Below are 137795 nucleotides of genomic sequence, written 5' to 3'. Positions count from 1 at the left end.
CGCCTGCGGGAGCAGAGCCTGAGGCAGTGGGAAGCAGAGATTCGCCAACTGCTGCGGGAGAAGGAGGCCCAGCTGCGCCAGATGACGGAGCTGCTGCAGAAGCGGCGCAACGACACCATCCGCCACGCATGGCATCTGCAGCGGCAGCTGGCGGAGGCGCTGCTGAGGAGCGGCAGCAGCAGAGCGGACCGCAGAATGCAGCAGCAAGTCCAGCGGCAGCTCTGCTGGAAGTCCCGTGGAGAGCAGGCCGTGGAGAGCAAGCGCCTCCAGTGTGAGCTGCAGGAGCAGAGAAGACGCTTCCTGCAGTACATCCTGGAGCACGTGGAGGGGCAGCCACCCGCCTCCTGCAGCGGGGCCAGGGCCTGCCGTCGGGCTGTAGCAGAGGTGGGTGTTCAGGCTGCAGAGCAACAAGAGGCCCTGAGCAACCTGGAGAGGCAGTGCCAGGCCCTGAAGGCCCACAACCACCCTGAAGGCCCAGAAGCGTGCCAGAAGCTGCAGAGTGTCCAGCAGGCTGACATCAAACTTGGAGCACTCGGCAAGCGTCTGGAGGAAAACTGCACACAGCTCCAAGAGATGGGGACAAAGCTGAGGCCGCACGGAAATCCCAAACGGGAATGCTCCAACCCCCAGGAAAAGCTGGGGGAGCCGAACGTTTGGACAGCGGCAGTCTGCATCATGCATTGTCGCAGACCATCACCACCAATACGAAGATTCATAGCTCGTCACAGCTACAATCCTTTTGAGGGCCCGAATGAGGACCCAGAAAACGAGCTTCCACTGACAGCTGGACAATACGTTTACATCTGTGGAGACATGGATGAGGATGGCTGGTTTCTGGGAGAGCTGACAGACGGCACAAGAGGACTGGTCCCTTCCAATCTGGTGGAAGAAGTTTCAGATGATGAGCTGGATACCACCGTGCCTCCAGGGCTTCGTGATCTCCTGCTGGATACCGATGACGAAGAGAGACCAGGCAGCAGGAGAGGGGCAGAAAGTGATGGTGATTAAGCGTGCCAGAAGCTTCAGAGCAACTTGGAGCACTCGGCAAGCGTCTGGGTAAAAACTTCACACAGCTCCAGGAGATGGGGACAAAGCTGAGGCCACACCGAAATCCCAAACGGGAATGCTCCAACCCCCAGGAAAAGCTGGGGGAGCCGAACGTTTGGACAGTGGCAGTCTGCATATATATATACATATACTATATGTATAAGTATACTATATACATAATACTATATATTATGTACTATAGAAAATAATATAAATGATATATATATATGCGAAGTTTCGGATGATGGCGTGGATACCACCGTGCCTCCAGGGCTTCGTGATCTCCTGCTGGATACCGATGACGAAGAGTGACCAGGCAGCAGGAGAGGGGCAGAAAGTGATGGTCACCATCCAGAAATCTGTGCCTGTGTGTTGGCTTAGCCTGGGGGACACCGAAATTCCTCTCCATAAGACATCAACATCTTATCAAGATTCCACCTTTCTGGATGAAGACTACCTCCTGCTCCACTTGATGTTCAAGTGGAGTGTGGTCCATCAGCAGCAAGACCTTAAAAATTCATCCCTTGTATGACTGAGGATTTATTACATTGGACTGGATTAAAAAAAAAAAAAAACCAAAAAAATTCACAAAATACACCAAAACAACAACAACAAATATTATATATTATATAATATATATATAGTATATAATTATGTACTATATACTATATATTATGTATAATATATAATATATATTATATATATTATAATATTCTAAAAAAAATAAAAACAACCAAACCCAAAAAGTGTGTCCAGTCTTCTTGGTTTTTGGCAGTCCGCTTTTGTAAAGGTACAAGGAAAGGAGGAGGCTGAGGAAAGCCTCCAAAGTCTTTCTCAAGCGCTCTACCTTCAAGTATTAAAATCGAGAGAGAAAGGAATCATCACTGCTTGCCTCTGTTCTTTGAGACACCTGAAGTACCTTGGAAGGCCACACTGCCTGAGCCCTACAGACAGTCTGTCCCAAAGCAGCTGTTTGATCATTTCCATTGGTTGACAATGCATAGCGCTTGCATTGTCTGCAGGCACAGACTCAGATGCACAACCACATCCTTAACTGTAGGTCCGTACATCCTTTATGTACATGCTCATGCTCCCCCTTGACATTTTCTCTCTGAGTGTGAGTGTCAGAAGACATTAATGTGCTCTGGACTCTGTGGGAAGAGGGTGTGCAAGGACGCGGTGGTAAGTGTGTGTGTCTGTCAGGTGAGTTCCCGGACGATTGGAGGAAGGGTCATGTCACTTCCATTTACAGGAAGGGGAGCAGGGAGGACCCAGGTAACTACAGGCCGGTGAGTCTCACCTCCGTGCCTGGGAAGATTATGGAACAGATCCTCCTGGACAACAGGCTCGATCACATAAAGAACGAGCACGTAATCCTAGACAGCCAGCACGGCTTCACCAGGGGAAGGTCATGCTTAACTAATCTTGTGGCCTTCTATGATGGAGTGATGGCGTTGGTGGACGAAGGGAAGGCGACCGATGTCATTTACCTGGACCTGAGCAAGGCCTTTGACATGGTCCCCCATCTCATCCTCATCTCCAAATTGGAGGGAAGTGGAATTGATGGGTGGACAACTAGATGGATAAGCAATTGGTTGAAAGGGTGCAGACAGAGGGTGGTGGTCAATGGCTCTATGTCCAGGTGGAGGCTGGTAACGAGCGGCGTCCCTCAAGGGTCTGTCTTGGGACCGGTGCTCTTTAACATCTTTAATGACATCGATGAGGGAATGGAGTGCCCCCTCAGCAAGTTTGCTGATGACACCAAGCTGAGTGGTGCAGTCGATTCAGTGGAGGGAACGGATGCCATTCAGAGGAACCTTGACAGGCTGGAAAGCTGGGCTTGGGTGAACCTAATGAGGTTCAACACGGCAAAGTGCAAGGTTTTGCACTTGGGCCAGAAGAACCCCAGGCACCTGTACAGGCTGGGAGGAGTTGTCCTTGAGAGCAGCTCGGCTGAAAAAGACCTAGGGGTCCTGATAGATGAGAAACTTAACATGAGCCAGCAGTGTGCTCTGGCAGCCCAGAAAGCAAATGGGATCCTGGGCTCCATCAGGAGAGGGGTGGTCGGCAGGTAAAGGGAGTTGATTGTCCCTCTCTACTCTGCTCTTGTGAGGCCCCATCTGGAGTACTGTGTCCAGGTGTGGAGCCCTCAGTACAAGAATGACATGGAGATTTTGGAATGGGTCCAGAGGAGGGCCACGAAGATGATCAGGGGGCTGGAGCACCTCCCCTATGAGGACAGGCTGAGGGAGTTGGGCTTGTTCAGCCTGGAGAAGAGAAGGTTGCGGGGTGACCTCATTGCAGCCTTTCAATACCTGAAGGGAACTTACTCCTAGGAGGGGAGTAAACTCTTTGAAAGGGCTGATAATAGCAGGACTAGGGGAAATGGTTTTAAGTTAAAAGAGGGAAGATTTAGGTTGGATGTTAGGAGGAAGTTCTTCACTAGGAGAGTGGTTAGGCCCTGGAACAGGCTGCCCAGGGAGGTTGTGGATGCCCCGTCCTTGGAGGTGTTAAAGACCAGGTTGGACGGGGCCCTGGGCAACCTGATCTAGTAAAGGTGTATGTTTGGTGGCCCTGCTAGGCAGGGGGGTTGGAACTACATGATCCTTGAGGTCCCTTCCAACCCGGGTAATTCTGTGATTCTGTGTGATTCTGTGACAGGATGACAGAATGACATTCCAAAGCTGTCTTGTCCTCCAACTTCCTGGTGATTTGTATATGGTAATCTGAAAAGCAGGGGTGGAAGAGAAGAAAGGATGAGGACAATTGGAAGAAGAGGAAAGTCTCTTGCATCTATTCCATTCCAATTAATTTCATGTTCACAATGGTTCTTTGAACAACTCTAAAGATAAAACAAATGATTGTCTATAGGGAAGGCCATTGATTACATTTCTATAAAGTAATACTGTATAGTATCTACCAAATGCAAGCTCCAGCTCTTGCTCTGTGCTTATTAAATTGCTCCCAGTTGAGGCTTTTATTCAAATAAGAGTGAGTTGAAAATATAATAAGTACTTTAGGATGTGAATGGAGACTCTTACACTGGGGACAACAGGAGATAAAAAGCCTGCAAATTTCTTTCAGATAAAATCAATGACAAACTGCATCAAATTTAGGTGCTACCAAACTTAAACTTGTCTACTTCAGAAATACAATTAATTTCACCTGATTTGACTTCTTTGGTATAGCCAAGGACAAAACCTCAGCTCTGTAGATCTGAATAGTAAGCATATCACAGCTATTCATACAGATCTTTTACTGAGACGCAGCTGTCTCATTTAGTGTCCAATGACTTTGAACTGGAAATGGAGCAGAACCTCCAGACACACACACAATATTTCAAAGACCCCAGTGAAGGAAGACTGTACATTAATTAATTCTCCATCTTCATTATGTAAACCAAGCCAGGATATGTTACCTCTAACAAGCAGATTGGCTGTGGATTTGGATCTGCCAATTGAGAACTGAATGGTGCCTGTCATATCAGTGGTGGTTTTCAGTATGGTCAGCCGGTGGATGGTGCCTTCTTGCTGCAAAATCAAGTTTCCGCCAGCCTGTAAGACTTCCCCACGTAGATACTACTTGGGAGGTTTCACAGAAGGAATGGATACTTCGCATTCAAATTTGGCTTCTTCAAGCTCAGTCACATCCTCATCACACAGCTCCTTTACTAGATTAATGGATTGCTCTCTAAGAAAGATGGAACAAGAGAAAGCAGAGATTTAGAAGGAATGTAAAAAACCCTTACATTATCACCCTACTTACTCATGTCAGCATTACTGCACATGAACACTACACCTATCAGCTCAAAATGCCTTAAAACATCATTAAAAAATAATAGAAAGAAAGGAATGTTGTTAAGAAGTCAGACAATAAGACTGACAACCTGAAGAGAGCCCAGATCTTTTGATTCTTACTCCAACATCCAAATCAAACCATGACCTTCCCTTCCCGATATCAAACTCCTCGCATTACAAAATGGAAAAGAGGTTCAATGAAACATGGACATTGATAATTACTTTGGTTAAATACAGCAACTTAGCTCTGAACAACAAGTTTTCTCCTAGTAAAGGTCTCTGTAGCTCAAACGTAATGACTCTACTTAAGAGAAATTCATTTTCCAGAATGTTCTTGCCCTTATAATTGTAACAGTGGCAAAGCTGGGGACTGAACTCTTGAGTAGCGTGCTAACTCAAATGTCTCCCTTTTCTTTATCGCACTTAACATCATATATATACCCTAACATTGTATATATTAAAAAAAGAACCCTGTGCTCTTTTCAAACAGACAGAAAAAATGAAGAAAAAGTCAAGCTATGTTTTTTATCCCTCAACGTTCAAACACAAATCTGAAGTCTAGAGGTAGAAAATCAACCTCCTAAGAAAATAATCTGTTTTACTTAGCAAAAGTAAATCCCAAAAGACAAGCTGGATATTTTGTGGGCAGAAAGGTAGGTAGGTAGGAGTTTTTATTTCTGTGAAAGTTCCTGGTGGTGTTTAACTTCTTAGACATTAAAGCAAAGGATGTTAGCTGGTTTATAATATAAGATAATTTAAGAAAAATCGTCATCAGAAGCACAATTACCTTTCACTGTAAGATGGGCACGAGATTCTGCCTTTTCTGCTACAGATTTTAATTCTGCTGCATCCTTGACTTGGACACGTGTGTAAGTCAGAGAGCAGGTCTTTCCTGAAGCAGAGAACCACAGAGTCACTAAGGCTGGAAAAGACCACTAAGGTCATCTAGTCCAACCGCCAACTCATCCCTACCAAACTGTGCTCTTGAGAGCAAACCCACAACTACACTTGGCTTCCTTGAGCAAAGAGCTCTGAGGCACATGGCCAGGCTGAGCATCATCCATCTGGTTTCACAGCATCACTGTCTGTTCTCTCATGTCAATGAAACCACCCATGAATGGAATGAATCTTTAAGGTCATTTAGTTCCAATCCCCCTGCTATAGACAGGGACACCTCCCTCCAGACCAACTCTTCTCCTCAGGGTCAAGGCTTCTCTCAAATCATTCTCCTCTAGGCCTGCGTCTGTGCTTGGCATTGCCCTGACCCAGGTGCAGGGCCTTGTATTGGCCACACTCAAGTTCATGAGGCTGCCAAGGGCCCACCTCTCCAGCCTGTCCAGGTCCCTCTGGGTAGCATCCCTTCCCTCTAGCACATCAACAGCACCGCTCAGCTTGGTGTCATCTGCAGACTTGCTGAGGCTGCATTTGATTCCACTGTCCATGTTGCCTACAAAAATGTTAAAGAACACTGGTCCCAACACCACCCTCCATCTGGACACTGAGCTACTGACTGCAGCTTTCTGAGTGTGACCATCCAGACAGTTCCCTATCCTGCAGCTGGTCCATCCATCAAAACCATTTTTCTCCACTTTGGTGACCAGGATGTCATGCAGGACGGGATCAAATGCTCTGCACAAGTCCAAGTAGATGATGTCAGTTGCTCTCCCATTATCCACTGATGCTGTTACTGCATCATGAAAGGCCACCAAGTTTGTCAGGCATGGCTTGACCTTGATGAAGCCATATTGGTTACCACCAATCGCCTCATCTTTATTTTCCAAACTATGCCAAGGAGAACTAGACAGAACTCTACAATGTTGAGTCACTACAAACCTGTCTGAACCATTGGCTTCTCTGCATGCTCATCACTAGTCTCTCCTTAGCTTGTGTGCCAACAGTGTATGGGGAATGTCAGCCACAAATCTTACCTAGGGGACATCTTTGCTTCAAAATCCCTTGAACATCACACAATCCCTTTTAACTCTCCAGGTCTGCACTTATTTATGTCAGATCAGACCATAGTTCTGTGCTGCTATTTCCCTTTCCTTCTGAAGGGCCTGGATACAACTTGGATTAACCTCAGGAGCAGAGTTCCTGCATAAAACAGCCAGTACTGAAACAGCAACCCAACCTGGCTGCAGACTGAGAGAGAAAATGAGAGTTCACCACTTGTGAATAATGAGGCTTCTCTTATTTCCCTGGGAAGTAATGCCCACTTTTTTACTTTGACGGAGCTCCTTCCCATCCTAGAAGGGAAAATGTCAAGTCAGATCTCCATTAGTCCTTCCATCTCTGCACTGAGCAAAGGGAGCTTTTAGATCTATGCTTAATTCACCCACTCCCCTAGAATTAATGGAACTGTGCTTACTGGAACATATGCTGAAGCTTAAGCACAGTGCAGTGTTTTCAACATGGAGGAATGGCTATAGAACATGCAGAAATTCTGGCTGACCTATGACAGCTTAAAGCACTGCGGAGGACTGTTAACAAGCCCGTTTGGACATCACCTTGAATAAATGACGTTATCCCCAAGTAAGGGAAGGAACAGCTGAGCACCGCGGAGGTACACAAAGTGCCAGAGCAAATTCTCACACTGTCAGGTGCAAAGAAAACTGAGATTTCACCCTAAAACCCAGATCACAACAAGGCTACAAAATCCTGGCTGAGAATTTCTGTGTTAGAGTTGAAGCTCAAGACTGTACTGTACTCCAACCAACAATATTTTGTGCAGCAAGACCTCAGGAGTTCACAAGAAACCCAAAACAAACTTCCATTTCAACTTGATAAATGAACTCAGGACATCATAACAAAGAGTGCTGATCTGGACAAGTAAAAGAGCATAAAGAAAAGAGAGCAGTGCAAAAGCTATCAAGCAAAAGCTCAGACTCGCATCCCTTGGAAGTGAAATTAAAGGCTCTCATTCATTTCCAGAGAAGTCAGAAAGGAAAATACCATTACATGCCATACCTTGAACCACTTGACGTCCACCTTGGGCCTGGACAGCTCACACTCAAATGTGACCTTGTCCTTCTGAGTGACGCTAATTTTGATTGCAATTTTCATTCTTGGATCACTTAGGGCTTCAGCCACTTAATGGAACTAACTCAGTTAAAAGTCAGGGGTAAAATAAACACTCTCTTGTACTAGCAGAGAGATTTGCAACAGAGTAACTGAAGTAAGGATGGGAGACTGAAGGTGTTGGGGAAGACATCCAGGCTTTAGCTACAGGGCATGCATGCAGAATCACAAAACAAAGGCCAGTCAGAAAAATAAGAGCTTCATGAGAATTAATGGGGTTGTTTCTACATGCCCACCCTATCTGCCAGTGTAAATCCTTCCAGTGAAAAAAAGGAAAGCTACATATAGGTGGGGAGAATTGTTGGCGAAATTATTTGTGATATTTTTTGCTAATAATATGCCCAAAATCCTGGAGCAAGACTTCAAGTTAAGCAACTCAATCTGTGTACGTAGACTTACAGAAGGAAACCATAAAGCTTATGGAAGGGAACTGTCAAGCTAATCCACAGCTAAAACAGAGTAGAGACGAATTGCAGGAGCTTGTTTACTTTGCACAAGTGTGAGCTTTAACCACTGCTGAGCTCCTAGTACAAAAGTCTGAACCAACAAATTTCACCACCCTGTGAGATGATGGACAAGAAGAAACCACTTAGGAGCACATAAAAGATGTGTCCCTAAGTGTATGAGCTCCTTTATGTATGAGCACCTTCAAAGAGCCAACAGAGTCAATGATTTTATTGGAAGCATCAGATTTTATGACTCGCAGTAAGTGATCACCATAACTCACACTCACATCTCCTGCCTGTAGAGGAGATCCTCCTTGCATCTACAAAGAAGCAAGAAGAAAAGAGACAAAGAAGGAATAAAAAAACTCCCATCTCACATTTGGGATGCTTAATTCCAGACCTGAAGGCTGATTTGCCCACTTAACTGCTGTGCTCTTCAGAAGCAGCTGTTCAACAGTTATTTAGAGAGAAAGACAAGTTTTGTACTTGGTTGTTAACACAGAGAACAGCATAAACACACAAATAAACTCAGCTTTGCAGTGTTGTAATGGCTGATGAGGGAAGCCAAGGATCCTTCCACACTGTCAGCCTTCATTTCCAGAGACATACCTTTGGGGGTGATGGTAATGCTGCTCTTGTCATCTCTGGACTCACAGAAGTACTCTCCCTCATCCTCAGTCCAGATCCCTCTTATTGCCAGAGTTCTTCTGACCCCTTCCTCGTCAATCTGGAAACGTTTGCTGGGTTTGATCTCAACTGCATTCCTGCACCACACCACCTTCCCTTCGGCATGGCTCACTTCCTCTTTCTCTAAGCCACATAAACAGCTGCTTAGTGCTCCCAAAGCGAATGCTCACCAGTTGTTTCCAACTTGAAGGTCATCTTCTGGCCAGCAGCCTCGCAGATGTATTCTCCAGCATCTTTCTTCTCCAGCTGCTCCACAACCAGACGCCATGTTTTGCCCACAGATTCCATTCTGAACGTTCTGGAGGAGGCAAGCAGTCTTCCATCCTTGTACCATTTTACTTCGCTTGGATCCTGTGCTACTTCACAGCTGAGGGAGGCACTTGCTGCCAGGGCAGCACTCACCTCTTTCTGCACCTGCTCCTGGTTTATAAACACAGGTTTTGGCTCTGAGGGAAGAAAAGAAAAAGTATTGACTGAGGGACTGAAATGAGACCATCTTACAGGTCTGTATGTACAGCTTGGAACTGCTTTGGGTTACCACTTGTGCCCAAACTAATAGCCTTCACTAGAGAATATCAGCTCTTCTGTTGAAACACAGTGTCAAATCTAGGCAAGAAAGAAACTAGGAACCAAGAAGGAACCAAGAGGGTCCTTGAACACCAGTCCCATGGTTGCAAGTCACTATGCAAACATATTGAACCCAAAAGAACATCTGTCCTGCAGGCAGCCAAAACCTGAGTTCCTTTAACTTAAGACCCACTGTGAAACATCAAAACATATAAACATGTGATAGTCAAACCACTGGCTGCCTTTTCATGACCCAGAACAGTACTCCTGGCTTCCTGAACAGACTCCTCATGGCCTCTACCATTGCCACAACTGTGACTGTCAAAGGCACAAAGGAAATATGCTCACCAACGCAGTCCTTTCTTCTTTGTGTGTGATTTGCAGATATCTATTTTACTTTGAGCTCTGGGAATAGTCAGCTCTACCAGGTCTCTTACTGGGAGTAGCAGACTCACCTATCCAGATGCAGCCTCCAACATAAAGGCATAGGAAAAAGGCAGTGTACTACTAGGAGAAGTTCCTGCTTCTCCTACCATGAAAGCCTGCACGTACAACATGCACTCCAGCCTCACTGCACATACTTATCTCAGTCAAATGTTTCGGTGAACAGGAATTACAGTTTGGGATCTCAGGCACAGGAGAGATTTGAATAATACCTTGAATATTGCTTCCATTGTACATATATCAGTAATTATTATTCTACAGACAGACTGAAACAGGTCTTTGTGCCATACTAAAACCAAATACTTTCTACAAAGCCAGCCAATCAAGTCTAGAGAAAAAACCTCAGCACAGACTACTGCAACTGGATCACTGTATAATAGAAACTAGATTTTACTTTACTGTTCTCTGCTGTATTTCAGATAACACCTGTCTCACCTGTGACATGAATCTTGAAGGTGAGTTTCTGGCCAGCAGCCTCGCAGCTGTACTCCCCTGCATCTTTCTTCTCCACCTGGCTCACCACCAGCCGACGCTGTTTGCCCTCTGACTCAGCCTTGAACTTCTTGCTCCAGGTGATCAGTTTCCCCTCCTTGTACCACTTCACCTCCATCTTCTCCTGGGCCACCTCGCAGCTCAGCGTGGCATTTTCTGTTGGTGCAGCCTTCACCTCCTCCTGCACCTTCTCCTTGTTTGTAAATACCACTTCTGGCTCTTAGAAGGGAAAATAATTCATGTCCAAGATAGGAATGTGCCCACTGCCCTTCCACCTTACAGGAACAATGGAAAACCATCTCTTTGACCTGGCAGAACACACCTAAATCTGCTGGGATAACATGCAAACTGTGCCATGGAGGGTGATTTTCATTTGCTTGTCTGTTTGATGAAGCTTTGTTTCCTAAAGAAGCTTTTAGTAATCTCTTTGTGACAAAGCAACTATCTCTGTGCAGCAAGGTAGGAGATCACCTGAGGGGTTCTTAAAGTCACTTCGCTGCAAAGGAGGAAATATTTTGGTTGAAGCTGAGTGCAAACTGACAAATTTTAGCGTCAGGAAATGTACCGTGCTGCATCAGAGACACATAGCATTCATTTCTTTCGATCCCAGTAGCTGCCTCTGTTGTCAGCACTGGATCATTCTGTTCACTGCAAAGAGTGACGGACCAGGACTCCATGTTCAGGACTTTGTCACTATTTCCCATCCCATCCTGAGAAGAGCTAAGCTTATCTCACATTATTAGAATCATAGAATTACCCAGGTTGGAAAAGACCTTGAAGATCATCAATTCCTACCACAGCCTAACCATAGTACCCTAACTCTAAAAACCCTCTACTGCATCCAAATGGTGGAATATCCTCATCGTCCTGGAGGCACATTAGTCAGGTCACTTGGGAGGCAGAGTAGGTCAGAAAACAAAAGTGTTTTTCCTACTCTGGAGCCACAACATGGCAATGAATCTTGGATGACTCGCCACACCACTTTCTTCCCCTTGCTGCCAACTACTTGATGCCCCAGAAACATTAATCTACAGAAAACCTTTCAGTTATATCTTCCCCATAGCATGAGACAAGACCTTCCAAGATGAATAAAAAGTGATCAGACATTGGGCTGACACCCAAATGCTCACCACGATGCCCCTCTTCTAAATCATTCCTAGAATCAGCTGCACTTCACAGTTCTCCAGTTGTACCAGTGTGTGGGGATAGACAGGCACAAGTACAACCTTCCTGTGTATGGATCTGCTCCCACAGCAATGGGAAACTCTGCCAGTTTTTAAAGGATGGAGCTGCCTGTCCTAAGGACTTTCTAAAGCTTTATGGAGGAGATACAAAGTGAAATATATTCAGAACTATTTTCTCCATTTTCCCAGCAGACCTGAACAATACCAGTCATGGTTTACAAAAATATGACACCCAATAGGAAATATTCTTATAAAAGAATAATCATTTTTATAAATATTCGAGAAATTATTCTAGAAATAGAAAGGTCAAAAAGTACCCTTTCTCACCTGTTACATCGACTTTGAAGGTGAGTTTCTGGCCAGCAGCCTCGCAGCTGTACTCCCCTGCATCTTTCTTCTCCACCTGGCTCACCACCAGCCGACGCTGTTTGCCCTCTGACTCAGCCTTGAACTTCTTGCTCCAGGTGATCAGTTTCCCCTCCTTGTCCCACTTCACCTCCATCTTCTCCTGGGCCACCTCGCAGCTCCGCGTGGCATTTTCTGTTGGTGCACCCTTCACCTCCTTCTGCACCTTCTGCTTGTTGATGAAAGCATCTTCTGCTTCTGCAGATTGGGAGAGCATTTAGGATGCACAGCTACATTCACGCTGTCCAATGTGTTCAAAACCAAACACAAAATGCTGCTTGTGACAACTTCATGTATGTTTGTAATTTTGGAATGGTCTCATTCATACTAAACATGATCCAGATTAAATACGTTCTCTCTATTAATTACCAGTGACCCAACACTTCATCGTCCATTACTATGCTAAATATATTCTTCATATCTTTAAATATCCTTCACATTCATATCATTAAATATTCTTCTTACATTCAATAGTTTGAAAAAATTAAGGTTTGTGAGTAAATATTTTCCTTATTTAAACCTTATTTAAATCCTTGCAATCTCCCCCCATAAGCAGATGGGAATCTACTAATGCAGCAGAGAAGGATGCATTATATGCACCACTTGAGATCAGTTTTAACATAATTTCTCTGTGGTTCTTGGAGCTTTGCTTAAATTGTTCCTAAAAAAACTATTTTTAGAGGGGGTCAATATGATTACATTCATCAAAATTTGGAAGCCAAAGCAAACACCAAATATAAGCATGTTGTGCTCAGTGACATACAGGTGTTACGAATTACACTCTAGAAAAGCAGTGCTGATTTACATATTTCTTATTCAAAACTGAAATGTCATTTACACAGAACAATGTACTCATGCAATATTGATATGACTCCTGATAAGGTGTTCATTTCTGTCCCTGTCAACAGGAGTACTTCTTTCACTGAATACCTACAAACCAATCTCACTTCTTTACCAAATCCTCAATATTGTAAATAAGGTTTAGATACTGAAACTCAGAGGCCACAGCTAATTCTCAGTAGTAAACAATACGACATCATGAAACAAGTTAACTGCACTTAACTTCAGCCACCTGAGAGTTAGGGTTGATCTTGGTTCCCATAGGAAAACATTCAAGCTTCAGTTTCCCAATGAGACTGAGGGATTTGAAGCTGTGCTGTGCTGAGTGGTGACCTTCAGTGGAAGGCAGTGGGTGACTCACCTCACCCTACAGCAGATGGTGGCAGCTCACTCCTCAGACTATACTGACTACAACTGACCATAATCCAGTTCCCCACATTCAGGCATCTTGGGCAATTCGACATGCTCTGTGCATCCAAGATGTCTTCATGAGGCTGGGAAATCTACACGGCACTCTTAGGAGAGCCTTCCCTTTCTAACACAGCAGCTGGACGCCAGCAGGGATCTTTAGAGAACTTCAGGTATAACTGGAAACCAAGTGGGACTCATGGGCCATTCTGTGATGAGAAACATCTCTCTCACCTGTTACATGAATCTTGAAGGTGAGTTTCTGGCCAGCAGCCTCGCAGCTGTACTCCCCTGCATCTTTCTTCTACACCTGGCTCACCACCAGCCGACGCTGTTTGCCCTCTGACTCAGCGTTGAACTTCTTGCTCCAGGTGATCAGTTTCCCCTCCTTGTACCACTTCACCTCCACCTTCTCCTGGGCTTCCTCGCAGCTCAGCGTCAGTACAGCCTTCACCTCCTTGTCTACCTTGTCCTTGTTTGTAGACTCACCTTGGGAAATGATAGGCATATCATATCATATCATATCATATCATATCATATCATATCATATCATATCATATCATACCATATCATATCATACCATATCGTATCATACCATATCATATCATAAAACTAAACATTTTGCAGTCTAATAGCAGATTTGGACATGAGATTTAAAACACCTGCATGCACTGCTGAACCTCCTCCCTTCTCTTTTTTTCTGCTCATGTCTCTCTACATTTCCAGTAAATCAGAAGGGAACAGCCCTCTAGAACAGGCTGCCCAAGGAGACTGTGGATGCTCCATCCCTGCAGGCATTCAAGGCCAGGCTGGATGTGGTTCTGGGCAGCCTGGGCTGCTGCTTGGCAACTCTGCACATAGGAGGGGGCTGGAACTGGATGAGCACTGTGGGCCTTTGCAACCCAGGTCATTTATGAGTCTGATTATTGGCATTCTCCACCTCATTGTGTCATTCAAATTTTGTAACCAGATCTCTTCAAACACCTCCCCTTTTCTCACTCCTTGAATGCCTGGTGTGCTCTTGCACTGTAACCCTGCAGACACCAGCTGACTACAAGAGCTGCACAAGTTACCCTCCTTGCCTATGGTTTGTTGCAGGAATTCATTCCTGGATGGAAAAGCACATGTAGAAAAATGTTGATATGACACTAGTTGACCAAAATGTTTTGCACCAGAGGGGCGGCAAGTTGATCCTACAAATGCAAGACACACAAAATGAAGCGTTCCTTTCTCTCTGGGATTCCAAGCATTTTCTCACCTCTGACTTTCACTTGGAATGTTGCTTTGTCATCTTTTGTTTCACAGCTGTAGCTCCCTCGGTCTTTCAGGGTCACATTTTTGACCATGAGCTTGCGGTGTATCCCCTGGGAGATGATGCTTGTCCTCTGGTCCTGCTTCACCTCTGTTTGATCTTTCTTCCATACAACAGCTCCGCTTGCAGCTGACACCTCACACACCAGCTCCAGGTCTTCAGAAGGACTGACTGATATTTCTGGAGTCGTTTTGGGCTTGTTGACAAAATCAATGGCTTCATCTGAAGAAAAAAAGAGGAAGTGGTTTACATCCTGACTCAGGCTTCTTCAGTACAGCATTAAGATACAGTTAGAACTGATTGTAATGTCTCTGCTCATTACATTTGGGTGATTGAGTTTCACCTCTGGAGGTACTCACATACAAACGTCTGCTTGATTCTCCTGTGTAAGGAAAGAGTAAGTTCTATGCAGACAGTTCTTATTTCTTTTAATCAATTCTGTATTCTGCACATGTTCTTCTGAAGCTAAAATGAAGGCAGCTAAGTAACGTGTTTGCAATACATGAACAAACCTATTCAACACCTTGTCTCTAAGCTAACAAGCAGCGTTTGATGAGCACATCAGTATTTCATGCCCTTCATTCCATCCAGACACAACCTGCCTGAGGAGCAAGCTGATGGCTGTCAGCTACAGGCAGACCTAGCTTAGTATTGCATTTCTTAGAGCAACAACTGTTGCTTTCAGTCACTGAATATACCAAGGCCAATTGCTATGCCAGGCACATTTATGGCATCAGTGAACAAATAATGAGTTAAAAATTGTAATAGACAGGAGCCATCTATTCTTTTAAAACTAGGTGACCAAAGAAGAACGGTCCCTCTAGAGTCAAGCTGTTTAGAACTAATAGCATCAATCAGTATCACATAGATAGATTACTTCCCTGCCCTAAGACCAACTTGTGAGCATTTGGTGCTCCTAATTAAGCCCTCTTGATGGCTTTTTTGTCTGAGCCATGTGACATTTTGTGATAGGAGTTACTGCTAGTGTTCCCTTCACCCTACACCAAAGTAGGAGGTATCCATTCTCAGGGAATCATGCAGGCTTCCTCTGGATTTGATGCTCAGAGACAGCCCCAGAACTTTTTAAATCTTAGCTTAGCTCTCATCCAATAATGTTCATCAAACAGTGCAACTTGTCCTTTGGGGATGCCTTTGTTCTGCATCAACCAGTTCCAACGGAGTCTTCTCGGCTTGTTTTAGATCAGTTTTTCAACAGATAAAGCCAGGGTCTTTGAATTACAAAGTGAAATTGCAGAATGCATGATTCTCAACCAAACAGAATGGGAGGTGGGATGCAGGGTGAATACCTGAGCCAACACCACCTGCAAGCAATCCTTCAATATCTTAGGAATCTCTAGCCATCCCAAATCCAGTATTGTGCTTGATCTATCATCTCTGCTGAGTTTTTAGCCAGCTGATGGTGAGCATCATGGTGGAGATGGGTGAGCAGTTGGACTAGAGGGTCTCAATCAACCTTAAGGATCCTGTGATTAGAGGAACATGAATGTGCTGTTAAAGGTCACAAGCGCTGCACTGCAGCATGAACATACACAGTGAAAGGTTTCAGTAGAGCTTCAGTTCATAAATGAGGACTGGGTTATGGATAACAGGATCAAGAAATAAACCAGAAAACAGATCTTAACGCCAGGTTCTGTGAATGCAGCCAGCTGAATTTCACAGATATTGAATTTCAATGACAATTTCTTGTGTTATTTTACCCTCCAGCTCCACCCTGAAGTGGAACAGGTCAGTGACAAGCATTACTCCTCCAGGCTTGACCGGACAGTGCTTTACTTGCACTATGAGCTAATGGCTGTGCTTACAGCACCTCAGGGAGACACCTCGGAGATCACAACATCGTTTGGGTACAGCAGGAAACACTCAACACTCCAAATGTGGAGTTTAATTTGTCAAAAGAGGAGACAGGATTCCCATGCTAAGAACTTAGGACCATTTCAGTCATAGGTTTAAAGATGATGTAAGTGCTGAGGCAATTCATGAACTAGAAGAATGAAGCCCAGATGTCAGGGCTCAAGTCATGACTCCAGCCCCAGCTGGAGATAAGGCTGTCTTGAATTCATCACAACACAGTTACATTATTTGCTCATACTGTGGATTTGCACAGGGACAACAGTAAGGTCAGAATTGCTTCAATAGAGCTATGCAATCTTTGTCCTAAATACTGGAAACCCACAGGGTTGGACATATAAAATGAATTAAGTCTGAAGTGCTTTGCATGGATTGCGATCCCATGTTTGCCTCACAAACTTACCTGAGACTTTCCAATCAAAAATCAGAGTGTCATCTCCAATTTTGCAGAAGCATGTTCCCTTGTCTTCTTTCGTTACAGCTGAAGCCACAAGCTTACGCACTTTCCCTTTATCTTCCATTTTGAATTTCTTACTGGTCGTGATTTCTTTGCCATTTTTGTACCGCTTCACCATGACATTGCAAACAAATCAAGCCTAATAGATGGAGTCAATTAGGACTGAAAAGAAAAACACAATTCCTTTATGGAAATTAATTGGAGCTCAAAAGTTAGATGAGGAAACTGGCCCCTATTAACACACAGTGGAATAATTGACTTCAAAGATTCAAAATCTCACCACTGTCTTAGCCAAAAGTTTAAGCCTAAGGCCACAGTCCTATTTTACTCTGGGTAATGGAGTTTGCTTTCCAGCTTCTTGTTAACATATCATTTCAAAACAGCGCACACAACTGAGTTGGGTCTGTTGAGACAGCGCAGTCAGAGCTGCTAAAATCAAAGTCTGGATTATGCATGCATTTGTTCTGCAGTTCCAAGAACATGCATGGATAATACAAATTCAACAACATTCTACAGCACGCCTGTCTTTTAGGAGCTCGAGAGCCAGCTGATGGACACTGGGATGCCTGAGATCCTGTCAATAGATTTAACTCCATACTATCATACAGTCAAATTTCATTCATTTTTTCAGCAACTGTCTCTTATCATTGTAGTCCCCTCACCACTGCTGGATGTGAGCCCAGCCACACAAACGCAGCTGCTGGTTTTCACTGCAGATACTGCAGGAAGGAGGAACAGCCTCCGGACTGGACCAGCTGAGCGTGGCCCTACCAGGATTTGCTCCAAAGGTCTTATTACCAGTAGTGCTTCCTGCTGAAATACATGGGGGTCCTCCTTTGATTCCAACCCCAACCCACCCCACCATGCCCCCTGATAACATCCATCAGGGCCACATCTCCACAGTTCCTCAACACCTCCAGGGATCCCACCACCTCCCTGGGTAGCCTGTGCCAGTTAATTCTGTGGGCAGACCTGCCAGTATGAAATATTATGCTATCGTGACAAAGAGAGAGAAGAAAAGCAAAATTAAGACTAGCTGACAAGTCTTGGCAGGAAGTTCTGCTCTCCATCAATTTAGTCCCGTTATTCAATTCTGTTTGGAGCTGTCTCCATGCCTCTCTGGAGTTTGTTCATTGAGAAGAAGCAATTAAGTAAGCTCTCCAATGCCAAAGTGCATACACTACTCTAGGGCTTTGTTGTTTCTCCATGGATCAACAAGGGTGACAAGCCAGAAGAATATGATGAAGACCCTCATGCATACTCAGTGTAAAAAAGAACAAGGCAATTGTTGCTGGGAAGAAGGTGCATTTGCATTTGTGTCATCTGCAGAGGGTACTGCAGAAATGGAATGTCTTCCACTGGAGCAAACAAAGGGCTCTCGTTTATTGCAATCAAGGCCCAGCGTGTGGATCTCAGAGATCAGACCTAAACCCTGCAGCAAAACAGAGACCTGCGTGGGAAAGTTCAGTTTCTCCCTACATCTGTGTAAGAAAAAGCCCACCATGGAATGACAGCTAAGTAAACATCCCTGTGACTCGTCACAGGTCTCTTCTACATGTCAGTGCTGAGCAATTCAAGATATTTAATTTGGTCTTCTTGCCAGATTTACTAAGTGAAAATCAACCAAACATCTCCTTCTACTGATTAAGAATGCTCTAAACATTTTTCTGCAGAGGTTTCCACCCAGTGACAAACAGCTCCTCCCATCACGAATGTTTATTTGTTATATTTGGTCATGCAACGCTGATTGATATTATTGGAATGATTGCTTCCCTACTTCTAAACTATTCCAGTGCAATCAGAAAGGCTGTCTGAACCTGGAGCTGAAAGTACTGCTCTATGGTGATGCAGTGGTAAACCCGGTGACTGAATGCACTGGCCGATAGCTGTGAACTGCAGACATTCATCAGCTGGCATGAAGCAATCTGGTTCAGATACCAAGCAGCTGGGTAGATTGGCTTACCCTACACTCAGTGCTATCATGTTTAGGTCATTACCAGGACTCACGTCAGTCCATGGGATGCAATTTCAGGTATTTGGTACAGGCAGTGAATGCCTGCAGCCCCAGTTCTAATCATCAGATCACAGCAACTATGCCTTGAATGGAAGAGGAAAGGAGAAGGATCAAAGCAACACCTCTCACTCTCATCTTGGTGCTGACATCAACATTTTTGGCAACAAATTTCACTTCTGCTCCATCATCGTTCTTGGTGACGTTCTTTATCATTAGGCTGTGAGTAGTTTGGGTTCTCTTGATGATACAGGTCTCGCTTTCCTGTAAGACTTTACCATTGATGTACCAACTGCCGCAACATGTTGTTGTAAGGTCAATAGTAAACATGGCATTCCTTCCAGGTACAGCTTCACCAGTTGTTAGTGGGGATTTCACAGCCAGGACTGGTTCTGAGGAAGAACAACATGGATGTCTTAATGCTCTTTAGATGCAAGTCTGGGATCTCATTTAGAGATGGAAGATTAAATCATAGGTACATTTCTACTTCTCCCTTTGCATGAGTGCTGGAATAAGCACTTCTATGCTTCAAATCTGTTACAGAAAGTTCTGCCTCTTGCACATGTGAGATATCAAAAGATAATAATATTCATGTCTCTGTCACAGAAACATAACTTGTATCACTTTAGTGGTAGCTGGAGGTTGATAGGAGATAGGAGAACTAGGAATAAGGGAAAGTCTTTGGTGTGTTAATGCACTACTATCCTTCAAGTCAAAGAAAACAACTTTAGGGAACCAACACAGCTGCTCAGCACACACTGACCCATTTCCATTGGGGCTTTTGTGCTTACCAAGGTGCACGCTCCCTGGGAATTCCAGAGACGGGCTCTGTCCATGCGCATTGACTGCAGACACTCGGAACTGATCATCAGCCTCTTCAGACAGATTGCTCACCGTGAACTCTGGGACGGGGACATGAGACTTGTGGCACTCACCCAGGTGAAGCCAGTTAGTTTATTGGGTTCCACAATGTAGCCATCGATTGGAATGGGGAGGTGCATCTTCGGAGGGGACCATGCCAGCGTCACTGAGGTTTCTGTTTTATTTTTCACCACGGGGTCAGCTGGGGGCTGGGTGGGAGGTTTTCTGGGAGCTGAACAGAAATAAATACAGAAATATTAGCATAAGGTCATGTAGGCTGGAAAAGACCTTCAAGATCAGCAGACTCAACTTTCAGCATGACCTACTGAATCCCACCATTAACTACTGTGCTACCTGAGGACATACATGACAAGCTTATTCCTGCAGGTATTTGCATAGGGAATATATTCACCCTCTGGTTGCTTCTGAACATTTTAGAGGTTAAATTCCCATCAGACTTTTTCACTGTATGCAGCCACTGATACAGGCAGGAGGCTGGGAATTACCTGATGGGCTCTAGTTACAGACTACTGACACAGTAAAGGATTGATTTCATTTCATTTTGGCCATCAGAAGGTATGGTGTCTGCTTTATGTCACCCAATTATAATTTAAGACTCCAATTATAATCATATGGAGAACAGCGCATTTAGGAGAACTCATCTCATCTCAATAAACCTGAATGAAATCACAGAATCATAGGATCACGGGAGGGCTTGGGTTGGAAGAAACCTTCAAGATCATCCAGTTCTAAACACCCTGCCATGGGCTGGCTGCCCACTAACCAGCTCAGGCTGCCCATCACCCATCCAACCTCGCCTTCAACACCAAGGACAGGCATCCACAGCTTCTCTGGGCAGCCTGAAATGGAAGCAATGAGCCACACGTTGAAGACACTGAAATATTCATTACTGTAGAGAGAGCCAAATACTCCATACATATTGCCTGCCTGGTCAATTGCATTAAAATGCCAACAACAGACTCATCCAGCTCATTGAAAATGGTGTGAACATGGCGTACAGGATTCTTCCAGCAGCTAGTTAGATCTGCAGAGAGCAAAGACAGGAAATCTCAATGCCATACAATTTTCCTGACCCATCCTGACACATAACTGCTTTGATGTGCACTGTTACCAGCCTGTCAGTTGCTGTTAGTCAGTGCTGGATGCCAAAGGTCCCACTAACACAGCATGAAGCCAAAAGCTAGACGCTGGAATCAGATCTCCTGACCTTACCATCAGAAATTGAGATGTCATATTTTGCTCAGAGGTGCCTGCTTGTAGGAGGGACAGCTTCCGAGCTTTTTCTGCTCCAGGAACCAGCTTGAGCTCCAGAATTTAAACAGCAGTCAGAAATTAAACTGAGCTTTGTCACCTCCATCAAACAGAAGGAGTGGTTGGGTGGTACAGCTTTCCAAATAACTTAGAAACTGGCACAACAATCAGATGCCTACCTTTTCTTTTTGAACTTGTTAATACATAGAGCTTAATAGCATCAGAATGCCCCAAGCACTTCAGATAACATGACAGCTATAAACCCTTCTTTAAGGATTCCTTAGAGTAACTGTAATTCAGTGGTGCTGGTGGGAGAAGGGAAGTCGTGATCTTCCCAGATGGTGAATAGAGTTGATGTTCACATGCAGACTGGTGCTGCAGCACAGCCAGAAACCACTCATTTGGGAAACACAGCACCAAGAAAATAACAGGAATAGCTTCATAAAATCAGGCAGCTTCACCCAAATTTCTGTCTGATCATCACAGTGGCCCTCCTTTGGACCCACCCCAACAGCTCCACATCCTTCCCAGGCCTGGACACAGTGCTGCAAATATGGCCTCACAAGAGCTGAGCAGGAGGGGACAATCACCTCCCTCTCCTGCTGGCCACCCCTTTTTCAGTGCAGCCCAGAACACGCATGGATCTATCTTTTTCATATGTATATTCCCATAGATGTACATATATATACCACACCTACACCCCCACAATCTGCTACAACTTCATATTCCTCCCCACAGTCCCCGACAGCCCCCAGTAGCCCCATATCACCCTAAGGCCCCCACAACCCTCTATCTCTCCATACACCACCCCTTCAAGCCCCATACCTGCCCATATCCTCACACAGCTCAGCTGCCTTCACCTGTGCTCCTGACGCTGACACATTGCAGCCCCACATCCCCCTCTGCCCCCCCCACAACGGCCACTCCCACGCACTGCGGCTCAGCCAATCGGAGCCGGCGGAGCTGCCGCTGCCCAATGGGAGGCCGGGGGAGGCCGGCGCTGGGACGGGGAGAGGAGAGAAGAGACAGAGGCAGCACTGAGGTGGGATGGGCTGATGGGGAGTGCGGGGAGGACAGGGGGGTGTGGGGCTGTGGGGGGGCAGAGGGGGATGTGGGGCTGCAATGTGTCAGCGTCAGGAGCACAGGTGAAGGCAGCTGAGCTGTGTGAGCAGTTGTGTTTGAGTCTGGCTGCAGCTCTCTTAGACCCCACTGAAGGGCTGAGTGCCACTGGGAAAGGATCTCTGTGTGGAGATTGCTTCTACTAGAGGTAGTTCTGTAAGACTGTTCTATAGAGCTGTGCAGGGGCTGTAAAGGGAGTTGAGGGGGAATCTAGGGGGGATATGGGGCTGTGGTGGGCCATAGGAGGACTAGGAGCTCTAGGGGGCTCTGAGGGATTTAGGGGTTGTGGGGAGAAGTAGAAATGTACCTATGATTTAATCAGAGACATGAATATCCTTATCTTTTGATATCTCACATGTGCAAGAGGCAGAACTTTCTGTAACAGATTTGAAGCATAGAAGTGCTTCTTCCAGCACTCATGCAAAGGGAGAAGTAAAAATGTCCCTATGATTTAATCTTCCATCTCTAAATGAGATCCCAGACTTGCATCTCAAGAGCATTAAGACATCCATGTTGTTCTTCCTCAGAACCAGTCCTGGCTGTGAAATCCCCACTAACAACTGGTGAAGCTGTACCTGGAAGGAATGCCATGTTTACTATTGACCTTACAACAACGTGTTGCGGCAGTTGGTACATCAATGGTAAAGTCTTACAGGAAAGCGAGACCTGCATCATCAAGAGAACCCAAACTACTCACAGCCTAATGATAAAGAACGTCACCAAGAACGATGATGGAGCAGAAGTGAAATTTGTTGCCGAAAATGTTGATGTCAGCACCAAGATGAAAGTGAGAGGTATTTGCTTTGATCCTTCTCCTTTCCTCTTACAGTCAAGGCATAGTTGCTGTGATCTGATGATTAGAACTGGGGCTGCAGGCATTCACTGCCTGTACCAAATACCTGAAATTGCATCCCATGGACTGACATGAGTCCTGGTAATGACCTAAACATGATAGCACTGAGTGTAGGGTAAGCCAGTCTACCCAGCTGCTTGGTATCTGAACCAGATTGCTTCATGCCAGCTGATGAATGTCTGCAGTTCACAGCTACTGGCCAGTGCATTCAGTCACCAGGTTTACCACTGCATCACCATAGAGCAGTACTTTCAGCTCCAGGTTCAGACAGCCTTTCTGATTGCACTGGAATAGTTTAGAAGTAGGGGAGAAATCATGCCAATAATATCTCTATCAATCAGCTTTGAATGACCAAGTAGAACAAATAAACATTCATTATGGGAGGACCTGTTTGTCATTGGGTGGAAACCTCTGCAGAAGCATGTTTAGAGCATTATTGATCAGTAGAAGGAGATGTTTGGTTGAATTTTACTTAGTAAATCCGGCCAGAAGAGCAAATGAAATATCTTGAATTGCTCAGCAGTGACACAATGATGAGTGTAGGAACAGAAGGTGATGCTTTTTCAGAGATGTTGCAGCAAACATTGACCACGTTAGCCTGATCTAAATTGAAATAACAAGGCCTTTGCTCCTGACAGGTGCTGCAGTGAGATTTAGCAATAAGAGCAAAGATCTAGAAAAGATCTCCGCTCGGCTGCGTGAGGAAGCCAAACTGCAGGCTGAGCTTTCAGACACAGGCGCTACTGTGGAGTGGATGAAGGATGGGAAGGAGCTCAAGGCCAGTGAAAATTATGAACTGCACATTGTGGGGAAGAGACACACCCTGAAAATTCACAGCGTCTCAATGGATGATGCTGGAAGTTGTCAGTGCATCTGTGAGGGGGATAAAATGCTCTATCAGCTTTCAGTGAAAGGTATGTGACAGTCTGGGCTGTCCTCTTCCTGCCCAGGGCCAGCAGACTGCATTCACCTGACTCCCGGACAGTCCAGCTGTTGTCAGACAGCATCTGGGGTGTTTTCAGTGGCTGTTTTGACTTGAACTGGCCAATCTGCTTTGTAGAGCCATTTGATTTCTGTGTTCTGTCCTGTGATTCGTCCCTAAGATATAGAGGAAATGAAGGGAAAGATAGGAAAAAGAGCATCCCAGCCTTCCTGCTCTTCTCTCTGGGTGGCCACGAGAGATGATGTCAACAGCTCTTTTGTAGCAGTGATCCCAAATGTAGAAGAGACCTGTGAAGAGTCACAGGGATGTTTCCTTAGCTGTCATTCCATGGTGGGCTTTTTCTGACACAGATGTAGAGAGAAACTGAACTTTCCCACGCAGGTCTCTGTTTTGCTGCAGGGTGTAGGTCTGATCTCTGAGATCCACACGCTGGGCCTTGATTGCAATAAATGAGAGCCCTTTGTTTGCTCCAGTGGAAGACTTTCCATTTCTGCAGTACCCTCTGCAGATGACACAAATGCAAATGCACCTTCTTCCCAGCAACAATTGCCTTTTTTTTTTTTTTTTTTACACTGAATATGAATGAGGCTCTTCATCATATTCTGCTGGCTTGTCACCCTTGTTGATCCATGGAGAAACAACAAAGCCCTAGAGTAGTGTATGCACTTTGGCATTGGAGAGCTTACTTAATTGCTTCTTCTCAATGAACAAACTCCAGAGAGGCATGGAGACAGCTCCAAACAGAATTGAATAACAGGACTAAATTGATGGAGAGCAGAACTTCCTGCCAAGGCTTGTCAGCTAGTCTTAATTTTGCTTTTCTTCTCCCTCTTTGTCACGTTAGCATAATATTTCATACTGGCAGGTCTGCCCTCAGAATTAACTGGCACAGGCTACCCAGGGAGGTGGTGGGATCCCTGGAGGTGTTCAGGAACTGTGGAGATGTGGCCCTGATGGATGTTATCAGGGGGCATGGTGAGGTGGGTTGGGGTTGGAATCAAAGGAGGACCCCCATGTATTTCAGCAGGAAGCACTACTGGTAATAAGACCTTTGGAGCAAATCCTGATAGGGCCACGCTCAGCTGGTCCAGTCCGGAGGCTGTTCCTCCTTCCTGCAGTATCTGCAATGAAAACCAGCAGCTGCTTTTGTGTGGCTGGGCTCACATCCAGCAGTGGTGAGGGAACTACAATGATAAGAGACAGTTGCTGAAAAAATGAATGAAATTTGACTGTATGATAGGATGGAGTTAAATGTATTGACAGGATCTCAGGCATCCCAGTGTCCATCAGCTGGCTCTCGAGCTCCTAAAAGACAGGCGTGCTGTAGAATGTTGTTGAATTTGTATTATACATGCGTGTTCTTGGAACTGCAGAACAAATGCATGCATAATCCAGACTTTGATTTTAGCAGCTCTGACTGCGCTGTCTCAACAGACCCAACTCAGTTGTGTGTGCTGTTTTGAAATGATATGTTAACAAGAAGTTGGAAAACAAACTCCATTGCCCAGAGTAAAATAGGACCGTGCCCATAGGCTTAAACTTTTGGCTAAGAAAGTGGTGAGATTTTGAATCTTTGAAGTCAGTTATTCCACTGTGTGTTAATAGGGGCCAGTTTCCTCATCTAACTTTTGCGCTCCAATTAATTTCCATAAAGGAATTGTGATTTTCTTTTCAGTCCTAAGTGATATCTCCATCTTTTAGGCTCATTTTGTTTGCCAGGGGGTTACAATGCAGTAATAGATACCCCCTCCATTGATTTCCTTCTAGTTTGCTTGTTCCAATTCTTTCCTCAGTTTTCCTATTTTAAACATTTTCTTGAAGCCTTCGGCTTCTTCTTTTGCCTCCGTCCCCTGTACAGTGTATGTCCTTAAACTTGTGGATATAAGGTAATCCGGTACGTGGTTTATAAAAGCTGCCAATTTGCCAGCTTCTGAATTAGAATCCAGCAATTAGAACTGGGATTAAACGTGTACGTTTGGTTTTATGATAAATGAATGCCTCATGGTCAGCAATGTCCCTGCAGTTCTTTACCATCATACATATTTTGTGTGTCCATATTTTGTTTCAGCACTGGCAGACTTCATAAACAAAGAGACAACTGGAGGAGTTATCAGGGCCGTTGCTGGAAAACAAGCTGAATTTGTTTCTGAGACCTCTGAAGCCAGTGTCATGGTGAAGTTGTACAAAAATGGCAAAGAAATCACGACCAGTAAGAAATTCACAACGGAAGATAAAGGGAAACTGCATAAGCTTGTGGCTTCAGGTGTAACGAAAGAAGACGAGGGAACATACATCTGCAGAATTGGAGATGACACTCTGATTTTTGATTGGAAAGTCTCAGGTAAGTTTGTGAGGCAAACATGGGATCACAATCCATGTAAAGCACTTCAGACTTAATTCATTTAATTTGTCCAACCCTGTGGGTTTACAGTATTTAGCACAAAGATTGCATAGCTCTGTTGAAGCAGTTCTGACCTTCCTGTTGTCCCTATGCAAATCCACAGTATGAGCAAATAATGTAACTGTGTTGTGATGAATTCAAGACAGCCTTAGCTGCAGCTGGGGCTGGAGTCACGACTTGAGCCCTGACATCTGGGCTTCATTCTTCTAGTTCATGAATTGCCTCAGCACTTACATCATCTTTAAACCTATGACTGAAATGGTCCTAGGTTCTTAGCATGGGAATCCAGTCTCCTCTTTTGACAAATTAAACTCCACATTTGGAGAGTTGAGTGTCTCCTGCTGTACCCGAAGGACGTTGTGATCTCTGAGGTGTCTCCCTGAGGTGCTGTAAGCACAGCCATTAGCTCATAGTGCAAGTAAAGCACTGTCAGGTCAAGCCTGGAGGAGTAATGCTTGTCACTGACATGTTCCTGTTCAGGGTGGAGCTGGTGGGTTAAATAACACAAGAAATTGTCATTGAAATTCAATATCTGTGAAATTCAGCTGGCTGCATTCACAGAACCTGGCGTTAAGATCTGTTTTCTGTTTTCTATCTTGAGCCTCTTTTCCATAACCCAGTTTTCATTTATGAACTGAAGCTCTACTGAAAACCTTTCGCTGTAATCTTTCTATGTGATATTGATTGATGCTATTAGTTCTTAACAGCTTGACTCTAGTGGGACTGTTCTTCTTAGGTCACCTAGTTTTAAAAGAATAGATGACTCCTGTCTATTACAATTTTTAACTCATTATTTGTTCACTGATGCCATAAATGTGCCTGGCATAGCAATTGGCCTTGGTATATTCAGTGACTGAAAGCAACAGTTGTTGCTCTAAGAAATGCAATACTAAGCTAGGTCTGCCTGTAGCTGACAGCCATCAGCTTGCTCCTCAGGCAGGTTGTGTCTGGATGGAATGAAGGGCATGAAATACTGATGTGCTCCTCAAACGCTGCTTGTTAGCTTAGACACAAGGTGTTGAATAGGTTTGTTCATGTATTGAAAACACATTACTTAGCTGCCTTCATTTTAGCTTCAGAAGAACATGTGCAGAATACAGAATTGATTAGAAGAAATAAGAACTGTCTGCATAGACCTTACTCTTTCCTTACACAGGAGAATCAAGCACACGTTTGTATGTGAGTACCTCCAGAGGTGAAACTCAATCACCCAAATGTAATGAGCAGAGACATTACAATCAGTTCTAACTGTATCTTCATGCTGTGCTGAATAAGCCTGAGTCAGGATGTAAACCACTTTCTCTTTTTTTCTTCAGATGAAGCCATTAATGTTGTCAACAAGCCCAAAACGACTCCAGAAATATCAGTCAGTCCTTCTGAAGACCTGGAGCTGGTGTGTGAGGTGTCAGCTGCAAGCGGAGCTGTTGTATGGAAGAAAGATCAAACAGAGGTGAAGCAGGACCAGAGGACAACCATCATCTCCCAGGGGACGCACCGCAAGCTCATGGTCAAAAATGTGACCCTGAAAGACCATGGGAGCTACAGCTGTGAAACAAAAGATGACAAAGCAACATTCCAAGTGAAAGTCAGAGGTGAGAAAATGCTTGGAATCCCAGAGATAAAGGAACGCTTCATTTGGTGTGTCTTGCGTTTGGAGGATCAACTGACAGCCTCTCTGGTGCAAAACATTTTGGCTATAGGACTTTCTTTGTCATCTAGTGTCATAGCAACACTTTTCTACATGTGCTTTTCCATCCAGGAATGAACTACTGCAACAAACCATAGGCAAGGAGGGTAACTTGTGCAGCTCTTGTAGTCAGCTGGTGTCTGCAGGGTTACAGTGCAAGAGCACACCGGGCATGCAAGGAGTGAGAAAAGGGGAGGTGTTTGAAGAGATCTGGTTACAAAATTTGAATGACACAATGAGGTGGAAAATGCCAATAATCAGACTGATAAATGGCCTGGGTTGCAAAGGCCCACAGTGCTCATCCAGTTCCAACCCTCTCCTTCCTATGTGCAGGGTTGCCAAGCAGCAGCCCAGGCTGCCCAGAACCACATCCAGCCTGGCCTTGAATGCCTGCAGGGATGGAGCATCCACAGTCTCCTTGGGCAACCTGTTCTAGAGGGCTGTTCCCTTCTGATTTACTGGAAATGTAGAAAGACATCAGAAGGAAAAAAGAGAAGGGAGGAGGTTCAGCAGTGCATGCAGGTGTTCTAAATCTCATGTCCAAATCTGCTATCAGACTGCAAAATGTTTAGCTTTGCGATATGATGTAATATGATATGATATGATATGGTATGATATGATATGGTATGATATGGTATGATATGATATGATATGATATGATATGATATGATATGATATGATATGATATGATATGATATGATATGCCTATCATTTCCCAAGGCAAAATAGAGGGGAAAGCATTTACCTGTCTTAATGAGGCATCATGATGCTCCCTGTCAAGGGCAAGTATAGTGAAAACAGGGAACTGGAGTAAGCTCTGCCACAGACTACAGCAAAACGGTGTGACTGTTGTGATGTCCCTGCAGAGAAAGAAGACGTGTTTACAAACAAGGACAAGGTACAAAAGGAGGTGAAGGCTGTACTGACTCAAAATGCCATGCTGAGCTGCGAGGTGGCCCAGGAGAAGACTCACCTTCAATATTGATGTAACTGGTAGGAAACACATTTTGGTTGATATTCTTTGATTATTCCATATTTCCATAGTCTGGCTGTGGAAATGTCTGTGTGAACGTGTCCTCTTGATTCTGCCATGAAATTGTTTTGGCGAGGAAGACAAGAAATGCTTACAAACGTGCAGCTAAAATGATTATTTGTTTTTAACAATGTTTTATCTATCTCTTCCCCTAGGACTACTTTTATCATCAGCTGTCCATGGATGTCCAACTGTGATTTGTACAATGTGCAACACTGCTCTGGCACTTGATATTTCAACAGTACTATTTACAGATCTCTACTGTGGCTGCACTGAGAAGGTTTGGTTGTCAGTGTCCTAAGAACCTTTAGTCAGAGGCATTGCACTTGCCTTTGGCTTGTTGAATCCCACGTTGACGACCATTCGTTTCATGTTCTGTAAATGTAATGATCAGTCGTGAATCCATTGATACCTTTCTAATTGTACGTTTCTCATTAGTCTGAGAGTTTAGCACGGAGGTAGATCTTTCACTCCAGCTGCAGTAGAGATTGCTCTGGTGTCAGTATATTTTGCACAAGATCCGGTAAATTTTAACTTAGACTCCAGATAGCCATGGGCACATCAGCTGCATTCTGAGTGACCATTAGTGAGCTGGCTGATGACGAGGGTTTGTCTTCTGTTTTATTTGTAGCTGCACTCTACTGGTTTTTGCTCATAAGTCAACTTGTTCTCTGTTAACTTTACAGTTCTCGTCTTGTATTCTGAGCTGATCAGGACAGGGAATCTGTTTTCTCCTCTTCTTTCTTATGGCAGTGAACACATTGGAGCTTAATCCTGGTCAAGGTTTGGCATTTGATCAGCTCTGTGGAGGAGCAACTGTACTGGGAGTCTACTGCCTTTCTGCTCACACAGACCTGGTGTCCTTGCAGGGCATAGCTTGCGTTCTGTTCCCTTGTAAAGGTTGCAGTCTTTGCTCTCTCCGTCTTGGGGCATTCTGCTCCTTCAGTCCCTGGTGTGCAATATATCTCTGCTCCTGTAGTAGACAGTTTTGCTGCTGCCTGTGGTGTAGACTCTAAACTATCAGCTCTCACTGTTCCCACACCACGTGGATGTGATTCTGTGGCCTTTGGATCTGTTCCGTGAGTTGTGTAGCTCATGCTTTTGGCTCAGGAAATTGGCAGTTTCAGCAAAGAGTGGATTACAGAAAGGATAGATTTGGGAGGTATCTGTCAGAGAAAATGAAATATAAATGATGACAGAAAGATTATGGCAACAACTGGAATCAACCAAGTTAATCCTCAGCAGCCAAAGCCAGCCCACGTCTTATTGCAGAGGTGTAGGGGGAAAACCCAGAAATGTAGTGCTTTTACACTTGAATTTTACTAGCTGAGGGCTATTATTAGCTGTTTGCCTCAGAAACCAAAGGTTTTCTGTTCTCTTTCAGACCGGATGACCTCATGGCTGCACAGGGTAATGTAATACCTCCTCCTCTGCCATACGTGGAGAGTGCTTGCCTAGCTACCGTTGCTGTATTTCTCATGTGTACCACTGTAACATGACGTGCCAGTCCAGCCCTCACTGCAAAATGATGTGGTGTGAAAGTCAGGAGGGATTATGAGTACTCTTGGAGTGGCTGGCTCTTTCACTACAGAAATCCTCATCTTACTAGCTTCTCCCAAAGTGCAATGGCTTTCTGAGTCTTAATTAATCCTCTTCCCATTGCACTCAGAAAGATTTTCAGGGTTCCTCTACCCCAGGGTTCCACTGGTAGCACAGAACAATCCCATTTTAAGGACATCGTGAATGTTAGGTGCTCAGTGTTGAGCATTATGGGATGCAGATTAGACCTTCTTGCTTAAAAGAAACAAGTGCTGCACACCTTGGAAACCTATAGAAAACTAGAGTAAAAAGGGCTGATTCTGCCATCTCATTCTCTCAGTATTTGTGGTGCACGCTGAAATCCTTACTTGAAGTGGGCCAAAGCTCCATTGCATTTGTGAGAAGTTTTGCATCACCTGGTTGGTCTAGGCCATGTTTGTTGTCTTGCTAATAAGCAAGCCTTCTGATCTTCATCAAATCATTGTAGTTGGAAAAGACCACAAAGATCCCCACATCCAGCCTCAACCCATCCCACCATGCACACTGCCCACGTCCCTCAGTGCCACATCTCCATGGTTATTGAACACTTCCAGGGATGGTGACCCCACCAGCTCCCTGCAAAGCTGTGCCACCACATCACCATTCCTCTTCAGAAGAAGTTTTTCTTAACATCCAACTTGAAGCTCCCCTGAAAACCATCAGTCAAAACAGGGGCTGTTGGAGATGGGCGGAGAGAATGATGCTTCTACAGTCAATACAAGCAGGGAGATCAAATGTAGAGTGTATCAACTGCATTCTTGCATTGGCTTGCTGCCCTGCTCCCTGGCCTTCAGTGGACTGCAGTGCTGGTGGTAGAGCTGTGGTGTGAATCCTGGGATTGCACGTACTGCAACGGTCAGCAGCACAGCAACTTGAGCTGAACTTACCCTCCTGGGCAGCTGCTGCCACTCAGAATTCAGACAGCATGCAGAGGAGAAAGTCATGAAGGAAGGGAAAGGGATGGCAGCAGAAGGCTTCACAGAGTGACAGCGGGGAGGAAGGAGATAGGGGACAGGTCCTGGAAGGGTTTGCCATGACTGCTGGGGAGCAGGAGCCTTCCCGGTCACCTGAGCTGGGTATGCCTGAATATGCTTGCACGAATGATCTGAATGAGTGGTCTTCCATGTCTCCACTGCAAATAAAAGACAATGTCAGTCCCCCTCACACCTGCTAGTCCTGCATTCATCCTTGGAGCCTCTGTCTTGGTATCAACATCAGGACCCTGGGATCTTTCCTGGGACCCAAACAAGCATAGGAAGCTTCTTCAAAATTGGGCTGCTGTTAGAAGCTGGCTAGCACTAGAGAAATCCATGATGTAAGTGCGTCAGAAATATTCTGCACTTCTACAGCCTTTTGTAGGGCAAACCATTTAATAGAAGTGGAAGCCCATTTATTTAGGGTTTATCTGTTCTCCCACGCCTCAAATAGGAACTAGCATGAAAGCTCTCAGCAACCAGTTGTTGGTAAAAAAAGAATCAGATAAAACAGTCATTAAAGTAATCAATTAAAGATTCGATGTATCAATCGACACCACTTAGCAAGGTGATTAACTGAACCACCTTAACTGAAGTGTGTATGCCTAACCAATTACACTTGATGTCTTTCTGATGCTAACTCCATTTGTTGTCACAAAGGGTAAGGTGGGCTTTAAACACTTTCTTCTATATGTGTTAGGTATTAAGAGGAGATGACCTCAGCCAGTTCTCTGAAGAATCAGAGGTTGCTGAGAGTGGAAAACCATGCTTTATGCATAAAACGGAGCTACAAAATCTAATGTAGGCCAAGTATTCACCATATTAAGGGCTATATCATTGCCATAGGGTAGAGTCAAAAGATGGTTTTCTGCTCTTAATTTTCTATGGTTTCCTGATTTTGAGGTCTTCCTAATTGAGCTGTATTTGGCTGATCTCCAGCATAGAGTGGAGCAATATCAAAAAGACACACAGATGAAGATCTGTCATTGTCTTCATTAGAAGAAATCTGAAAATTAGGAGTCCCAGCTGATAGTAAAGACTACCGAGAGGGATGGGATGACCATAAGGACTGTGCTGAGGATGCATTATAATGTGTGATAAACACTGTGAAGCAGTGTTGCTGCAGGAAATTGCACAGTACAACATAGAAGCAAATTTTAATGTCTTCCAGTCACAAGCTGTTCATATCTAATGTCTGTTTTACCCAATGTTTTTCCAGTTCCAGAAGCAGAGGATGCCTTTATCAACAAGCAGAAGGTACAAAACGAGGTGAAGGCTGCACCAACAGGAAATGCCACGCTGAGCTGTGAGGTGGCCCAGGAGAAGACGGAGGTGAACTGGTACAAGGAGGGGAAACTGATCACCTGGAACAAGAAGTTCAAGGCTGAGTCAGAGGGCAAACAGCGTCGGCTGGTGGTGAGCCAGGTGGAGAAGAAAGATGCAGGGGAGTACAGCTGCGAGGCTGCTGGCCAGAAACTCACCTTCAAGATTCATGTCACAGGTGAGACAGGTGTTGTCTGAAATACAGCAGAGAACAGTAAAGTAAAATCTAGTTTCTATTATACAGTGATCCAGTTGCAGTAGTCTGTTCTGAGGTTTTTTCCCTAGACTTGATTGCCTGGGTTTGTAGAAAGTATTTGGTTTTAGTATGGCACAAAGACCTGTTTCAGTCTGTCTGTAGAATAATAATTACTGATTTATGTACAATGGAAGCAATATTCAAGATATTATTCAAATCTCTCCTGTGCCTGAGATCCCAAACTGTAATTCTTGTTCACCGAAACATTTGACTAAGATAAGTATGTGCAGTGAGGCTGGAGTGCATGTTGTACGTGCAGCCTTTCATGGCAGGAGAAGCAGGAACTTCTCCTAGTAGTACACTGCCTTTTTACTATGCCTTTATGTTGGAGGCTGCATCTGGATAGGTGAGTCTGCTACTCACAGTAAGAGACCTGGTAGAGCTGACTATTCCCAGAGCTCAAAGTAAAATAGATATCTGCAAATCACACACAAAGAACTAAGGACTGCGTTGGTGAGCATATTTCCTTTGTGCCTTTGACAGTCACAGTTGTGGCAATGGTAGAGGCCATGAGGAGTCTGTTCAGGAAGCCAGGAGTACTGTTCTGGGTCATGAAAAGGCAGCCAGTGGTTTGACTATCACATGTTTATGTGTTTTGATGTTTCACAGTGGGTCTTAAGTTAAAGGAACTCAGGTTTTGGCTGCCTGCAGGACAGATGTTCTTTTGGGTTCAATATGTTTGCATAGTGACTTGCAACCATGGGACTGGTGTTCAAGGACCCTCTTGGTTCCTTCAGTTCCTAGGTTCTTTCTTGCCTAGATTTGACACTTAGTTTCAACAGAAGAGCTGATATTCTCTAGTGAAGGCTATTAGTTTGGGCACAAGTGGTAACCTAAACCTGTTCCAAGCTGTACATACAGACCTGCAAGATGGTCTCATTTCAGTCCCTCAGTCAATACTTTCTCTTTTCTTCCCTCAGAGCCAAAACCTGTGTTTATAAACCAGGAGAAGGTGCAGAAAGAGGTGAGTGCTGCCCTGGCAGCAAGTGCCTCCCTCAGCTGTGAAGTAGCACAGGATCCAACTGGAGTAAAATGGTACAAGGATGGAAGACTGCTTGCCTCCTCCAGAAAGTTCAGAATGGAATCTGTGGGCAAAACACGGCGTCTGGTTGTGGAGCAGCTGGAGAAGAAAGGTGCTGGAGAATACATCTGCGAGGCTGCTGGCCAGAAGATGACCTTCAAGTTGGAAACAACTGGTGAGCATTCGCTTTGGGAGCACTAAGCAGCTGTTTATGTGGCTTAGAGGAAGAGGAAGTGAGCCATGTCAAAGGGAAGGTGGTGTAGTGCAGGAATGCAGTTGAGATCAAACCCAGCAAACGTTTCCAGATTGATGAGGAAGGGGTCAGAAGAACCCTGACAATAACAGGGATCCGGGCTGAGGATGAGGGAGAGTACTTCTGTGAGTCCAGAGATGACAAGAGCAGCATTACCATCACCCCCAAAGGTATGTCTCTGGAAATGAAGGCTGACAGTGTGGAAGGATCCTTGGCTTCCCTCATCAGCCATTACAACACTGCAAAGTTGAGTTCATTTGTGTGTTTATGCTGTTCTCTGTGTTAACAACCAAGTACAAAACTTGTCTTTCTCTCTAAATAACTGTGGAACAACTGCTTCTGAAGAGCACAGCTGTTAAGTGGGCAAATCAGCCTTCAAGGCTGGAATTAAAAATCCCAAATGTGAGATGGGATTTTTTTTTACCCCTTCTTTGCCTCTTTTCTTCTTGCATCTTTGTAGATGCAAGGAGGATCTCCTCTACAGGCAGGGGATGTGAGTGTGAGTTATGGTGATCACTTACTGCGAGTCATAAAATCTGATGCTTCCAATAAAATCATTGACTCTGTTGGCTCTTTGAAGGTGCTCATACATAACATGATAGCTGGTTTTGAGTTATACAACAAAAAAGCCTTTAATGGTTGGATGACTGGATTAGTTATTTGGAGGGGCTTTGAAGCCTTCACTGTGGGTTTCAGAAAAGGTTAGTGAAATATCTGGGGCACAAAGAGCTGAGCATGTCCTGGAGCAATGGAGAAGGGCTGGATGATTTTTGCGCGTATTTTCAGCCATAGAATTTTGTGTTCTGGTGGTGTCAGTACATTCTTTCGTACAGCATGGACGGGTTGGTTTGTTGCATTGGTTCAGACTTTTGTACTAGGAGCTCAGCAGTGGTTAAAGCTCACACTTGTGCAAAGTAAACAAGCTCCTGCAATTCGTCTCTACTCTGTTTTAGCTGTGGATTAACTTTACAGTTCCTTCCACATGCTTTATGGTTCCTTTCTGTAAGTCTACTTACACAGACTGAGTTGCTTAACTTGAAGTCTTGCTCCAGGATTTTGGGCATATTCTTAGCAGAAATATCACAAATAATTTCACCAACAATTCTCCCCACCTATATGTAGCTTTCCTTTTTTTCACTGGAAGGTTTTACACTGGCAGATATGGTGGGCATGTAGAAACAACCCCATTAATTCTCATGAAGTTCAGATTTCTCTGACTGGCCTTTGTATTGTGATTCTGCATGCATGCCCTGTAGCTAAAGCCTGGATGTCTTCCCCAGCACCTTCAGTCTCCCATCCTTATTTGAGTTACTCCGTTGCAAATCTCTCTGCTAGTACAGGAGAGTTTTTATTTTACCCCTTCTGTGAGGCAGCAGCTGGATGAGAAGGGTGAGATGAGGGAGGACTAGGTTGTTTGGGTGGCTTTTTTTTTTTTTTTTTTTTTTCCTAAGAGCCAACTGGGAATCAAAGTTCCCAAAAATTGAAGACGAACTGTGTCATATAGAGCAGGGTTTGTCAAATCACTGGCATGCACTGTTAGGACATCTTCTTCATCAACATATTCCGGACTGAGAGTTGTCACAAAATTCTGCTCTGTGTCCCAAAATGTGCACTTATCACTTCTATTGGCAGTTATGCCAATATTCTATTGGCAATTATGTCAATAATGCATATAAGAATGTTTTGCACTGGGCCATTGCCACCAGAGTATCCCTGATATATCAAGAGGATTGTTGTAACATTATTGTCCCTAGCACAAGTAATGATAATGTGCTCAAAACAATAGGTTTTTTTGTTGTTAATGACAAGTTCTAGTAAGCATAGAGAGTAGGCACTGCCTTTCATTATTCCTTATGCCAGATGCTCCTAGGACCTCATTCCCAACTAAATCCACATCCTTCTTTCTCCTTCTCAGAACTGCATTTGTAAATCAGCAAACCATTGGCAGACATTAGCATCATACAAAAGGACAAGGTCACATTTGAGTGTGAGCTGTCCAGGCCCAACGTGGACATCAAGTGGTTCAAGGTATGGCATGTAATGGTGTTTTCCTTTCTGACTTGTCTGGAAATGAATGAGAGCCTTTAATTTCACTTCCAAGGGATGAGAGTTTAAGCTTTTGCCTGATAGCTTTTGCACTGCTCTCTTTTCTTTATGCTCTTTTACTTGCCCAGATCAGCACTCTTTGTTATTATGTCCTGAGTTCATTTATCAAGTTGAAATGAAAGTTTGTTTTGTGTTTCTTGTGAACTCCTGAGGTCTTGCTGCACAAAATATTGTTGGTTGGTGTAGAGTCTTGAGCTTCAACTCTAACACAGAAATTCTCAGCCAGGATTTTGTAGCCTTGTTGTGATCTGGCTTTTAGGGTGAAATCTGAGTTTTCTTTGCACCTGACAGTGTGAGAATTTGCTCTGGCACTTTGTGTACCTCCGCAGTGCTCAGCTGTTCCTTCCCTTACTTGGGGATAACATCATTTATTCAAGGTGATGTCCAAACGGGCTTGTTGACAGTTTTCCACAGTGCTTTAAGCTGTCATAGGTCAGCCAGAATTTATGCATGTTCTATAGCCATTCCTACATGTTGAAAACACTGCACTGTGCTTAAGCTTCAGCATATGTTCCAGTAAGCACAATTCCATTAATTCTAGGGGAGTGGGTGAATTAAGCATAGATCTGAAGGCTGCCTATGCTCAGTGCAGAGATGGAAGGACTCGTGTAGATCTGACTTGGTATTTTCCCTTCTAGGAATGGAAGGAGCTGCGTCAAAGTAAAAAAGTGGGCATTTCTTCCCAGGGAAATAAGAGAAGCCTCATTTTTCACAAGTGTGAATATGAAGATCAGGGAACATACTCGTGCAAAGCAGCCGAAGACAAGACGTCAGTTACCCTAAAGGTTCATGGTATATTTAACTGAAAGAGCAAATAAATCCTCTTGTGGTGTTTTGTACCACAGGAAGAAATGCTTCATGGGCAGTTTGGGCATTTCTTGGTTAGTCATTTTGGATACCTTTCTCTTTTTTCTTTATGCTTATGACAGATTTTCCCTCCGTGTGTTGCACTGGTTAAACCCCAGTCTGTAGCTCATCAGCTGGCTCTGAAGCATCAGACTGGTTACTGAACACACGGGTCTGCTGTGCCCTGGTAGATGCCACCTTCCAAAGGGACGTCTGAAAGGATGCTTTTATCTGATTTCCTACTAGATGCTGTCCTCATGTGGCCACTTGGGTTCAGTGTTAGCATGAACATGAACATCTGTCCTGTCCCATGACTTTGGTGAACTCTCATTTTCTCTCTCAGTCTGCAGCCAGGTTGGGTTGCTGTTTCAGTACTGGCTGTTTTATGCAGGAACTCTGCTCCTGAGGTTAATCCAAGTTGTATCCAAGCCCTTCAGAAGGAAAGGGAAACAGTAGCACAGAAATATGAGCTGATTCTGACATAAGTAAGTGCAGACCTGGAAAGTTAAAAGGGATTGTGTGATGTTCAAGGGATTTTGAAGTACAGATGTCCCCTAGGTAAGATTTGTGGCTGACATTCCCCATACATTGTGGGCACACAAGCTAAGGAGAGACTAGTGATGAGCATGCAGAGAAGCCAATGGTTCAGACAGGTTTGTAGTGACACGACATTGTAGAGTTCCGTCTAGTTCTCCTTGGCATAGTTTGGAAAATAAAGATGAGGTGATTGGTGGTAACCAATATGGCTTCATCAAGGTCAAGCCAGGCCTGACAAACTTGGTGGCCTTTCATGATGGAGTAACAGCATCAGTGGATAATGGGAGAGCAACTGACATCATCTACTTGGACTTGTGCAGAGCATTTGATCCCGTCCTGCATGACATCCTGGTCACCAAAGTGGAGAAAAATGGTTTTGATGGATGGACCAGTTGCAGGATAGGGAACTGTCTGGATGGTCACACTCAGAGAGTTGCAGTCAATAGCTCAGTGTCCAGGTGGAGGGTGGTGTTGGGACCAGTGTTATTTAACATTTTTGTAGGCAACATGGACAGTGGAATCAAATGCACCCTCAGCAAGTCTGCAGATGACACCAAGCTGAGCGGTGCTGTTGATGTGCTAGAGGGAAGGGATGCTACTCAGAGGGACCTGGACAGGCTGGAGAGGTGGGCCCTTGGCAGCCTCATGAACTTGAGTGTGGCCAAGTACAAGGCTCTGCACCTGGGTCAGGGCAATGCCAAGCACAGGCACAGGCTTAGAGGAGAATGATTTGAGAGTAGCCTTGACCCTGAGGAGAAGAGTTGGTCTGGAGGGAGGTGTCCCTGCCGATAGCAGGGGGATTGGAACTAAATGACCTTAAAGATTCATTCAGTTCTATTGTTCTTCTACCCTTAATTTTGCTTGAAAGGTTTTAGAATAAATGACATTCTGGTTTCCATGAAAACTGTTTGCAGGGAGTTCAGTTTTAGCTAGTCTGTCTTTATGTTCAAGGGCAGTAATGCATTGACTGTGTTTAAGAGAGAAATGACTCAGGAATTGATGATGGTTTAGAATAACTGGAAGATGTGGAAGTGAATGAATATGGGAGTGCATCTTTTGTCTGTGAGATTTCACACGATGAGGTTCAGAGCCAGTGGTACAAAGAGGACAACAAGCTGAAGGCTGATGACAACATCAGAATGCGGCAAGATGGTAGGGTGTAAGAGGGGCATCTTTCTCCTGAGGGGGTGTGGGTTGGAGATCAAGCAGAAAGGACATCTGAAATGAAGTGAAGAAGGTTCAGAAGGGAGTTCCCCTTTCGTTTTGGGACTGAGGTTAGGGTGGAACAAGTGACAGGTGGGAAGCTTAGTGTGGGAAGTGTGATGCTATCCCACCATCCCACACTGCCAGGAGCAGGTAGGAAATGAGTGCAGTTCTTTCCAAAGTGAGGGTGAACAGGTCAGTCAGTTCACCTCTCCAAAGAGGTTTTGTCTGACAGTGAGTGTGATCCTTCTGTATCAGGTACTTTGAAGGTGACGGCGGCCGCATTCGGTCAGTCCTTGTAGAAGCCATGTTTAGATTCTGCTTTGGTGGGGATGTGGATGTGGGGGAATGGATGGTTTCATTGACATGAGAGAACAGGCAGTGATGCTGTGAAACCAGATGGATGATGCTCAGCCTGGCCATGTGCCTCAGAGCTCTTTGCTCGAGGAAGCCAAGTGTAGGTGTGGGTTTGCTCAGAGCTAAGTTACTATATTTTACCAAAGTAATTATCAATGTCCGTGTTTCATTGAACCTCTTTTCCAGTTCGTAATGTGAGGACTTTGATATTGGGATGGGAAGGTCATGGTTTGATATGGATGTTGGACTGGGAATCAGAAGATCTGGGCTCTCTTCAGGTTGTCAGTCTTATTGTCGGACTTCTTTTCAACATTCCTTTCTTTCAGTTATTTTTCCAATGATGTTTTAAGGCATTTTGAGCTGATAGGTGTAGTGTTCACGTGCAGTAATGCTGATGTGAGTAAGTAGGTGATAATGTAAGGGTTTTTTACATTCCTTCTAAATCTCTGATTTCTTTTGTTCCTTCCTTCTTTAAGAGCAATCCATTCATCTAGTAAAGGAGCTGTGTGACAAGGATGTGACTGAGCCTGAAGAAACCAAATTTGAATGCGAGATATCCATTCCTTCTGTGAAACCTCCCAAGTGGTATCTACTTGGGAAGTCTTACAGGCTGGAAGAAACTTGATTATGCAGCAAGAAGGCACCATCCACCGGCTGACCATACCGAAAACCACCACTGATATGACAGGCACCATTCAGTTCTCAATTGGCAAATCCAAATCCACAGCCAATCTGCTCGTCAGAGGTAGCGTATCCTGGCTTGGTTTACATCATGAAGATGAAGAATTAATTAACGTACAGTCTTCCTTCACTGGGGTCTTTGAAATATTGTGTGTGTGTCTGGAGGGTCTGCTCCATTTCCAGTTCAAAGTCGTTGGACACTAAATGAGACAGCTGCATCTCAGTAAAAGATCTGTTTGTATAGTTGTGATGTGCTTACTGTTCAGATCTACAGAGCTGACGTTTTGTCCCTGGCTATAGCAAAGAAGTCAAATCAGGTGAAATTAATTGTATTTCTGAACTAGACAAGTTTAAGTTTGGTAGCACCTAAATTTGATGCAGTGTGTCATTGATTTCATCTGAAAGAAAATTCCAGGCTTTTTATCTGCTGTTGTCCCCAGTGTAAGAGTCTTCATTCACATCCTAAAGTACTTGTTAAATGTTCAGCTCACTCTTATTTGAATAAAAGCCTCAACTGGGAGCAATTTAATAGGCACAGGACAAGAGCTGGACCATGCATTTGGTAGATAATATACAGTATTACTTTATAGAAATGTAGTCAATGGCATTCCCTATAGGGAATCGTTTGTTTTATCTTTGGAGTGGTTCAAAGAACCATTGTGAACATGAAATTAATTGGAATGGAATAGACGCAAGATACTTTCCTCTTCTTCCACTTGTCCTCATCCTTTCTTCTCTTCCACCCCTGCTTTGCAGATTACCATATACAAATCACCAGGAAGTTGGAGGACAAGACAGTTTTGGAACGTCATTCTGTCATCCTGTCCTGTGACTTCAGGCCTTCTGCAAAGGTTGTGAAATGGTTCAAGTGCCACCCACCCATCGAGCCCTCTGAGAAGTACAAGATCAAGAGGGATAAGCATTCAGCAGAGCTCAAGATTCTGAAGCTGAAGCCCGATGATGCTGGTGTGCAGAGACTGAGGCCACGCTGACAGCTGAAGGTATGAGCAAGGCGGGTGGCCTCTTCCATGTCCTATTTCACCTCAGATTTCTCTTCTTGAGGTTGATTTCTGCCGTTCTCTCCTGCTAACTTTATAAATGTATAATCTTCATTGAGAAGATTACACAAAGATCATCTAGTCCAACCATTCTACCACATCCCAGTATGATTTATAGTAACAGTGGTAACAGTTCACCTTGTTTCCCCACAGCCCGCAATGTAGAAGTAACGAAGCAGCTGCAGGATGTGGAAATTGAAGAAGAGAGCTCTGCTGTCTTCTCCTGCGAGCTGTCCCATGATGACGAGGACGTGGAATGGTTCCTGAATGGCAACCTCCTTTACACCAACAATTACAATGACATCAAGAACGTTGGCAATTGCTGCACACTGACGATGAAGCAGGTTAAGCCTGAGGATGCTGGCACAGTGACAGTGAAGTCAGACAAGGTGTCAGAAAGCGCGCACCTGAAGGTGATAGGTGGGTCTGATCACACACCTCCTTGATGTAAGAGATGCTAAGGAGCTACAGTTCATTCTGTTGTGCAGCAATCCTGCTTCTAAAGCTCACCTCTCTGGGGTGACAAGTCATCAGGGGCTTTCTTCCAGTGGAAGGTTCCATTGCAGCAGATACCAAGGAAGGAGGATGGTTTTGGTGTCCTGCCAAAGCATTCCATTGCTTTTTATCATCATTTTACTTAACACAAGGAGAGTTACAGGAGCAGTTTCTTTTACTGCTTCAGTAACATGCAGTGTCAATGCTGTTGTCTCCAAGGATTTATGACTGAAGGAGAGATCATTCAGTATGTGGTTTGCCTCTGGAATGACTAATGACCAGGCTGTGAACAACCTGATCTAGCTGTGAATGTCCCTGTTTATTGCAGGGGAGCTGGGCTAGATGGCCTTTAAGGGTCTCTTCCAATTCTAAGGAACTCGTGCCTGAAGTGCAGAAGTGGATGAATTATACCACTTCTTCATATCCTCCCCATGATTACAGAGGAAATACAGCAAAACAACATGCATGGTCTTATTGTTGTCATGTGCTTGAATACGAAGACGTCTCTTTTTTATGGTTGAGATTTTTGTTGATATGGGTCAGTAGGAACTCACATTGTTTAGCTTTCTCAATAGGCGATCGTGGGAATCCTGGTCTCCATCATCTGGTACCACCGTGGATTCATCTACATCAGGCACGACTGAAAGAATTAAAACACAAAACAACCACCAAGGTGAACCCTTCCAAAAGGGGGAAAGTTCCATTTGCTGCAAGCCACCGAGGTAACCAATAGAGGGGCCCTGATCCCCCTTGTGCCATCAGGATGCTCTGGCGCGGTATGTGCCTCAAACTCAAAGCTCCTTCCCACCTCCCAAGGAAAAGCAAAGCAGCCCAAGCATCTCCAGCAAAGCTGCCCAGCAGACAGCAGGGAATGCAAACAGCTTCTGGCTGCTCCCCTGCACTCCTGTCCTAAGTAAGTGACCATACGGGGACTGGCTGGGAAATCAGTGCATGACACACGTGAGTGTGCACAGGGTTGTGCAAAGCAGTGGGGATCCGTGTGTGTGTGTGTGTATGTGTTTGTGTGTGTATTTGTGCATGGATGGTGATACACACACATTTGTGTCCATGAGTGTATAAACCAGTGGTGTTGCTCAGGTGTGTGTAGGTCTGTGGGTATGTGTGCAAGGACGAGCATGCACATATATGTGTGTGCACAGGGGTGTGCAGAGTGTTGGAGCTGCACAAGGACATTGTGGTACCGGTGTGTGCGTGCACTTTGGGAGTGAAAGGAAGGGGTTACACATGTGTCTGTATGTGTGTGCACAGGGCTGCACTAAGGGATGTGGTTGTGTGAGTGTGTGTGAGCACATGGATAGTGCATGGATGCGGTGGCACAAATGTATGCTTGCACATGGGTGTGCTGAGGAGTTGGGTTGCACACAGGTGCACACAAAGGGATATTTGTGGAAGGTGTAGGCACGTAGGTGTTCCCAGGGATGGTTTGCACATGTCTGTGAATGCAAAGGAGGGCACACAATGCAGAGTGTGCATGGGGGTGTGCAAAGCAGGCAGGGTGGCACACGGGTGTGCATGTGCACGTGGATAGGGGAATGCGGGGGATACAGGTTGACCTGTGCTGAGGTGAGTGGGGGCTCACGGTGTTGCTCAGTGGTAGATTTGTTCACACTGAGTGCTAACAGGAAACTCACACACCCTTTTTGTTTCAGCTGTGCCAGCGCTGTGATCCCTTGCTGCAGGGATGGGGTGTTGGAAGGATGGTCTGCGTGCTGAGCTCCCATCTCTTGCAGGAATCAAGTGTAGAGCAAAAGGGATGTTTGGGCCAGGTGACCGCAAGAAGGCTGGCTGCTTTGGATGGTGGCAGCTGATGGAAACAGGTGTTGTTGTGACCATTCAGCTTTTAACAGAAGTCAGGGGTCATGCAGCAAGAGCGACTAGGTTCTCAAATGGCTTCAGACGTGCACACCGAGTACATCTGTCCTGCCGTGCCATCTCTGCTTCTTTTTATGCTGGCATTGTTATGACCACGTGTTGGGCCTGTTTGCTTGTAGAAGGAGGAATGTTAGGTGCAGTTCTCACTGAGAACTTGTGATAGGATTTCTGTGTAATTTGAATCATGAGTGTTAGCACAGTGAGTTGAAGGAGGGCCCCGGAAGCAAATTTGGTGCTGTTGAAGCTCTGTGCGATGAGCAGGTGGGAGGTAACACGTGCTGGCAGGTGTGGAAACAACTTTGGGATTGAGGTGTGGAGGAAAGGTAAGGTGATGAAGGAGCTGATGGCAAAGAGTTTCCTGAGGAGGCTTGGTGCTTGCTTGGCGTTGGATCTGATCAACTTCTTGTGTGCTGGTGTCCATCTGGTGTTTGTGGAGTAGTTTTCATCCCAGGGTCTGTCTGGTAGGACTGGGGCTTGAGCCAGGCCAGGGCGAATCCAGTGTGCTTTACTCTCGTTCTTAGTGCTTGTTTTTGCTCAGGAGGGCCGGTGGCAATCCTCACGGAGCAAGGCCTGCAAATGGGGTTTGTGGAGGAAGGTCCTGCAGGCCTTGTGTGACACCCATGGAGCTGCAGCGAGGCTGCATCTTTGTAAAACAAGGGAAATGCACAGAGATCTGAAGGTGGGTTGTCGTCTCAAGTGATGCCGGAGGGGATGTGCGTGCTCCTTTACATATGCGTTGTCTGCCTGCTGTAGGTGGGTTGGCTTAGAAAGCTGGTACCGTGTTTCTGTTGTCGGGAGAAGCAAATATCAAGTCTTCTCTCTACTGAAAGATTTAACAAAAGAGCCTCTCCTTGCTTCTTAGCGTATGAATCACAGAATCATAGAATCGCGAGGGTTGGGAAAGACCTAAAAGATCATCCAGTCCAACCGTTCTCCTATTACCACTAGCTCCCAATAAATCACGTCCCTCAACACAACATCCAGTCATTCCTTGAACACCCCCAGGGTGGGTGACTCCACCACCTCCCTGGGCAGTCCATTCCAGTGCCTGGACACCCTTTCTGAGAAGTAATATTTCCTAATGTCCAGCCTGAACCTCTCCTGCTGCAGCTTAAAACCATTCCCTCTAGTTCTATCAATAATGACACGAGAGAAGAGGCCGACCCCCAGCTCACTGCAACCTCCCTTCAGGAAGTTATAGAGAGCAATGAGGTCTCCCCTGAGCCATCTCTTCTCCAGGCTGGACATTCCCATCTCCTGCAGCCTCTCCTCATATGGCCCCATTGTGCTCCAGACCCCTCACCAGCTTTGTTGCCCTTCTTTGAACACGTTCCAATGCCTCAGTGTCTTTTTTGCAGTGAGGGGCCACAAACTGGACACAGAATTCGAGTTGTGGCCTCACCAGTGCTGAGTACAGGGGGACAGTCACCTCTCTGCTCCTGCTGGCGTCACTGTTTCTGATGCAAAATGTATGTAAGTGTCACATGTGTGACATCCTTTTTGATGGAGTTCTGTGACTGGAGTTCAATGGATTTGAGAGCTGACTTGAAGCCTGTGGGCATCACCCAGGAGTTGGGGTGAGAGGATGAGGCATAGGAACAGGAACCTCTTTGGTCGTTCTTAACTCCCAACTTTTAGGTCAGGAATCTCTGTGTGTTTATCATGTAAAGAACAGAGTCATTGTGCAGCCTGTGAATGAATTGATTCACGCCTGCTGATTGGTGCTGTTCTCTACAGGGAGCTGCAATGGAAATGGACACTTGTGGTCCACTGTCCAGCCCCCTCCCGTGCTGGATTTTCTGGGCTTTGAGACACGTCTTCCAGATTCACTTTGTTTTATTTCTGATGTGTTGACCTGTTGAGCTCCAGCCCCAAATGAGGATTCAAGTACTACCACAGCAGTCCATTGGGACTGTAGTATTTCTTGCTAAACAGAATTCGTGTGCACCCGTGTCTTTCGTCTGCACAAAGGATCTTGTAATCATCTCTGTCTGTGTTTCTTTTAGACCCAGAGATGGAGCAGAGAGGAACACAGACTTGGGTGGATCTTCATTCAGGAGCAGGGACACGTCATGCTCATCTGAGGTGTCTGGCTGACAGCAAGAGCAGAGAGGTAAGTTTCATAGGGTCGCGTGCACATTTTATTTTATTTTTAATTCATGATGCATAGAGGCGTTCCCCAGACAAAGTGAGCATTTCTCAACTGGACTTTCTAGAAATGAGCTAGGCAGTGAAAATGGGTTTGTAGCATTCCTAAGAGCCCCGCAAGAGAATGCTGAGAGTTAATCTGGCACCCTCCTTTGGAAACGTCCGTTGTCTGTCAGCTCTTCAGCTGTGCCCTAACACCTCCCATTGCGCTGCCACACCAGGATAGAATTCCAAGCCCACACTGAGTCCTGGAATGTTGTGGTGCCGTGTTGGAATCAGATGTGACCACGTGGTCTTGGCTCCCCGCCTTGTGGGGGGTCATGGTGGACCAGGCTGTTGGCCGTTGGTGATGTCATAAGCGGCTGGAATGAGGGGAGGAGCGGTGCGTTCTGTGTTCCTTTGTGGGTGAGCTAGTGGTCGGAGTGGTTGTTGACTTGTTGTTCTTGTGCCTTTAGTGTCGTTAGTTAGTGTCGTTAGTTAGTTAGTGTTGTTAGTTAGTGTTGTTAGTTAGTTAGTGTTGTTAGTTAGTTAGTGTTGTTTGTTAGTGTTGTTAGTTAGTTAGTGTTGTTTGTTAGTTAGTGTTGTTTGTTAGTGTTGTTAGTTAGTGTCGTTAGTTAGTTAGTGCCGTTAGTTAGTTAGTTAGTTAGTTAGTTAGTTAGTTAGTTAGTTAGTTAGTGACTTTATTGCCTTTTTCTTCACACCGTCGTGCGCAGCAGCTTGTAGGTAAGCTGAACCAGCATGGGATGGATGGGTGGGCAGTGAGGTGTTGAGAACTGCTGGCTGTCGGAGCTCACAGCACCGTATTGCTTACTCTTGACCATGAGACGTAATTTTCCCTCAGTACACACGTTCCAAAGGGGGTATCTGTAAAGTTGGCACCTGTCCCGTGCTTCTTCCATTGTCTTCTTTGCTCAATTTTGGAAGCATTATAAAGTTGCTGGGTGGACAGGCATCACGTAGCCTGAGACTCAGCTTGTCTTGCAGCAAGTGGATGGGACGGTTGTGCTGTGTGTGTTATTCCATGGATGTCTTAGCCCTGCTCACTGACCTGCTCTTTCTCTCTCCTCTCCTCACCCTCCGCCCACTGCCTCGGTGCAGCTTTAGCTCTCATTCCATCTGAGCAAAGCGACAAGGAACTGCTGCAGATTGCTTGAGGTGATCTCACTGCCAGGTACGTGCCATGATTTGTCCCCCCCCATGGTTTTGCCACAGGGTATGCGCGGGTAGATCTGAGGAAGTCTGTCCATACTGTGCTGTGTGAATAGAGAAAACAGAAGTGTGTTTCTGCTCTGTTCCAGCTGTTCACACTTGCTGTGATGGGTGTCGCGTGCAGTGGGATCAGCCGTGAGCCTGAGGTGGCGGCGACGGAGGTACAGTATGAAGCTCTGGCTGGTCTTTGTTCCCTGTGTTGAGCCATTAGAAGGAGCTGCAGATGTACTCTCTTGCAGTAAAGAATGGGCCCAAAAGGGCCTGGCCAACTTTCTGCGCCAGTGCCATTGCTGATTAGTCTGTGTTGAGAGAGATGCATCTTTGCATGGCCTGGCAATGCACGCCAAAAAGAGAAACGATTGTTGAGATGTGCAGCTCCTTCTGAAGTGCTCCTGATAAGGACGGAGTGTATTTGCTGCAGCTTTCTCTGCAGATGTGCTCCTCACCTTGAAATCCTCCTGGTTTGTCCTCAGCTCCTGACCACGGCCTGTTCTCTGTTTTGCAGGCTGATAACATGCGGGAGCCGCAGCTGGTGCGTGCTGTGTCATCTTTAAACGTACCAGCGATTGCGGCGGCCCATGTTATTAGGAGCCACGTCGCCCAGGGGCCGGGTGAGCTCTCTCTGGAGGTAAGCAGTTCCAGGCGTTCCTTGTTGTCATGCATGGGAAAGTAGTAGAAGTTGTGAACGCAGCAGGAATAGTCTCAGACACCTTTAGTATATCTTGCGAGATGAAGCTTCGAAGGTTCTGTTGCAGCTTAGACTTTTTCTGGGTTGGGAGGAGTTTGCTGTCAGGCTTGAGGGTATTCTGCAGCACACAAGAAGGCAGTTATTTGAGCTGTTCTTTCCTGCCAGCTGTGCTGAAGCTGGGATTGATGTTTCATCTTTTGCAGGTTGGAGACATCGTGTGCATTGTTGATATGCCACCAAAGGAGATGAGCCCCTGGTGGAGAGGCAAGCGTGGCTTTGAGGTAGGCACACGCTTTCGACTATAATTTCAACTTCAGCAGAATCGGGAATCTCAAGTTGGAGCTGCTCTGCCTGCACAGGATGGCTTCTTGCCATGAACAGTTGCCCTGTGCCGATGTCAGAGGACCATCCCTTTGGCTCTGGGCTTGCGCTAATGCCCACCTGTCTTTTTGTTCTTATTACAGGTTGGTTTTTTCCCTGGTGAGTGCGTGGAACTCATCAGGGGAAAACTTCCTGAGTCACTGGTCAATTCCTTGCCAATGCCAGGTACGTATTTTACATTTGACAAAGCGGGTTAGTATAATAGGGTCAGAATGTGGCTTTCAGGGGGTATGTAAATGCCCAAGTTCAGCAAGCTTAGCAAGAGAACTTCATTAAGCTCCTTGGGCACCTCCAGGGATGAGGAAAATCCGTTCTTGTGTGTCCTTGTTGGGAACGTAATTCCTGTTGTTACGTGCTCTGTCGAATGTATTGCACTCAGCCACATCCAACTGAGCCAAGCCTGAAATGAACTGGTTTCTTTGTTTTGTTGCTCAGTGGCAAGGAAACGGGGCAAACTCATCACCCGCCTTCGTTCCCTGGTGAAGGCCCAGCCCAGGAGAGCAAAGCAGCCGGAACCAACGACATTCTCTGGATCCATGTCCTTGCTTGACATCGTTGAGAGGTATTTAGCCAGCAGGACTTGAGGGCTGAGCTGTAGGAATGGAAGCATCCTCTGCTGTTTGAAACAGAGCGCTTTTCTAAGCTGTGTTTCAGCAGAAAGCAGGCAATGCCGGGAACAGGCAGCAATTGGCAAGGGCTCAGTGCAGCTCTTCCCTCACCCTGCACCACGACTGACAGCATGCTCTGTTTTCTCTGCAGAATGAGTTCTCCCAGTAAGAGGGCAGAGTCAGCAGCTGCCAGTTGGCGTTCCTGCTTCTGCCTGGGCAAACCATCCCCTGTGGCCAAACGCCAACTGCAGAGCAGTGCCAGGGAGCCCTCTGAAGTAGAAGTCTTGGTTCTGGCAGGTAAGGGTGCAGATCCAGCTTTCAAAACACTGCTTGTCAGAAACACAGGTAGAATTCATGCTTTCAGTGGGCTTGTACTTCCTTCTGGCGTTCAAGCCCATGCCTGACATCTTTGGTTGACCCCTGTCTTTCCCAAATGAGTCTCTTGTCAACACAAGAGCTGGGCCTGCACGAGGATAGCTTTCAAGACAGTGACAGTGTTGCTAGAAGCTTATTGGCTTCTGCCCACCACCACTACATAGCCAAATGTCAAGAACCTCTTAATGGTTCATCTTGTGAACGTTCGACACTAACCGTTGTGCATCTACTCCTTCCTAGGTGACCCGAGCCCTTGTATATCCCCAAGACGCAGGGCATGTTACGATCATGCATCCAGTGATTCCATCAATGAAGAGCTGTTGAGAAGCACAGGATGCTGCAGTTCTGATGAAAGCCTTCCATATAACATCAGTTATGCAGAGAAGAATGTCATCGTTGTTGAAGCCCTCATTCATCCCATCCCTCCAGAAGCTCCTGACCTGAGCCTACCAGATGCCACAGTTACAAGCCTGGACTGTGGCCTGGTGCCTTTCCAGGACAGCCCAGCCCATGCGCAGCCCGACTGCCTTGACAGCAACACCTCCAAGCAGGACCAGGACAGCGTTACTGAAGAGCAGCCGAGCCTCTTGGAGGGGGACTTGGAGTCAGGCCTCCAGTCCCAGGCACCAGGCAGCAGCTCAAGCTCTGAGCCACTTTCCCCTTAACATCAGAGGACGTGTCCCATCTTTACCCCAGACCTTTCATTCCGTCCTTTCTCCTATTGAATAAAGGCACGCTCGTGCTCAATCAACGCCTTGACTGCATTCCGAGTTTTCATTCACAAAGACTGGGATGAATGCAAGAAACAGCAAGGCAGCTCGGCTTGCAACGCTCTGGCTGTGGGGTGCGTGCAGGGACACTGTAACCATACAGGGAAAGGCTTCCACTGCTTCCTCAAGCTGTAGTCCAGCCCTGCTACTGCTCTGTGGCACAAAGCCCTGAGGGATGTTCCATATTGTTAACCTAAGTGAAGCCAGCTTCATGCACTGTGTTTTGTTGTTGCTGGGTGAGAGGGGGATGCACGTTGGTGAGAAGATGAGCATTGCTGGATCTGCCACGAGTGTCCCTTCTGCCTCTAAGAATATGTCCTAAGTAGGATGTGAACACTGCTGGCACTTCCTCATTGCACGTGCTTGGAGGATCTTCAGTTCTTGCACATTCAGGATGTCTGTCAGTGACTACAAGGAAATTCTCAAGTACTAGGAATTCCATGAAACAGTTGGAACGGGTAAGTGTCATCTTTGTACAGAAACAGCACGCCTAACAGTCTGTCTCACCACTCTAGAATTAATCTGAGAATAGATTGACAGCTCTTGTCAGTTCTCTAAGTCAGGTTTCATTTGTATAAACTTGAAATGGAATTTCTGAAACCAGTTGGAAATTGATGGTGCTGATTACCTCTTCATCTAATTAAAACATTATGCACTTTCTGTTGGGAGAGAAAGTTACAGTACTCCACTCCAATCCAGTGGATTGCAGGAGAGAATTGAAGGGGGAAAAAAAAACACGAAGTAGAACTCATGGGTTGAGATAGAATTATTTACTGAGATAGAGAAAAGGATAATAGTTATGATGAATGCAAAAGCAATTGCTCGCCACCTACCAATCAGTGTCCAGTTAGCCTCCTAGTAGTGGAAGAGATTTTCATGAAGTTCTACCCCGTTCAAAACTCCTTCCACAATATGTCATATAGTATGGAATATCCTTTGGCCAGCTTAAGTCAGCTGTCCTAGTTCTGTTCCTTCTCACTTCCTTGGGCTCTCAGCTGAGATTGACTGTGGCTCTGTACAACGCTGCCTGGCAGCAGCTGTAAGCATCACTGCGCTATCTCCATTGTTTCTCTAGAATGAAAACGTAGTATTAAATCAGACACTGAAGAAAATAATTCAGTCCCAGCTGAAACTCAGACAATAACTTGTGCTTAGGATTGTTTCCCTACAGGAAATGTTAGATAATTACTGCTACTTGGTACTGTGTCCTGTAGCTGAGCTGGATTTTGTTATCCTTGAAGAAGTATCTTCCTCTGAAAGGGGAGTAAAACATGATGCTCCTAATGAGCGGAGCAGAGACACAGATCTGATCTGAGTGTTGGTTTCATATTTTTGTGATGCTCTTTGCTGCAGTTTGTATCTAGAGAGAAGCCCTTGTGGTGTCAGTCTGTTGTGTAACCTGCTCTAGTTTTGTGCCTCAAGGAAGAGTGATCCTTTAAACAAATGGTGGCTGTACAGAGGGTATGGGGTGAGATGCATTCCTCTGGCCCCATCCAATGGATTTTCTGTCACTGAAGACTTGAAGCACAGGTTAGGTACTGGAAGGCTTGAATATTTCCTCACCAATAGGTTAGAGCTTGGCATTTTGTAAGCTGCTGGTATCTCGGAGTAAAGCAAATAATTACAGCACGAGCATTTTCCTAGGCATCTTATGAAATCCCTCTATCTAAGGCTACTGGAAGGCACTCTGAACAAAGATCATTCTCCCCAGCTTCTCTTCTCTGAGTGGGAGCTTCAGCCCCCTGCACAAGCTGGAGGTCATCCACAGAGTTTGTTTCAGGTTGTTATCCTTCCTGGCCAAAAACCAGATACAGTATTGTAGATGTGGTGCAATGAGTGTTGAAGCAGGAATGACTTGTCCTGGTCTGGTTGTGCTGCTTTTTAATGCAGCTGATGATCTTGTTGTACTTCTTTTCTGTCAGAGCACACTGCTGGCTTGCATTCAGCCTGTGGTCTCTCACCACTTGTCCTCCTAGTCCCCAGGTCCTTTCCAACAGATACAAGCTAGTATTTCCCACCTGGGATACTGGAAGATGGGAACTTGTCAGCAGTCAGTGAAGATCTCTGAGACAGCGAGAGCGAGCGAGCTTTGAGTAGACTGGGAACCACTGTCCACAGCAGGAAATAAGAGAAGAGAAAAGATGTTTCCTTGGGCACTTGGGTGGAAATCATTCCTGACTGCTTTCTCATCCACCAGGAAAATCTGCTGATTGACAATTTGAAGCTGATAGACTTTGGACTCTGTGCAAAGCCAGAGTTAAGAGGATGTGTTAAATCAAATACAATGTGCCCCCAAGTAATGCATGTTTGAGCACCGTATGCAACAGGGGCTTGTCCAAACAAACACCCTAAAATCAAGCTGTTTTTGTGGCTGACATGTCATTGCATCTTGTTTGGAATGGCCTGAACTGTGTGAGAGTGGTTAACAGATTGCTCAGAAGCACAGGTAGATTATTTTCTCTAGCTAGACTCCCTGTTTTCATAGTCTAAGCTGTAGATAATCTTGTAGGTATATCACCTGTGTTATGCAAGGGTCTGTAATAGGAGCATGGGGTTGGTGTGCCTAAGGAACCTTCTAAGGATCTGTATGTAGGATGAGATTGTGGATAGAATAAAATGACTTTTGCAGGTGACGTACAAATCCTGTGATTGCATATGCTTGAACTGAATTGTTTCTTGATCTTCAAACTGATTTCCAGAAGCCTTTATTAACATGTAAGATGGGTGCTGGTAAGAAAGAATGGGAAGACTGCCTTACTGATTCCAAGAGAATTATTTATCATCAAATGATTTTTCCTGGCCAAAGTTAGAGCCTCTCACAGGTAATCGAGACCAACAGGCTGTTGTTGCACAATCAACAGGCACAATCGAGATGATCAGCTGAGGAAAATAAAGCATCATGCCAAGGGAACTAGATAAGTGAGCAGCTTGAGATCTGCACATTCATGTGATGCTCATGGTCTTAGACAATATTTGCTTAGTGAGGTCACATTGAATGAAAGCAAAATCTAAGATGAATGAAAATATACACAGGAGAAGAAGCCTCTGAGGCTTCTGAAGTGTTATGACCAGAAGACATAAACTCTGTTAAAGCAAACGTTTCTCTCTCTTTTTTGTGTTCTTCCAGGGAGGCCTTGATTACCGCCTGAACACATGCTGTGGAAGCCCAGCTTATGCAGCACCAGAGCTAATCCAGGGCAAAGCGTCTATTGGCTCAGAGGGATGTAGAGCGGTGTTTGTTTCCCCCTCTTTCCCTTCCCTCTCCACAGAGCATTTCAAGGCAGTGGAGCTCAGGTAGGCTCTCTTGGTTTCCCTTCTGAATTCTGCTAGGTTGCATTGCTTGGTAGCTCTCAGAAGCTGTCAGTGGCCACAGACTAGAAAAGTGCAATTGGTCTCAGTTCACACAGCTGGCTGGTTTGTCTCTGGCTAATCCTGAACTGCCTCAAGCGACTGCTTTGGGGCTCTACAGAACAGCAGCTTCAGAGATCTCTTTCTATTACTAAGTTTTTGAAAGAGCAATTTGCTGTGTTCTAATTATCCATCATTTTTGTGCAGTCTTTTTTGTCAGACTTCTCCTTAGATTCCATGTTGTATGTGAAGATTAATTTGCATTGTGATTTATAATGTACTAAAAATTGAGAGATGTCTGGAATTTTGCAACCCACTACTTGCAGTTGTTAATCTGTCCAAACTGGTCTGGTTTGCAATGCCCTCATCCTTCTTGAATCGCTCTGCTGTTAAAGGCGGAGCAATTCCTACAAGTGCCATGGCCCCACTGTTGTTCTAATTCTTGTTTCTTTGTTTTCCACACACTGCTTTTCAAGCCTCCTTTTTCTTTACAGTCCAAGTGAGAATTGCACTGTGAGGTGTCTGAACCTTGTTGTGCCTCTACATAAAGAGAACAGCAGCAAAGCCTGACAGGTGACTGTGCTGACAGCTCTCGTAGCCAGTAACACGTAACTGTGCTAAATCCCTTGTGACGGCTTTGATTTCATTTTTGCCAGTGAAATCCTTGTAAAAGGAACTGCAGCAGTGTGATGAGCTAAGGTGAAGATGCTGGTTTCAGTAGTGCTCTAAGCTGAGCGGAAGGGCAATTGAATGAGGGTTATATGCTTTCTCTGGGACGATAAGGTTTTTTTTCCTGAGGGAAAGAGCCAGCTTTTCATGGGCTATATGTGGGCTTTGGCAAGGGCAGACAATCCAGTCTGTCAGGAAGCCATTTGAGGTGCTTCAGGTTTGTAAGCTTGTCTTTTTGTTTTTCAGGCGGATATTTGGAGCATGGGTGTAGTGCTGTATGCTCTGCTGTGTGGGTTTTCCCTTTGGATGATGACAATATGTGATGAAAACACAGGAACCCACCAGCAATTTGCAATGATGCACGTTGTGCTTCCATCAATGGAGTGCAGTTAGGATGTATGAGTCACTGCACTTCCAAGGACAGCCTTCCCCATGACAGCAATGATGGAGAGAAGGAGGTCTGACCTCTTCAGTTTTGGGCCCTTCCATGAGAGAAAACCTTGCGGTTCTGGAACGTCTTCATCTACGAAGGTAGTGAGGGGTTTGGAGCAAAGACCTTATGAGGAGCGGCTGATGGAGCTAGGATTGTTCAGCTTGGAGAAGAGGAGACTCAGGGGAGACCTTATAACTCTCTATAACTTCCTGAAGGGAGGTTGTAGTGAGCTGGGGTTTGGCCTCTTCTCTTGTGTAATCACTGATAGAACTAGAGGGAAAGGTTTTATGCTGCGCCAGGGAAAATTCAGGCTGGACATTGCGAAACATTACTTGTCGGAAAGGGTATTCAGGCATTGGAATGCACTGCCCAGGAAGGTGGTGGAGTCACCGATCATGGCAGTGTTCAAGAAACGTTTGGATGTGGTGCTGAGGAATATGATTAAGCCGGGAAGTATTGGTAATGGTTGGACCAGATGATTTTGTAGGTCTTTTCCAACCTTGATAATTCTGTGATTCTGAGCTGAGAAGCATGTCTTGCTCAAGTCCTGCTTCCAAGCTTAACCACCTACAATGAAGTAGATGTCAATTTTCTGGTGTCCTTCAATTCCATGTCCGCATTTTCCAAAATAAGGAGGTAACCAGCTACAGTGAAGTGAGCAATTTCAGTGCCTATTTCTGATGGTGGCAATGACTTCAGAGGTCACACTTAACTGATAGTGCCTGTTTCCATTCTGACAAAGGATGTAGTTGCAGCTGACTTCCCGAGGCTGCCATACGTGGTGGTGATGCAGCTTTGGGCTTGTGCGTTTGCATGACTCCCACCTTTCCTTTCTGTGTCTTGCAGGTCAGCTGGTGCTGGAAGCGGCCGGTATCTGAGTAGGAATGAAGGTGAGTGCAGGAGCAGCTGCTGAGGGGAGGAAGGAAGTCCATGCTAATGAGCTCTGAAGCATCTGCGGGTTCGGAATCAGAAGAAGCAGAAGTGATGCAGGGGGCTCCCCAGCAGGAAGCTGTCTGATCCAAGTGCTTGCTGAGAGTTTGGAAGCCCAAACCCTTATGGTCTCTGTAAGGGTGGCTAATATAAAGATGTTAACCAAGATGGTGGTAAATAGTCAAAGGTTGTTAGCAAAGGAAAACTCACCAATGTCGATGTTTTGACCAGAAAGCTGAGGCAGTCTCAACTGGGGAGCAATCTCCAAGAGGTGCTGCCTCAGTGGTGGTCAGCCTTTAAATGAGGTCTCAGAGGAGGTGGAGTCGAGATCCACCCCTTCCAGGAGCACAGCTAGATTACTCTCACCTGTGCTCCCGCAGCTGACCCAACACTTGCCTCAGCTGATTAATCAGAGGTTCAAGCTGTGATTTCCCATACAGTCTCTAAGTTGAAGGCAGCATCTCCTTGATCTGATGGTGGTGTGCCTGAGTGAGGGAGTGATCCAAGCTGGATGCAGAAGAGTCATCTTAATTTCTCTGCTATTTTACTTCAGATGACACCTATTGGGTGTTGGTTTCTTAAAATTTGGATCTAGGAGGTGGCCTCTCCCTTTGCTTCTGGTGAAAGCACAGTAGTGCAGCAGGAGTAGAAGACAAAGAGGTTTTCTTCGTGACAGCAACACCAATTATTTGATTCAAATGTGTAACTGTGATGAAGATGGTGAAGAACAGATACACCTCAAAGACATGCTTGATCACATAAGGAATGAGCATGTGATCCAAGACAGTCAGTGTGGCTTTAGCAGGGGAAGGCCATGCCTAACTAATCAGGTGGTCTTCTATGATGGAGTGACTGCATTTGTGGACAAAAGGAAGGAAACTGATGTCATTGACCTGGACTTGAGCGAGATCTTTGACATGGCCCTCCACCACATCCTTATCTCTAAACTGGAGGGATGTGGATTTGACAGGTGGACCACCTGGTGGATAAGGGATTGGTTGAAAGGCCACAGACAGAGGGTGGTGATTCATGGTTCGATGTCCAGGTGAAGGCTGATAACAAGTGGTGTCATCCAGGAGTCTGTCTTGGGACCAGTGCTTTTTAACATGGTTATCAGTGACACCAATGATGCAATGGAGTGCACCCTCTGCTGTTTGCTGAGTGGTGCGGCTGATGCAGTGGAAGGAAGGGATGCCATTCAGAGGGAGCTCAACCGAGAGGTTGGCCTAGGTGAATCTAATGAGGTTCAAGACAGCAAAGTGCAAGGTTTTGCACTTGGGCTGGAGGAATCCCAGGCATTTCTACAGCCTGGGAGGAGCAGTCCTTAAGAGAAGCCCCGCAGAGAAGGACCTGGGGGTCCTGGTGGATGAAAAACAGAACATGAGCCATCAGCGTGCTCTTGCAGCTCAGAGAGCAAATGGTCCCCTGGGCTCCATCAGAAGAGGGGATGGCCAGCAGGGACAGGGAGGTGATTGATCTTCATGATCCTTGAGGTCCCTTCCAACCCGGGCCATTCTATGATTCTGTGATTACACTCGCTGTCAGAAATAACAGCAGCTGTACAGAAGCTGGATATATTTGGGGACAGTTCTTGTAACCAGCTGATTTTAAGACCTTGCCCAAGTCGTGAGTCTTAATTGCATGTCAGAAGAAAGCTGGGAAAGTGGTTATTGCTCATTCTTTTTCATTTGCTGATTATTTCTTTAGTGTTCCTTTTCCAAAGGAGATTCTGGTGATGGAAGCAGTTGAAGAAAGAACCAAAGCAGCTCTTGCCAAGAGTGCTTGAAGTCCCTGTGGAGAGAAGCAAAGAACTTGGGCTTCCTCTGGGATGCTCCCCACCATGTCTCAGGAAGGAGACCAACTGCTGTTCCACTTTCTGCTCTGTGTGTGGAAAGGTACGTCTGGGTTTCTTCTGCTTGTTTTTTCTTTCTTTTTCTGGCTTTGAAGGAGAAGGGGTGGAGCAAAGGGAGACCCACTGGTCATTTGTTACCTCAAGAACAGGATGGATTTTACATTCACTGTGAAAAACCTGGGCTAGTAGCATGGGCATGTTTCAGGCTGGACTCTTCTTTTGCTGCTTGGTTTCCTTTTGGCTACAGGGAGACAGCTGTCTAAAGGTGTGTTTTCAAACCCACTCTCCAAAACCATGTTTCATTGTTGCAGGTGGTTCAGTGTGCTCTTGCAGTGCAGAAGCTGTAGTTTGCTGTAGAATCTGAATGGTTTCTGTTCCTAGGAGAGGACTGGGAGGTGGTAGTGAGAAGAGAATTCAATGCCTGAGGTGTATCTTAGTGAGAAATGTTGGCATGAGGTGCTGAAAGTCTTGAGCTGTCAAAGGCCAGTGATGCTCAGACTCCTTAACCTGCTGGAGCAGGGTGGAAGCAAGGAGTGGGCACTGCCGTCCCACCAGCTGCACTTGGTTCTGGTCTGCCAGGTCTGTGCTGGCCTGGATTTCTTCTGAGAAGTTTGTTGGAGCTGCTTGGAGTAGTGAAGGGTGGGGAAGAAGTGCTGCTCAAGAGCTAAAGCTCGGCTTGATCATTTTGGATGGATTTAACCATGGTATCTGAAGACATAGTTTCCATCAGAATGATCCCAGCATTGTGCAAGTGTCTCAGCTGAAGCCCCTGAGCAGATGTCTGAGAGCACCCGCCTACTCCAGCTGAGCCATAGGAAAGCTGACTGTGCCCAGTAATTACAGCTTCTGCAGATTGAATGTGCTTCCAAGTGTTTTCCTTAGTGATCAATCATGTCCCAGCACTCTGAGATTCCATCTCTGTCACAATCTGGAGCATCTCTGCAATCCTTGGTTGCCCATTCCCACCAGCGTTTCTTCCTTTCTCTCTTTAGAATCAGTGTGGTGCAGTTCCCTGTGTTTGTGAGCAGCAGCCAGCAGGCTGCAAGAGATCCAATGGCAGCTTTCAGCACACAGAGGGATGTGATGGGGACAGACTGTCCTTAGTGCCATGCAGAAGGGAGTTTTTACCGTCCTCTCTCAAGAAGTATGAAAGAATAGAGTTTGAATGATACTTGTGAGCAGGTGCTGTGCTGTAGGGGATGTCAGGTAACCATTCCTATGGGGGTGCGGGAAGGAGCAGTGAAAGTGATGTATTAGTTTGTGTTTTGGCTGTTAAAGAGGAGTTCCATTTCTGGAAGCAAAACTATGGGCTAAGATGGAAAACAGAAGGGAGAAGGCTGATACCTGGATAGTGGGCTGAGCTTTGGTGACTGCAGCCATTTGCAGTAGAAGTTTTGCTGTTTTGCAAAATGGGAGCTGATGATGAATGGGAGCTGCTCGAGGGACAGACTTCCATGTACAAGTTCCAGTGCCTCAATGACTTTCTTGTAGCGAGGAACCCCAAACTGAACATAAGACTTGAGGCGCAGCCTCCCCAGTGTTGAGTCCAAGGGGATGATTACCTCTCTGCTCCTGCTGGCCACACTATTTCTTATACAGGCCAGGATGCCGTTGGCCTTCTTGGCCACCTGGGCACACTGTTGGCTCATGTTCGGCTGAGCATCAACCAACAGCCCCAGGTCCATTTCCTCTGCACAGCCCTGCAGCCACTCAGCCCCAAGCCTATAGCGCTGCATGGGGTTATTGTGGCCAAAGTGCAGGACCTGGCACTTGGCCTGGGTGTACCACATCCCATTCACCTCAGCCCAGTGAGGTTGATCCAGCTTATCTAGATCCCTCTGAAGGGGCCTCCCTTCCCTCAGGCAGATCAACACCAGCTCCCAGTCAAAAGACAAAAAGAGAAGAAAGCAGAAATGAAGAAGGCTTCTCTGAGAGCTGCCCCTGCACCTGCAGAGGTGAGTCCTTGTTATGGACAGACACAGCTCTTGTTGTCAGGGCCTCCATCTGTCAGACATGAATGAGTCTGTAAAATCCTGAGGGAAGTGGCGTCCTGTTTCTGCACTTGCTTTGTTTCTTTGCAGTGTTTGAAGTGTTACACAAAATGAAGGATAAATCTCTAAAGCAGGTGGTCGGGATGCTGGCATGGTGATGTTACTTAGTAATTAGTGCTATTATTTTGTAGTATATTAATAGTTTGCTAATAAACAAAAAACAAGGGGGGGAGGAAGGCGTTCTGATAACAGAGGATGCTGAGAAAGCAGAAACACTGAATGCCTTCTTTGCTTCTGTCTTTAGTGAAAAGGCTCTCCCTCAGAAATCCCAGACCCTGGAGGTTAATGAGAGAGTCTGGACAATAGGAGATTTCTCTTTAGTCAGGGAAGAGGTGGTCTGTGATTGCCTAGGAAACATTAATGTCCATAAATACATGGGATGGGTGCATGGGGTGCATCCACGGGTGCTGAGAGAACTGGTGGAGGTCATTGCTGAGCCGCTCTCTGTAATCTTTCAGAGGTCTTGGAGAACTGGGGAGGTGCCTGAAGACTGGAGGATGACCAATGTCACTGCAGTCTTCAAAAAGGGCAAGAAGGAAGAGCCAGGTAATTATAGGCCAGTCAGCCTCACCTCTGTCCCAGGGAAGGTGATGGAACAGCTTGTGCTGGATGCCATCTCCAGAGAACTGGGTGATAAGGAGGTTATCAGGAGTACTCAGCATGGGTTCACCAAGGGGAGGTCGTGCTTGACCAACCTGGTGGCCTTTTATGAAGATGTCACTAGCTGGGTGGACGGGGCTAGAGTGGTAGATGTAGTCTACCTTGATTTCAGAAAGGTTTTTGATACTGTCCCCCATGACATCCTTATAACAAAGCTGAGGAAGTATGGGATAGATGAGTGGACAGTGAAGTGGGTCGTGAACTGTCTGACTGGCAGAGTGCAGAGGGTTGTCGTTGGCGGTGCTGAGAGGGGATTTGATCCAGGTTTATAAATACCTGAGGTGTGGGGGCCATAGTGGCACGGCTGGTCTCTTTTCAGTAGTGCGTGGGGACAGGACTAGGGGTAATGGGCTGAAACTTCTGCATAGGAAGTTCCGCACAAATGTGTGCAAGAACCTCTTTACGGTGAGGCTGACGGAGCACTGGAACAGGCTGCCCAGGGAGGTGGTGGAGTCTCCTTCTCTGGAGATATTCAAGACCCGCCTGAACACCTACCTGTGCAACGTGGTGTAGGGAACCTGCCATGGCAGGGGGGTTGGACTCGATCACTAGAGGTCCCTTCCAACCCCTACAATTCTGTGATTCTGTTGGAAGGTGGGAATGCAAGAGAGAATATTGCGAGCAAAAGCTGTGGAGCGAGATAAATGGCATGAGAAAGCAAAGCTGAGAACTAAGGAAAGCTCCAGAAGAGAAAACAAAGTCCAGTAGGGCATATTTAGACACAGGTGAAGCATCCATGAGTGCACTGAGGAGTACTAGGGTGCTCTGGAATGTCTCTTGGGCTCCCTACAGCACACATACTTGCTCTGGGGCATGTCTGGATGTCTGTAGAGCTAATTGTGGGGCCCTGAGAAACGTCTGGGGCACATTAGGGGGCACTGGCTTCCATGTGAGTGTTCCCAGGTTCCCAGAAGTCAACAGGGAAGCCTTTGGAGACCCCTTGGGAAGACTCAGTGGGGCCCTAGAGTGATGTAGCAGCTTGTGTTGGTTGCATCTGCTTGGCAGGGAAGCGATTTCCCTGGTGAGAGCTGAGTGACTGGAAGGTGATTTCCTTGGTTTAATTAATTTAATTACCTGGATTATAATTAAATAACACTGTTCAGCGTTCAATCAAGATTAAATTTTTCCAAAGTACTTCACTCATGCATCTGTAGCAGCTTTGCTAAAATATATCAAGTTTATTCAAAATTCCAGTGATGCTCCTAAAGCACTTGAAGTGCATTTGAGGGGGGGAGTGACAAAACAGCTCTGAGAGACACATCATCAGATCAGAACATTGGAACGGTAACTAATAGCAGAGATTCTGATAAGAATATTGAAGTTTTCAAATTACCTTTTCTTAAAGTTGTATTTCACCAAGTTTCATCAATGTGCACACTGAAGAGCTGACTTGTTATCTTTCTTTTTATAAAAAATCATGTGTTACAATTGAGAGCAGAAGTTATAGGATGGAACATTCTCCAAGTAAAGTGCAAAAGAACAGACTCAGTGTTCTGTACAGCGTGGGCAGATCTTGAATTATTCCAGCAGTTAACTCCTGAATTTTTTTTCAGACTCTCAGCGGAGTTTTATACAGCGAGACTGTAGGGATCATTGCTTAGATTTCCTTCAAGTACCTATGGAATACCTGTACATTCTCTTAATTGAAACACTGTCTTTAACAGAATGAAATTTGAGAAATGAAATGTAATAACTCCAATGTGAGTGTATCATCTCACCAGTGGCCTGCTAAAAGCTGTGGAACAGATGCTGTGTCAGATCGTACTCAGAGAGTGGAAAATCTTCATCAAGCTCCCTTAACAGGTAGGTTGTTGCTGTTCCAAAGAAAGCAACTGCAAATTTTCATGCCAAAGCCCAAATCCAGCTATGTGGGAAACACACGGCCCCCATTACAGGGATGTGCTGCAAGTTTCAAAACCAGCCATAATATTGCACAAGAGAGATTTGGGTCTGGCTTTGCTAAATAGGAAGGTCAGTGCGGCTGTAAGATCTGATTGGTGAGGAAAGAACCCACTGCCTCCTAACCTGTTGCCTGCCAGAATCCAAGCTTGAGATGCTAGATGCCTTGGTTTGAAGGATAGTGGAGTAACGTGAGAGGGTCACGTTTTGCCATGTTGCTCCTCATAGAGGATCCTCCTTGGAGAAGGAGAAGTCATGCTTAATTGAATGGAGGTAGGACTGGGAATTGATTTCTCAGCAGCTGGAGATAAGACTTTCTGCAGTGCTTTTCTCTTTGGTAGAATCAGTTGCCTATAGACAAGTTGCTGTCTGCTTCTGTTCTGAAGCACTAATGGACCAAAGCATTGGGCTGCTCTGACAAAACATGCCTCAAACTGCTAGACACGAGCTGGACTGTAAATCCATAGTATGCTTTCTGTCACTTGGTCTCTTTAGTTGCTGACTCTATCTCTGGGGTCTTACTGACAGGCAGGACTGTGTTCAGGATGGCTTTTTGGTGCACACGCTGCAGACAGAGGCTGCACGGGCTGCTGCCTCTTCACACGGTGCCACTTCTGCACTGAAGGCATTTGCTGTTGGTCAGTTTGTTCACCTGACAGTGTCATCTAGCAGGTGCCCACAAATACTGTTGCCTTCAGTGTGTCGTATAATGCTTGATGAGATGTACTCCACTTCAGGAGGATGGCACTCGGTAGTTTGTAGGTGCAGTCAATGCCACGCCATTCCTAGTTCTACCTGAGTTGTGCACCATGTGCCCAGAACCAACCCAGTTATTCCGGTTGCATATAAAGCCCTGAAAAGCCATCAGTCACCAGTTTATTTGTTCTGCCCCAACATCTGTGCAGCCATTTAAAAATCCTTTTCTTTTGCAGGTCCCTTGCAGCCCGTCCTGGCAGCCTGCAGTAACGAGTCCTTTTTCCATCGCTGTGCCACCTTGCTTTGTTACTGCAGGCTGGACATTCAAAATACAGAGAAGCTCCTGTTGTACTGCAACACCTCTCTGATATAAGGTAATCCCTTCTTGCCATTATTCTGTTGGTTCTTGTAGAGATCAGTACACATGGGAACTTTTCTCTTTGTCCTTTGTCAAAAGCTCTGCTTTGCTGTTTGCTTGCTCCAGTGCAGACAATGCTGGACGTTCTTTGCTGGCAGTTACCTGTCTGTGACAAACATTTTCCTTGGTAAAGACCTCGGGACACTTAATGCTGCATGTGACAATGGACACCGGCCAACCTGACATTTTCCAGATAGATAACGAGTTACAGCCATGAGGCAGTCCAGGCTTTGGGGGGATTGTTAACCTTTAGAAAAGAGGTTTCCATTGCAGCCAATCCATCACCAGTATGCAACAGGGATCTTTACTGCGTCAGTGGAAGAGTGCTGCTGGCTTTCATGGGGGCGTTACTTAATGGGATTGTTTGGTTTCCCAAAGCAGACATACGAGCTCAGCCATTGTTTCCCTTATAGTTCCTTATTTCCAGAGCTCTGGGATTTGTTGGGATTTCTTAGGAACAAATCTGAACTCTGGGAAAGTGGTGTTTTCTTGTGAAATACCTTGGTCTGAATCACAGCTCTCATTGGAAGTAAACTAAAGTTAGCTCAGAAATCCAGATTGTTTGAAATAAAGAGGATCCTACAGCCAGTGCCGTGAATCTTTTTAACTGGGCTCTGAAAAACTCCTGGAAGTGAATTCTTTCTTGTTATCACTGGCTTTGTAGCAGCCGTTTTTACATTTGCCTCAATATCATTCTGGGTTTTCTGAGTGTGTCCCGTTCCTGAAATCTCACTTCTCCTTGGGGAAATCCCCTCACAACCTTTCCTGCAGATTCCACTATACAATGTCTCAATAGCACTTAGTCAAGTGAAAGTGCAGTACCTGATGATTTTTGCCAAGATTTTTCTGTCTGTACCTTGGGAACTTTCTGCCGGGAGACAGAATTACACCAAACTCCTGAAGTAATGCAAGTTTTTCCTCATAAAATAAGCCATTTTCTGTAAATTCTTTCCTGTGTTGCTGTAACTCTCCAATTTTCAGTGATCACATGTCAACTGTTTTATGCAAAATCTTTTTCAGGAGCAATAAGGAGATGAATTGTTTCAGCTCCATGAACCGACTGCAGATCTGCAGAAGACGTCAGACCCAGTGAATTCTTCCATCTGTTCCAACCTGAGTTCCATCGTGTTTATAAATCTGGGAGCAGAGCAGAGTGGCACTCGTGCTGCCCCTGCAGACACAGCTCACTAGCAGCATCTGCCAAACACTGCCAACATCACTGCCCAAACTGCTGCACCACAGGTGGAGGTTACTGCCAGATATACATTGTTCGGAACACCAGAGCCAATACAAAACTTATTTTAATGTGAGTTTGGAATTTATTTCCCAATCAATCCCCATCTGGCCTCTAAGTTAAGATGGGGGAGGTGCCATCCCCAGCCCTGCACAGCAGCCTCCACAGCTCACACGGTGATCACCCATCCGCTGCACATGGTGTCGAGTGACGTCAGTGTTCATTCCCAGAACATAGTGCTTTTTAAAGTGCAATATGCAGGAAATCCTGGTTAGGAGAAGCATCCAGAATGTCAGAGGATGGTCCGAGTGGAACAGTTCAGATGTTTGCTCTATGATCTCTTGTCTTCAAGCTTCTTCTAGGAAGGCTGTAGCATTACGAACAGAAATACATTACCCTTTGATTACACTTTGCATGCCACATGCACTCTGTTAAGTTTTAACATATCAAGCACTAAGTGTTGTTGCAGTGCCATTTGCAATGCTTGTTGCACTTGTGAGTTTAATTCTTCAAAAGCATGTCTAGTCCAATTTGACAACATGTGGACTTGCCAGGTGGTGTTTTCAAAGATGACTTTATGTTTTGCCAGGACAATTTATAGAGCAAATATGTTCTCTAATATCGTAGAGATTCTCGGTCCAGCAGTCAGCTCTGAACTGAGCTGAACACTCGATTTGGGCAGCACTATCACTATACCACGCTACAACTCTGAACATTGCTCCAAGGCTAAATACAAATAGAATTTTCCATTTGAGCATCTCCAAGGCAATCCAAATGGTTCAGGATAAAGACTGATTTGGCCAGTTCAGGTATTGATATAGTCTATAGAAATTTCAGAGAACAGAGTGCGTAGGGCACCCCACCATATAAATTACAAGAGGGTGACCCCAGCACATTCACATCTCTTATCAAAACTTAGACACTTTCCAACAACCGTGTTCCCAATGGGCCTCCTGGACTGGTGTTACAATCAATGACTCCATGACACTACATCACGTTGCAAAGGGCTTTATGATGGGTTTCTTCTGTGACCACATCTAACTGATAGCAGATAGGTCCCTTGATTCAAATCCCAGTTTGTTAGGAAGTTGGAGATACCATGGATAGTTACACGTCAGTCATCATCAGGTGGATAAAAGCAAGGAATGAAGGTGTCAAAAGGAATGGTACCACAGTGCAGGGAGTGCTGGTGAGCCAGGACGACCTGTACAAACTGTGTTAACCCCAGTGTGAAGTTGAACCGTTCTCAGGACTGACATCACCACCCACAGCCACCCAGAGATAATATTGTTAAGAAGCACGCAGGCCAAGCTCTGGGAAGCAATTACGGCAAAGCCAGCTGCCAAGGGTTAATGCTTATCAAGTGATTCCAGTGAAAGATCGGAGTCTGGATTGGTTGGGGAGGGAAGGATTTGTTGTTGTTGTTGTTTGTTTCCTTTCATCTTTGTGTGTGTTTCCATCTGTTTGGTTTTTAAATACTCCTTAGTTTCTTTAAAAAATAATTAAAACAATTCCAAATAAGCATGGCACCATTGAACTTATAACTCCAGATGAGCTTGATAATACTGACAAATTCCGCCGCAAAAACACATCTACCTCTCACACGTGGAATCTATGAGCAGAATCTAGCACAGAAGGCCACTGCCCCGCCCTCCACTATGAGCTGGGCCAGAAGGCCTCACTGTCCAATAGCTGAAGGCCACTGCCCCGCCCTCCACTATGAGCTGGGCCAGCACACAGCACAGAAGGTGCTGGCGCAGCACCCCCAAGGCATTCACTGTCTGCACACCCTTGCGACAGGGACGAGAGGCAGTGGGCGCTACGGGGTCAGGGGCAGCTGTCCTTGCAGACCCCACGAGTGAGAGCAGAGCGATTGTTGGTGGCCTTTGGCCAGAGCTTTTGGAGGCCGAAGGTCTCTTCAGCTTCAGATCTTGCCATGGCCGTGCTGCGAGGCAGTGCGGGACGGGGACAAGGCAAGTGCAGCCGGCCCTCTCCCCGCCGGGGCCCGGCACAGCCCGCAGCCTGCGCTGCGCAGCAGGAGGAGAAGAGCTGGGAGCTGGAGGTGCTGCAGGCCCAGCTGGAGGGCGAGCGGCTCCACTGCCAGGAGCTGCAGCGCCGCTGGGCTGCCGAGAGATGTGAGCTGCAGGAGGCGGCAGAGCGGGAGCGGCAGCTGCTGGCCGACCAACTGCATTGTGCCTGGGAGAAGCAGCAGGCCCAGGAAGAGCAGCAGCTGAAGGAGTGGGAGCAGCGGCAGCGGGCGACGGTGACCCGGCAGCTGCTGCGCTGGAAGGAGGCCGAGCTGCGCGCCACAAAGGAGCTGCTGCAGCGGGAGTGCGATGCAGCCCTGCGCCAGGCTCGGGAGCTGCAGCAGCAGCTGGCCAAGGTGCTGAGGAACCCCCCCAGCTGCAGCGAGGCGGCCCATGCCCAGCTGCAGGACGTCCTCAGCAAGCTGCGCTGGGAGACGGATGGGGAGCAGCCCGCCTGCATCCGCCACCTCCAGCAGCAGCTGGAGCTGGAGAGGAGGCTCTTCAACCAGTACGTCGTGGGCAGCTTGGAAGACGAGCTCCGCAACGGAATGTCCTGCTCCCAGGACGGAGAAGGAGCTCTGCGCCGCCACTGTGCAGAGCAGGGCTCCAGTCGACCGGCCATGAAGGACGCTCACGTCCAGGTGAGATGACACACTGAGAGAGTGGGGATTGTTCAGCCTGGGGAGGGAGGGGAGGCTCCGCAGACACCACTGGAGGCACCTCTGGGCAACGTGAGCTAATGGAAGCTGTCCCTGCCCTTGGCATGGGCTTGGAACGGGAGAGTCTTGAAGGCCCCTTCCTACACAGACCATTCTGTTATGGTATGATTTTCTGGTTCTAGGTGCCAGAGACAGCCAAGGAAGACCTGGGGCTCCCTGGAAGCCGGCCCTCACCCCGCCGGGGCCCGGCACAGCCCCCTGCCTGCCCTGCGCAGTGGGAGGAGAAGAGGCAGGAGCTGAAGGCACTGCAGGCCCAGCTGGAGGGTGAGCGGCTCCGCTCCCAGGAGCTGCAGCGCCGCTGCGCTGCTGAGAGACGTGAGCGGCAGGAGGCGGCAGAGCGGGAGCGGCAGCTGCTGGCCGACAAACTGCGCTCCAAGTGGGAGCGGGTGCGGGTGTCAAAGCTGCAGCGCCTGCGGGAGCAGAGCCTGAGGCAGTGGGAAGCAGAGATTCGCCAACTGCTGCGGGAGAAGGAGGCCCAGCTGCGCCAGATGACGGAGCTGCTGCAGAAGCGGCGCAACGACACCATCCGCCACGCATGGCATCTGCAGCGGCAGCTGGCGGAGGCGCTGCTGAGGAGCGGCAGCAGCAGAGCGGACCGCAGAATGCAGCAGCAAGTCCAGCGGCAGCTCTGCTGGAAGTCCCGTGGAGAGCAGGCCGTGGAGAGCAAGCGCCTCCAGTGTGAGCTGCAGGAGCAGAGAAGGCGCTTCCTGCACTACATCCTGGAGCACGTGGAGGGGCAGCCACCCGCCTCCTGCAGCGGGGCCAGGGCCTGCCGTCGGGCTGTAGCAGAGGTGGGTGTTCAGGCTGCAGAGCAACAAGAGGCCCTGAGCAACCTGGAGAGGCAGTGCCAGGCCCTGAAGGCCCACAACCACCCTGAAGGCCCAGAAGCATGCCAGAAGCTGCAGAGTGTCCAGCAGGCTGACGTCAAACTTGGAGCACTCGGCAAGCGTCTGGAGGAAAACTGCACACAGCTCCAGGAGATGGGGACAAAGCTGAGGCCGCACGGAAATCCCAAACGGGAATGCTCCAAACCCCAGGAAAAGCTGGGGGAGCCGAACGTTTGGACAGCGGCAGTCTGCATCATGCATTGTCGCAGACCATCACCACCAATACGAAGATTCATAGCTCGTCACAGCTACAATCCTTTTGAGGGCCCGAATGAGGACCCAGAAAACGAGCTTCCACTGACAGCTGGACAATACATTTACATCTGTGGAGACATGGATGAGGATGGCTGGTTTCTGGGAGAGCTGACAGACGGCACAAGAGGACTGGTTCCTTCCAATCTGGTGGAAGAAGTTTCAGATGATGAGCTGGATACCACCGTGCCTCCAGGGCTTCGTGATCTCCTGCTGGATACCGATGATGAAGAGTGACCAGGCAGCAGGAGAGGGGCAGAAAGTGATGGTCACCATCCAGAAATCTGTGCCTGTGTGTTGGCTTAGCCTGGGGGACACCGAAATTCCTCTCCATAAGACATCAACATCTTATCAAGATTCCACCTTTCTGGATGAAGGCTACCTCCTGCTCCACTTGATGTTCAAGTGGAGTGTGGTCCATCAGCAGCAAGACCTTAAAAATTCATCCCTTGTATGACTGAGGATTTATTTCATTGGACTGGATTCAAAAAAAAAAAAACCAAAAAAATTCACAAAATACACCAAAACAACAACAACAAATATTATATATTATATAATATATATATAGTATATAATTATGTACTATATACTATATATTATGTGTAATATATAATATATATTATATATATTATAATATTCTAAAAAAAATAAAAACAACCAAACCCAAAAAGTGTGTCCAGTCTTCTTGGTTTTTGGCAGTCCGCTTTTGTAAAGGTACAAGGAAAGGAGGAGGCTGAGGAAAGCCTCCAAAGTCTTTCTCAAGCGCTCTACCTTCAAGTATTAAAATCGAGAGAGAAAGGAATCATCACTGCTTGCCTCTGTTCTTTGAGACACCTGAAGTACCTTGGAAGGCCACACTGCCTGAGCCCTACAGACAGTCTGTCCCAAAGCAGCTGTTTGATCATTTCCATTGGTTGACAATGCATAGCGCTTGCATTGTCTGCAGGCACAGACTCAGATGCACAACCACATCCTTAACTGTAGGTCCGTACATCCTTTATGTACATGCTCATGCTCCCCCTTGACATTTTCTCTCTTGAGTGTGTCAGAAGACATTAATGTGCTCTGGACTCTGTGGGAAGAGGGTGTGCAAGGACGCGGTGGTAAGTGTGTGTGGCTGTCAGGTGAGTTCCCGGACGATTGGAGGAAGGGTCACGTCACTTCCATTTACAGGAAGGGGAGCAGGGAGGACCCAGGTAACTACAGGCCGGTGAGTCTCACCTCCGTGCCTGGGAAGATTATGGAACAGATCCTCCTGGACAACAGGCTCGATCACATAAAGAACGAGCACGTAATCCTAGACAGCCAGCACGGCTTCACCAGGGGAAGGTCATGCTTAACTAATCTTGTGGCCTTCTATGATGGAGTGATGGCGTTGGTGGACGAAGGGAAGGCGACCGATGTCATTTACCTGGACCTGAGCAAGGCCTTTGACATGGTCCCCCATCTCATCCTCATCTCCAAATTGGAGGGAAGTGGAATTGATGGGTGGACAACTAGATGGATAAGCAATTGGTTGAAAGGGCGCAGACAGAGGGTGGTGGTCAATGGCTCTATGTCCAGGTGGAGGCTGGTAACGAGCGGTGTCCCTCAAGGGTCTGTCTTGGGACCGGTGCTCTTTAACATCTTCATTTATGACATCGATGAGGGAATGGAGTGCACCCTCAGCAAGTTTGCTGATGACACCAAGCTGAGTGGTGCAGTCGATTCGGTGGAGGGAACGGATGCCATTCAGAGGGACCTTGACAGGCTGGAAAGCTGGGCTCGGGTGAACCTAATGAGGTTCAACACGGAAAAGTGCAAGGTTTTGCACTTGGGCCGGAAGAACCCCAGGCACCTGTACAGGCTGGGAGGAGTTGTCCTTGAGAGCAGCTCGGCTGAAAAAGACCTAGGGGTCCTGATAGATGAGAAACTTAACATGAGCCAGCAGTGTGCTCTGGCAGCCCAGAAAGCAAATGGGATCTCCACCCATCCAGGAGAGGGGTGGTCGGCAGGTAAAGGGAGTTGATTGTCCCTCTCTACTCTGCTCTTGTGAGGCCCCATCTGGAGTACTGTGTCCAGGTGTGGAGCCCTCAGTACAAGAATGACATGGAGATTTTGGAATGGGTCCAGAGGAGGGCCACGAAGATGATCAGGGGGCTGGAGCACCTCCCCTATGAGGACAGGCTGAGGGAGTTGGGTTTGTTCAGCCTGGAGAAGAGAAGGTTGCGGGGTGACCTCATTGCAGCCTTTCAATACCTGAAGGGAACTTACTCCTAGGAGGGGAGTAAACTCTTTGAAAGGGCTGATAATAGCAGGACTAGGGGAAATGGTTTTAAGTTAAAAGAGGGAAGATTTAGGTTGGATGTTAGGAGGAAGTTCTTCACTAGGAGAGTGGTTAGGCCCTGGAACAGGCTGCCCAGGGAGGTTGTGGATGCCCCGTCCTTGGAGGTGTTAAAGACCAGGTTGGACGGGGCCCTGGGCAACCTGATCTAGTAAAGGTGTATGTTTGGTGGCCCTGCTAGGCAGGGGGGTTGGAACTACATGATCCTTGAGGTCCCTTCCAACCCGGGTCATTCTGTGATTCTGTGATTCCGTGTGTGTGTGTGTGTGTGTGTGTGTGTGCAGGGATGGGGTGGTGTCCATTGTCACGAGCACAGAGGTGTGCAAAGCGGTGGGCGATTGCTCCGTTGAAGCAAGAAGCAAGCGTGCCAGTGCTCCAGTTGTAAGGAAGTGCATTGCTGGAACAGGGCAGAGCTGAGCCTGCAACTGCAGCCTCCTTTGCACAGCCCAGCTGTCAGAGGGTGAGACAGTTGTGCTTCCTGAGCAGCTCAGGGACGTTGTGGCCAGAAGCAGCCGAGTCCAAAGTTCCTGGTGTGAAGTGCTCCGAACATCGGGCTCTCTGGGCGAGCTCCCGGCTGACAGCACTGCTCCCCTCTGCCCTCGCCTGGGCCTGCTGGGAGCTGCAGGAACTACCACTCCCAGGATGCTGTGCGGCAGCCCCGGGCGCCGCCATGACAGTGGTGTGTGCAGTGCTGTGCAGGGCTGGGCCTGTGGGCTCAGGGCACCGGGTGCTCCTTCCCTGAGGCTGCCAGGAGGTAAGGCACCGTGAGGGTGGTTTGGGGGAGAGCAAAAGACGTAGAGAGGACGTAGGTGGGACATGGAGGTGAGATAGATGGGGCATGAACTGGATCTAGAGAGAGGGGTGAGAAGGCAAGGTGGATATCCGACAGGTGGGGACAGGGGCCTGTACAGGTCAAGGGCCAAGTCCAGCTCTGCAAGCACAGCAACATGTCGGGGACGCCGGGCTGCGGCTGGGGATGGAGCAGAGCAAGATGGAGAAAGGGGGGAACATTCAGGGAGCGAAGAAATCTCCAAGTGGGGCTTTCTCCATAGCTCAGCCTGCAGCGCAGCCACACGACCTAGGCAGGCCTCAGACTCTGCTCCTGCTGCTGGGTGCTGCAGGGTGCAGCCTGGCTCAGTCCTCTCTGCACCTGGGGACTGATGGCTGTGTCTGGGATGGCAGTGAGCCTCCTCCACTCCAGGCTGAGCCACTCAGCTCTCCCTTAATTAGAATTGCCATCCATCCCCCTTTCTCATCCCTCCATTCCCACGCAGAACTGACTGAGGAGGGGAGGGATGGGTCCAATGGTGGTGGCAGATCTGGGACACTGCCCTTTCTGCTGCCCTGAAGCCACATTGCCCTGAAGGTGGGCCTGGGGGCCTGGGGAGGTGGGCTTTGGAACTGAAGGAACGGCCGCAGGCAGGCAGGCAGAAATATGGCAAAGACATTTAATCATGGAACGTAGCAAACAGTCAAGAAATGACAGTATTCCCACCCAACCATTTCCCACCCTAACAATCCTTTCTGATCCCACCCCCTCCAACTCCCACCCCCAATCAACTTCCCTCCCTCCCTCCCTCTGCCCAAAACCTCCCTCCCAGCCCCCTGTTGTAATCCCAGAAGAATGGCAGCAGCCATGGATCAAGAGAAGGACTTGACAGAGCAGCAGCTGTGGAGCAGGAGAAAGAGCAAACCGTGTTGGTGGTGGATGCGACAGGCAGTGCCAGCAGGGCGTCCCCTGCTTCAAAGTGCACCTTTCCTCTCTCACCCACCACACATTCTCTCCTGCATTCAGGCTCTGAACGATTTCTTCCCATTGGACTCCATATCCGCATGGCCAGTGCGTGATACAGAGCCCAAGTGGAACACCTGCTTGGAAAATGAAATCAACTCTCCCATTCAGTTCTATGAGCGTGCGCCTTCCTCTCAAGAGATGAGTGGTCCTATTGGAAAAATCCCTGTTAGCTGGGTGGAAGAGTAAGATGTAATCACCATTCTGTGATACGGGGTCATCCCTTTGCCTGAGATTCCTTTCCAGGTTTTGCCTTTGCAAATTAAGAAAAGGCTTTAAATTAAGATAGGCTAATAGCATCATAACCGAGCATTACTAATACATTCAATGATTAATCCCGCAGATTCCAGCACCATTGGTACCATTAGAACCTATTGGATTCACATCCAATCTATTAACAGTAAGAAGCACACAATAACCTGGATAATGCCTAATAACTCTGGTTCCTGAGACAGTAGTTTGCAAACCTGAAGGCAAAAGGTCAGCGCGCTAGGACAAACAGCCAGACAGCAATATGGTTAAATACGGCGGCATCCATCGACTGCCCGAAAAGCCATGCTTTTATAGCAGACAGACGAGGGCGTTTATAAACCATACACACCAATTGGAGGAAAGCTACTGCAATAACAGTTCCTGGTCAAAGACCTACTTTGAAAGCCTGGAGCTACTCATTCTTTTCCTAGAGGTGTCCTTGGTTCTCATGCTGTTTCTCCTGCTCCCTCCACAGCTGCTGCTCTATGAAGCCCTTCTCTTGCAGAGTGTCCAGCAGGCTGACGTCAAACTTGGAGCACTCGGCAAGCGTCTGGAGGAAAACTGCACATAGCTCCAGGAGATGGGGACAAAGCTGAGGCCGCACGGAAATCCCAAACGGGAATGCTCCAACCCCCAGGAAAAGCTGGGGGAGCCGAACGTTTGGACAGTGGCAGTCTGCATCATGCATTGTCGCAGACCATCACCACCAATACGAAGATTCATAGCTCGTCACAGCTACAATCCTTTTGAGGGCCCGAATGAGGACCCAGAAAACGAGCTTCCACTGACAGCTGGACAATACGTTTACATCTGTGGAGACATGGATGAGGATGGCTGGTTTCTGGGAGAGCTGACAGACGGCACAAGAGGACTGGTTCCTTCCAATCTGGTGGAAGAAGTTTCAGATGATGAGCTGGATACCACCGTGCCTCCAGGGCTTTGTGATCTCCTGCTGGATACCGATGACGAAGAGAGACCAGGCAGCAGGAGAGGGGCAGAAAGTGATGGTGATGAAGCGTGCCAGAAGCTTCAGAGCAACTTGGAGCACTCGGCAAGCGTCTGGGTAGAAACTTCACACAGCTCCAGGAGATGGGGACAAAGCTGAGGCCACACCGAAATCCCAAACGGGAATGCTCCAACCCCCAGGAAAAGCTGGGGGAGCCGAACGTTTGGACAGTGGCAGTCTGCATATATATATACATATACTATATGTATAAGTATACTATATACATAATACTATATATTATGTACTATATAAAATAATATAAATGATATATATATATGCGAAGTTTCGGATGATGGCGTGGATACCACCGTGCCTCCAGGGCTTCGTGATCTCCTGCTGGATACCGATGACGAAGAGTGACCAGGCTGCAAAAAAGACATTTCTTCATAGTTCCAATTAATGTCTTATGTTTTGTTCAGACTCACTAAATGATGCATTTCAGGGTACATCACATGGGAATATAAGAAGACTATTCAGAGCAGGAGCTGCAGAGCAAGATGAACGGCATGAGAAGGTAACGCCGGGAACCAAGGACACAGCTTTTGTGTCACTCAGCCACCTGTGGCAGAGGACAGGATATCTGTAGGTATGGGAAATCATCCCATCACTTAGTGCCTTACAAGGAGCTGAGAAGCTTTTCTTGCTCAAGTCCTGCTTCCAAGCTTAACCACCTACAATGAAGTAGTTGTCAGTTTTCTGGTGTCCTTCAATTCCGTGTCCGCATTTTCCCAAAAGCAAAAGAATTTGGAGGTAACCAGCTGCAGTGAAGTGAGCGATTTCAGTGCCTATTTCTGATGGTGGCAATGAGTTCAGAGGTCACACTTAACTGACGGTGCCTGTTTCCATTCTGACAAAGGCTGTAGTTGCAGCTGACTTCCCGAGGCTGCCATACGTGGTGGTGACGCAGCCTTGGGCTTGTGCGTTTGCATGACTCCCACCTTTCCTTTCTGTGTCTTGCAGGTCAGCTGGTGCTGGAAGCGGCCGGTATCTGAGTAGGAATGAAGGTGAGTGCAGGAGCAGCTGCTGAGGGGAGGAAGGAAGTCCATGCTAATGAGCTCTGAAGCATCTGTGGGTCCGGTACCAGAGGAGGCAGCAGTGATGAGAAGGGCACGTGGTGAGTGCGTGGACAGGGTGGCACAAACGCGTGCGTTTGCTGAGGAGTTGGGTTGCACACAGGTGCAGACAAACGAATATTTGTGGAAGGTGTAGGCACATACGTGTTTCCAGGGATGGTTTGCACACGTCTATGAATGCAAAGGAGGGCATACAATGCAGTGCGTGGACGTGGGTGTGCAATGCAGGGAGGGTGGCGCGTGGGTGTGCGTGTGCACATGGATAGGGGAAGGCTGGGGTTACAGGTTGACCTGTGCTGAGGTAAGTGGGGGCTCACAGTGTTGCTCAGTGGTAGATTTGTTCACAGTGAGTGCTAACAGGAAACTCGCACACCCTTTTTGTTTCAGCTGTGCCAGTGCTGTGATCCCTTGCTACAAGGATAGGGTTTTGGACGGATGGTGTGCATGCTGAGCTCCCATCTCTTGCAGGAATCAAGTGTAGAGCAAAAGGGATGTTTGGGCCAGGTGACTGTAAGAAGGCTGGCTGCTTTGGATGGTGGCAGCTGATGGAAACAGGTGCTCTGGGGACCGTTCAGCTTTTAACAGAAGTCAGGGGTCCTGCAGCAAGAACGACTAGGTTCTCGAATTGCTTCAAACTTGCACTCTGATTACGTCTGTCCTGCCGTGCCATCTCTGCTTCTCTGTGATGAAAGCATTTTCATGACCACGTGTTGGGCCTGTTTGCTTGTAGAAGGAGGAATGTTAGGTGCAGTTTTCACCAAGAACTTCTGCTAGGATTTCTGTGTATTTTGAATCATGAATGTTAGCACAGTGAGGTGAAGGAGGGCCCTGGAAGCAAGTTTGGTGCTATTGAAGCAGTGTGCGATGAGCAGGTGGGAGGTAACACGTGCTGGCAGATGTGGAAACTACTTTGGGATTGAGGTGTGGAGGAAAGGAAAGGCGATGAAGGAGCTGATGGCAAGGAGTTTCCTGGGGAGGCTCGGTGCTTGCTTGGGGATGGATCTGATCAACTTCTTGTGTGCTGGTGTCCTGCTGGGCTTTGGAGAGCAGTCTTCATTCCAGGGTCTGTCTGGTTAACTCATGCTAACGGCATGAGTTTCAATAGGGCCAAGAGTCGGGTCCTGCATTTTGGTCACAACAACCCCAGGCAACCCTGCAGGCTTGGTGAGGTGTGGCTGGAAAGCTCCCAGATGGAAAGGGACCTTGGTGTGCTGATGGACAGTCGGCTGAATATGAGCCAGCAGTGTGCCCAGGTGGCCAAGAGGGCCAATGGCATCTTGTCTTGTATCAGGAATGGTGTGGTGAGCAGGACTAGGGAAGTCATCCTGCCCCTGTACTCGGCATTGATGAGGCCTCACCTCGAGTACTGTGTTCAGTTTTGGGGACCTGAGGAAAGGAAAGACATGGAGTTACTGGAGCAGGTCCAGAGAAGGACAACAAGGCTCATGAAAAACTTGGAGAATCAGCCCTATGAGGAGAGGCTGAGGAAGCTGGGGCTGTTTAGTCTGGGGAAGAGGCTGAGGGGAGACCTTATCGCCCTCTTCCAGTACGTGAAAGGTTCTTACAGTGAGAGTGGGGCAGGTCTCTTCTCACTAGTGACAAGTGAGAGGACAAGGGGAAATGGCCTCAAGTTGCAGCAGGGCAAGTTTAGGTTGGATATTAGGAAGCACTTCTTTACAAAAAGGGTAGTTAGGTACTGGAATAGGCTCCCCAGGGAGGTGGTTGAATCGCCATCCCTGGTTGTGTTTAAGAGCCGTTTGGATGTGGTACTCAGGGATATGATTTAGTGTAGGGTATTTACAGTTAGGTCACTGGTTAGGCTGCGGTTGGACTTGATGATCTTCAAGGTATTTTCCAACCTGGGCAATTCTATGATTCTATGGTAGGACCGGGGCTTGGACCAGGCCAGGGTGAATCCAGTGACAGGAGTCCAATGGATTTGAGACCTGACTTGAAGCCTGTGGGCATCACCCAGGACTTGAGATGAGAGGATGAGGCGTAGGAACAAGAACCTCTTTGGTCCGTATTAGCTCCTGCCGTTCCTTTTTTTTTGGTTAGGGATCAATGTTGGTTTGTCTGTGTAAAGAACAGATACATTTTGCAGCCTGGGAATGAATTCATCCTCACCTGCTGATTGATGCTCTTCTCTAGATGGAGCTGCAGTGGAAATGGACACTTGTGGTCCGATGTCCGATCCCCTCCCTCATGCTCCGATCATCCGAATTAGCAAGACCTGGCTGACGGTTGGTGAGTTGGCTTTTGTTGGCTTGGAGAAACGTCTTCCAGTTGCACCTCACATTATATCTGTTGTATTGAGCTCTCGATCTCCAGCCCAAACTGGATCTATGTATGAACACAGAAGGAGTAGTTTAGATCTATGTTTACCTTGACTGGAAATGCAGTGCCAAGAGCTGCACACTGCTGTCACAGCTCTGAGATTATGGAAAAGGTATCTGGTGGGTGAGCGCTTTGCTGGGTGAGCATCCCCCTGCTGAAGAGCAGGCAGCTGTTGTGTTTGTAGACAGAATCATCCGTGGGGATTGGAGGCGTTTCCAGCCTTCCAGCTCTTGGCTGTTGCTGAGAGAGTAGAGCTTCCTGCCCAGAGAGAAGGAGCAGCAGAAGGGATCCCATGAGAGCAGCCTTAGAAGCCTTTCAGACAAAGCAGGTGGATCAGGCTGTGGCCTGTGCCTGTGGTTTGCAGTGAAGCCAGCAGGCTTTGCCCCAAGCAGAATGAGCTGTGGGTGCAGCATCCAGCAGTGCAAGTGGCCAACAGCTGGAGACAGCATCACCTTGAGCAGCACTCTTGAGGGAAATGCTGAGTGTGAAGGAAGGCCGCGAAGAAGAGAGTAGCTTGTGGCTGTGTTCCCGGGGTAAGGTTTTCCTTCCTGAGCTGTTACCTCTCAGGTGCTGTGTGAGTCTTCTGCAGTGTGCCTACAGCTGTGCGATGTGCTCTGCAGGAAGCGCTGATGTTGCACATGCAGCCCTGTCTTTCATGTCTCATGTCCAGTTCCACATTTTGTTTGAAGCACCATCTTAGAGGCAGCCTTGATTTCTGCAGCCCCGAGCTTTGTGCCACGAGAGCTCTCCTGCTTCTCGCTGTGATGTGAGACCAAATGGAAGGCCCTGCAGAAGTCTGGGTAGGTGATGTCAGTTGCTGTTGATTTCCCAACCCATGCTGGGAAAAGCAGGGAATGGGACTGGGGGACATCCCGGTGGTGGGATCCTGCCTCATCAGAACTGAATGGCTGTTCTGATCCATGTATTTTAACCTGAGTGAATCTGACAGTAATGAGAAAGGGGAGGGACCTGTGGGAAGAAAATGTATGTGCCGCAGTTTGTGGTGCAAGGTGTTCTAGGAGCTGCTGGTAACAGTGCCCAGAAAGCTTGCTTTTTTGATGGGGAGATAATTAACTAGGTTATTTTAATGAATCTATTTTCTTTCTCTTCATCATTCATACTACCTCTCAAAAAACTGTCTGTGGATTCTCAAGTAGTATTTCTTGCTAAAGAGAATTCATGTGCATCCTTCCTATTCGTCTGCTCAAATTATCTTGCAATCATCTCTGTCTGTGTTTCTTTTAGACCCTGTGATGGAGCAGAGAGGAACACAGACTTGGGTGGATCTTCATTCAGGAGCAGGGACACGTCATGCTCATCTGAGGTGTCTGGCTGACAGCAAGAGCAGAGAGGTAAGTTTCATAGGGTCGCGTGCCCATTTTATTTTATTTTTAATTCATGATGCATAGAAGCGTTCCCCAGACAAAGTGAGCATTTCTCAACTGGACTTTCTAGAAATGAGCTAGGCAGTGAAAATGGGTTTGAAGCATCCCTAAGAGCCCCGCAAGAGAATGCTGAGAGTTAATCTGGCACCCTCCTTTGGAAACGTCCGGTGTCTGTCAGCTCTTCAGCTGTGCCCTAACACCTCCCATTGCGCTGCCACACCAGGATAGAATTCCAAGCCCACACTGAGTCCTGGAATGTTGTGGTGCCGTGTTGGAATCAGATGTGACCACGTGGTCTTGGCTCCCCGCCTTGTGGGGGGTCATGGTGGACCAGGCTGTTGGCCGTTGGTGATGTCATAAGCGGCTGGAATGAGGGGAGGAGCGGTGCGTTCTGTGTTCCTTTGTGGGTGAGCTAGTGGTCAGAGTGGTTGGTTGTCTTCTTGGTCTTGTGCCTTTAGTGCCGTTAGTTAGTTAGTTCTGTTTGTTAGTTAGTTCTGTTTGTTAGTTAGTGACTTTAGTTAGTTAGTGCCATTAGTTAGTTAGTGTTGTTAGTTAGTTAGTGTTGTTAGTTAGTTAGTTAGTTAGTTCCTTTAGTGTTTTTTTCTTCACACCATCGTGTGCAGCAGCTTGTAGGTAAGTTGAGCTGGCGTGGGATGGATGGGTGGGCAGTGAGGTGTTGAGAACTGCTGGCTGTCGGAGCTCACAGCACCATATTGCTTACTCTGGACCATCAGACGTAATTTTCCCCGGTACACACGTTCCAAAGGGGGTATCAGTAAAGTTGGCACCTGTCCCGTGCTTCTTCCATTGTCTTTGCTCAGTAGTGGAAGCATTGTAAAGTTGCTGGGTGGACAGGCATCACGTAGCCTGAGACTCAGCATGTCTTGCAGCAAGTGGATGGGACAGTTGTGCTGTGTGTGTTATTCCATGACTGTCTTAGCCCTGCTCACTGACCTGCTCTTTCTCTCTCCTCTCCTCGCCCTCCGCCCACTGCCTCGGTGCAGCTTTTGCTCTCATATCATCTGAGCAAAGCGACAAGGAACTGCTGCAGAGAGCTTGAGGTGATCTCACTGCCAGGTACGTGCCATGTTTTTTCCCCTGCATGGTTTTGCCGCATGGTATGTGAATGTAGTTCTGAAGAATTCTGTCCATACTGTGCTGTGTGAATAGAGAAAACAGAAGTGTGTTTCTGCTCTGTTCCAGCTGTTCACACTTGCTGTGATGGGTGCTGCGTGCAGTGGGATCAGCCGTGAGCCTCAGTTGGTGGCGACGGAGGTACAGTATGAAGCTCTGGCTGGTCTTTGTTCCCTGTGTTGAGCCATTAGAAGGAGCTGCAGATGTACTCTCCTGCAGGAAAGATTGGGCCAAAAAAGGCCTGGCCAACTGTCTGCGCCAGTGCCATTGCTGATTAGTCTGGGTAGAGAGAGATGCATCTTTGCATGGCCTGGCAATGCACGCCAGGAAGAAAAATAACTGTGATGAGACGTGCAGCTCCTTCTGAAGTGCACCTGATAAGGACGGAGCACATTTGCTGCAGCTTTCTCTGCAGATGTGCTCCTCACCTTGAAATTCTCCTGGTTTGTCCTCAGCCCCTGACCATGGCCTGTTCTCTGTTTTGCAGGCTGATAACATGCGGAAGCCGCAGCTGGAGCGTGTGGTGTCATCTTTGAACGTTCCAGCGATTGCGGCGGCCCATGTTATTAAGACCTACGTCGCCCAGGGGCCGGGTGAGCTCTCCCTTGAGGTAAGCAGTTACAGGCGTTCCTTGTTGTCATGCATAGAAGAAGGCAGTCGTTTGAGATCTGTTTTCCTACCAGATTTGCTGAATGTGGGATTGACGTTTCAATCTCTTGCAGGTTGGAGATCTGGTGTGCATTATTGACATGCCACCAAAGGAGCTGAGCCCCTTTTGGAGAGGCAAGCGTGGCTTTGAGGTAGGCACACGTTTTTGAGCAGAGAGCACAACTTGAGTAGAGTCAGGAATCTCAGGTTGGAGCTGCTCTGCCTGCACAGGATGGCTTCTGGATGAAAACGGTTGCCCTGTGTTGGTGTCAGAGGACCTTCCCTTTGGCTCTGTGTTTGGTCTAATGCCCACCTGTCTTTTTGTTCTTATTACAGGTTGGGCTTTTCCCTGGTGAGTGCATTGAACTCATCAGTGGAAAAGTTCCCGATTCCCTCCTCAACTCATTGCCAGAGCCAGGTACGTATGTTACATTTGATAATTCGGGTTAGTAAAATGGGATCAAAATGTGAGTTTCAGGGGATTTGTTAATACCCAAGTTCAGCAAGCTTAGCAAGAGGACTGCATTAAGCTCCTTGGGCACCTCCAGGGATAGGGAAAATCTGTTCTTGCGTGTCCTTGTTGGGAATTCTCTTCCCATTGTTACATGCTTTGTCAAATGCATTATGTTTGGCCTTGTCCAACCGAGCCAAGCCTGAAATGAACTGGTTTCTTTGTTTTGTTGTGCAGTGCCAAGGAGACGGGGCAAGCTCATCCCCTTCCTTCGTTCCCTGGTGAAGGCCCGCCCCAGGAGAGCGACGGAGCCGGAGCCAGAGAAGGAAGGGGTATTTGGTTGTGACCTGGGGGAGCACCTTCTCCGCACTGGCCGTGATGGTAAGGAACAGCCCATTCCTGAGATCTTCCTTCGTTGGGCAAGTTGAGCTAACCGCTGGCTCTTGTTCTGTAGTCCCCCAGGTCCTGCAGAGCTGTGCTCAATTCATTGAGCATCATGGCGTGGTGCGGGGGATATACCGCCTGTCTGGAGTCAAGTCCAAGATCCAGCGACTACGGTAAGAGTGCTGCGACTGACACAGCTGTCAGTAGGGGCACGTGCCATGCTGCGGGTGTTCAGAGGATCCCCTTCCTTTTCTTGACTCTATTTTGTGTGGCTGTGGACTTGTTTTCGTCTTTCTCAAAGCCCTCTGCCCAATTCTGTGTCCTTCTCTGCAGCCATGAATTCGATACGGAGCAGGTTCCCGAGCTCAGCGTCCAGGACATTCACAGCGTGAGCTCCCTGTGCAAGATGTATTTCAGGGAGCTCCCAAACCCGCTGCTGACCGAGGAGCTGTATGACAAGTTCCTGGTAAGCACTGGGGAATGTCTTGGAAATGACACATACCTGTTCCCTGGGCGTCCTGGCTAGTGGTTGCAGCAGTGCCCCAGCTCTGAGGTCTTCTTCCTGTTAGCCCCATGAGGCATGTCTTTGTCATATCCTGCCTCTCACTGATGGCACTTGTGGTGGTGCCAGGAGGTGCTTATTTAAGCTATTCACAATGCTTGTGAGAATTCCCTTTCCTATGCTGTTCCCCAGCTATTGCTAGAATGGGGTTATTAGCATTTTGGAGAAAAAATCCCTGCTGCGAGTAGCTGCACTATGTAATCAGGCAGTAAAGCCCCCCAGATCTTGCAATGCTTGGCCTTGGTGGCACAGGCTGCGTGCTGCTGTGTTCCCCTGATACCTCTTGGAAGGCATCGAGTCTGCCTCGGTGCTGACCACTAGCGCACTGTCCCATGGTTCACAAACCTGTGGCAGCTATCTATGCTGATTGGTGTCTGAATCCCTTCCTGCCTTTTTCCAGGACGCTGCCGGTGCTGCAGAAGAGGAGGAGCGGGTGCAGAGAATGAAGGACGCCATCCAGCAGCTGCCCGCTCCTCACTACAGGTCAGTGCTGCACTCGGTCTGCTGAGCTGGATGAAGTTATGTTTGTTTTGTGCACTGCAGCACAGCTTGCTTTTTGGTGGTGAACATCTGCCTCTCTTGTTTTCCAGGACCCTGGCGTACCTAATGAGACACCTGGCGTCTCTTGCAGGGAAGTGCTCCGACACCAGCATGGACGCTAACAACTTAGCTATTGTGTGGGCTCCAAACCTCTTAAGGTAAACTTCTTTTTCTGTTTCAACACGATGCTTAGTTCTGCTCTCCTCCTACCCCAGGGACACAATTTCTAGATGACAGTTTCTACTCACTTGTTTAGCTGGGACTGCTGTGTCCCTGATCATCCAGGAGAATTTCGTCAGTGGCATCGCTGTTTGCCCACTGCGGAAGTCTCCAGAGCCCAGTTTGACAGTTTTTGGCTACAGAAATTCAGACTTGGAGAAATGATCTTGGGGAAATAACTTGTAAGATCTGCCTTTTCTTCAGATCCCAGCAGAGCCCATCTGCCTGCTCCAATAGTGAAGCTGCCTGCATGGAGCTGCAGACACAGACAGATGTTGTGGAATTCATAATCAGTCACACAGATGTCATCTTCTGCTCCGAAACCACATCAGCCGTGGGAGAGGGTGAGCGTCTTCCTCCATTAGCTTGATCTGACACTTTGATCCAATCCAGGGCTTCTCCAAAACCTTTGAAAATGGTTTTGCTGTCGAGGAGACAGCAGGCTTCTGGGCTTAGATTAGCATATGGTGCCCTGTTGCTGGGTCCTTAGTGTGTCCAAACCCAAACCTTACATGGAGAAAACTGTCACTGCTGTTAAGATATTTTGCAAGCAGCTGAAGCTTGATTGAATTGTGGCAGCAAAGCTTTCTGAGATCCCTGCCCCCTAGTTTTTCTAGGCTTTTTGTTTGCCTGTTTCAGTATAGTGAGCTGCTCTTAATTATGACTGTGTCCTTTGCCACGAGCATACCTCTGAGCACACTGTTAGTTTGAGCTCCTCTTCTTTGAGTGGTTCGGATATGGAAGTCTTAGAGAAATGCAGAACTGGGATGGCTGTGCTGCTGCTTTCTGATCCTCCGTCTTACCTGTGTTTTTCCCTTGCAGGGCACAGTTCTCTGGCCGGGCCCAAGTCTGTGTCTCCTGCTACAAAGCTGCTCACGCTGCAGGAGGCACAGGCTCAGAGAAGCGGCCAGAGCAGCTCTCCCACTGCTACGTGGAGCAGCGAGATCGAAGTGGAGGAAGGCCCCGCAGCTGTACCTGGGGCCTTCCACACTGTCATTGATTTTCCATCTAAGAGGTAAAGAGGACTTCCCTTTCCAGACCGTATCTTCATTGGTTGGGTGGGTTTTATTGGTTTAATATTTGTCCATTATATATATATGAGCCTGCCAGCTCCTGTCCTGTCCAGCTGTGTAGCCTTTACTCACATGCTCTGTATCTTGATTGACATGGTTGAGAAGAATGTAGCCAGCAGGACTTGAGGGCTGAGCTGTAGGAATGGAAGCATCCTCTGCTGTTTGAAACAGAGTGTGTTTCTAAGCTGTGTTTCAGCAGAAAGCAGGCAGTGCTGGCAATGGGCAACTATTGGCAAGGGCTCAGTGCAGCTCTTCCCTCACCCTGCACCGCGACTGACAGCATGCTCTGTTTTCTCTCTCCAGACCAAGTTCTCCCAGTAAGAGGGCAGAGTCACCAGCTTGCAGTTGGTGTTCGTGCTTCTGCCTGCACAGACCATTCCATATGGCCGAACACCAACTGCAGAGCAGTGCCAGTGCGCCCTCTGAAGCAGAAGTCGTGGTCTTGGCAGGTAAGGGTGCAAATCCAGCTTTCAAAACACTGCTTGTCAGCAACACTGGTAGAATTCTTGCTTTCAGTGGGCTTGTACCTCCTTGTGGAGTTCAGGCCCGTGCCTGACATCTTCAGTTGACCCCTGTCTTTCCCAAATGAGTCTCTTGTCAACACAAGAGCTGGACCTGCACGAGGATCACTTTCAAGACAGTGACACTGTTGCTAGAAGCATATTTGCTTCTGCCCACCACCACTAAAAAATGCCAAATGTCAAGAACCTGTTTCATGATTCATCTTCTGAACATTCAACACTAACCACTGTGCATCTACTCGTTCCTAGGAGACTATAGCCCTTGTGGAACTGAAGGACGCAGCTCATATGATGATGCCGCATCCTGTGCTTCCATCAATATAGAGCTCATGGGAAGCACAGGATGCGGCACTTCAAGTGACAGCCTATCATATGACAGCAGTGACGAAGAAAGAAATGTCATCATCGTTGAAGCTCTCATTCACCCCATCCCTGATGAACCTGCTGACCTGAGCCTGCCAGACACCTCAGGCACCAGCCTGGACTGTGACCCAGAGCCTTTCCAGGAAAGCCCAGCGAAAGCACAGCCCGAGTGGCCCGACAGCAGCACAACCATGCAGGCTCAGGTCAGCTTTACAGAGGAGAAGCCAAACATCTTGGAGGGGCAGGTAGAATCAGGCCAAGAGGCCCAGGCTCCGGGCAACAGCACGACTTCTGAGCCACTCTCGTGAGACAACAGTGGATGAGTCCCGTCGTTCCGCCAAGCTTCACACCCCCTCCTTTCTCCTACTGAATAAAGGCACGCTCGTGCTCAATCGTGCCATGACTGCATTCTGAGTTTTCATTTGCAGAGTTTGGGATGAGTGTAAGAAACATCAAGGCAGCTCAGCTTGCAACGCTCTGGCTGTGGGGTGCATGCAGGGACACTGTAACCATACAGGGAAAGGCTTCCACTGCTTCCTAAAGCTGTAGTCCAGCCCTGCTACTGCTCTGTGGCACAAAGCCCTGAGGGATGTTCCATATTGTTAACCTAAGTGAAGCCAGCTTCACACACTGTGTTTTGTTGTTGCTGGGTGAGAGGGGGATGCACGTTGGTGAGAAGATGAGCATTGCTGGATCTGCCACGAGTGTCCCTTCTGCCTCTAAGAATATGTCCTAAGTAGGATGTGAACACTGCTGGCACTTCCTCATTGCACGTGCTTGGAGGATCTTCAGTTCTTGCACATTCAGGATGTCTGTCAGTGACTACAAGGAAATTCTCAAGTACTAGGAATTCCATGAAACAGTTGGAACGGGTAAGTGTCATCTTTGTACAGAAACAGCACGCCTAACAGTCTGTCTCACCACTCTAGAATTAATCTGAGAATAGATTAACAGCTCTTGTCAGTTCTCTAAGTCAGGTTTCATTTAAATAAACTTGAAATTGGATTTTTGAATCCAGTTGGAAATTGATGGTGCTGATTACCTCTTCCTCTAATTAAAGCATTACACACAGTGTATGCTAGGTACTCTGCTTTACCTGTAATATTATATTAGAGAAGAATTCACACTCAACTTTAAGCATCTGTGTTCTGAATTGTAGGTGGTTTTGCAAAGGTAAAACTCGGGCGGCATCTTCTTAGTGGTGAAAAAGTTGCAGTAAAAATCATGGAGAAAGTTACTTTATGGGTAAGCCAAAAGGCATTTAAATATGATAATATCTTCTGTTGGAGTTGTGGAGTTCTCTAGAACACAGGGGCAGGTGGGATGGTACATAGGAATGCAGCCTACTGGTCCCATTGCCTTTTGAAAGATGCTGTAGAGCTGGAAAAAGTTTAACAGAGCACCACAAATCTTGTTCCTCATTGTTCAGAGGGCAGTATTCTCTGGCTGTAAAGTGGAGGAAGTTATTACATCATTACATTATGTCATTACAACATTATTACATTATTACAGCAACTTTACCAAAATGCCAATGAAAATGCTGAATGTTTTACTTCTCAGTTTTCACAGCTCTGTTTCAGAATTTCTATGGGAGTGATGTCAGTCATTGCTGAGTTGATGTTGAATTGTGTACAGTCCCATATGTGCTTGTTATGTTCCACAGCAGTCAGATGTGGTACCTGGTATGTCACAGTAGTGATGCTTTTATGGTCTCTTAAGGATGACTTGTCTCATGCTAAAACAGAAATTCATGCCGTGAAGAACTGAAGTCATCAACATGTTTGCCCATTGGATCATGTAAGAGAGACATCAAAGAAATATTTATAGTCTTAGAGGTAAGAAATAATTTCTGCCACACTTCAGTTGATTGTTTTTATCTTTAGCAGTAGACAATAATATAAAAATAAAGCTGAAATGAAAGGATTCTTATATATCTCAGTGGAGACTGGGTTCAAGATTCATTGGTTTGAAAATTAAGTAGAAAATTTTATATATTCTGATATATATTCTCTGATTGAGAACGGGGAACTGGAGAGTCCTGTCGGTGCTGTTCCATGCTTTCTGTGCTGTCATTGTTACTTATCTCTCTCTGATACTCTCTAAATGCATTTTCAGCCTCTAGAATGAAAACGTAGTATTACATCAGACACTGAAGAAAATAATTCAGTCCCAGCTGAAACTCAGACAGTAACGTGTGCTTAGGATTCTTTCCCTACAGGAAATGTTAGATAATTATTGCTATGTGGTACTGTGTTCTGTAGCTGAGCTGGAATTTGTTATCCTCGAAGAAGTATCTTCCTCTGAAAGGGGAGTAAAACATGATGCTCCGAATGAGCGGAGCAGAGACACAGATCTGATCTGAGTGTTGGTTTCACATTTTTGTGATGCTCTTTGCTGCAGTTTGTATCTAGAGAGAAGCCCTTGTGGTGTCAGTCTGTTGTGTAACCTGCTCTAGTTTTGTGCCTCAAGGAAGAGTGATCCTTTAAACAAATGGTGGCTATACAGAGGGTATGGGGTGAGATGCATTCCTCTGGCCCCATCCAATGGATTTTCTGTCACTGAAGTCTTGAAGCACAGGTTAGGTACTGGAAGGCTTGAATATTTCCTCACCAGTAGGTTAGAGCTTGGCATTCTGTAAGCTGCTGGTATCTCTCAGTAAAGCAAATAATTACAGCACGAGCATTTTCCTAGGCATCTTATGAAATCCCTCTATCTAAGGAGCCTTTCCTCACTGAAAAATAAAGCATTGTCTATACCTTTTAGAAGTAACTGGCTTCCATCTGAGAAGCTGATGGATTTATGGGCTTGGACAGGAACTGGGTGTGGAGGTGACTTGTAGAGATTTGTGCCTGAACCTGCTGCTCTGGGAATCGTGAGACCAAGTTTCTCAAGAGCTTTTCCCACTCTCATCATCACCTTCTGCGAGGGATGAGGCTGCATGTTCTCTCTGGGTAATATGTTCAGTGCTTTGAGAGCTATTTCCTTCTATCTAGTCTGCTGTTTTGGTGTATGACTGCTTCCTGTCACTATCCCATCGTGACCTGCTGGCCAGAGCCTCAGTCAACCTTCATACGCACCCCCTCTCCCCACCCCGCAGGCATTGAGAAGCTGCCATGAGGTTCCTCTGCACTCTGAACAAACATCTTTCTCCCCAGCTTCTCTTCTCTGAGTGGGAGCTTCAGCCCCCTGCACAGGCTGGAGGTCATCCACAGAGTTTGTTTCAGGTTGTTATCCTTCCTGGCCAAAAACCAGATACAGTATTGTAGATGTGGTGCAATGAGTGTTGAAGCAGGAATGACTTGTCCTGGTCTGGTTGTGCTGCTTTTTAATGCAGCTGATGATCTTGTTGTACTTCTTTTCTGTCAGAGCACACTGCTGGCTTGCATTCAGCCTGTGGTCTCTCACCACTTGTCCTCCTAGTCCCCAGGTCCTTTCCAACAGATACAAGCTAGTATTTCCCACCTGGGATATTGGAAGATGGGAACTTGCCAGCAGTCAGTGAAGATCTCTGAGACAGCGAGAGCGAGCGAGCTTTGAGTAGACTGGGAACCACTGTCCACAGCAGGAAAGAAGAGAAGAGAAAATATGTTTCCTTGGGCACTTGGGTGGAAATCATTCCTGACTGCTTTCTCATCCACCGGGAAAATCTGCTGATTGACAATTAGAAGCTGATGGACTTTGGACTCTGTGCAAAGCCAAAGGTAAGAGGATCTGTTAAATCAAATACAATGTGCCCCCAAGTAATGCATGTTTGACCACCGTATGCAACAGGGGCTTGTCCAAACAAACACCCTAAAATCAAGCTGTTTCTGTGGCTGACATGTCATTGCATCTTGTTTGGAATGGCCTGAACTGTGTGAGAGTGGTTAACAGATTGCTCAGAAGCACAGGTAGATTATTTTCTCTAGCTAGACTCCCTGTTTTCATAGTCTAAGCTGTAGATAATTTTGTAGGTATATCACCTGTCTTATGCAAGGTTCTGTAATAGGAGCATGGGGTTGGATAGAATAAAATGACTTTTGCAGGTGACGTACGGATCCTGTGATTGCATATGCTTGAACTGAATTGTTCCTTGATCTTCAAACTGATTTCCAGAAGCCTTTATTAACATGTAAGATAGGTACGAAAGAATGGGAAGTCTGACTTACTGATTCCAAAAGAATTACTTGTCATCAAATGAGTTTTCCTGGCCAGACTTAGAGCCTTTCACAGGTAATTTAGACCAACAGGCTGTTTGATCAGCTGAGGAAAATAAAGCATCATGCCAAGGGTACTAGATAAGTGAGCAGCTTGAGATCTCCACATTCATGTGATGCTCATGGTTTTAGACAATATTTGCTTCGTGAGGTCACATTGAATGAAAGCAAAATCAAAGATGAATGAAAAAATACACAGGAGAAGAAGCCTCTGAGGCTTCTGAAGTGTTATGACCAGAAGACATAAACTCTGTTAAAGCAAACATTTCTCTCTATTTTTTGTGTTCTTCCAGGGAGGCCTTGATTACCACCTGAACACATGCTGTGGAAGCCCAGCTTATGCAGCACCAGAGCTAATCCAGGGCAAAGCGTCTATTGGCTCAGAGGGATGTAGAGCGGTGTTTGTTTTCCCCTCTTTCCCTTCCCTCTCCACAGAGCATTTCAAGGCAGTGGAGCTCAGGTAGGCTCTCTTGGTTTCCCTTCTGAATTCTGCTAGGTTGCATTGCTTGGTAGCTCTCAGAAGCTGTCAGTGGCCACAGACTAGAAAAGTGCAATTGGTCTCAGTTCACACAGCTGGCTGGTTTGTCTCTGGCTAATCCTGAACTGCCTCAAGCGACTGCTTTGGGGCTTTACAGAACAGCAGCTTCAGAGATCTCTTTCTATTACTAAGTTTTTGAAAGAGCAATTTGCTGTGTTCTAATTATCCATCATTTTTGTGCAGTCTTTTTTGTCAGACTTCTCCTTAGATTCCATGTTGTATGTGAAGATTAATTTGCATTGTGATTTATAATGTACTAAAAATTGAGAGATGTCTGGAATTTTGGAACACACTACTTGCAGTTGTTAATCTGTCCAAACTGGTCTGGTTTGCAATGCCCTCATCCTTCTTGAATCGCTCTGCTGTTAAAGGCGGAGCAATTCCTACAAGTGCCATGGCCCCACTGTTGTTCTAATTCTTGTTTCTTTGTTTTCCACACACTGCTTTTCAAGCCTCCTTTTTCTTTACAGTCCAAGTGAGAATTGCACTGTGAGGTGTCTGAACCTTGTTGTGCCTCTACATAAAGAGAACAGCAGCAAAGCCTGACAGGTGACTGTGCTGACAGCTCTCGTAGCCAGTAACACGTAACTGTGCTAAATCCCTTGTGACGGCTTTGATTTCATTTTTGCCAGTGAAATCCTTGTAAAAGGAACTGCAGCAGTGTGATGAGCTAAGGTGAAGATGCTGGTTTCAGTAGTGCTCTAAGCTGAGCGGAAGGGCAATTGAATGAGGGTTATATGCTTTCTCTGGGACGATAAGGTTTTTTTTCCTGAGGGAAAGAGCCAGCTTTTCATGGGCTATATGTGGGCTTTGGCAAGGGCAGACAATCCAGTCTGTCAGGAAGCCATTTGAGGTGCTTCAGGTTTGTAAGCTTGTCTTTTTGTTTTTCAGGCGGATATTTGGAGCATGGGTGTAGTGCTGTATGCTCTGCTGTGTGGGTTTTCCCTTTGGATGATGACAATATGATGGCACTCTACAGGAGGATACCAGTGGGTATCAGTGGTGCTAGAATACACTGAGAAGGGAAATAGCTGAGCTTGACAAGAGGCCTTGCTTTTTGGATGGCAGAACATGCTGAGCTGTGGGTAGAAAGGCCTGTCTGCTGAATATTGTCCCTGTTTTTGCTGCTTTGTCTGCCAGTATTTTGTGGATTTGGTTCTACGCTTGGTTGGCCTATGTGGCACTGTAGCCTGATTCTATACCATGATAGCATACAGAATTTAAGGAGAAGTATTTTCTTGCCAATGGGCTGATTTTTTGTATCTGGTTCTTCAACTGGCTGCTCCCTATACTATCTGTAGTAAAAATAGAGACACATCATTTGATTTCCCAGAAATGAATGTTACTAAATGCCAGCTCTTCTCATGTCTACGAAGAGCAAAGTTCTGCATTTGCTATTAGAATTTCCTCTTCCAGAATCAGGAGGTAATGTAGGAACCCACAGATTGCCTTCAGAATCCAACAGTTAGTTCTGTTTCCTTTCAGAGTGCATAACAACCTGAGCACATGAATTGAATGATTTGGCTTTTCAGTCTGGTACAAACTCTGCTGTACACTGAAACTTGGTCCATTTGTAAGCAGGACTTTGTCCATTTCTGCAGGACAGCAGAAAACCCTTTGTGCTAATCATGATGCCAAGAAGCAGAATGCGGCAAATGGCAGATGATCCAACTGCTTCAGGTGTTCATTTCCTTAAAACTGAGAATAGTTTTGGACTGAGAGTTTGTAAGCAGAACGGAGCTCTTAAAGCTGTCAGAGATTATTTCTGCACTGCTCAATTCTATCTGCCTAACATACACAGGATCTCAGAACTGCGTTGCGTGAACTGGTGGAACTTGTTGAAGTGAACTGGGATGAGCAAATTTTAGAACTTAGTCAGAACGCAGTAAAAAATGGATAATCTCATGGGTATTAAGGTACAGGCTTGCTATTTCTGCACAGAATTTGTTTTTATTTTACATGGCCGTGATCTGAAAGTTGCTTGAAACGCAGGCACCTCGGCACTGTTGTGTAACTGAATTTCACACATTATAGAACCTCAAATATCCTGGAATCTAAAACTCTGACTTGTTTTAAGTCTGCTGCTTGAGTCTAATCAGGGTCATAGTGTCTGTGTGAAGTGGAGTGTGTGGGGAGATTGTTGCTGCAGATCCTGGGAAGTTGCTGTGTATTTGCAGACAATGGCTGCTGTTGGTCACTGGGTGCCCCTGTTCCTCTGCAGAACAGCTGTGCTGTGCATGCAGCACAGCATGCTGTGCACGCCATGGAACTAGGAATCAAGAAGAGATAGAAGCTTGTCCTTGATGGCACGGGCTGTGTGTATAATCAGGAGGGGTGTTAACTCTTTGAAAGGGCTGATAATATCAGGACAAGGGGAAATGGTTTTAAGTTGAAAGAGGGAAGATTTACGTTGGTTGGTAGGGGAAGTTCTTTACTAGGAGAGTGCTGAGGTCCTGGAACAGGCTGCCCAGGGACGTTGTGGATCCCCCATCTGTAGAGGTATTCAAGGCAAGGTTAGATGTGGCCCTGGACAGACAGGTCTAATAAATGTGGAAGATAGGTGGCCCTACCAGGCAGGGGGAGTGGAGCTTCATGATCCTTGAGGTCCCTTCCAACCCGGGTCATTCTGTGATTCTGTGTTCCCCAGATGCCTCTTGGAAGGCATCAAGTCTGCCTCAGTGCTGACCACCAGTGCACTGTCCCCATGGGACTTAATGAGACACTTGGTGTCTCTGGCTGGGATCTGCTCGGTGATAAACATGGACGCGAAGAACTTAGCAATTGTGTGGGCTCCAAACCTCTTAAGGTAAACTTCTTTTTCCTTTTCAACACGATGCTTAGTTCTGCTCTCCTCCAACCCCAGGGGAACAATTTCTAGATGACAGTTTCTACTCACTTGTTTAGCTGGGACTGCTGTGTCCCTGATCATCCAGGATAATTTCGTCAGTGGCATCACTGTTTGCCCACTGCGGAAATCTCCGGAGCCCAGTTTGACAGTTTTTGGCTACAGAAATTCAGACTTGGGGAAATGATCTTGGGGAAATGACTTGTAAGATCTGCCTTTTCTTCAGATCCCAGCAGAGCCAATCTCCCTGCGCCAGTGAAGCTGCCTGCATGGAGCTGCAGACCCAGTCAGCTGTTGTGGAATTCCTCATCAGCCACGCAGATGTCCTCTTCTGCTCCAAATCCACACCAGCCTTGGGAGAGGGAGTAGGTGAGTGTCTTCCTCCATTAGCTTGATGTTGATCTGACAGCTTCATCCAATCCAGGGCTTCTCCAAGACCTTTGAAAATTCTATTACTGTCGAGGAGACAGCAGGCTTCTGGGCTTAGGTTAGAATACTGTGCCCCGTTGCTGGGTCATGAGAGTGTCCAAGCCTTACATGGAGAAAACTATCACTGCTGTTAAGATTTTTTGCAAGCAGGTGAAGCTTGATTGAAGTGTGGCTGTGAAGCTTTCTGAGATCCCTGCCCCCTAGTTTTTCTACGCTTTTTGTTTGCCTTTTTCGATACAGTGAGTTGCTCTTAATTGTGGCTGTGTCCTTTGCCACGAGCATACCACTGAGCACACGGTTATTTTGAGCTCCTCTTCTTCCAGTGGCTTGGATGAGCAATTCTGAGAGATATGCAGAACTGGGATGGCTGTGCTGCTGCTTCCTCCTCCGTCTCACCTGTGTTTTTCCCTTGCAGGGCACAGTTCTCTGGCAGGGCCCAAGTCTGTGTGGGTGTCTCCATCCACAAAGCTGCTCACCGTGCAGAAGGCACAGGCTGAGAGGAGAGGTCAGAGCAGCTCTCCTGTTGCAACACAGAGCAGCAAGATACAAGCGGAGGAAGGCCCCGCAGCTGTACTAAGGAACTTGGATGCAATCATTGATTTTCCATCTGAAAGATAAAGAAAGAGGAATTCCCTTTCCAGCCTCCATCATCATTATTTGGGTGATTTTTATTGGTTTACTTTTTGTCCGTTACATCTCCAAGGACTCAACTTACACACAGTTGCCCTACGGGCTCAGTGGAGCCACTCAAGGGTGCATTTCCTTCCTGGTTGGGCAGGCAGTCACGAGATGCAGAAAGCCACACTGACGTCTATCCTGGTCTGTGTTGGCTGTACCTGGAAACACTGGGGTTTTCCAGATTTCAGGGCCACACACCTGAAACCAATTGTGCTTCTCCTGTAAGCAGAGCTGTTGGTCAGACTTGCAGGCACTACAAATTAAAGATGGCAGTGAGCTGAGGCCGAGGAGGTTTTAACGTAAGAATCAGAGACCTAACCAGGTCCCCCAGCAGACACAGCAGTCTGTCCATGGAGCGCTCTGTGAAGGACTTTTTACCTTCTCCGAAGCTGACCCACAAGAGAGCATTCAGTGATGACTTGTGAGCACCGTTTCCTCAGAAAGCAGTTACACCTGCCAGCTCCTGTCCTTTCCTGCTGATGAGCCTTTGCTCACATACATGCTCCGCATCTTGCTTGACATGGTTGAGAGGAATGTAGCCAGCAGGACATGAGGGCTGAGCTGTAGGAATGGAAGCATCCTCTGCTGTTTGAAACAGAGCGTGTTTCTAAGCTGTGTTTCAGCAGAAAGCAGGCAGTGCCGGGAACAGGCAAATATAGGCAAGGGCTCGGTGCAGCTCATCACTCACCCTGCACCACGACTGACAGCATGCTCTGTTTTCTCTCTCCAGACTGAGTTCTCCCAGTAAGAGGGCAGAGTCACCAGCTGGCAGTTGGCGTTCCTGCTTCTGCCTGCACAGACCATCCCCTGTGGCCAAACGCCAACTGCAGAGCAGTGCCAGGGAGCCCTCCGAAGCAGAAGTCATGGTCCTGCAGGTAAGGGTGCAAACCCAGATTTCAAAACACTGCTTGTCAGCTACACAGGTAGAATTCATGCTTTCAGTGGGCTTGTACCTCCTTCTGTATTCCTGCGTTCAAGCCCGTGCCTGACATCTTTGGTTGACTCCTGTCTTTCTCAAATGAGTCTCGCAAGCTGCTTGAAACCTGCTTGACCGGCAGCACCAAGCCTTTGCCCTCTTGGATAGTTAAAGTTTACACTAACTGCTGTGTGTCTACTTCTTCCAGGCGAATCGAGCCCTTGCCAACTCAGGAACCCACCGGCAAGTTGCAATGATGCACGGTGTCCTTCCATCAATGGAGTGCACTTAGGATGCATGAGTCACTGCAGTTCCAAGGACACCCTTCCACATGACAGCAATGATGGAGAGAAGGAGGTCTGACCTACTCAGTTTTTGGCCCCTCCATGCAAGAAAACCTTACGGTTCTGGAACATCTTCAGCTATGAAGGTAGTAAGGGGTCTGGAGCACAAAGCTTACAAGGAGCAGCTGAAGGTGTTGGGATTGTTCAGCCTGTAGAAGAGGAGGCTCAGGAGAGACCTTATAACTCTCTGTAACTTCCTGAAGTTAGGTTGTAGTGAGCTGGGGTTTGGCCTCTTCTCTCGAGTAATCAGTGATAGAACTAGAGGGAATGGTTTTAAGCTGTGCCAGGGAAGATTCAGGCTGGACATTAGGAAATATTACTTCTCGGAAAGGGTAGTCAGGCATTGGAATGCACTGCCAGGGAGGTGGTGGAGTCACCGACCATGGGAGTGTTCAAGAAACGTTTGGATGTGGTGTATGGAATATGATTTATCCGGGAAGTATTGGTAATGGTTGGACCAGATGATCTTCTAGGTCTTTTCCAATCTTGATAATTCCGTGATTCTGAGCTGAGAAGCTTTTCTTGCTCAAGTCCTGCTTCCAAGTTTAACCACCTACGGGGAAGTAGATGTCACTTTTCTAGTGTCCTTCAATTCCGTGTCCGCATTTTCCTAAAAGTAAAAGAATTTGGAGGTAACCAGAGTCAGTGAAGTGAACGATTTCAGTGCCTGTTTCTGATGGTGGCAATGAGTTCAGAGGTCACACTTAACTGACGATTCCTGTTTCCATTCTGACAAAGGCTGTAGTTGCAGCTGACTTCCCGAGGCTGCCATACGTGGTGGTGATGCAGCCTTGGGCTTCTTGGGGATTTGCATGACTCCCACCTTTCCTTTCTGTGTCTTGCAGGTCAGCTGGTGCTGGAAGTGGCCGGTATCTGAGCAGGAATGAAGGTGAGTGCAGGAGCAGCTGCTGAGGGGAGGAAGGAAGTCCATGCTAATGAGCTCTGAAGCATCTGCAGGTACAGTACCAAAGGAGGCAGCAGTGATGCAGGGGGCTCCCCAGCAGGAAGCTGTCTGATCCAAATGCTTGCTGAGAGTTTGGAAGCCCAAACCCTTTTGGTCTCTGTAAGGGTGGCTAATAAAAAGATGTTAACCAAGATGGTGGTAAATAGTCAAAGGTTGTTAGCAAAGGAAAACTCACCAATGTTGATGCCTTGACCAGAAAGCTGAGGCAGTCTCAGCTGGGGAGCAATCTCCAAGAGATGCTGCCTCAGTGGTGGTCAGCCTTTAAATGAGGTCTCAGAGGAGGTGGAGTCGAGGTCCACCCCTTCTGTGAGCACAGCTCCATTACTCTCACCTGTGCTCCCGCAGCTGACCCAACACTTGCCTCAGCTGATTAATCAGAGGTTCAAGGTGTGATTTCCCATACAATCTCTAAGCTGAAGGCAGCATCTCCTTGATCTGATGGTGGTGTGCCTGAGTGAGGGAGTGATCCAAGCTGGATGCAGAAGAGTCATCTTGATTTCTCTGCTATTTTACTTCAGATGACACCTATTGGGTGTTGGTTTCTTAAAATTTGGATCTAGGAGGTGGCCTCTCCCTTTGCTTCTGGTGAAAGCACAGTAGTGCAGCAGGAGTAGAAGACAAAGAGGTTTTCTTGGTGGCAGCAACACCAATTATTTGATTCAAATGTAGAACTGTGATGAAAATGCTGAAGAACAGATCTGTCTCAAAGACATGCTTGATCATATAAGGAATGAGCATGTGATCCAAGACAGTCAGCGTGGCTTTAGCAGGGGAAGGCCATGCCTAACCAATCTGGTGGTCTTCTATGATGGAGTGACGGCATTTGTGGACAAAAGGAAGGAAACTGATGTCATTGACCTGGACTTGAGCGAGATCTTTGACATGGCCCTCCACCACATCCTTATCTCTAAACTGGAGGGATGTGGATTTGACAGGTGGACCACCTGGTGGATAAGGGATTGGTTGAAAGGCCACAGACAGAGGGTGGTGATTCATGGTTCGATGTCCAGGTGAATGCTGATAACAAGTGGTGTCATCCAGGAGTCTGTCTTGGGACCAGTGCTTTTTTACATGGTTATCAGTGACACCAATGATGCAATGGAGTGCACCCTCTGCTGTTTGCTGAGAGGTGGGGCTGATGCAGTGGAAGGAAGGGATGCCATTCAGAGGGAGCTCAACCGAGAGGTTGGCCTAGGTGAATCTAATGAGGTTCAAGACAGCAAAGTGCAAGGTTTTGCACTTGGGCTGGAGGAATCCCAGGCATTTCTACAGCCTGGGAGGAGCAGTCCTTAAGAGAAGCCCCGCAGAGAAGGACCTGGGGGTCCTGGTGGATGAAAAACAGAACGTGAGCCATCAGCGTGCTCTTGCAGCTCAGAGAGCAAATGGTCCCCTGGGCTCCATCAGAAGAGGGGATGGCCAGCAGGGACAGGGAGGTGATTGATCTTCATGATCCTTGAGGTCCCTTCCAACCCGGGCCATTCTATGATTCTGTGATTACACTCACTGACAGAAATAACGGCAGCTGTACAGAAGCTGGATATATTTTGGGACAGTTCTTGTAACCAGCTGATTTTAAGACCTTGCCCAAGTCATGAGTCTTAATTGCATGTCAGAAGAAAGCTGGGAAAGTGGTTATTGCTCATTCTTTCTCATTTGCTGATTCTTTCTTTAGTGTTCCTTTTCCAAAGGAGATTCTGGTGATGGAAGCAGTTGAAGAAAGAACCAAAGCATCTCTTGCCAAGAGTGCTTGAAGTCCCTGTGGAGAGAAGCAAAGAACTTGGGCTTCCTCTGGGATGCTCCCCACCATGTCTCAGGAAGGAGACCAACTGCTGTTCCACTTTCTGCTCTGTGTGTGGAAAGGTACGTCTGGGTTTCTTCTGCTTGTTTTTTCTTTCTTTTTCTGGCTTTGAAGGAGAAGGGGTGGAGCAAAGGGAGACCCACTGGTCATTTGTTACCTCATGAATAGGATGGATTTTACATTCACTGTGAAAAACCTGGGCTAGTAGCATGGGCATGTTTCAGGCTGGACTCTTCTTTTGCTGCTTGGTTTCCTTTTGGCTACAGGGAGACAGCTGTCTAAAGGTGTGTTTTCAAACCCACTCTCCAAAACCATGTTTCATTGTTGCAGGTGGTTCAGTGTGCTCTTGCAGTGCAGATGCTGTAGTTTGCTGTAGAATCTGAATGGTTTCTGTTCCTAGGGGAGGACTGGGAGGAGGTAGTGAGAAGAGAATTCAATGCCTGAGGTGTATCTTAGTGAGAAATGTTGGCATGAGGTGCTGAAAGTCTTGAGCTGTCAAAGGCCAGTGAGGCTCAGACTCCTTAACCTGCTGGAGCAGGGTGGAAGCAAGGAGTGGGCACTGCCATCCCACAGGCTGCACTTGGTTCTGGTCTGCCAGGTCTGTGCTGGCCTGGATTTCTTCTGAGAAGTTTGTTGGAGCTGCTTGGAGTAGTGAAGGGTGGGGAAGAAGTGCTGCTCAAGAGCTAAGGCTCCGCTTGATCATTTTGGATGGATTTAACCATGGTATCTGAAGACATAGTTTCCATCAGAATGATCCCAGCATTGTGCAAGTGTCTCAGCTGAAGCCCCTGAGCAGATGTGTGAGAGCACCCGCCTCCTCCAGATGAGCCATAGGAAAGCTGACTGTGCCCAGTAATTACAGCTTCTGCAGATTGAATGTGCTTCCAAGTGTTTTCCTTAGTGATCAATCATGTCCCAGCACTCTGAGATTCCATCTCTGGCACAATCTGGAGCATCTCTGCAATCCTTGGGTGCCCATTCCCACCAGCATTTCTTCCTTTCTCTCTTTAGAATCAGTGTGGTGCAGTTCCCTGTGTTTGTGAGCAGCAGCCAGCAGGCTGCAAGAGATCCAATGGCAGCTTTCAGCACACAGAGGGATGTGATGGGGACAGACTGTCCTTACCGCCACGCATAAGTGAGTTTTTACCGTCCTCACTCAAGAAGTATGAAAGAATAGAGTTTGAATGATAGTTGTGAGCAGGTGCTGTGCTGTAGGGGATGTCAGGTAACCATTCCTATGGGGGTGCGGGAAGGAGCAGTGAAAGTGATGTATTAGTTTGTGTTTTGACTGTTGGAGTGCAGTTCCATTTTTGGGAGCAAAACTATGGGCTAAGATGGAAAACAGAAGGGAGAAGGCTGATACCTGGATAGTGGGCTGAGCTTTGGTGACTGCAGCCATTTGCAGTAGAAGTTTTGCTGTTTTGCACAGAGGGGTTCAGAATGGGAGCTGATGATGAATGGGAGCCTTGTGTGACACCGACGGAGCTGCAGCGAGGCTGCATTGGTGTAAAACAAGGGAAATGCACAGAGATCTGAAGGTGGGTTTTGGGCTCGACTTATGCCAGAGGGGATGTGCGTGCTCCTTTACAATGTGCGTTTTCTGCCTACTGTATGGCAGGTGGGCTTGGAAAGTTGTTTCCGTGTTTCTGTTGTTGGGAGAAGCAGATATCAACTCTTCTCTCTATTGAAAGATTTAACAAAAGAGCCTCTCCTTGCTTCTTAGTGTATGAATCACAGAATCATAGAATCACCAGGGTTGGGAAAGACCTAAAAGATCATTCAGTCCAACCGTTCTCTTATTACCAATAGCTCCCAATAAACCACGTCCTTCAACACAACATCCAGTCATTCCTTGAACACCCGCAGGTGGGATGGCTCCACCACCTCCCTGGGCAGTCCATTCCAGTGCCTGGCCACCCTTTCTGAGAAGTAATATTTCCTAATGTCCAGCCTGAACCTCTCCTGCTGCAGCTTAAAACCATTCCCTCTAGTTCTATCAGTAATGACACGAGAGAAGAGGCCGACCCCCAGCTCACTGCAACCTCCCTTCAGGAAGTTCTAGAGAGCAATGAGGTTTCCCCTGAGCCACCTCTTCTCCAGGCTGGACATTCCCAGCTCCGGCAGCCTCTTCTCATATGGCTCCATTGTGCTCCAGACCCCTCACCAGCTTTGTTGCCCTTCTTTGAACACGTTCCAATGCCTCAGTGTCTTTTTTGCAGTGAGGGGCACAAACTGGACAGAGAATTCAAGTTGTGGCCTCACCAGTGCTGAGTACAGGGGGACAGTCACCTCTCTGCTCCTGCTGGCGTCACTGTTTCTGATGCAAAATGTATGTAAGTGTCACATGTGTGACATCCTTTTTGATGGAGTTCTGTGACTGGAGTTCAATGGATTTGAGAGCTGACTTGAAGCCTGTGGGCATCACCCAGGAGTTGGGGTGAGAGGATGAGGCGTAGGAACAGGAACCTCTTTGGTCGTTATTAACTCCCAACTTTTTGGTCAGGAATCTCTGTGTGTTTCTTTATCATGTAAAGAACAGAGTCATTGTGCAGCTTGTGAATGAATTGATTCACGCCTGCTGATTGGTGCTGTTCTCTACAGGGAGCTGCAATGGAAATGGACACTTGTGGTCCACTGTCCAGCCCCCTCCCGTGTTGGATTTTCTGGGCTTTGAGACACGTCTTCCAGATGCACTTTGTGTTATTTCTGATGTGTTGACCTGTTGAGCTCCAGCCCCAAAGGAGGATTCAAGTACTACCACAGCAGTCCATTGGGACTGTAGTATTTCTTGCTAAACAGAATTCGTGTGCACCCTTGTCTTTCGTCTGCACAAAGGATCTTGTAATCATCTCTGTCTGTGTTTCTTTTAGAGCCAGAGATGGAGCAGAGAGGAACACAGACTTGGGTGGATCTTCATTCAGGAGCAGGGACACGTCATGCTCATCTGAGGTGTCTGGCTGACAGCAAGAGCAGAGAGGTAAGTTTCATAGGGTCGCGTGCCCATTTTATTTTATTTTTCATTCATGATGCATAGAGGCGTTCCCCAGACAAAGTGAGCATTTCTCAACTGGACTTTCTAGAAATGAGCTAGGCAGTGAAAATGGGTTTGAAGCATTCCTAAGAGCCCCGCAAGAGAATGCTGAGAGTTAATCTGGCACCCTCCTTTGGAAACGTCCGTTGTCTGTCAGCTCTTCAGCTGTGCCCTAACACCTCCCATTGCGCTGCCACACCAGGATAGAATTCCAAGCCCACACTGAGTCCTGGAATGTTGTGGTGCCGTGTTGGAATCAGATGTGACCACGTGGTCTTGGCTCCCCGCCTTGTGGGGGGTCATGGTGGACCAGGCTGTTGGCCGTTGGTGATGTCATAAGCGTCTGGAATGAGGGGAGGAGCGGTGCGTTCTGTGTTCCTTTGTGGGTGAGCTAGTGGTCGGAGTGGTTGGTTGCGTTGTGGTTGTTGTGTTTTTAGTGCCGTTAGTGCTGTTAGTTAGTGTTGTTAGTTAGTGTTGTTAGTTAGTGTTGTTAGTTAGTGTTGTTAGTATTGTTAGTTAGTGTTGTTAGTGTTGTTAGTTAGTGTTGTTAGTTAGTGTTGTTAGTGTTGTTAGTTAGTGTTGTTAGTTAGTGTTGTTAGTTAGTGTTGTTAGTTAGTGCCTTTAGTTAGTGCCTTTAGTTATTGCCTTTAGTGCCTTTTTCTTCAAACCGTCGTGTGCAGCAGCTTGTAGGTAAGTTGAGCTGGCGTGGGATGGATGGGTGGGCAGTGAGGTGTTGAGAACTGCTGGCTGTTGGAGCTCACAGCACCGTATTGCTTACTCTTGACGATCAGACGTAATTTTCCCCGGTACACACGTTCCAAAGGGGGTATCAATAAAGTTGGCACCTGTCCCGTGCTTCTTTTATTGTCTTTGCTCAGTAGTGGAAGCATTGTAAAGTTGCTGGGTGGACAGGCATCACGTAGCCTGAGACTCAGTATGTCTTGCAGCAAGTGGGTGGGACAGTTGTGCTGTGTGTGTTATTCCATGGCTGTCTTAGCCCTGCTCACTGACCTGCTCTTTCTCTCTCCTCTCCTCATCCTCCGCCCACTGCCTCGGTGCAGCTTTTGCTCTCATTCGATCTGAGCAAAGCGACAAGGAACTGCTGCAGAGAGCTTGAGGTGATCTCACTGCCAGGTACGTGCAATGATTTGTCCCCCCACATGGTTTTGCCGCATGGTATGTGAATGTAGTTCTGAAGAAGTCTGTCCATACTGTGCTGTGTGAATAGAGAAAACAGAAGTGTGTTTCTGCTCTGTTCCAGCTGTTCACACTTGCTGTTATGGGTGCTGCTTGCAGTGGGATCAGCCGTGAGCTTGAGTTGGCGGCGACGGAGGTACAGTATGAAGCTCTGTCTGGTATTTGTTCCCTATGTTGAGCCATTAGAAGGAGCTGCAGATGTACTCTCCTGCAGGAAAGAATAAGCCAAAAAGGGCCTGGCCAGCTGTCTGCGCCAGTGCCATTGCTGATTAGTCTGGGTAGAGAGAGATGCATCTTTGCATGGCCTGGCAATGCACGCCAGAAAGGGAAATAACTGTGATGAGACGTGCAGCTCCTTCTGAAGTGCTCCTGAGAAGGACGGAGCGCATTTGCTGCAGCTTTCTGTGCAGATGTGCTCCTCACTTTGAAATCCTCCTGGTTTGTCCTCATCTCCTGACCACGGCCTGTGCTCTGTTTTGCAGGCTGATAACATGCGGGAGCCGCAGCTGGTGCGTGCTATGTCATCTGTTAACGTACCAGCGATTGCGGCAGCCCATGTTATCAAGAGCCACGTCGCCCAGGGGCCGGATGAGCTCTCCCTGGAGGTAAGCAGTTCCAGGTGTTCCTTGTTGTTGTGCACGGGAGATTAGTATAGGGTGTGAACGCCACAGGAATAGTCTCAGAGACCTTTAGAATATCTCGTGAGATGAAGCTTCGAAGGTTCTGTTGCAGCTTAGACTTGTTCTGGGTTGGGAGGAGTTTGCTGTATAGGGTGTTAACACCTCAGGAATACTCTCAGGTATTTTGTGTCGTAGAAAAAGGCAGTCGTTTGAGCTGTGCTGAAGCTGGGATTGACGTTTCAATCTCTTGCAGGTTGGAGATCTGGTGTGCATCATTGATATGCCACCAAAGGAGATGAGCCCCTGGTGGAGAGGCAAGCGTGGCTTTGAGGTAGGCACACGTTTTTGACTAGAGAGCACAAATTCAGTAGAGTCGGGAATCTCAGGTTTGAGCTGCTCTGCCTGCACAGTTGCCCTGTGTGAGTGTCAGAAGACCTTTCCTTTGGCTCTGGGCTTGGGCTAATGCCCACCTGTCTTTTTGTTCTTATTACAGGTTGGTTTTTTCCCTGGTGACTGCGTGGAGCTCATCAGGGGAAAACTTCCCGATTCCATCCTCAATTCCTTGCCAGAGCCAGGTACATATGTTACATTTGACAACACGGGTTAGTAAAATGGGGTCAGAACGTGGCTTTCAGGGGTTTCGTTAATGCCCAAGTTGAGCAAGCTTAGCAAGAGGACTGCATTAAGCTCCTTGGGCACCTCCAGGGAGGGGGAAAATTCGTTCTTGCGTGTCCTTGTTGGGAACGTTCTTCCCATGCACTCAGCCTCGTCCAACCAAGCCAGGCCTGAAATGAACTGGTTTCTTTGTTTTGTTGTGCAGTGCCAAAGAAACGGGGCAAGCTCATCACTTGCCTTCGTTCTCTGGTGAAGGCCCGGCCCAGGAGAGCGAAGCAGCCGGAGCCTCCGACACTCTCCGGATCCATGTCGTTGCTTGACATCGTTGAGAGGTATTTAGCCAACAGGACTTGAGGGCTGAGCTGTAGGAATGGAGACATCCTCTGCTGTTTGAAACAGAGCGCGTTTCTAAGCTGTGTTTCAGCAGAAAGCAGGCAATGCCGGGAGCCGGCAATTATAGGCAAGGGCTCGGTGCAGCTCTTCCCTCACCCTGCACCACGACTGACAGCATGCTCTGTTTTCTCTGCAGAATGAGTTCTCCCAGTAAGAGGGCAGAGTCAGCAGCTTGCAGTTGGCGTTCCTGCTTCTGCCTGGGCAAACCATCCCCTGTGGCCAAACGCCAACTGCAGAGCAGTGCCAGGGAGCCCTCTGAAGCAGAAGTCTTGGTCCTGGCAGGTAAGCATGCAAATCCAGCTTTCAAAACACTGCTTGTCAGCAACACAGGTAGAATTCATGCTTTCAGTGGGCTTGTACCTCCTTCTGGCGTTCAAGCCCGTGCCTGACATCTTTGGTTGACCCCTGTCTTTCCCAAATGAGTCTCTTGTCAACACAAGAGCTGGACCTGCACGAGGATCACTTTCCAGACAGTGACACTGTTGCTAGAAGCCTATTTGCTTCTGCCCACCACCACTACATAGCCAAATGGCAAGAACCTCCTTCATGATTCATCTTGCGAACGTTCAACACTAACCGCTGTGCATCTACTCCTTCCTAGGTGACCCAAGCCCTTGTGTATCCCCAAGACGCAAGGCATGTTATGATGATGAATCTTCCATCAATGAAGAGTTGATACTAAGCACAGGATGCTGCAGTTCGGATGAAAGCCTTCCATATAACATCAGCTTTCAAGAGAAGAATGTCATCATTGTTGAAGCCCTCATCCATCCCATCCCTACTGAAGCTGCTGACCTGAGCCTGCCAGACACCTCAGCCACCAGCCTGGACTCAATGCCTCTGCAGTGCAGCCTAGCCCAAGTGCAGCCCGAGTGCCCTGACAGCAGCACCACCATGCAGGCTCAGGTCAGCGTCACCGAGGAAAAGCCAAACATCTTAGAGGGGGGTGTAGAATCAGGACACGAGTCCCAGGCTCTGGGCAGCAGCGCGGGCTCTGAGCCACTTTCATAAGACAAGAGAGAATGAATCCCATCTTTCCATCAGACCTCACACACCCTCCTTTCTCCCATTGAATAAAGGCACGCTCGTGCTCAGTCTGCGCCTTGACTGCATTTTGAGTTTTCATTCGCAGAGATTGGGATGAGTGCAAGAAACATCAAGGCAGCTCAGCTTGCAACGCTCTGTCTGTGGTGTGCATGCGGCTGAGATCTGGGTGTGTTCCCATTTTGCCTGACTTTGGGATGCCTGCAGCGAGAGCTCTGCTACCATTGTGTATGGCAGCAAATAATCTCTAGCATCCTGGATGCTGCTCATGAAAACCCCAAGCTTCCCAGCTGTGGCTCTGTGATGCTTTTCAGGGCCTTTTGATGCTCTTGGACACCATGGCTGCTCCCTAACACCTCTGTCCTCCCACCGTGTCCATTCCTGGCTCCCACCTGTGAGCTGTCCCTGCAGATCATCTCCAGCCCTGCCATCATCGCGCTGCAGCAGGAGGAGCTCACCCTGACCAACATCAGGCAGTGCTGCCTGCCTCTCTCACTCTCTAGACCAAGTGTAACTACACTGTCGTGGAGACAAATGCTTTCTGTCACATCCACAGCCATTTACCTGTAGGCGGCTCATGCAGAAGAAGATTCAAGCAACAGAACCTTTTGCTCAGCTACAGCACACGAATGCTACAAAGCCAGAAACAACCCGCAAGCTCTGGGTCTGTTTGTCTTGCAAAGGCATGCACCGACTGCGTTTGATGGTACCCCCCATCCTTGATTTCCTTCCCTGCTTCTTGTCTGATGGCACTGCTGAGCCAGGAACAAGCTGCCCAGTGTGGCAGAGCATGGTGCAGAGCTGTGCTGGGACCTCCTCCCCTTCCTCTGCTGCAGATCAGTGCCCCACACGTGCCATTGGGATGCTCTGGCACGGGATGTGCCTCCAACCCAAAGCTCCTTCCCACCTCCCAAGGAAAAGCAAAGCAACCCAAGCATCTCCAGCAAAGCTGCCCAGCAGACAGCAGGGAATGCAAACAGCTTCTGGCTGCTCCCCTGCACTCCCGTCCTAAGTAAGAGACCCCACGAGGACTGGCTGGGAAATCAGTGCATGACACACGTGAGTGTGCACAGCATTGTGCAAAGCAGTGGGGTTCCATGAGTTTGTGTGTGTGTATCTCTGCTGTTATGAAAGCATGGGAAGACTGCCTTACTGATTCCAAGAGAATTACTTATCCTCAAATGATTTTTCCTGGCCAAAGTTAGAGCCTCTCACAGGTAATCGAGACCAACAGGCTGTTGTTGCACAATCAACAGGCACAATCTAGATGATCAGCTGAGGAAAATACAGCATCATGCCAAGGGTACTAGATAAGTGAGCAGCTTGAGATCTGCACATTTATGGGATACTCATGGTCTTAGACAATATTTGCTTAGTGAGGTCACACTGAATGAAAGCAAAAAAGAAGATGAATGAAAATATACACAGGAGAAGAAGCCTCTGAGGCTTCTGAAGTGTTATGACCAGGAGACATAAACTCTGTTAAAGCAAACGTTTCTATTTTTTGTGTTCTTCCAGGGAGGCCTTGATTAGCGCCTGAACACATGCTGTGGAAGCCCAGCTTATGCAGCACCAGAGCTAATCCAGGGCAAAGCGTCTATTGGCTCAGAGGGATGTGGAGCGGTGTTTGTTTTCCCCTCTTTCCCTTCCCTCTGCACAGAGCATTGAAAGGCAGTGGAGCTCAGGTAGGCTCTCTTGGTTTCCCTTCTGAATTCTGCTAGGTTGCATTGCTTGGTAGCTCTCAGAAGCTGTCAGTGGCCACAGACTAGAAAAGTGCAATTGGTCTCAGTTCACACAGCTGGCTGGTTTGTCTCTGGCTAATCCTGAACTGCCTCAAGCGACTGCTTTGGGGCTCTACAGAACAGCAGCTTCAGAGATCTCTTTCTATGACTAAGTTTTTGAAAGAGCAATTTACTCTGTTAATTATCCATCATTTTTGTGCAGTCTGTTTTGTCAGACTTGTCTTTAGCATCCAAGTTGTATGTGAAGATTAATTTGCATTGTGATTTATAATGTACTAAAAATTAAGAGAGATGTCTGGAATTTTGGAACCCACTACTTGCAGTTGTTAATCTGTCCAAACTGGTCTGGTTTGCAATGCCCTCATCCTTCTTGAAAAGCTCTGCTGTTAAAGGCGGAGCAATTCCTACAAGTGCCATGGCCCCACTGTTGCTCTAATTCTTGTTTCTTTGTTTTCCACACGCTGCTTTTCAAGCCTCCTTTTTCTTTACAGTCCAAGTGAGAATTGCACTGTGAGGTGTCTGAACCTTGTTGTGCCTCTACATAAATAGAACAGCAGCAAATCCTGGTTTTAGTACTACACTAAGCTTAGTGGAAGAACAATTGAATGAGGGTTATATGCTTTCTCTGGGACGATAAGTTTTTTTTCCTGAGGGAAAGAGCCAGCTTTTCATGGGCTATATGTGGGCTTTGGCAAGGGCAGACAATCCAGTCTGTCAGGAAGCCATTTGAGGTGCTTCAGGTTTGTAAGCTTGTCGTTTTGTTTTTCAGGTGGATATTTGGAGCATGGGTGTACTGCTGTATGCTCTGCTGTGTGGGTTTTCCCTTTGGATGATGACAATATGATGGCACTCTACAGGAGGATACCAGTGGGTATCAGTGGTGCTAGAATACACTGAGAAGGGAAATAGCTGAGCTTGACAAGAGGCCTTGCTTTTCGGATGGCAGAACATGCTGAGCTGTGGGTAGAAAGGCCTGTCTGCTGAATATTGTCCTTGTTTTTGCTGCTTTGTCTACCAGTATTTTGTGGATTTGGTTCTACGCTTGGTTGGCCTATGTGGCACTGTAGCTTGATTCTATACCATGATAGCATACAGAATTTAAGGAGAAGTATTTTCTTGCCAATGGGCTGCAGTTTTTGTATCTGGTTCTTCAACTGGCTGCTCCCTATAATATCTGTAGTAAAAATAGAGACACATCATTTGATTTCCCAGAAATGAATGTTCCTAAATGCCAGCTCTTCTCATGTCTACGAAGAGCAAAGTTCTGCATTTGCTATTAGAATTTCCTCTTCCAGAATCAGGAGGTAATGTAGGACCCCACAGATTGCCTTCAGAATTTAACAGTTAGTTCTGTTTCCTTTGGGAGTGCATAACAACCTGAGCACATGAATTGAATGACGTGGCTTTTCAGTCTGGTACAAACTCATCTGTACACTGAAACTTGGTCCATTTGTAAGCAGGACTTGGTCCATCTGTGCAGGACAGCAGAAAACCCTTTGTGCTAATCATGATGCCAAGAAGCAGAATGCGGCAAATGGCAGATGATCCAACTTACAGCTGTCAGAGATTATTTCTGCACTGCTCAATTCTCTCTGCCTAACATACACAGGATCTCAGAACTGCATTGCTTGAACTGGTGGAACTTGTTGAAGTGAACTGGGATGAGCAAGTTTTAGAACTTAGTCAGATTGCAGTAAAAAATGGATAATCTCATGGGTATTAAGGTACAGGCTTGCTATTTCTGCACAGAATTTGTTTTTATTTTACATGGCCGTGATCTGAAAGTTGCTTGAAACGCAGGCACCTCGGCACTGTTGTGTAACTGAATTTCACACATTATAGATCCTGAAATATCCTGAAATCTAAAACTCTGACTTGTTTTCAGTCTGCTGCTTGAGTCTATTCAGGGTCATAGTGTCTGTGTGAAGTGGAGTGTGTGGGGAGATTGTTGCTGCAGATCCTGGGAAGTTGCTGTGTATTTGCAGACAATGGCTGCTGTTGGTCACTGGGTGCCACTGTTGCTCTGCAGAACAGCTGTGCTGTGCATGCAGCACAGCATGCTGTGCACGCCATGGAACTAGGAATCAAGAAGAGATAGAAGCGTCACTTCTGCTCTAGTAAAAGGTCTCATCTGCTCACAGGCTTTTGTACTTGAATTCAGCACTCGGGACCTGTTGCCACAGAGGGACTAGTTGCTGAAGTTGGATGACTCTTTCTGTTTACTCCTTGTAATATGTAGCCGTAACACTAACTATTTAAAAAAGAATCTGAAATCATGGCTAATTATTGACTGCTGCACAGCAGAACACTACCACGGTGAGATTGGGCTGTGAGATGACTTGAAAGCTGTTTCCTCAGTATAGGTCTTATTCTTGCAGCTGGGACACCTTGATGAAGACTGTGTAACAGCTTTCTGTGTTTCACAACAAGAGAAGAGAGAGTAGATCAGCATTAACATCAGAGGTAAGAAACGTATGTCAGTAATTCTCTGTATTTAAGCCCACTCCTACAGTAAATAACCTTACTGTATTAACAGACTCTAACACTCACTTATTCTCAAACATGAAATATTTCACACCTTTCAGAGGTAAGGTACCACTGCAGAACTTCATAGTCTACCTAATAACTATATTTCTGAAGTTCACATTTATTCCTTTTTTCTCCTTTAATTGTGTTTTTTCAACCTTTCTGTTATATTTTACCATGCTGAAATCCTTATGAATCTCTGGAAGTCCAGGCAGACTCAAAACAGAAACTGATTGATGAACAGCAGATGTCACATGCTGGCTTAACTCCCTGCTTTGAAATGTTTCATTAATAGGTGGAAAATAACAACACATCAGGTAAGGCAACCAAATAAATTTGGAGAATTACAGTTCACAAATACTTCAGGAAATAAATTAATTCCACTAACTTTCGAAAACAAATGAGAAAAGCTGAACTGAGTGCTGCTAGAGATGCTGTATAAATGTCAATAATAACATTCCAAGCTGTAGAAGAGATTTAAAACATGATGGGTACTCTGACTTTAACCTGAATCTGAAAGTTGTCTCTTGCAATTGAGTTGTCTTTCTATTAAATAGAAAGTGGTAGCATTTGAAGGATTGTTAAGATTTCCATATAACTTCAGTAAGACTAGATGTAAAATGTAAGTTTTATCTAGGCGAGATCGTTTGTGGAGTCACTGTTTCTTTTCTTTATGTACAGGGAATAAAGAGAACAATCGACCTACATGGGGAAAGACTTCTTCAGTTTAAGTCTGTGATATTTTCACAGTCTTAATTCAAAAGACTTCTAATGCCTGATAAGTAATTCAAGCTTTTTATACTACACTGAGTCTGTCAAGCATTGTACCCACGGTTCTCATAGTAGTCAAAAAGCTGCTGAAAATCCAGCTGAATGCCGATGCTCCTTGGAGCTGGGCTGAAACTTGGCCCCCAGAAATGGGAGTCCAGCTGAAATGCTGTACAAACTGAATTAGTAGGAGCTTTGCCATTCACTTCAGTAGAGAGATTCTGGCACCAGCTTTAGTTTTCACTTCCAGCAATTGTACAATACACTAACTTTCAAGCAAAAACAAGAATAGTCTTCTTCTTGATCTCAGACATATTGTGTGAATCAGCTGACGCCTGAAACTACCCTAATGTGATCAGACGTGAAGGTTGCACATCAAGGGGAAAATATGGCAGACATGCAGAAATTTTCTTTGTACTGACAATGTTTCTGAAGAGATCTAAATCCTCTTGTTTTCTAGTGGAATTATGACCAGTTGTGGCAACCTATCTCTTGCTTCAGTCTAAGAAGGCTCGTGGCAAGCACATTCCTTGAGATTTCCATCCCAAACAGGACGTGCCAGTACCACACAGTCAGGAAGCCTGGGGGTAAGTTTTAGAGTTCAGCACAAGGTTCTGGTCAAAATGCCTCTGTGTGCTGAAGCTCTGCCCGGGTAAACAGTCTGGTGGCCTAAACATCGGTGAGGGAGCATGTGTGCAACCAGTCTTGGTCATCAAATCTTGTTCTATGATAAGGCCACCCACTCAGTGTATGAAGGCAAAGGATGTAATCTTTCTAGATTTCAGGGAGGCCTTTGATCCTGTCCCTTTGGCTGCATGTTCCCAACCTCTCGCTCAGCCACGTAGACCAATAGTACTATTGAGGTTTGAGATCTTTCTGCTCTGGATGGGTTCCTTTTGTTATCTCTTGGTGGTGTTATCTCTTTTCTCCAGTCATCAGGGCTGTAAGATCTGTCAATGCTTGCAGAGTCTGTCCATTTCCTCTTTCTGACTTCCTTCTCTTGCAGTTAGAGTAAGCTCTGTGGCCTTCCTTACTCTCAGCTGGGCTAAAGTCCAGCAGTCTGTGGCCTTTGGCTTCAGCAAGTTTAACTACATCTTCTAGGCAAGTTCTGGGCAAGATTATTCTACTCAGGAAGCACAACAAATCAGAGAACAAAAATAGCCTCATGAAAACAGAACCATAGAATTTTTGGATTGGAAAGGTCTGCGTTTTAGTGTTTCATGATCAAATGTTTTAGTAAGTTGGACTGGTCCTATGAAGTAGTATGACTGCAGTAAGCAGTGTACATGGTGCGCTGTGAGTACTGCACACATTCCTCTTGGCAGCTTGTGGAACAGAAATTGTGCATTGTTTGGATTGTGTAAGCATTCCTGTTGGTCTCTTGTGATGCTTACCTTCTTAGAGCACCTTTCCTCGTTTGGCTCTACATATTTTGGTACCTTACTTGTTCTGTTTGTCTTAGCAAGGAAGGTCTTCTTCTGAAGCATCCTCAGTCTTGGTCTGGGCAGCATACTTAGAAATGACATGGACATTACATGAGTGGGTGGTCAAAGGAGGGAAGATCTCACCTTTCTGATCAGTTTCCTTTTAGAAGACAGTCCTGGAGAGGATTTGCTTTCCTTGTTTCCTGGAGACTTGGATTCTTAGATGGTTTTGGCTGCAGCTATTTCTGATGTTAATTCCTTGTTCTGTACTTTAGTAGCCAAGTGCAAGTGGAGTGCTTTGCAATTGTCTGAAGTTGCCAGGTTGCTTGTGATCACATATGTACTGTGGAGATATCTGTGGTGCCAGTGATAATTCAGTGTGATGAACTTGAAGGCTTTCATTAGAATTGCAGCCCTAATAGAAACAATGACTTAAACTCTGTAATTCTGTGTAAAATCATTAGCTAGCTTGTGGTCCGGGTCTTCAAACCAAAGGCTATGAGGTGCTGCTCTTGTTGACGCAGGCTGTGAAAGATGACTTGAGCTCTAAGAGTAATTTCCCTTCTGCTCTTGATATGAACGTCAAATCCACAATTACAGTATTAAGAACATAATATAAAAGTTGGTGCTGCTGGCTTGTGGACCTGCATTAGCTGTTAGCCATAGTTTGGAACTTGCAAAGCAATCTTATTTAGATTTTAGTGATGAAATCTTCTGATGAAATCTTCCTTTTAATTCTGCAAAAGAATCTCAATGGAACATTTCTGTCTGAAAAGGCTCTGACGTATGAAGATGTGCCAGACTGCAGCCATGTGCCAGATGCGTTTGGATCCATGGAATTTTCTGATGTAGCTTCAGTGTTTGAAGAATCTCCGCTCGATCTAAATACTCAGAGAACAAAGCAGGTGTGTGAAGATGTAGTGCTAGTTTCTTACAGAAAAAATACAGCACTTAATCCAGAAATCTGCTTCTCATTGTATATAGAGCTTAGTCTGTATTTAAGTATCTAGTGGACCTTGACCAAAGGGAGATACAGATTCAGCAAAGAAGCATGTTAAGCATAAATTTTGGTGCCTTCTGCCTGTAGGACATGGTTGGTTTGATGAGAAACCTAACTCCAGTGTTTGGTTTGCACAGAAACAGCAAGCAAAGGAACAAGTAAAGGAGTCAGGGAGGATTTTAAAACACATCGGGAAGCGATAAGGCACAGTTCATAAGATTCTGGAGTTAGGCTGGAGGTAGACAGAGCTTGAAAGGTACCGAAAGAAATTCAAGACAAGAACATGCACAGTGATGTGATTGAAATTTTGCAGCAAAACTATGTGATAATTCATAGTTATGTTTAGATAAGCTGGTGAGGGTTAATCCTAAATGGAGAACTGAGATGAACAAATAAAAAAATGGCGTTTGACAGTGTATAAGAAACGAACTTATTCTAGGAGAGAATCAGAGGTTTCAACTCTTTTGTTCAATAGACAAGTAGTGTATGATGTTTTTATAAGCATTGTGTCTGACCTTCTCAGCTGTTAGAATTTCCTTGACAGTAACTTCTCCGGCTGTGATCAGAAAACCTTTTGTTACATCTCTGGCAGCATTCGAGGCATGATACTCAACTGGGTGATATGGAATTCACACTGTCAACTCCAGTGACAAGAAAAGTGGCATCTAAGAAGCATGCAAACACAGAGAATGTTGATGCAGAGTCAGCGTTAAGAAATGAGCTGCCCTTTGCACTTCCTGCTCCTGCTCTTTTCAAAGAGTCAGAGAAGCAAGTAGAAGGCACTTAGAAGAACCCTTTCAGGCACCTACTTCCAAAGGTATGTTGTGTCTAACAAATGGAAACTTAGAACATGTGTAGCTTAGGAGTTTTTTAATTTAAATATGAATGCAAGCCTTGTAGGTCCTAAAATTCTGAAAGGTTTCAGTGTGGGGTTTATTTGGTCACAGCACATACAGCCACCAGCCTGTACATCTGACAGTGCACTGCAAGCGGTTTAACCATCTATCAGGGCACGGTACTTGTCTATTAATGATAGAAGTTTTCACAGTTTCACAAGGATCATGCCTTGAGATGCATTCAGATAATGAGACAAGTGCTGTGTTCCTAAATCTAGCATGAGGTTCCACTTTCCATCGAGATCTAGTAGATAATTTCTTTAACATTCATCATGAGGGTTTTGGTTTGTTTTTATTTTTTTCTGGGCTATTATTTTGAGTGAAAGAAACGGGTATGCTTTTATTCAAGCATGCTTTTGATTGCATCTTGCTTCTAAATTAAATGTAACCTACTGAATTCCTCATGATAGCATACCAGTACTTGCATGTATCTGTTCTCCGTAATAGAGGGAGAAGAGACTCAGTGAACCTGGACAGTGTTACCCAGGGTTGTGAGAACAGCTGAATGATTGTTGAGAACTGGTCAACTCGTGAGCCTGAGACCTGGCATCCTCCATCCTAGGGTGGAACTTTACTGGAGCACGTGGATGCCACCAAAACAAAAGGACTGTGTACAATAGACTGAGAGTTTGCTGAGTTTCTTGGTTGGCAGAAAGCACAACTAACTCAGCAGCAAGTAACATATTTGGGATAGGAGATGACAGCTGGACTTTGAACCTTAAGGACTGCCAAGAAAGAAGCCATCTGCTCAACCCCTGAGCTGCAAACTGCCAAGGAACTCCATACATTGCCAGGAATGACAGGAGGGTGCCGACCATGGATACACAGCTATGGACTGATGGTAAACTTCAAACAGCTTGAAGTGAGTAAGGGATAGCCAGGGTGCACTGCTGCTCAATATTCAAGAAGCCCATCAATCTACACTGGGCCAAAGGATACCAGTTTTAATATCTCATGCAGTGTTTACTGTATTGGAGGCAAAAGGGGGACATTGGCTCTCACCCCAAAGATTCCCGAAATACCAGGCCATCCTGGTAGAGCAGGGTGATATAGAAAGAATTGTAACTACTATTGCCAGCCCAGTATCTTTCCTTAGCAGAACTCCCCTGGTGGAGAAGCAGGATGACATGACATGACTTTGCTTTTTGCCAGGCCCGCATTCCTTGAGATGAGGAACTCTAGGAGGGCATGGTCACTACAGCCCTGACCGCCTCCAGTCTTAACCCCTGCTGTGCAGCATGTCCAGTAATGCTTCCCTTCTGCTTGGTGTGCTTAATGCTTGGCCCACAAAGTTATTGTCAGTGCACTCCAGCAGTCTCTCAGACAGCTTGCAGCAGCTGGGATTGGTGCTGGGTGGTTGCTGGGAGGTATCCGAGCAGAAAAGCTGGGCTGGGGTGGGCGTGCTGTGTCAGTCCTCATCGCAGCTGGCAGTGAGAGTTAGAGGAGGGTGATGGGTGCTGCCTGCTCTCAATGCTGCTGCACTGAATTTGGGGCACAGCAGCACACTGGTGAGTGAGCTGGGAGGGAGACGGACTGCTGCTGTGCATGGCTAGGCCAGAGCTGGAGGTTTGTCAAACACGTGAGTCATGCTGGTGCAGCCATTGCAGCTGCAGCAGGAGTAGAAGACAAAGAGGTTTTCTTGGTGACAGCAACACCGATTATTTGATTCAAATGTAGAACTGTGATGAAAATGCTGAAGAACAGATCCGCCTCAAAGACATGCTTGATCTCATAAGGAATGAGCATGTGATCCAAGACAGCCAGCGTGGCTTTAGCAGGGGAGGGCCATGCCTAACCAATCTGGTGGTCTTCTATGATGGAGTGACGGCATTTGTGGACAAAAGGAAGGAAACTGATGTCATTGACATGGACTTGAGCAAGATCTTTGACATGACCCTCCACCACATCCTTATCTCTAAACTGGAGGGATGTGGATTTGACAGGTGGACCACCTGGTGGATAAGGGATTGGTAGAAAGGCCTTAAGAGAAGCCCCGCAGAGAAGGACCTGGGGGTCCTGGTGGATGAAGAACAGAACATGAGCCATCAGCGTGCTCTTGCAGCTCAGAGAGCAAATGGTCCCCTGGGCTCCATCAGAAGAGGGGATGGCCAGCAGGGACAGGGAGGTGATTGATCTTCATGATCCTTGAGGTCCCTTCCAACCCGGGCCATTCTATGATTCTGTGATTACACTTGCTGCCAGAAAGAACGGCAGCTGTACAGAAGCTGGATATATTGTGGGACAGTTCTTGTAACCAGCTGATTTTAAGACCTTGCCCGAGTTGAGAGTCTAAATTGCATGTCAGAAGAAAGCTGGGAAAGTGGTTATTGCTCATTCTTTCTCATTTGCTGATTCTTTCTTTAGTGTTCCTTTTCCAAAGGAGATTCTGGTGATGGAAGCAGTTGAAGAAAGAACCAAAGCATCTCTTGCCAAGAGTGCTTGAAGTCCCTGTGGAGAGAAGCAAAGAACTTGGGCTTCCTCTGGGATGCTCCCCACCATGTCTCAGGAAGGAGACAACTGCTGTTCCACTTTCTGCTCTGTGTGTGGAAAGGTACGTCTGGGTTTCTTCTACTTGTTTCTTTTTCTGGCTTTGAAGGAGAAGGGGTGGAGCAAAGGGAGACCCACTGGTCATTTGTTACCTCAGGAGCTGGATGGATTCTGCATTGACTGTGAAAAACCTGGGCTAGTAGCATGGGCATGTTTCAGGCTGGACTCTTCTTTTGCTGCTTGGTTTCCTTTTGGCTACAGGGAGACAGCTGTCTAAAGGTGTGTTTTCAAACCCACTCTCCAAAACCATGTTTCACTGTTGCAGGTGGTTCAGTGTGCTCTTGCAGTGCAGATGCTGTAGTTTGCTGTAGAATCTGAATGGTTTCTGTTCCTAGGGGAGGACTGGGAGGAGGTAGTGAGAAGAGAATTCAATGCCTAAGGGGAGGGGAGATCGGGGATTGGTGGGAGAGGGAGCCAATAGGAGGGAGAGAGGAGTTGGGCGCAGGGTGATGGTAACACCCCTTTGTGATGTCATAATGCCCTTTGTGACATCATAATGCTCCTTTGTGACATCATAACACCCCTTTGTGACATCACAATGCCCCTTTGTGACATCATAATGTCCCTTTGTGACATCATAATGCCCTTTGTGATGTCATAATGCTCCTTTGTGACATCATAATGCTCCTTTGTGACGTCACAATGCCCCTTTGTGACGTCATAATGCCCCTTTGTGACATCATAATGCCCTTTGTGTCATCAAAAAGCTCCTTTGTGACGTCATAATGTCCTTTTCTGATCTCATAATGCCCCTTTGTGATGTCATAATACCTATTTGTGACGTCATAATGCTCCTTTGTGATGTCGTAATGCCCCTTTGCGACATCATAAAGCTCCTTTGTGACGTCATAATGCCCCTTTGTGACATCATAATGTCCTTTTGTGATGTCATAATGCCCCTTTGTGATGTCATAATGCCTCTTTGTGATGTCATAATGCTTCTTTGTTACATCATAATGCCCCAGTTGTGACGTTATAATGCCCCTTTGTGACGTCATAATGCCCTCTGTGACGTCATAATGCTTATTTGTGACGTCATAATGCCCATTTGTGACATCATATCACCCCTTTGTGATGTCATACTGCCCCATATGAAGTCCAGGCAGAGTCAAAACTTATGGACCTGCACGAGGATCACTTTCAAGACAGTGGCTCTGTTGCTTCAAGCTTATTTGCTTCTTCCTGCCACCGCTCTACTACCAAATATCAACAACTTCTTGCATGATTTAACTTGCAAACGTTTGACACTAACCCTTGTGTTTCTGTGCCTTCCTTGATGATTCGAGCCCTTGTCAACCCCAAAGATCCAAACCAAGTAGTGATGTGCAGTGTGTTTCCATCAATGGAGAGTTCTTATTAAGCACAAATCGCTGCAATTCGGATGACAGCCTTCCACATGGTAACAGTGATGGACACAAGGGGCTCATCCACGTTCATGCTCTCATATCTCCTGGCTCTGCTGAAGCTCCTGACCTGAGCCTGCCAGACACCACAGTCACCTGCCTGGATTGTGACCCAGCGCCTTTGCAGTGCTGCCCATCCCAAGCACAGCCTGAGTGCCCCAACAGCAGCACCACCATGCAGGAGCAGGGCAGCATCAGTGAGGTGAAGCTGAGCATCTTAGATGGGGACTTAGAGTCAGGCTGCCAGTCCCAGGCACCAGGCAGCAGCACCAGCTCTGAGCCACTCTCATCTTGACAAGAGGAGTCCTATCTTCACCCTTGACCTCTCAAGCCCTCCTGTCTTCTATTGAATAAAGTACCTCTCATGCTCAGTCATCGCCTTGGCTGCATTCCGAGTCTTCATTCACAGGGATTGGGATGAATGCAACAAACAGCAAGGCAGCTCAGCTTGCAATGCTATGGCTGTGGGGTTCGTGCAGGCAGAGCTCTGGATTCCCATTTTGCATGGCTTTGGGATGTCAGCAGCAAGATCTCTACCATTTTGTATGGCAGCAAATAATCTCTAGCATCCAGGTTGCTGCTCATGATAATCCCAGTCTTCCTGGCTGTCGCTCTGTGATACCTTTTAAAGCCTTTTGATACTCTTTGATGCCTTGGCTGCTCCCTAACACCTCTGTCCTCCTGCCATGTTGACTCATGTCTCCCACTTTTAAGCTGGCTTTGCAGATCATCTCCAGCCCTGTCATCATCACGCTGCAGCAGGAGGTGCTCACCTGGCCCAGTGTCTGGCAGTGCTGCTTGTTCTGCAGATGAGCAGCTGCCTCCTCATCTCTTCAGCTACAGTAGTTTTTCTCAGGGCAGTTAGATGCAGTCACGCTCCTCTGGATTTGGTGTGTTAAATCCATGCTGCATGGCAGCAGTCAGTGCAATACAAAGGTGTTCTGTGTGCCACAGCATTTCTCCAGGGGCTGCCAAAGGTAGAAGCACAACACAGCACCATCCTTCTGACAGTAATGTCTGTGAGTGTTAGACATGTGAGCACTGCATCATCCCCAGCGTGTCAGTGCTTTTCCACACCAACCTGACTCTCACACTCTGCACTGAATGTAACTCTGCTCTTGTGGAGACAAATGCTTTCTGTCACATCCTCCATCCCTGCAACCATTTGCCGGTAGGCAGCTCTTGCAGAAGAATCAAGCAGCAGAACGTTTTGCTCACCCTACAGCATGCAAATGCTATGAAAGCAGGAATAACCTGGCGTGCTCTGGGTCTGCAAGGCTGCACAGATGGGAGAGGTAGATTGTGTTTTTGCAGTGGAAGTTTCCAGTATTTTCAGTACACAGTGTAGGCCCTAACTGAATGTATAACCCTCTTGTAAAACAGCTGTATAAGTAGTTTTTCCACCAAGAAAGTTGCTGAACAGAGTTAAGTTCAGACTGGGGGCATTCTGACATGGGTAGAATTGAGACAAGCACAAGATAAATACGCAGGGTGGGTAGAGCCCAGCACAGCACAGAATGAATGTACTGACTGTTGGAAACATTGCCCTGCTCTGTCTGCAGAAAAGTACAAGGCAGACCTAAAAACAAGAGGTTGGTAATTGACCTTCTATGGAAATGAATCCTAGCAACAGTCTGGAGGAGTCTGTGAGCCTGAGATGCTCAACCAATGAGAGCCATGAGAGCATCACCTGCATTGGGTTTAGGGCATAGAACAGAATTAATGTCACTGACTGGTGAGCAATTTCTCCCTTGCCAACAGGGGATGTGCGCGCAGTATTGCAGTAATGAATAAGCACTGCTGCTATCGCTGCCAGCTTTGCCTAACTAGAAATCTTTGACTTTGAGAGTTTCTCACACAAGGGGAGAGGGTAAGAAAGTAAAGAGGCACAGAAAACTAAGGGAAACTGCTCTTCTTTATCTTATCTATAAAAATTGATACAATTGATGCTGTCGTGCATTTTTTTATTTATTTTTAATTTTTTGCCAATGTCAGTTAGATTGTTTTAAAATATCCACACACCAAAATCTGACTACCAAGCAAATGTAATGAAAATGAAATGAAGGTGAGTTAGCGGAAAGCACAAGGCCATATTATATCAGGCTCTAGCAAATTTACAGGTAGTCACTGCACGAAGAGGTAGATTTGAGTTGCACATTATATGATTCCCACAAAGATTAATGAAATCTGAAGCTTTCAATATATATATTTTTTTATTCTTTTTTCATTTCATTTTTTAAACACCTGACCCAGACCCCAACCCTCACAGGAGCTGTAAAGACAACAGCATTAACCCGCAATGTAACTCTAATCCTAACCCTTCCCCTGATTCTAAAATCGTCTCTAACTCCAAATGTAACAACAAAAATGATGCTACAAGTTTGTAGCAAAAGGAACCTTAACCCTGATCATAATCCAAAAAAACAATCATTAAGGTAACAATAATCTTTACCTTAGAAGTAATATTAATCGGAGCCCAGATGATGCCTGCATCCAATCAGAATCATGCTTTGCATTATTTAAGAGTTGTATTTTTTCCAATGAACTCTCTCTATTATCACGTTTATAAAGTAACAGAGTCTGTTCTTTTTCTCCTGACACTGTGCCTTACTCCAGACATCCCCTGGAAATGACCCAGATAGGGCACCATCAAAGTAATGCTAATAGTAATGTCAGTCCTAAGGGTATCTCTAGCCTCAGTGTTAATGGGACGCTAACAACAATCCCGACAGCCTTAAACATTCTGGTGGTGTGACAGAGGTGCTGCCTTGCACATGCTGGGCAGTCCCATTGCCTGTTCAATGCAGGCGGCAGCGTAGAAACATGATGCCCGTGGTCAGAATGCCCTGTGGCAGATCCTGGCACCGGAGAACTGACTGGAGAACCATGAGAGAACTGACAACAAATCACTTGACATCAGAACCTGATCAGAATCAGAATCTGAGTTACTGGTTCTACCACCTGTAGTGTAGAATAGGTAGCCAATAAATGCTTTTCAACTGTGATGTATCTTTATTCTGCTCCATGCCAAACCTGTGTCCAAAACCTCATAGGGGTTCACAAAGAACTCTGGCTCTGCCAGAGCCCCCATCCAGACCCTTCTTGAGTTACATTCACATCTAGTTTGGATCCTCTGTATTTCCTGTGGAATTCTAAGCACAGTTTTCTAACAGATTTCTCATAAGCAACCAAAGCCATTTCCAGTTAGCCTCAAAGTCCATCAGTTCTAGTGCTCATGAATGTTGTACCAGCACACTGTTTGTTTTCTTCTTCCACAGAGCCATCGTGTCACATTTTACTTCACATTAAATCATGGAGATGAAAAAAGGGTGTTCTTGTGGATTAACACAGGACTTAGCCCCAGGAAATACTGGTTCTATTCTCATCCTGGTCACATATGCAGCAAACACATCATAAGCCTCTTGATCTATCTGGAATCAAATTTGCTGGCAAAATGGCAAAGAACCCTGCAGGTCTCATTTCTCTATTTGTATCATGAAGCAATCATGGTATTCTAATCCCTTGGGGAATCTGAGGGTAGTCATTCACCCCAGTACCGAGATTACCCTTATACTTAGTAAGTGTTAGATAAGAATCAGGAGAGAAACACTAATCATACATGAGATAAACAAGTAGCAAATGGATTATAAGAGAGTAATCCTATGTACAGCATAGTCTAATAAAATTAACATTGGAGTGGTTGGAGATAGAGAGCCTTTGGGGATGAGAGCACTGGAAACAAAGAAATATTGTAGAGATTCCTTGGAGTTGAGAAATAAAACAAAACAAACTCAGTTTTTTTGTGACTTCTCCATTTTCCTACATGCAAAATTTAATAAATGATTGAATTATAAATGATAGAAGCAGAAAGAAAATTGGTCTGCCTCTGTGCCAGACTTCATTAAATATTGGCCATAGCAGTATATAAAGCCACAGAAAGGTAAAGTAAATGCAAAGTACTGAATGAGAGAAATGACGTTTTACCATGTGCACCATCACAAGAAGTAATTTCCTGCCTTCAGGGGTAACGAGAGCAATGACATCTTGACTTCAGCTGTTTCTGTCTATAAAGAAAAGTAGACCTGTGGAAGGAGGGAGAGATTTCCTGAAGCTGAGGATCAACCACTGTGAGACTGAGGGTGACTCTGTAGTGAAGGGATGTGGATCAGATCTGTGGATGTCAGAAGCTCTCACAAGCTTGTCCAGTCAGCAGTGTAGTTCTTACTCTTTTTAGTTTTATTTCCAGTACAATCCACTTGGAGAAGAGCAGGATTCACAGAGTTATCAAAGTTGGCCATTAGATTGGTTGTGCAAGGACATTTCATGAAGGCTACACGGAACTTGTCTCCTGCATTCTCTACAAGCCAAGGTGCTGTCCTGAAATGCAGAAATCCCTTCTATCAAAAGTGGAAGACATCAAACATTGATTCTTTTCCATATTAAAAGTAAAACACCATTTGATATCCTGGAGGAAAAGGAGAGTTCATAAGAAAATGCCAGTTCCTGCCTCCTGTTAAGATTTGAAGATAGGGAAGGACAGGTTCTCATTTCAGCCAGTGCCCATACCATTAAACCAATGATCAGTCTGTGTGTCTCCCTAGGCTTCCTTTCCAGAAGACAAACCTATGAAACAAAGAAACTTTCCTATTACCATATTTCATTAAAATATAACTTTCTGGAAGAAAAAAATCTATAAATCACGTTTCTATCCATCAGAGCAGAACTGACTAATCGTGGAGGTGGAACCGAGAGCAGAGAAAGAATGTGTGGCCCTGTGCAAACCTGCTCCATCCTGCTCTGCTTTTGTGTGGTTCATCTTGGTTGAATACTTTTCATCTTGCAGTAGGTGTGACTTTAATTTATGGAAGACCTTATGAGAACTGGACTGGCTTCGGGGCTCATGGCATTTCCCCCAGCTAAAAGTAAATGTTTTCTGGGTTGTTTACTAATGCACTTGACTTGCTCCTATTGAGTAAAGGTGGGATCCCAGGATGCCCAGTTCATACAATGACTCCTTTGCTGAAGGCATTCTTGGCTAGTTAGAAGAAGAAGCTCACTGAGGGATGGGCAACTGCAAATCATCTGTGCCTTTAAGAAGTTCCCTTACTGACTGTGTTGCTAAATATCCTAATGGAAATCTCTTTTATTTGTATTTCTTTCTACTTTCCCCTGTTAAGGATTTCATGGCTGCTCTCAGGTCACCGTGGAGCCTTTTGTACTCCAGGCTGAACAGCCCCAGCTCTTTCAGCCTGTCCTCATAGGAGAGGTGTTCCAGCCCTTGAATCAGTTCTATGGCATGTATCAGTGACCTGTCCATGCTCCAACAGGTCCATGTCTCTCCTCTACTGAGGACTCTGCATCTGGATGCAGTACTCCAGATGAGGCCTCATCAGCACAGAGTAGAGGGGCAGGATCGCCTCCTTTGCCCTGCTGGCCGTGCTTCTTTTGATGCAGCCCAGGATATGGTTAACTTTCTGTGCTGTGAGAGCACACTGCTGGCTCATGTTCAGCTTCCCACCAACAGGAACCCCAGGTATTTTTCGCCAGGACTTTGCTCAATCCTTTCAGGCATTTCCCTTCCACTGAAAGCTTGATCCAGGATCTTGCCTTGTTCATGTGCACGGTGCTTTCTCACTTCATTGTGTGCACGGTGATTTCCCAAATAAGTCCAGATTTGCAGCATTTCCTTTCCAAAAAGAATTGAAGGTGGGGAATAAAGTGGGGAGGAGAGAGATAGATTCCAGCTGTATCTGCTGATCCATCTTTGCCTCATAGCAGGAAATAATCAAACACCTGTCTTAGTTCCTGGTGCTGTGCAAAGAGGAGCTCCTCATGAAAGATGAATTTCTTCCTCAAGTTCTATTGATCACAGTACCGGTCTGTTTATCAGTGTTCTGTTTTGGACCCCTCACTATAAGAAAGATATTGAGGCCCTAAATCTTGTCCAGTGAAAGGCAACAAAGCAGTGAAGGATCTGGAGCAAAATTAAGCTGGGCAGTTCTTTTTTTTTTTTTTGAGAACCAAAGCAATAATATTTTTATTTTATTTCTTTATTTATTGCTTACATCCCACTGAATGCAGCAAGAATATTCAGAAATATAAGTGTGAGGTGCCACTTCTCTCTTGCTGGTGCAAAAGCTGATCAAACCTCTGCACATCAGGAACAAAAAGAGACAGATTGTGCAGAGCACTCCATAGCTGGGACTGCAGGAGGGCTCAGCCTGCTGTGCATAGCAAAGTTTCTCTTGTGTCCCTTGTCTCACTGCAGCTTTAAGGAATTCCCGAGGGGAGCTGCCTTAATAGCAAGTTGTACCACTTTTAAAGCTACATTTGTATCGCTCACACAGCAAGAGCTCTTGTCACATGGAAGCCATCGAATGAAAACACTGACATGGCAAGAGAATAAGGCGAGATAATGAGAAATTAAGAGCATGAAAAGTAAATGCTCTAGAAAAGCTGACACTTCATAACACTTCAAGTGAACACTTGCCTGAATTTCAAAGTCGACCGATAAAAAATTATTTGCTTTTCTTATGTAACAGAAATAGATAAAGAATTCTGTTTGGATAGGAAAAGATTCCACTAGGCTGCAATTTACGTATGGATGCTCAATATTTAAGGAAATTGATTCTTTTACTTTGTAAAAGTGCTGTGCGTCACAGGGCAACCATGGGTCCTGTGATCCATCCTGCCCAGCCCCACAGCACGGGGCTCAGCTGTGACCCAGGAGCAGCCACCATCCTGTCCATGGCAGGGTGACCCTGCGCATGCCATCGTGCCCTCCACCAGGCCATGGAAACTGCATTTTCTTCTTCCCCCCCCCATCCCCAGAATGATAAAAGACAGACTCCATCAAGTCAATAGAGATGCTCCTGTTTCAAGGTGTGCAGAAATTCCCACCCTGCAGTGGTTTGAACAAGGACTGGTGACACGAAACAAACGGGGCTGCAGAAAGCAGAAAGAAATTGGTCTGTGCTTTATGGGGCACATCCTGGAGCTCCTCTGAGATCCGAGTTCAGCACCAATGGGATCATGCAGAGAAATCCTTAAGTCCGAGTTCAAAAGTCGTTTCTTCAGTGACCAAAGGGAAGTGAGAGCGCATAAGGAGAGAATACCACTCCCAGGGCTCAACGCAGCCATTCCCCTGCAGCATTTGAAGCACGGACTCAGATGTGAATGATCCAAATCCTTTATTACAAGTTCTCACATCCATTATAAACCTTCACAAGTTTTTTTTTTTCTAACATATCCAATCAGAGCCGTGAGTCCCTTCTTCTCCTTCCAGAGGTGTCCTTGGTTCTCAGGCTGTTGATCTGGCTCCACAGCTGCTGCTCTGAACAGCTTTTCTTGTATTCCCACATTCCCCCACGAGCCCAGCGCGGGGCAGGGCAGGATGGAGCAGGGGATGCTCCAAGGGACCACAGGAGAGGTAGAAGAAAGCTCCAGTGTGAGACCAGGGCCTCGTCGGCCCCCTGAGCAGAGAAACATGAGCAGGGCAGCTGGAGAGGCTGCGTCCTCATTGACACTCCTGGGCTGAGCCTTCAGCCTTCTGAAGGGCTCCAGCCATGCACCATCGTTCTCTGTAGGATTGTCCTTCAGGTGTGCAGCCGTGGGGGAGTCGTGCAGGATCAGGGTCCAACCCGTCCACACTCCGCTCCTGGCACAACCATCTCCATCCTCACCCATCTGCAGCCCTTCCCCACCCCACTGCAGAGCAAAGTGGGTACCCAGGGAAGAGCAGAGGGTCAGCAGACGTTGCAGTTGGGATTCAGAGATCTCTGCAGGGAAGCTCAGGGTGAGCCAGGTCAGATGCGCAGCTCCGGCTGCTGCACAAACAAAAGAGAGTGGATTTCAGAGTCTTGCTGCCAAAATGCTCCCCAAGAACAGCAGGGGATGCCCAGCGCCAGGGAAGAGGGGATCCTGCATGGGGATATCCCAGAGAGCGGGCAGGGGACAGACTAAGACAGCAAGGTGAGAGGAAGGCACTGAGGGACCAGAAAGCTGCAAGATCCCCTCTGCCCTCTTCGCCCTCCAGGCTCCTGGCCCCACTCAGTGCAAACCCACCCAGGCCCAGGGATGACAAGTCAACACAGGGCACTCTCACCTCCTGCAGGATCTGGGGAGCACCAAGCCCGAGGCTCACCTGGAGGCAGTGAAGATGTGCTTGGAGTTGGTGCAGATGGCGTTGATGGGGCTGCCCTTTGATCTCCCCAACTGGGCCGAAGTTATCCATGTTCCAGACTTTGATCACGCCTCCTTGGTACGCACTCAACAACATGGGGCAGCCAGGGATGAAGGCCAGGGTACAGACCCAATCTTTGTGTGCTCTTGGGATTTGCTGTAGGTACATGGCAGAGCAGAGATCACAATCAGCCTCATGCACTCAGCTGCAGGGCTGCAGATCATCCACTGCTGCCCCAGAGTCAATCCAAATCACCAAGCTGGACTCAAGACTTGGGGCCCGAATCCTCTTCTCAGAGAGTAACATAGCAACTGATGCTCCAAGCCTATGTCCCAAGGGGAAGTGGCAGTTCTGGGTGCCCTTCAGTACACACCCATAGGCACACAGAGCCACTTGGCACACACACTGCCAGATCCCCAGGCTGCCTTTCCAGGATAGCAGGACCTAGACCAGGTCCCTCAGCCTTCCTCCTTCCACACTTCCACATACCCTCGATCACAATTCCACATACCCTCTATTACACTTCCACATACCCTCAGTTACACTTTCTTATACCATCAGAACAGTTTGTCCCATTCAAACACCTTTAATACCATATAACGTTCCCTTAGCAATCCGTATTGTTCAGTTATAAACAAAAAGTTACTTTCTCTTTAACCCTTTTTCCTTTGTACATGATTCCACTATTTATACCCTCAATCAATGATTCATACTGCATGTGATGTTATGATGTGGAATATGGACAGCAACAGCACAAAACCATGACACAGTGTTACCGACCCAACAGGCTCCGACCTTAGAGCCGCTCAGGACTTTGCTAGCAGATCTCAGCAAGGAGGCTCCCACCTCCGTCTTCGGCACTCCATGGGAAGATTGTCGGGGTCACTGAGCTGCAGCAATACAACAGGGCTGGCAAAAATGTTCTTGGTTGGTGTGAGAGAACCTGAGCTGGGGCTCATCCAAGGAGATTCAGCGATCACAGCTTCTAGTCCTGCACTTCACACATAGCTCCAGGCAACAGCAAATTAACTGTCCCTAAACACTGCAAAAAGAGGATGGATCCAATTGGATGGCCCCTGAGATAGACAAAACTCAACACCCAACACAAAACACAGTCCTCTCACCTGCTGGTCAGCAAACAACAGAGCACAACACACACCAGCATCCAGGACTCGTGCAAAAAAAGAAGAAAAAGAAATTGCTAGATGGTGTTTCTCAGAAGCACAGAAGCACAAGTCAACAAGAAGATAGCTGCAATTATTCTTGAAAACAATGTCCTTTGTTATCTTGATGTGGCCAGTGTTGAGCGAAGCAAACAAAGTCAGCCCGATTTTCTTACATTCAGATTAATCTGCAAGGCACAAAGTAATAAAGGAATGATTTTTATTAATAAACTGAGTGTTAGCAGCTGTCAGAAGAATGAATGTGTCACACACAGAGGTAAATTCCCACAGCAAAACTAGATGTAACATTTCCTATCCGTGTTTCATCCTCACAGGAAAAGCCTTTCTTCACAAGATCTTCTGGAAGAGAGATGGTAAGAGACATGAAAACTGAAGGATCCAACGTTAATGAACAAGAATTATCCCTCAGAAGGCTATGCAGGACCAGCGGAAAAGTGCTGGGAGCCTTCTCCGTGCTGGTGCCGCCTTCTGCCTTTGGTGTCTCAGCTTCTGGATGGTCTCAGATGCCATAGAACAGACTGTCAGATGGGGGTCATCTTCCAAAGGCTGAAGGGCTGCAACAGAAGGAAACAGAGCAGAGATGGGACCCCCAGTCTACAGAGAGCCACCAGCTTCCACTCTGGGCCTTGCCAGCCCCACTCCTTGCTTTTCCTGGCCAGGAGGAGCACGGGAGACTGACGGGTCAGTGGAAGACACTGCTCAGGACTGCCATGAATGATCCTCTGCCCCTGCAGCATTTCCTTGCAGCAGGGCAAAGCACAGCTGCATGCTGCCCAGCTCTGCCCCCAGCCCCAACACACACAGCACTGCCCTCACTCACCACTGCAGAGTTCATTCAGCATCTCCTCACTCTGCTCCCTGGCGTGCTTCCCAATCAGCCCTAGGGAAAGAGCTCTGTCAGACACCCACTCCCCAACATGCTGCCAGAAGCTCAGACCCCAACCCCGCCAGCCCAGCTGCTTCCCCTTCCATGCTGCAGGCAGGGACGGCACCCGAGGGGGGACCTGAGCAAGGCACCCACTGTGGCTACCGGCATGGGCAGGCTGTACCTGGGGGCTTCAGGGCTGTGCCTTCCTGCCAGGGCAGGGCCCAAAGAGGGACGCAGGGGTTGGGCTCACCAATGAATCTGACAGCCTCGCATCGCAAGGAGGCCTGAGAATCCTCCAGGTATGGCAGGCTCTGCTGCAGGTACCCTTCCACTCCCTTTCTGTCCTGCTGCAGCTGAAGAAGAGCACAAGAGCATGGGGCTTGCAGAGCAGCCACAGCTGCTGCTGCAACCCCTCCTCCAGCATCCCCTTTCCCCCAGCAAAAAGGTGGGGGCTGTGAGATTGTCCTCACCAAACACTTCATGATCCCCACTGTGTTCTTCTGCCGGACCTGCTGCTTGAGCTCCTTCCACTTCAGGAACTTTGCACAGGACACAAGGGCTTCCCCAGATGCCTGCAGAACAACAGATGCAGGGACATGGCACCACACACACAGACACACATCCCAGTGTCTGAATGCTTGTTCAACTTGCTCTCAATTGCACATCACAGCTGAACTGTCAGCACACCACTGCCTGCACACTGCTCAGCTCTGAAATTCGTACCTGTGCTACGCTCGGGGTCTCGTCACTCATGTGAAAGAGCAGAGGGAGCAGGGCCCTGCGCACGATCTTCTTCATGCTTCCCTTCTGAGACCACAGCACAGCATCCATCACATCCATGAAGAGGCGGATGGAACCTTCTCGCACTTCAGATGATGCCTGAGGGAGAACAGGAGGACGTCAGACCTCAGCAGCACACTCTCACTGCCCATGGTGAGCATGAGTGTAGGCTGAGCCCCAGCACAGGGGCCTGACATCACCAAGAACAACCAAGCTGCACTAGCAGGGACACGGCCAGCAGTGCTACAGAGCCCACAAGACATCTCATTCCTGAGAGCCCAGAGAAGGAAAGAAAGGAGAAGACGCTCCTGTCAAGCACCCACCCGCAGAGCTCAGCCTCCCACAACAGACTTACGTGATTAAAAAGAGGCAGGATCTTCTCAGCCAGCTCCAGAGCAAAGGGACTGGCGTGCCTCTTCCCCAGATGGTGCATTGCATTCCTGAAGATATTCAGCACCTTCACAGTAATGGCTGTGTTGGCAAACAGCAGGTTCTCCATGACGCCTGGAAGCAGGGCCCGGATTTCAATTGCCTGTACAAAACACACAATTTCCTTTCCATCAGGAGGACAGATGCCAAGGCACAGTGTTGCCCATTGCCCCAGCGCCAGGCTGTCAACATGAGGCCTTTGTTTGACAAGGTCCTGCTCACCGTCTCAGGTCTATCCGACAGCAGCACGAGACGTCTGAGCACCAGCCAGAGCACTGGCAGGCTTTCCACATTCAGAAGCTTCTGGAGCAGTGCTGGCTTACACAGCTCCTTCAACAGCTCTTCAGTGGGAGGCATCGCCTGAAACCAACACAGCAGTGAGAGGCAGGCAGAGGCAGCAGGACATCCTGCACCCTGCAGTTCCTGGCTGCTCTGGCAGCTCAAGGCAGGGCACTAGGGAGACACAGCCCAGCCTGAGCTACCAGTGCTCTGTAGGAGAGCACGGTGCATTGTCCAGTAACTCACAGTCAAGCGAAGGAGGCCCAACTCCTCTGTGCTGATGCTCAATATCTCACACAGCTGTTGGTCCTGTAGAACACTGCTGAGCTCATCCCAGATCCGCTTGGATGCTTCCAGCAGGGTCAGCACACTCTTCAGTATGTCCAGGGTAGTGCTATAAACAGAGAGCAATGCTGCGTCAGCAGGGCTGCCTTAGCCACAGCACCATGGCTCAGGCAGGAGCCTGATGGGGGGCTCTGGGCTGCCATGGTTGGTATTGGCTGCTGCAGCCCTGAGCTGCCCACCAGCACTGGAAAGCACAGTGGGATGGAGGGCCTGCTCCTCGGGATGTCCTGCAGCTTTCCTTGGCTCTGGCACCCAGACCATTTCTGAGCCCTGTTCTTCACATGGAACAAACGTGTGGGGCTGTCTGGGCTGATACCTGTCATTCTGTGGGAGGTCGGTCAACACACTCCTCAGCACATCCCTGGGAAACTGGACGGTCAGCACATCGAGCACTGAGAGCAGGATCTGCTGAACTGATGTGCTCTGGATCTTCAGGTTGGCGTGGATGAATCCCAGAATCTCTGGCACCTGTTGTGAGAACACAGGGAGACTGCTGCTGCCACTGGACTGCAGCCATTTGCCTCCCAGGCTGTGTTATTACTGCCCTTCCCACAGCTCTTTGCTGCCTTCAAATGGCTTCAGTTCCCAAGAGCTGTGGCAGGCAGGGTTGCCTCACTCTGCTTACATCCATCAGCCAGGTGCCAGGGTTTCTCCGAAGCACATCCAGCATAGTCTCAGCCCACTTCTTCTCATCAAAACCATAGTCCCCAATGATCTTCTCCAGGGTTACAAGGGCAATGTCTGTCCTCTGAGAAGGGGCAAGGTTTTTTCCAAGGGGCTGCAGTAAGAAGGAAAAAAGGAGGGAAGGCATGTTAAACAGAATGAGAGAATAGCATCTGGAGCAGGATGAGCACAGGCAAAAGGAAGGATAAAGACCCTCCCTTCATGTCAAAAGCATTCTGAGGGTTCACACCTGAGCCGCAGCTTTTCTCACAGGTACACAATTTTCATGTCTCCTTACCTGCTGCCAGAAACTGCTGGTCATGAAGCCACTAAGCTTCCAGATGCGCCCCAAAGCCCTCTCACACACAGCCTGTGTCTTGGAGATGCTGAAAGGCAGCAGCACCTGTGAGGAGAGGAGCTGCTGGTTAGCCTGGGAGCTGTTGATGCCCACTGCAGGTCTGCTGAGCTCCTAGCTGGAATCACAGCATCCATCCAGGCTTCCCCTGAGCTTAAGCCAAGCCCATCATGGGGCTACTGCCGCCAGGGTCCCTTGCCGGCTCCAGCTGCTGCCAGTGCCGTTTCCATGGAGTGGGATAAACTACTAGAAGGGAGCTGTGGGGGCAGAACTTCACAATAGACAGACCTCCAAGATTCCCTGCAGCCGACTCTTGACACTGGCAATGGGACAGACATCTAGTACAATCTGCAGCATGTCGTCCATAGCTTCCAGGGTCTGTAAAGAGAACAGTGGGTTGTGGAAGTCTTTCAGGGTTCCCTTTCATACCCAGTAGACTGCTGTGAACCCCTCTGGCTGCCAAGGAAGGATACCCACAGATCTGTGCACAGGGGCACCCTGCAAGGCTGCTGCACTCAGAGCAGGCTACAACACAGGCTGTTTGCCAAGCCCAAGGCAAGAGTGAGAGGGGTGAGGGCAAGCAAGGCTGCTACCTTGTCCCACAAACATCTAAATAGATCTCTGGACACAAGTAATGCAAGCGGCAGCCCAGAGGCATGGGGTCAACAGTAGATTGCCCAGTACATACCTGGTTGTAGAGGGAAATGTTCAAGGCCCTGGCTGGAGGAAGATAGAAGACGACGCTGCAGCACACCTTGAAGAGATGGAGTATTTCTTCCTCCGTAACTGCATTCACAGTGCTGCAATTAGAGAGACACTGATGCTAGGAGAGGTGCCTGGGTGCTGAGGCAGGGGTGGAACAGGTCCTCCCCTGGGCAAGGCTCCCTGAGAGGGATGGGGAGCCCTGCCAGGAGGTGCCTCCTCCCCCACGGGGCTGCTCTGGGTCAGAGGACAGTCCTGATGTCACCAGCTTTGGGGCGAGGGCCAAGACTTAGCGGGGAGCTGCGTCAGGGCCACCAGGATGGTGCCCGGGGGATGTGCTGGCAAAAGCAGGGGCTGGGCAGGTACCTCAAGGCAGCAATGGTGTTCATGCAGCAGTATCTCAGGCCGGTGCTCAGCTGCTCCATGGGCTCCTCACACAACAGAACCTGCAAAGCACAATCAGGATGGCACCTGGCAGCTGCCAGCACCCAGCAACAGCAAACCTGCCACCGGCCGCTAGGGCCTGAGTCGCCCCAGTGGCCCTTGACAAACACTGGCACACTGGTGCTGCTGTCCACCTCCACTGCTGAGCTCTCAGCAGCACCTGGAGTCCCATCTGGGGCACTTGGGTGTCTGTGCATCATTTCCCTGCCTCCCTCTCCCCCTGTCCTGTCCTTCTCACAGGGTGCAGCTACCTGGGTGCCATGTCCCCTCACCTCAATCTTCTTGCACTGATTTTTCAGCAAGCAGAAGATATCATGGCTCAGTGTGAGGCCCTCCTGTCCAGCGGTGCTGCACAGTATGCAAATGCTGTTGAGGAACCGCAGCTTCTGCACCAGATCCTGGCAAGCACACAGAGACCGAGGAGAGTGAGTGGGGACAACCATGGCCAGGGGGACCAGGCGTTGCGGGGTGTGGAGCAGCGCAGGACAGCTGCAGGACAGCAGCAGCTCTGCCCGGCCAGCAGCCCTCCTGCAGCCTGAAGGCAGAGCCAGAGGGACCGTCTGGAGATGCAGGTATAGCCACGATGGAGATGGCTGCTCTTACCATTTCCTTGCTGATGCTGTTGGCTTGGATAAAATCCACTGCCTCCTGTTCCACATCAGATAGAGGCAGCAATTCAGCATCTGAGCAAGGAGAGAGAGCAGTGCTATAGAGGGGCCAAAGGCAGGCAGGAGCAGAAGGAGCTCTGCCCTCTCCTGCCCTGGGCTCGCTCCCATGGCAAAGTCTGCCCGTGACAAGGGTTCCTGGTGTGGAGCAGGGGGCACTCGCTGCCCCAGCCCTGCCCACCCCGCTTTAGACCCTCACTCACCAGCATGCAGAGGGATGACCTCGGTCACTTGGTAGGGCTCCGCTGGAGATCTTCTGTCCTGGGGAGCCCCACTCTCCTCCCCGGCCATGCACGCGACGTCCATCACAGCAGCTGTGACGTGCTGGAACAGAACGGAAACACACTTCTGTTTTCTCTATTCACACAGCACAGTATGGGTACAATTCGTCAGAACTACCCTCGCATACCCTGCAGCAAAACGATGTGCGGGGACAAAATGTGGCACGTACCTGGCAATGAGATCACTTCAAGCTATCTGCAGCAGTTCCTTGTCGCTTTGCTCGGATGAAATGCGAGCAAAAGCTGCACCGAGGCAGTGGGCGGAGGGTGAGGAGAGGAGAGAGAAAGAGCAGGTCAGTGAGCAGGGCTAAGACAGCCATGGAATAACACACACAGCACAACCGTCCCATCCACTTGCTGCAAGACATGCTGAGTCTCAGGCTACGTGATGCCTGTCCACCCAGCAACTTTACGATGCTTCCACTACTGAGCAAAGACAATGGAAGAAGCACGGGACAGGTGCCAACTTTACTGATACCTCCTTTGGAACGTGTGTACCAGGGGAAAATTACGTCTGATGGTCAAGAGTAAGCAATACGGTGCTGTGAGCTCCAACAGCCAGCAGTTCTCAACACCTCACTGCCCACCCATCCATCCCACGCCAGCTCAACTTACCTACAAGCTGCTGCACACGACGGTGTGAAGAAAAAAACACTAAAGGCACTAACTAACTAACGGAACTAACTAAAGTCACTAACTAACAAACAGAACTAACTAACAAACAGAACTAACTAACTAACGGCACTAAAGGCACAAGAACAACAAGACAACCAACCACTCCGACCACTAGCTCACCCACAAAGGAACACAGAACGCACCGCTCCTCCCCTCATTCCAGCCGCTTATGACATCACCAACGGCCAACAGCCTGGTCCACCATGACCCCCCACAAGGCGGGGAGCCAAGACCACGTGGTCACATCTGATTCCAACACGGCACCACAACATTCCAGGACTCAGTGTGGGCTTGGAATTCTATCCTGGTGTGGCAGCGCAATGGGAGGTGTTAGGGCACAGCTGAAGAGCTGACAGACAACGGACGTTTCCAAAGGAGGGTGCCAGATTAACTCTCAGCATTCTCTTGCGGGGCTCTTAGGAATGCTTCAAACCCATTTTCACTGCCTAGCTCATTTCTAGAAAGTCCAGTTGAGAAATGCTCACTTTGTCTGGGGAACGCCTCTATGCATCATGAATGAAAAATAAAATAAAATGAGCACGCGACCCTATGAAACTTACCTCTCTGCTCTTGCTGTCAGCCAGACACCTCAGATGAGCATGACGTGTCCCTGCTCCTGAATGAAGATCCACCCAAGTCTGTGTTCCTCTCTGCTCCATCTCTGGCTCTAAAAGAAACACAGACAGAGATGATTACAAGATCCTTTGTGCAGACGAAAGACAAGGGTGCACACGAATTCTGTTTAGCAAGAAATACTACATTCCCAATGGTAGTACTTGAATCCTCCTTTGGGGCTGGAGCTCAACAGGTCAACACATCAGAAATAACACAAAGTGCATCTGGAAGACGTGTCTCAAAGCCCAGAAAATCCAACACGGGAGGGGGCTGGACAGTGGACCACAAGTGTCCATTTCCATTGCAGCTCCCTGTAGAGAACAGCACCAATCAGCAGGCGTGAATCAATTCATTCACAAGCTGCACAATGACTCTGTTCTTTACATGATAAAGAAACACACAGAGATTCCTGATCAAAAAGTTGGGAGTTAATAACGACCAAAGAGGTTCCTGTTCCTACGCCTCATCCTCTCACCCCAACTCCTGGGTGATGCCCACAGGCTTCAAGTCAGCTCTCAAATCCATTGAACTCCAGTCACAGAACTCCATCAAAAAGGATGTCACACATGTGACACTTACATACATTTTGCATCAGAAACAGTGACGCCAGCAGGAGCAGAGAGGTGACTGTCCCCCTGTACTCAGCACTGGTGAGGCCACAACTCGAATTCTGTTTCCAGTTTGTGGCCCCTCACTGCAAAAAAGACACTGAGGCTTTGGAACGTGTTCAAAGAAGGGCAACAAAGCTGATGACGGTCTGGAGCACAATGGGGCCATATGAGAAGAGGCTGCGGGAGCTGGGAATGTCCAGCCTGGAGAAGAGGTGGCTCAGGGGAGACCTCATTGCTCTCTATAACTTCCTGAAGGGAGGTTGCAGTGAGCTGGTGGTTGGCCTCTTCTCTCGTGTCATTACTGATAGAACTAGAGGGAATGGTTTCAAGCTGCGGCAGGAGAGGTTCAGGCTGGACATTAGGAAATATTACTTCTCAGAAAGGGTGGCCAGGCACTGGAATGGACTGCCCAGGGAGGTGGTGGAGTCACCCACCCTGGGGGTGTTCAGGGAATGACTGGATGTTGTGTTGAGGGACGTGATTTAGTGGGAGCTAGTGGTAATAGGAGAACGGTTGGACTGGATGATCTTTTAGGACTTTCCCAACCCTGGTGATTCTATGATTCTGTGATTCATACGCTAAGAAGCAAGGAGAGGCTCTTTTGTTAAATCTTTCAGTAGAGTGAAGAGTTGATATTCGCTTCTCCCGACAACAGAAACACGGTACCAGCTTTCTAAGCCAACCCACCTACTGCAGGCAGACAACGCATATGTAAAGGAGCACGCACATCCCCTCTGGCATCACTTGAGACGACAACCCACCTTCAGATCTCTGTGCATTTCCCTTGTTTTACAAAGATGCAGCCTCGCTGCAGCTCCATGGGTGTCACACAAGGCCTGCAGGACCTTCCTCCACAAACCCCATTTGCAGGCCTTGCTCCGTGAGGATTGCCACCTGCCCTCCTGAGCAAAAACAAGCACTAAGAACCAGAGCAAAGCACACTGGATTCGCCCTGGCCTGGCTCAAGCCCCAGTCCTACCAGACAGACCCTGGGATGAAAACTACTCCACAAACACCAGATGGACACCAGCAAACAAGAAGTTGATCAGATCCAACCCCAAGCAAGCACCAAGCCTCCCCAGGAAGCTCTTTGCCATCTGCTTTGTCATCCCTTTCCCCTTCCCCTTCCCATTCCCCTTCCCCTTCCCCTTCCCTTTCCCCTTCCCCTTCCTCTTACCTTCCCCTTCCCCTTCCCTCCACACCTCAATCCCAAAGTTGTTTCCACACCTGCCAGCACGTGTTACCTCCCTCCTGCTCATCGCACAGAGCTTCAACAGCACCAAATTTGCTTCCGGGGCCCTCCTTCAACTCACTGTGCTAACACTCATGATTCAAATTACGCAGAAATCCTAGCAGAAGTTCTCAGTGAGAACTGCACCTAACATTCCTCCTTCTACAAGCAAACAGGCCCAACACGTGGTCATAACAATGCCAGCATAAAAAGAAGCAGAGATGGCACGGCAGGACAGACGTACTCGGTGTGCACGTCTGAAGCCATTTGAGAACCTAGTCGCTCTTGCTGCATGACCCCTGACTTCTGTTAAAAGCTGAACGGTCCCCAGAGCACCTGTTTCCATCAGCTGCCACCATCCAAAGCAGCCAGCCTTCTTGCGGTCACCTGGCCCAAACATCCCTTTTGCTCTACACTTGATTCCTGCAAGAGGAGGGAGCCTGGCACACAGACCATCCTTCCAACACCCCATCCCTGCAGCAAGGGATCACAGCGCTGCCACAGCTGAAACAAAAATGGTGTGTTAGTTTCCTGTTAGCCCTCAGTGTAAACAAATCTACCACTGAGCAACACCATGAGCCCCCACTCACCTCAGCACAGGTCAACCTGTAACCCCAGCCTTCCCCTATCCACGTGCGCACACACACCCATGTGCCACCCTGCCTGCTTTGCACATCCCCATGCACACACCGCATCATGTGCCCTTCTTTGCATTCACAGACATGTGCAAACCACCCCTGGGAACACGTACGTGCCTACACCTTCCACAAACATCCCTTTGTGTGCACCTGTGTGCAACCCAACTCCTGAGCACACGCACGTGTTTGTGCCACCCTGTCCATGCACTCACCACGTGCCCTCCAGCACCCAAGGATTGCAGAGATGCTCCAGATTGAGCCAGAGATGGAATATCACAGTGCTGGGACATGATTGATCACTAAGGAAAACACTTGGAAGCACATTCAATCTGCAGAAGCTGTAATTACTGGGCACAGTCAGCTTTCCTATGGCTCAGCTGGAGTAGGAGGGTGCTCTCACACATCTGCTCAGGGGCTTCAGCTGAGACACTTGCACAATGCTGGGATCATTCTGATGGAAACTATGTCTTCAGATACCATGGTTAAATCCATCCAAAATGATCAAGCCGAGCCTTAGCTCTTGAGCAGCACTTCTTCCCCACCCTTCACTACTCCAAGCAGCTCCAACAAACTTCTCAGAAGAAATCCAGGCCAGCACAGACCTGGCAGACCAGAACCAAGTGCAGCTGGTGGGACGGCAGTGCCCACTCCTTGCTTCCACCCTGCTCCAGCAGGTTAAGGAGTCTGAGCCTCACTGGCCTTTGACAGCTCAAGACTTCCAGCACCTCATGCCAACATTTCTCACTAAGATACACCTCAGGCATTGAATTCTCTTCTCACTACCTCCTCCCAGTCCTCCCCTAGGAACAGAAACCATTCAGATTCTACAGCAAAATACAGCATCTGCACTGCAAGAGCACACTGAACCACCTGCAAGAATGAAACGTGGTTTTGGAGAGTGGGTTTGAAAACACACCTTTAGACAGCTGTCTCCCTGTAGCCAAAAGGAAACCAAGCAGCAAAAGAAGAGTCCAGCCTGAAACATGCCCATGCTACTAGCCCAGGTTTTTCACAGTCAATGCAGAATCCATCCTGCTTTTGAAGTAACAAATGACCAGTGGGTCTCCCTTTGCTCCACCCCTTCTCCTTCAAAGCCAGAAAAAGAAAGAAAAAACAAGCAGAAGAAACCCAGACGTACCTTTCCACACACAGAGCAGAAACTGGAACAGCAGTTGTCTCCTTCCTGAGACATGGTGGGGAGCATGCCAGAGGAAGCCCAAGTTCTTTGCTTCTCTCCACAGGGACTTCAAGCACTCTTGGCAAGAGCTGCTTTGGTTCTTTCTTCAACTGCTTCCATCACCAGAATCTCCTTTGGAAAAGGAACCCTAAAGAAAGAATCAGAAAATGAAAAAGAATGAGCAATAACCACTTTCCCAGTTTTCTTCTGACATGCAATTTAGACTCATGACTCTGGCAAGATCTTAAAATCAGCTGGTTACAAGAACTGTCCCACAATATATCCAGCTTCTGTACAGCTGCCGTTATTTCTGACAGCGAGTGTAATCACAGAATCATAGAATGGCCCGGGTTGGAAGGGACCTCAAGGATCATGAAGATCAATCACCTCCCTGTCCCTGCTGGCCATCCCCTCTTCTGATGGAGCCCAGGGGACCATTTGCTCTCTGAGCTGCAAGAGCACGCTGATGGCTCACGTTCTGTTTTTCATCCACCAGGACCCCCAGGTCCTTCTCTGCGGGGCTTCTCTTAAGGACTGCTCCTCCCAGGCTGTAGAAATGCCTGGGATTCCTCCAGCCCAAGTGCAAAACCCTGCACTTTGCTGTCTTGAACCTCATTAGATTCACCTAGGCCAACCTCTCGGTTCAGCTCCCTCTGAATGGCATCCCTTCCTTCCACTGCATCAGCCCCACCACTCAGCAAACAGCAGAGGGTGCACTCCATTGCATCATTGGTGTCACTGATAACCATGTTAAAAAGCACTGGTCCCAAGACAGACTCCTGGATGACACCACTTGTTATCAGCCTTCACCTGGACATCGAACCATGAATCACCACCCTCTGTCTGTGGCCTTTCAACCAATCCCTTATCCACCAGGTGGTCCACCTGTCAAATCCACATCCCTCCAGTTTAGAGATAAGGATGTGGTGGAGGGCCATGTCAAAGATCTCGCTCAAGTCCAGGTCAATGACATCAGCTTCCTTCCTTTTGTCCACAAATGCCGTCACTCCATCATAGAAGAGCACCAGATTGGTTAGGCATGGCCTTCCCCTGCTAAAGCCTTGCTGGCTGTCTTGGATCACATGCTCATTCCTTATGAGATCAAGCATGTCTTTGAGGCAGATCTGTTCTTCACCCTCTTCATCACAGTTACACATTTGAATCAAATAATTGGTGTTGCTGTCACAAAGAAAACCGCTTTGTCTTCTACTCCTGCTGCACATCTGTGCTTTCACCAGCAGCAAAGGGAGAGGCCACCTCCTAGATCCAAATGTTAAGAAACCAACACCCAATAGGTGTCATCTGAAGTAAAATAGCAGAGAAATTAAGATGACTCTTCTGCATCCAGCTTGGATCACTCCCTCACTCAGGCACACCACCATCAGATCAAGGAGGTGCTGCCTTCAGCTTAGAGACTGTATGGGAAATCACAGCTTGAACCTCTGATTAATCAGCTGAGGCAAGTGTTGGGTCAGCTGCGGGAGCACAGGTGAGAGTAATCTAGCTGTGCTCCTGGAAGGGGTGGATCTCGACTCCACCTCCTCTGAGACCTCATTTAAACGCTGACCACCACTGAGGCAGCATCTCTTGGAGACTGCTCCCCAGTTGAGACTGCCTCAGCTTTCTGGTCAAGGCATCAACATTGG

At 47.3% G+C, this 137795-nt stretch overlaps 8 protein-coding genes and 5 long non-coding RNA genes across 24 annotated transcripts in view; 11 read left to right on the top strand and 2 right to left on the bottom strand.

Annotated features, from left to right (window-relative positions):
* The window catches only part of LOC107307673 (uncharacterized), a 7712-nt gene extending 6010 nt beyond the window's left edge, over positions 1 to 1702 (top strand). Inside the window, exon 4 of the mRNA XM_085528354.1 lies at positions 1 to 1702. This exon is cut by the window's left edge and continues 285 nt beyond it. Within this exon, the coding sequence (XP_085384480.1) occupies positions 1 to 1008 (1008 nt within the window). The 3' untranslated portion in view covers positions 1009 to 1702.
* A 6852-nt stretch (positions 1703 to 8554) lies between these two features.
* On the bottom strand, positions 8555 to 19435 carry LOC146753664 (obscurin-like protein 1). The gene is made up of 8 exons (XM_085529408.1): positions 19170 to 19435; positions 16980 to 17195; positions 16015 to 16191; positions 14654 to 14929; positions 13630 to 13884; positions 12070 to 12345; positions 10502 to 10777; positions 8555 to 8568 (listed from the first exon to the last, which is right to left on the bottom strand). Exons 6-8 carry the CDS (start codon positions 12242 to 12244, stop codon positions 8555 to 8557), a joined length of 465 nt encoding a protein of 154 aa, XP_085385534.1. The 5' UTR covers positions 12245 to 12345; positions 13630 to 13884; positions 14654 to 14929; positions 16015 to 16191; positions 16980 to 17195; positions 19170 to 19435.
* Positions 19436 to 27725: 8290 nt separating this feature from the next.
* On the top strand, positions 27726 to 33254 carry LOC146753663 (uncharacterized). Its single transcript, XR_014940092.1, has 4 exons — positions 27726 to 28085; positions 29047 to 29173; positions 29369 to 29493; positions 32985 to 33254. It is a non-coding gene; the product is annotated as an uncharacterized LOC146753663 (long non-coding RNA).
* Positions 33255 to 34270: 1016 nt separating this feature from the next.
* Positions 34271 to 40720, top strand: LOC146753662 (uncharacterized). 3 transcript variants are annotated; one of them, XR_014940091.1, is made up of 4 exons: positions 34271 to 34540; positions 36534 to 36646; positions 37363 to 37509; positions 40144 to 40720. It is a non-coding gene; the product is annotated as an uncharacterized LOC146753662 (long non-coding RNA). The 3 variants fall into 3 exon arrangements; XR_014940090.1 differs by having other exon boundaries at positions 37363 to 37516; XR_014940089.1 differs by lacking the exon at positions 40144 to 40720 and having other exon boundaries at positions 37363 to 39264.
* A 388-nt stretch (positions 40721 to 41108) lies between these two features.
* On the top strand, positions 41109 to 42911 carry LOC146753661 (uncharacterized). The gene is made up of 3 exons (XR_014940088.1): positions 41109 to 41349; positions 41560 to 41826; positions 42477 to 42911. It is a non-coding gene; the product is annotated as an uncharacterized LOC146753661 (long non-coding RNA).
* Positions 42912 to 42999: 88 nt separating this feature from the next.
* On the top strand, positions 43000 to 47313 carry LOC146753660 (uncharacterized). Of its 2 annotated transcripts, XR_014940087.1 has the most exons (4): positions 43000 to 44473; positions 45801 to 45907; positions 47041 to 47113; positions 47241 to 47313. It is a non-coding gene; the product is annotated as an uncharacterized LOC146753660 (long non-coding RNA). The 2 variants fall into 2 exon arrangements; XR_014940086.1 differs by having other exon boundaries at positions 43000 to 45907.
* A 347-nt stretch (positions 47314 to 47660) lies between these two features.
* On the top strand, positions 47661 to 49954 carry LOC146753659 (uncharacterized). Its single transcript, XM_085528468.1, has 6 exons — positions 47661 to 47779; positions 48043 to 48120; positions 48304 to 48385; positions 48656 to 48782; positions 48980 to 49125; positions 49444 to 49954. Exons 1-6 carry the CDS (start codon positions 47666 to 47668, stop codon positions 49866 to 49868), a joined length of 972 nt encoding a protein of 323 aa, XP_085384594.1. The 5' UTR covers positions 47661 to 47665; the 3' UTR covers positions 49869 to 49954.
* A 7125-nt stretch (positions 49955 to 57079) lies between these two features.
* Positions 57080 to 69063, top strand: LOC146753658 (uncharacterized). 2 transcript variants are annotated; one of them, XM_085530705.1, is made up of 5 exons: positions 57080 to 57248; positions 61581 to 61719; positions 62748 to 62885; positions 63950 to 66831; positions 67032 to 69063. In XM_085530705.1, the coding sequence occupies exons 4-5, from the start codon at positions 66100 to 66102 to the stop codon at positions 68283 to 68285; spliced, it is 1986 nt and encodes a 661-aa protein (XP_085386831.1). In that variant the 5' UTR covers positions 57080 to 57248; positions 61581 to 61719; positions 62748 to 62885; positions 63950 to 66099; the 3' UTR covers positions 68286 to 69063. The 2 variants fall into 2 exon arrangements, with proteins under 2 accessions (XP_085386831.1, XP_085386830.1); XM_085530704.1 differs by lacking the exon at positions 57080 to 57248 and adding an exon at positions 59615 to 59802.
* A 5316-nt stretch (positions 69064 to 74379) lies between these two features.
* On the top strand, positions 74380 to 84507 carry LOC146753657 (rho GTPase-activating protein 32-like). 4 transcript variants are annotated; one of them, XM_085530702.1, is made up of 18 exons: positions 74380 to 74535; positions 76646 to 76741; positions 77553 to 77631; positions 78077 to 78183; positions 79221 to 79293; positions 79420 to 79491; positions 79838 to 79960; positions 80073 to 80150; positions 80335 to 80416; positions 80687 to 80830; positions 80904 to 81006; positions 81167 to 81299; positions 81796 to 81878; positions 81986 to 82093; positions 82359 to 82498; positions 82977 to 83169; positions 83531 to 83676; positions 83998 to 84507. In XM_085530702.1, exons 6-18 carry the CDS (start codon positions 79438 to 79440, stop codon positions 84417 to 84419), a joined length of 1809 nt encoding a protein of 602 aa, XP_085386828.1. In that variant the 5' UTR covers positions 74380 to 74535; positions 76646 to 76741; positions 77553 to 77631; positions 78077 to 78183; positions 79221 to 79293; positions 79420 to 79437; the 3' UTR covers positions 84420 to 84507. The 4 variants fall into 4 exon arrangements, with proteins under 4 accessions (XP_085386828.1, XP_085386825.1, XP_085386826.1 ...); XM_085530699.1 differs by having other exon boundaries at positions 77521 to 77631; XM_085530700.1 differs by lacking the exons at positions 74380 to 74535; positions 76646 to 76741 and having other exon boundaries at positions 76748 to 77631.
* Positions 84508 to 90382: 5875 nt separating this feature from the next.
* Positions 90383 to 92774, top strand: LOC146753656 (rho GTPase-activating protein 32-like). The gene is made up of 3 exons (XM_085529175.1): positions 90383 to 91651; positions 91917 to 92059; positions 92535 to 92774. Exons 1-3 carry the CDS (start codon positions 91560 to 91562, stop codon positions 92735 to 92737), a joined length of 438 nt encoding a protein of 145 aa, XP_085385301.1. The 5' UTR covers positions 90383 to 91559; the 3' UTR covers positions 92738 to 92774.
* An 8963-nt stretch (positions 92775 to 101737) lies between these two features.
* LOC146753655 (uncharacterized) lies at positions 101738 to 104773 on the top strand. The gene is made up of 5 exons (XM_085528958.1): positions 101738 to 101998; positions 102161 to 102242; positions 102488 to 102614; positions 102812 to 102957; positions 103277 to 104773. The coding sequence occupies exons 1-5, from the start codon at positions 101948 to 101950 to the stop codon at positions 103684 to 103686; spliced, it is 816 nt and encodes a 271-aa protein (XP_085385084.1). The 5' UTR covers positions 101738 to 101947; the 3' UTR covers positions 103687 to 104773.
* A 2125-nt stretch (positions 104774 to 106898) lies between these two features.
* LOC146753654 (uncharacterized) lies at positions 106899 to 112205 on the top strand. Of its 2 annotated transcripts, XR_014940085.1 has the most exons (5): positions 106899 to 107924; positions 108199 to 108304; positions 108669 to 109342; positions 110956 to 111084; positions 111772 to 112205. It is a non-coding gene; the product is annotated as an uncharacterized LOC146753654 (long non-coding RNA). The 2 variants fall into 2 exon arrangements; XR_014940084.1 differs by lacking the exon at positions 106899 to 107924 and having other exon boundaries at positions 107937 to 108304; positions 111772 to 112204.
* A 10995-nt stretch (positions 112206 to 123200) lies between these two features.
* On the bottom strand, positions 123201 to 131450 carry LOC146753653 (uncharacterized). 4 transcript variants are annotated; one of them, XM_085528494.1, is made up of 20 exons: positions 131373 to 131450; positions 131125 to 131245; positions 130860 to 130939; positions 130529 to 130654; positions 130179 to 130258; positions 129799 to 129910; positions 129399 to 129488; positions 129054 to 129158; positions 128718 to 128870; positions 128409 to 128560; positions 127994 to 128141; positions 127691 to 127828; positions 127395 to 127571; positions 126983 to 127138; positions 126730 to 126831; positions 126510 to 126612; positions 126212 to 126271; positions 125003 to 125945; positions 124169 to 124363; positions 123201 to 123851 (listed from the first exon to the last, which is right to left on the bottom strand). In XM_085528494.1, exons 2-18 carry the CDS (start codon positions 131225 to 131227, stop codon positions 125797 to 125799), a joined length of 2034 nt encoding a protein of 677 aa, XP_085384620.1. In that variant the 5' UTR covers positions 131228 to 131245; positions 131373 to 131450; the 3' UTR covers positions 123201 to 123851; positions 124169 to 124363; positions 125003 to 125796. The 4 variants fall into 4 exon arrangements, with proteins under 4 accessions (XP_085384620.1, XP_085384621.1, XP_085384619.1 ...); XM_085528495.1 differs by lacking the exon at positions 131373 to 131450 and having other exon boundaries at positions 125003 to 125249; positions 125332 to 125945; positions 131125 to 131267; XM_085528493.1 differs by lacking the exon at positions 131373 to 131450 and having other exon boundaries at positions 131125 to 131267.
* Between the last annotated feature and the right edge of the window lie 6345 nt (positions 131451 to 137795).

Source organism: Coturnix japonica, chromosome Z (assembly GCF_054131305.1).
Source record: "Coturnix japonica strain WE chromosome Z, WE-NBRP24, whole genome shotgun sequence".
In the NCBI taxonomy this organism is placed as follows: domain Eukaryota; kingdom Metazoa; phylum Chordata; class Aves; order Galliformes; family Phasianidae; genus Coturnix; species Coturnix japonica.
Note: the sequence above shows the minus strand (reverse complement) of the source record. Positions and strands in the feature narration are given on the sequence as shown.

Excerpts from the sequence above, each read along its gene's own strand:
- LOC146753658 (XM_085530705.1), top strand. The coding sequence starts at position 66,100 with ATGGCCGTGCTGCGAGGCAGTGCGGGACGGGGACAAGGCAAGTGCAGC. Across the intron at positions 66,832-67,031 it reads TGAAGGACGCTCACGTCCAG|GTGCCAGAGACAGCCAAGGA; the intron begins GTGAGATGACAC and ends TTCTGGTTCTAG.
- LOC146753656 (XM_085529175.1), top strand. The coding sequence starts at position 91,560 with ATGAGACACTTGGTGTCTCTGGCTGGGATCTGCTCGGTGATAAACATG. Across the intron at positions 91,652-91,916 it reads TGGGCTCCAAACCTCTTAAG|ATCCCAGCAGAGCCAATCTC; the intron begins GTAAACTTCTTT and ends CCTTTTCTTCAG. Across the intron at positions 92,060-92,534 it reads AGCCTTGGGAGAGGGAGTAG|GGCACAGTTCTCTGGCAGGG; the intron begins GTGAGTGTCTTC and ends TTTCCCTTGCAG.
- LOC146753655 (XM_085528958.1), top strand. The coding sequence starts at position 101,948 with ATGCCACCAAAGGAGATGAGCCCCTGGTGGAGAGGCAAGCGTGGCTTT. Across the intron at positions 102,243-102,487 it reads CAATTCCTTGCCAGAGCCAG|TGCCAAAGAAACGGGGCAAG; the intron begins GTACATATGTTA and ends TTTGTTGTGCAG. Across the intron at positions 102,615-102,811 it reads TTGCTTGACATCGTTGAGAG|AATGAGTTCTCCCAGTAAGA; the intron begins GTATTTAGCCAA and ends TTTTCTCTGCAG.
- LOC146753653 (XM_085528494.1), bottom strand. The coding sequence starts at position 131,227 with ATGGACGTCGCGTGCATGGCCGGGGAGGAGAGTGGGGCTCCCCAGGAC. Across the intron at positions 128,871-129,053 it reads CCAGCAGTTTCTGGCAGCAG|CCCCTTGGAAAAAACCTTGC; the intron begins GTAAGGAGACAT and ends TTCTTACTGCAG. Across the intron at positions 127,139-127,394 it reads TCCTGCCTCTTTTTAATCAC|GCATCATCTGAAGTGCGAGA; the intron begins GTAAGTCTGTTG and ends GTTCTCCCTCAG.
- LOC146753664 (XM_085529408.1), bottom strand. The coding sequence starts at position 12,244 with ATGGAGGTGAAGTGGGACAAGGAGGGGAAACTGATCACCTGGAGCAAG. Across the intron at positions 10,778-12,069 it reads CTTCAAAGTCGATGTAACAG|AGCCAGAAGTGGTATTTACA; the intron begins GTGAGAAAGGGT and ends TTCCCTTCTAAG.
- LOC146753659 (XM_085528468.1), top strand. The coding sequence starts at position 47,666 with ATGCGGGAGCCGCAGCTGGTGCGTGCTGTGTCATCTTTAAACGTACCA. Across the intron at positions 48,386-48,655 it reads CAATTCCTTGCCAATGCCAG|TGGCAAGGAAACGGGGCAAA; the intron begins GTACGTATTTTA and ends TTTGTTGCTCAG. Across the intron at positions 49,126-49,443 it reads AGAAGTCTTGGTTCTGGCAG|GTGACCCGAGCCCTTGTATA; the intron begins GTAAGGGTGCAG and ends ACTCCTTCCTAG.
- LOC146753657 (XM_085530702.1), top strand. The coding sequence starts at position 79,438 with ATGGGTGCTGCGTGCAGTGGGATCAGCCGTGAGCCTCAGTTGGTGGCG. Across the intron at positions 81,879-81,985 it reads CTGCCCGCTCCTCACTACAG|GACCCTGGCGTACCTAATGA; the intron begins GTCAGTGCTGCA and ends CTTGTTTTCCAG. Across the intron at positions 82,094-82,358 it reads TGGGCTCCAAACCTCTTAAG|ATCCCAGCAGAGCCCATCTG; the intron begins GTAAACTTCTTT and ends CCTTTTCTTCAG.